Raw genomic sequence first — 144,179 nt, 5'->3', positions numbered from 1 at the left:
AGTTTCGGACTTTGCCACGCCCCCCAAGCACTGGATCACTGCCGTCACTGCCCCCTGTCTTTCATCCTATCCTGTTACAGCTGTGTTTTCCCTGTTGTCCTACTCCAGTCACTTTCGGATTATACTGTCTCGCATAGAGCCTTAAAAACACACTTCACGGGAGTCCGGCCCCTGTAACAAAAATCCAGAAATATTACCAGAGAACAGGACAGTTCCACATTGACTCTTTCCATTGTAATCTCTATTTGAGTCTTATCACATTTCAATCAATCATGAAACTTCAAACTCTCCTCATTTTACAATTTCACTCTTCCAAAGTATTGTAACAAAAGTGTCCTTTCAGGACACGATCCAGGATAGAGTGAGGAAAACACGGGGAAAAAGCATGCCGGAGTCAGGAATGAAGACAGGGGGCATGTCCACAGTGCGCTAGTGTTCAGGGGAGGTGTGGTTGAGGCAAACAATCCACAGCTGAGTCCAAAAGGGGAATCCAAGAAGGGGCAGAAGTCCAAAGCCAGGCGATCCATCCAAGACAGACGAGATTAAAACAAGAACTGGGTCGGGACCGGCAAGGGAACGGGAACAGGAACAGAAACTAAAACCTTGACGGGACCAGGGGCTTCCAGTTCCTGGACTCGCCTGGTACGGGAACCAGTGCAGAGCGCGGAAGAGAGTGAGCACCCGGCTTTTATAGGACAAGGGGCAGGAACCGGAGGCGGGTGCAAGGAATGAGTACTAATCAAAGAAGGTCTGGAGCGTTCTTAAGAGGAGGGGTTTACGATCGTGACAAGTATGCCTTAAGTCATAATTTGCTAAACTGCATTTAAAAATTCTGTTTGTATGCCAAGAGTTGATGGTAATAAATTAAATATTCCTCATTCTAGTGGAAATCCTGGGAGACAAAGTGCATTTGTATTTCAGTGCAGTGTTATCATTGTATGCTTTGTTTTCCATACAATTTCAGAAAAGCTGTAGGGCAGTTTTCTAAACCAGATTTCTTAACAATTGGCTCATTATGTAATAAATACCTGGAGTTATTTGTTCAATACTACACATTAAAGTGAATTGTAAGTAGTACTGTTATATAAATTTCTATTCACATTTACTTAAAAGTGGCATCAAAGGTGTTCATTTAATCAATAAATAATACTAAATATAACAGAGCCTATTTGGTAGAAAAAAAACACTTGTGATGGAATAATCATGCCTGCATACTAGTACAGAAACCATCTGTACTTTAAATTAGCTTGGATTTATACAAACCATGTACACAACCTTACCTTTTGGTGCTTTACTGTAAGCTATCCCTTAAAAACACCTAGTCACATTATTAAGCATGGTGTTTGCCATACGTATTTTGTTCAAGTTTTATAAAACAAAAGTTTTCGAAGCAGTTGTGGCTCTTTCAAGTAAATCTTTTTTATTTCACCTTCAAGCCAAACTTGAAATAATATTTTACTCTTGAACGACTTAAGGAGCTCTGTACTAAGCCTGACAAGATATACTGACATATGTGGTGTTTTCGCAGGCTGCTTTTCTTCGAGATTACTTGTCAATGATGATTAAATGTTCATGCCTGTCCATCTAGTAAAACATTGTTCCTTAATTCTAAAGTGTTTTCACTTGTAGAGTTCTTCAACTCAAGGATATTTTGAATAGCAGTCCTGCACTGTAGATTGGTTATACAGGTATGCCTATTTAACACAAGTCTATTGTGAAAACCTTTTGAAATATTTGAGGGTAGTTTAGAGACAACAATGCCACCTGTAACTAGATACCAGAGTTGTATACCACCAACTATACTGTATACCACCACAATACCTGTAACTCTACTTCTGTTAAACTTGGTTGACATTGTCACTTCAAGATATTTTTCCATGTTTTCACTGCATTCCAATTGCTCCTTTTTTATACAGATGTCTAAAATATGATCAATATTTGTGTGTTCTGAAGTTTGAAATTGGATTATCTTCTCAGAACTGCCTAATCTGTATGGTTTTCCATTCTGTTTTAGGGCCTGTAGTCTGTGCAGTCAATCTCTGCACAGTCTTCACCATGACGTCCAGACAAAAAGAACCCATTTTGTTTCGTTGTTTTATACTATATACAGTACATGCAAGTGACATGTTCTGTAGATTTCTGGACAATTTTGGGCTGTATTATGAGTCTATCACATGTTACCCATTAAACTCATAAAAACGAATGTGCCTCAGAGCTTTTTAATATTCTTTTTGATTACATTCTTGTCCTTAGGTCCTGGCCTTTGAACTACCTTTGCTCTCTAAGTTACCCCTCAAATGAATTTGCCCAATCAATCAAAATCCCTGGGCGTGGTGAGGTGCAATACTCAATTACACCTAACAATTCTATTCTTGCCACTCATTTGATGTGTTTGATTATTAGACACTCATCTGTAAATGTGACAACATATAGTACAGCATATTGTAACGGGGACTGAAATATACTTTAGTGCTATTTGTTTATTGCCTAATGGCTAAAACATGTTGTTTTTTAATTTCAGGCAAATTCTTAAAACCTTTTCTGAATGTTTTCTGTTGCTGTTTGCTTAGTAGATATTTCTTTAATTAAATTATCATTATTAATCTCTAATAATTATGCCAATTTTAGATTTCTAAGATTTTTATATAGTTAGGAGAACTCAATTATTTTCCATCACATATCAAATATTAAGCTAAACTACTGTATTTATATTCGTACTCATTTCTGCCACCATGCTGTCCGCAGTTGAAATTATTATTTTCAAATAAACACACAGCTGCCTCTATTTTTTCTTTCTCTTTCTCATTGATTGTTGTACATGTGCAACAGACCCAAGGCAGCCTGGAGCTTGAAAGAACTAGACAGTCAAAGCCACTTTCAGTATCAGGGCTGTGGAGACTGTATGAAATATATGGATAGATAGCTGACTAAAGGAAGTCAAAAGTTCTTGTCCCAGTTGCCATACAAAATATGAAACATTCTCCCTACCTCATATGAATTTTGTTAATAATTCAGTTGCTCCAAATAACATGTTTTTTCAACATTTACTGCTTTCTACTAACTTTTACTCTTAGTCTTTTTACATACTTTTCTTAGTGTGTTTTGTTTGAATACTCATAACCTTACATCAGGCAGGGAAATATCTATCTCTCTTGCCTGTCCTAAGAAAGTGGCTATGGACAAGAGGCCTTCCAATCAAAACCAGATTGCTGCTGCAAGGGGTAGTGACGGTGGTGGACCAGTTAGTGGCAATCTACCCTCTGGGGCAGAATTTCTGAACCAGTGCCAATGCCATGGTCCACAGGGACACTGTGTTGGAGTAGGTGTTGTCCTGCAGATAACATATTAATTAAGGACCTCAGTACTTGGTTATTAAATAGCCAAGTACAAGTTTTAACCCCGCCATCCTAACTAATTTCCACTCTGGTCTTCTACAGTCAGGCCTAACTAAAAATCTTCTTTAATTATTTCTGACTTGTCCACCTGGGCTGCAGTGTGGTGGGGCTGCTGAATAACTGTCGTGTAACATACAGTACTGTATATTGAATGGTGGATGGAGTGGTCCCATATTATTATTATTATTATTGCTGTTGTTGCTGTTGTTGATATGTCATTCAGTAAAATATATGTAATACTGTATATATATACTGTATATATATACAGTATACTGAGAAGGATTGGACCCAATGTGAACTTAACCTAATATCTGTGAAATTCATATGAAGCCTGTCTGCAAAAGCTTTTTTTTTTAAATAGGGGATTGAAACATTTCCATAAGGACAACCATTTATAGTTTGGAGTCTACACAACTCATTGCTTTTCTTCTAGCTTTAACAGATGCCTTTCAATAGTACTTTTTCAATAGCACAATAAAAGTTTTCATAACCAGTTAAAAACATTTTTATGGCATTCAAGTATATTAAATACTGCAAAGGTTTTAGTCCACTTGTGTGAGTATGCTATGATGTGGATGTCACTCAACAAACCCTCTGTTCCATGGAGAGATGGCTTTGTTGTGCTCAACATCTTTCTACAGGCATTAAATCTGCGATGTCAGGTTTCCTGAGAATATGAGCATCCTTGAATCAGAGATTACAAAGATCTCAAACTGGCTTTGCAAAGAAAGTGGCTTTCAGTGTGATATAGCAACTGAATCCAATATTGGGTAGATTAAGCTGTAGTGAAATAAATGACTGGAACGTATAAAGCATAAATGACCTTAAACAATGATCTTGCTAAAGCAATTTAACATTATGTACAACAACCATCTCCGTTATAAAATCAGTCATGCAGTGATTTTGTGAATATCTGGAAATCTTGGCTCAATACCTGGGCTATCTGTTATAAGGCCTTCAATTCTCCTTGATAAGAAAATAAGTCTACTTTTAAGATATTTCCTGTTAAATGTTCCTTTAAAGGCCACCCTGCTAATATTTAAATTATTCTCTTACTTACAGGGCCATCTTATCTACATGCTGAAGCATCAAAAATCTATAGCATACTAGTTTCCTTCATGCATGAAGACATTTTGAGTCTTGTGGGGGAATAATATTTACTAAATGTATTATTGTTTGTTATTTATACACCAATGTACTTGATTTTAAAGAGTGAAAATTTACCCTTCACAAAGTCATTCAGAGACAAATACTCCTCCAAATGTATTCATACACCTCCTAAAATTCATGCAACAAACATTAAATAACAAAAAAAACATTTGCATATTGGATAATGTTTCTTCTTTAAAAAGTCTAAAAATGTTATACAGCAATCTAGTACCACTCCTCAGAGCAAACTCATATTTGTCTTTGTGACAGGCAGTCGGCTTAAATCACTCAGAAGAAACAGATGTCAGCTATCCTGATGCCTGATAGCTTTGCTCCAAATAATGCTAGACACGTTGGAGTCGCCTTCTTTTGTGGTTCTCCCTCAAAAGAGGCCTTCATGCAGACAACTTTGAATGGTTCTATTTGGCATTTTGTGTGTTGAAGATGCCAGTATGTTTCGGAGATCTTCAGATGTTTCCTTTGGATTTATGGATATTAAGTGCATTGATATTATTGCATTCAGTAAAATGAAATCCATGACCTATTCAGAAACAAGCTTAGCTTCTACTTAGGCTCCCACAATAAGGTGTCCTCTGCCCAACTGAAAAATAAAAATTGAAATCCTCATTTGATTATTACTGAAATTGATTTATTAATAAAAAAAGTGTGTTCCATAGGTAGCCATAGGTATTCTACACACACCACAGCTCATTTTATATTCTAGATTAATTTCTATTTGATACTAATAGGGAAGGATGAATGGTATCCTTTAATCCAGCTGTTTTAAAGATGTGGTGTCCTGGGTTTGGTGCCAGGTTGATACACTTCCTTGGGTAGTTTGCATGTTTTCTTTCAGTTTGCATGCAGGCTACTTTAAATTGTCCATTCCATAAGGAATGAACTTGGATCATCCTCCATCATTAGTCCAGCCTGTCAGGTGTGACTCTGGTGACTCTATGTTCTACACTCTGATTCAAGTGTGGGTTTAAAGAAAAGGAAATAAAGTGATATTGGTTCAATTTGCATAATAACAAGAACACTTGTCCTTTGTCACATTTCCAGTATACAAACAACAATTAGTTTCTAATTCTTTGGAGAGGTGTAGATACCAAATAATTGGCCTTAGCACAGCCGGATGGGATTACATAATGTTTCTCTTCATACTTGAGTAAATATGTTCATGGAGAATATGAAGATAAAGACAGTCACACTTGAAATCCTACAGAGAGCATGTTAATGCTTGGAAAATTAATTTATTTCAAACTCATTTGCACTTCTCCAGTTTGCATTGGGCTTTTATATTTTTTTCATTATTTCAAGCATGTGTTGTGCAATTGCAAAACAACTCCACAAAGAAAGCATTTTGCAGTCAATCAGCAAAGAGTATATTACGCATATTTGCTTCATGGAGAGCATCAACAAAACTCTCTGTCTTTTTCATTGCATCTCAAAAGATGAGTGGTTTGCATTTGCGTTTCAACAGATTGTATGATTGAAGCATTGAATGATCAACGTTGAAACCATCAGTGACCCTCACAATTTTGATCAGATTTCTGTGCAGTTAATGAGCATTTCAGATCTTGACACAATGTAAAAAATAGACTTTCTGTGGACTTATTGCCATAACACATGTTGTTCTCCATGCAACCTGATGATTTACAGTAATGCAAAATGGGGTTTAAATAAAGTGTTTGATTGAGTGATCCATTTGTTGGTTTGTTGTTTGATTGATATGTAATCAATTCTAAAGCAAAATTATTACAATAAGTCATTGCTTTAAATTGTTTTGCTTCAGCAGAATACATTTTAGACAAAAGCTGAAAGCATCTAGCCAAGGTCTTTTTTTTGGGGGGGGGGGCGGCATAAAATACCCAACTCAACCCATAGTTTATCCTGATTCTACAGTATGTCATGTGAACTTGGATTATAGTATTCTGTTTTATATTTAAAGTTATTATGAGAAGGTATTCCACAATAGTGTATTCCAATTTCATTGAAGTGAACAAGATTGCATTTAACATCCCTGTCCTCGTCATTTGTGTACTGCTGTCTTCTATGTCTAAGTGTTTATAAATTTTCCATTACATCACAGGAGAAATGAAAACAAATCTCTGTCTTAAAACAAAGACTTTGCCATTCCTCTCTGCTGTGCTACACTCCTGGGTCCTGTGACATGACAGTGCATTTAAAGTGTGCATTGATTAACTCTGCCTGTTTCACATATTTCTCGCAATGTATACAAAAAAGTGAAATGAAAAAAACTCCCTGCGCCAGTTGTTCACACTTCTTGACATTAGATTTTGATATGATTGTATCAATACATACATTTTAATATTTCTATTTCAACATTTTTAGCTAATTTGGGTGCTAAAATAGATATCCTTCAGGGTGACTTAACAACAGCTTAGGCACTGATACAAGTTCATACAAAATGTGAGAAGCTCAGCATTAGGAGTGCTGGTTTGCTTTATTTGCAGAAGGCAGCACAGATCACAAGGATTGTTCAGTGGACATACAGTAATGAAAATTTGAAGAAAAGACAATGGATTTGAGTAGCTCAGGTATATGACGGGTAGGCTGTAAGTCATTAAGGTTTTAGAGCAATGGGTTTTGTATTGAAGCCACAAAATAGGAAGAAAGACTTTGAATGATTGAATTGCCCAGAGATTTGAGCGCTGAATGGCAATGTGGAAGATAGCAAGGTTATGCAGTGATACAAGAAGGTGCTAGGGAGCCTGGCTTTCAGATGCACTTTGTCATTCAGTTTTTTTTAGATCACATTTCTAATTTATGGGCTCTGTCTAATGTACACTTAGCACATCGTCGATTCCCAGTGGCGTCACAGTCAGTGTTTTCTCTGACAGCTTGTAAACATGTTTTTAGCAGGTAATTAAAAAAGAAAATGAAGAATTCCCCCAGGAAAACACTTTGATCCCAGGACAATTTCACACTGCCAAGCACCGCGAACAAATAATAAAGCATGTCTCTATAAAACACAAGGTTTAGTTTGAGTTGTCAGTTATCAACACTTTGTAGTCTGTTAATCACACTGAGCTGGACAGCACAGGCAGGAGGGGGCAAAGAGGACATTTCATTAGACTTCCCCAGACAATTTTAAAAAGGAAAATTGCACTTTGAGAGGAAGCAAGCTGGTTTCGTTTCGGTGATAGCAGACATGCCACCTTTCTCTATTTTTAGAAAGGTCTGGTATTTAGTTTACTAAAAGTATACTAAACAATCTATCAGAATATGAATATATTATGTAGATTACAGGCAGTTAGCTGCAGCATGGTTCATGGACTTTTATTGGTTTTACTTGTATTATGATTATCCATCCATGTTCAAACCACTTTATCCAGTACAGGGTTGCAGGGGAGCCAGAGCAAGCAACAGGAACAAGAAAGTATACACCCTGGATGGGACTCCAGTTCATCACAGTACAGTATTATGACAAATAAAATGTAAAACTGTACTGGAAAATGCAAAAAGATGAAGCACGAAGCTCTTTACATGCATTACTATGTGAAGATAGTGAGAAACTGGAGTATCCAGCAAAAAGCCACATAGAAATAGGGAGAGAACTTTTAAACTTTATTTAGAAGGTGACCTAGTCTAGAGCTAAAACTGAGGTAGCAAAGCTGACTACCAGACCACTGTGACACTGCCAGGAGTTTAATATATGAAAGAGGATAATCACAAACAAACAAAACATTTGAAAATGCATTATTAAGAGAGTGTTGTATAATATTTGTATTTATAGCTCTATATGGTTCTCAGAATTATCTCCCATTTTCCATTTTTTTCCCTTACATTCTCAAATGTGTACGTCCTATAGTCTCAACTGTCTGAAGGAGAAAAGTAACTAGAGGACGAGAAGAGGCTTCAACGTGGCAGCAATAATAGAAAGTAACAGACAAAAATCGATTGACAAAAATCAATCCTACCAAGATTTAAGATACTGGCATTCCGTCTCAGTAATCTATTCCAAGACCAGACTTTCTAACCACCTCCTAGTCCTTAACAGATGTCGTATTCATTTGCAGGTTTTGACTTCACACCACTTGAGTGCCCACTCTGTTTCTCTCCTGCTCCTGCCTCCTCTCCACTGCTGGCTTTTGTTCTCCCATGCTTTTATAGCTGCTGACTTTCCTCTCTTTCTCACACCCCAAGAAGGTTCCATAGCTGATACGTTGTGTTTCTTTCCTTCTATCTTAAATAGAACAAGTAAAGAATAAATCTTTACTTGTTCTATTTAAGATACCATGTCAAATTTCTCCAAATGGAACAACATTGTTGATGTTCTAAACTGATTAATTACCTACTGAAATATTACCCAAGCACCACAAACAACATTAACAAGCTTGAGCATCACAAAATATTTTCTATTGTATAACACAGTTGATTTCAAGGGCATTTTATTAATGACAACGTCCGAAACTAGTGTCTGAAACACAGTGGACTGCCCCTGTGTGTTGCCTGTTTTGTTTCATTTTCACTATAGTCAGGCGCTGCTTCACATATCCAGCAACTGTGTGAATCAACTTAATATTGATGTGATACTTTATGCAATGCCAAAAAAAAAGGCTTGGCAGCAATTCAGGATGTGTGTAAAAATGCATTAAAGAGGACTTAAACAAATTGTTCTCTGTCATTCCAGTTTGAAATGGGCATTTTCGCAAACAAACTGACAATGTCCATCCAAAGTAAATCTGATTTTACAAAAGAAAAGTTGGAAAATGGTTTTCTGTACATTCTAGTTATGTGGATTATCTTTATTATTGCTGCTTTGATAAACCCTTGGTCATGACTTGACTCTCTATGGTCATTAAAAATCCCAGGGCGTTTCTTGAAAAAAGAAGGGGTGTTACCCCGGCGTTCTGGCCAAATTTCCCAGCGGCTCTTACCACTCATGGCCTCCTAATAAACCCCATCTATGAATTGGCTTCATTACTCTGCTCTCCTCCCCACTGATAGCTGATGTGCGGTGAGCGTTCTGGTGCACTATGACTGCCGTCGCATCATCCAGGTGGATGCTGCACATTGGTGGTGGTGGTTTAGGGGGGTCCCCATTAGCTGTAAAGTGCTTTGAGTGGAGTGTCCAGAAAAGCGCTATACAGTATAAGTGTAAGCAATTATTATTATTATTATCTTTCAGACTCATCATAACAAATAAACAGTCTCTTTCTGAGACTCTTCATTATTTCACAAGATTTTCAGAACGCTCACAAGTTCCTCCAGTCTCTGGTCAGCACTTCTGTCCTCCAGACAACAGGAATCAGACACTCACTTACTGACTGATCCTGGAAACAGCCTCTTCCTGCTTTTTTAAAGTCACCTGATCAATTGGTTTCTTGCAACTAGTCAGGTAACTAAGCAACAGATCATTCTCCCAGAGGAATCTAGGGAATGTGATCCCTATCGTGGATCTTATACACCCCTCTCCTCATGAGGGCCAACCAAATCACAGTCGCTTCTCCCTGTATTTTGAAGCAAACAAGAGAGGGTATGCGGGACAAGTTTTATTCCTCCTGGATCATGCACCCATCAGAACTCCGGATCTTGTATCTGTAACAGCAACCACCATGTCTCAATCTTTAGCTCCTCTGGTGCTCCCCCCTTGAGGCACACTGGAGTCATCAGCAATTTCCCATATCCTCTTCCATTTCAAAAGGGGGTCCTTGAGGAAACCTCTTCCCATTTTCCATCACAGTCAATGCCCAAACAGGCAATATTTCTCCCTCTTTTTTTCCTAGGTATGTGGTTATCTAACAACTCTGTTTCTTTTACATTTTTCATTGTAGGGAGATCTGGCAGGTGCAACTTTTCTCCTTTATTTGGTAGCCTGTCCTTGTAGCAGCAGCCAGTCTTTATCATGGCTATCCTCAGGACCTCAGAACCCAGAGCCCAGAGCATCTCTAGCTACTTCTAGATGTACCAAGGTCTTTTCTCATCCATCCCTGGCTCTGGTGAGGAGAACAGCTCCTTCCTCATCTCTGGAAAATAGCTTCCCTTCACCAAAGGCTTGTCCTCAGATTTATTCATCCCTTGCAACTGTGCCTGCAGTGTCTTGACATTTTCCTTCTCCGGTACTAGTTGCTCTCAAGAAGCCTTCAAGTCTTCCATTTAATGGAGAATGAATGGATTACCTCACTGAGCAGGATCTCCATTATTCATTCCTGTTCTTTGATCAGTTGTTCTTTCACTAAAGCTAACTTCTCCCTCTGCTTTTCAGTTTCTAGTTTGGGCATTTCTAACTGGCACTCTTACCATCTTTGTGGTAATAGTGGTGAAGCCTGTTACACAGTTCTTCCTGTCATTGACCATTTCCACTCTATTATGCTTTTCCCCCAACTCTTCCATCAACTGAGAGATTTTGGCTTCCAGCCATTGCATCTCATCTGCCAGTGCTGATTTTCCCAAAATGTTGCTGGCCGGCTTGTTAGCATGTTTTTCCTTCTGAGGCTTGTCCTGCGTGTGCACTTGCTCTTCTTCCATCAGGTCCTACTGTAACTGCAAGAACTCACCCTCTAGACTCTTGACCTTCTCCCTGGTCTCCTTGGTTGTGGTCAACACCTCCTCCCCGGTAGTGCAAGCATCTCCCAGCTCTTTCTGGATGTCCTTTATCTGGGACTGGAGCTTATGCAACTGTGTAGTAGCAAAATTGGTTTCTCTACGTGGCACTTCAGTTCCTGGATGTCTCCCTCCAGATTCTTCTTTGCAGCAGTCACATTACCTCTCTGTTTCTAATTATCCTCTAGATTGTCTCCAGTTCATGCACCTGTTTGACCAGCCATCACTTTTTCTCTCCTACGTGCTTGTTAGATCCCTGTAGGCCTCTCTCAAAACTAGGCCTTTTTCACCTGGATGTAGACCTCCAGTTATAGTTTGGCATCTTTGGCAGCCCACAGCCCTTCTAGTTATATCTTCATATCTTCCAGCTGGGGCTCTAGATTTTCACCAGCTGTTCAGGCTGCAGGGCTTTGCTCTTCTTTGTTAGCTCATTAGTCCTTTTATTGCACACTTGCAGCAGTTTATTCCAGTTCCTATTTTTTTTGCTTACTATCACTATGTGTTGTGCTCCAATCAATGGCTGGGGACTTCTTTCCCTCACTTGAAGACATCAGTATTAGTTTTTTCACTTTTTCCTATGACTTCAGGCCTCATCGTACACACACTCTTGAATTGCCGTTTTCTGTCCTCCTTATCATAAGGCCAGGCTTGTGCTTTGTGGCAGGATGCACGTAATGGAGCTCCTTCAAGTGCAATGTCCTGGACCATATTGTCATGGACATTTAAGCTTTCATCAAAAGGTGTGTCTGACAAATTGGCTTCCTGTAACTGGTCAGTGGCAGACCAGCAGCTCATTCCCTCAGAGGAATTTCACACAGTTCTCATGCTACATACAGATACTGTACAACATTCCTGATTTCCCTGTTCATGAAGAGGTAGTTTATCTGCCTAGTTAATATCATAACAATTATTGTTATCTTTGTCTAATAAAGTAAATGTCAAGGAATATTGAGGGAGAGATGACAATAAAACTATTGGTATTTGCTTTTATATTTGAAATCTACTGCAAAGCATCTATGTAATGACTGAAAATGACTGATGGGCATGGGGGTGTAGCAGTACTGAGTGATGCATTGCTACTGAAGAAGAGTCTCCTCCGAGGAATCTTTTGATTCCAGATAAAATATTTAAACCAGCAAGAGGTAATACCTTTGTGCCCACAAGCATTTTTTTTCACAAAATCATTTCAATTTGGACAACCTAGAAATATCATATTAAACACAGATTTTCGTTTTTATTGCTGTATTTTCTTTTAATTAAAATTCTCTTTTGGCAGCTACAATTACCTTATAGTCAATATGCTGTAATTAATTTCTTAATGATGTTTTTAATGGAAAAATATTCTTACTCAGTTTTTAATCTCAGCATAACAATCCATGCCAAGTTAAATGAAGGTTATTGCAAAGCTGTAGTCAGCACAATAAAAACAATTACCCAGATTAATTGGAATATGACAATGTTTGAGTACAACTGTCTGGCTTAGATCATAGGAAAATAATGCCACTGAATCAAAGGTCACCTTTTGTTTCTTGAAACCAAAACCAATAACCTTATCTTTCATTAGATTTTAACACTGTACTCATTTGCCCATATAGTATAAACTTCAGACATATTACTATATTACAGTAAATCAGAGGCAGCAGGCTCCTGACAGCAATGCTACATTTTTGGCAGGTTTTGGACCCTGGGTTCAATTTTTGCATGGGGCATCTTTGTGTGGAATTTGCATGTTATCTGATGCCCACATCAATTTTCTTCCACAACCCAAAAATATTCTGTTCAGTGTTATAGGATAGGATATTTCCTCCTACTGTACAAACATGTCTGTGACTGTGATACACAGTCTATTCTATTCTGGATGCAGTACTGCCCTGTCCCCAGTTCCCAGCATTTAGAAAATGGATGGATGGATTATTGAATTGGTCCACCCACTTTAACCAATTTCCCAGATTTAAAGCACATACAATTAAAACTAGGCTTTTCCATTCATTCCTCATTAACTCATTGTCTGATGAGTAGTTTAAGTAACTCTTGAACTTGTGATAATAATGATTTATAATAATGAATTCTTTTTAGTCCTGGAACTGAGACAGTTTAATTTAAACTTGTAGAAATTTGTGAATAACCTGAGTACAGGAGCTCCATTTTAGGAGTAGCAAGGTGTAACCTCTCAAATTATAAGTTCAAGTAAGCAATCAAGAGACCATCTTAAATGAAAACCAGTTGACACCTGGGTCATGGAGATAAGGAATTGGAAGCACAGTTTTATAATATTACAATACCTGTCTGGCTCCATTCATTGAGGAACACAGCTCTAATAGGTTCCAGTTCTTGATCTCTTAACTACATAATTAACCTAATTATTGTCTTGACTGGACCAGTTGAGTGCTCTCTCCTGCTGTTCTCCAGTCTTTGGTGTTAGAGATATAAGGAGACTTACAACTTCTGCAGCATCCACTGGATCGTAAACTGACTCACCAAGAAAGAAAATACTGCTCACGTATGAGTAATCACTTTGTTATTAATTAAAGATTTCTAATAATCTTTGTGTGCCTTGATAAAGTATCCTGGTGCCTCTTCCTTAATGCAGAGTAATGTGGCTAAAGAGGCTCCTCTTATAAAAGACATTGGAAAATTCTATCATTGCTGTACATTTAATGATATGTAGAACAGATGGGTTCCAGCTAGTCTTCAGACTGGTTACTTCCCAAGAACTACAGGTCAAAGGTCACTATCCACCACCTAAAGGAAGATCCACCTATTGGGGAACTGTATAAACAAAATCTGATGGTATCTTAGTTAGTCACCAACTGGTAATGTTGCCCCATATAAACTGGAACACAAGTCCCTTTTCTCCAGTTAACTCACTTAGTTGAAAATTCCTCTAAACTGGCCAACTAACTGTTATGACCACGTGACTGCCAGGCTCAGTAAAGTGTAGAATTCTCTCCAAGATATTCTCTCTGAAACTGAAGACATCTTGTGTTTCCGAATACAGTGTTACAGTATATTTTCCTGATCAACAAAATTAGACAGTAGCACCCTCGCAGCACAAAGATGCTGCTACAGAAACCCATACAGCTTTTTATGAGCAAGAATTTTAAAGTCATCAAGAATCACATAATTTAGTTCACAATAGTAAATATATATTTACTTGTGTCTGAAAATGAATGTGATTTAGTTATATGATTGAACCCATGAACTGTACTGTAATATGTTGTAGTCAATGTGTATTTGACTCTGAAGTTATTAATTCTGTTCTTCGTAATTCCTGAGTGAATGATCAGACATTTGTGTTCACAGCAGATTGTCTCACAGATATACAGTTTATTTTACTACATTGATGTTTATGCATATTTTGGTTATATCAATAAATTGTATATTGTATATTTAGAATCCCTATATGAGACTATAACTTATTATGTTAGGTTGGTTCCTAAAAGTCGTCAAGTACTCTTGCAATTTACTGTTACAATTTCTGATTGTTACAGCAAATTAGAACTCCCCCAAACCTTCTACACCTAAAAATTATTTAGTATTTACTAGCAACCTAGTAAAAGAAAAGAAAAAACACTGGAAGGTTAGTTGTAAAAAAACATAAAGCAGCAGTAGCCAGTTCATGCCACAGCTCATGTAGCTCAGGCTGAGATGTGACAGGCAGGAAAGCAGATCTAAAGACAGAAGCAATCATGGCACTGACAGCACACACAGAGCAAGTCTATGTTCTGTCTGCTCATTTATTCCATAGTTTGGTTCCGACATTTTTTTGCAATTGCTTGCTTGGGGTTTGAAACTGAGAATAACAAGTAATGTTTTAGCATTAACATAATGTTTTCTCAGAGCTCCAGTTCTGCAGAATTACTATTAATTAGTGAAATGCCTTGTTCAAGCAAAAAATGGCAGTTTCTTACCTGGGATTAGTTCCACAAACTTCTAATTACAAGTCCAACTCTAACCTCTACTCCATGCTGCTATCAGTACCTAGATATACCCTGATAAAATTGCCATGAAGCACTATGAAGCACTGATACTGGATAATGTTTACTAATGATTTCTGTTCAGCTATAAATGAAAGTTCAAATGTTTATGCTTCACATAGTAAAATATTAAAATATCACTAATGTGCTACATGTAATAAAATTGCCATTATACAAAACATACAGCAGTGAATGCTATACCACAGATGTCAAAACTGTTGTTAGATTAGATATAAGTACTTCAAGAACCAGCTTAATTTACCTGAAATGGCCAGAAATCTCAAGAAACTTCATGATTGCATACAGTAAATCTAGCACATGCTTCATACTCATGGCACTGATAATCTAATTTTTGTGGTAATAATTGGACAGTCTTTTGTCTTAAAAGCAACTGTGGAACATACAGTACTTGAGCCCTAGGCATATCAATTCATTAAAGAAATGCCTATTAATTGAGAAATCTTTATCTTTCTACATATCAAAGGAAACAATTTAAGTGTGAATAATCTTTAGTAAAATGACATGCCTTGTTCAAAAAGCAGTTTAATAATTAACTTTAAAAGGCAGTTTAGTAATTAAGGACTACAAAGTGTTTTGGAAAAAAAACAATCTGTAGTTCAAATATAGTAACATAACACTGAATCATTAGTTTTGTTCTGTCATCCATTAAGATTTATCAAACCTAACTTGATATGATTTGCTATAGCCTTCGAATGAAGAATTCTATATATTCAAGATGGAGTTTAGTATTATTTTTTCAATCCTTTTTTATCAGTGAAACATCAGCAGCAGTATGAAGAAAATTATATTAGAAGCCACAAAATTATATAATAAAAGAGGAAGGTTTGGTTCTGTTACATGTTTTCAGCTTTAGTTCCAAGGAGTCTGAGACATATTCATACAGCACAAATATAATACTTCTTAAGTATGGATTAATACTTCTTAAGTATGGATTCTACAACAGGGCAGATTCATCCAACTAGCAAATATTAAATCCCATTATGATAGCTTACTATAAAAGTTAATGAAAGTACAGAGGTCTGCCCTCTCTTCTAAAGATACATTCCAAGTTGCTTTATGTAGAATCATACAAATCATAGGATTTAACCATAGAACAACATTGCAAGAAAGCATTTTATGATGGACACTTGGAATTACTGTCCATCTTCCTGCAAGACTTTTTAATTTCATTTGTTTGTCTGCAGGTCCCAGAACATTCACGAATGAGGGAAAAATAAAATGTGAATGCTTCTTGTTCTGGAATCTTGTGACCTGTCTGGTAAGGCTTTCATGGGTAAATGCTCAGACATATGGCCCAAGAATCAATCTCTTCTGAGTGTCTTTATAGGAAATTTTGTATGATTACAATAGATGTACAGTAAGTAAAATCAATCTGGTCTTCAGAAAATTGACATCATATCATTGATGAATCTTCACAGGTTTAAGTTTTGTATTGTACAATTATTGTAAAGAATACTTTCACACGTTATCTGTAATTTGTAAGTATGCACATTAGATGGTGTTCTACTTCATTCTGACAGGCAGATTGATAGAGAACTATAATATATTCAAAACAGCTTCATATGGGGATTTTGATGTCTGAAAGGAAAATTTTAAACTGTTGAATAAATATGAATATGTTTCATTTTTTCAGTGTTTTTAAGCACATCCTTTAAATTGGTGTATGCAGATTTTAGAAAAAAAAATGGTGCTTGCGATGTTGTAGAGTAAATGATTTTGTGAATTCCCAGTTTGGCTTAAACTTTTGATTCAGAATGTCAGTAAAATTGCTGTAAGAGCTTACTTCATATGGAAATCAGTAGAGTAATAAACACATTTCTTTGAAAAGTGCTTTTAACCTTACCTTGCTCTTATTCAAGGCAAAAACCACATTTTCTTTTCTATGTTCAAATAAGGAAGTTAAATGATTTTACAAATCAACAGTTCTTTGCATACTGTAATGTATCCATGCAGGACCATGTTTCTGTTGTTTAATGGTCTTTTGTACATGAGCTCATGTGTTCTGCTGAACTTGACTGGACTGATAGGCATGTTTTGTATTATTAGCTCTCATGCGGTGTTCTAGGAGGGAAAGGATGTATTGGAATAAAAAGTAATATCTTGAGAAAGAGGCTCTAGAAGACCATTAATTACGTGTTGCAACTGGTATACAATGACTGAGTATGCGGCTGTCTTCTCTATTTAGCTTCTCAATAATGCAGCCAAACTCTTTTAATGAGAATCGCAACCTTCTTTTCAGTGCCACATAAAAAAAGAGAACATCCAGACCTTAATTAACCATTACACAATCCTATTAATGAAACATTGAGTCCAAAAAAGCACACATATCAACAAGGAGAAAACGGAATTGTATAACGAAGGCTCCAGAAATAAATTTCTATAAAGATTCTATTTGAACACTCCATTACATTTTTTCGGTGTAGCTAGAGCATTGCGCTGACTAGGAGGTTCTAAAACCTGTAAACCAGAACTTGATCTGTATGTGAAGAAACAAAAGGGCAACCTTTCAAAGTGTTGCCAGTGTACCCTTTAAGCGACTCATGCAAATGTTAATCTAAAGTCAAGGCCTTCAGATCTCTTCCTGAGTGCAAATGTCCCATGGAGAAGGGCAGGGCACAGAACAGCTGTCACGGCAAGAACAATTGCTTAATTTTGTAGTGCTGCCACCATGACAGGGCATGCAATAATTGACAGTGATTTTAGTTGATGTATCAATTTAGACAATGTTCTGTTAATTAGAAATAATTAAATCAACCCTGTTTTATGACATCAAATAAACTCAAGGTATTTATAGCTGTTATCAGGTGCATATTTAAACATCTCTTTTAGTTATATACATGTGTACTTCTTTATATTTAAATAGTATGTACAGTATTCTAGCTATAGAAAGAAAAGCAAATGACATATATATTTTGTCTGGGAGAAAAACAAATTGAAAGATAGCCCGCATGCAACCTTCTGAAGCACGAATCAATTTGAAACTTTAAAGTTCTAAGAGTTAGATAAATTACAGTAAATGTAAGGAAAACAAATGAAATGTAAGGAAACTAGAGAAGTAGAACAGCATTTTACTAAATTTTAAAGACCAACACACAAATAGATTTTAGGACAGCATCTGTTCATCATGTCACATTGATGACTGAATGATTGTTATGCCAGACCCATGGGTGGAAAAGGGGCACAGCAATTTAATTATTTCCGGAGCCTGTTCAGCGGTGAAGACTAAGGAGTTTATTGGATAATAATAATGGGAGATAGAAGGAGGGATGGTGGACGGCTGAGATATGCAGATGAAGCAGGCATGAAAACGGCAGGCAGGAGAGATGCACAGGAAAGGCAGACGGGACGGGGATGAGGTCACGGAGGGTTGATAGGTGATTAGCGGTGGCAAGGTCTGGGAACTGGAGCTGGGAGACCAGAAACTGGGAAAAACTATTGTTACCTTCTGCAAACCTGAAATAGAGGGCAAACACACACTAGGGTTATTGACATAATGTCTGAGCCCAGAGGAATGATCCCTCAGGGCTTAAATAGTGTGTGAGGTTCCCTAAGAAGGCTGATAAGCCTGGCCTGATCTTGTTAAAGATGGTCCTAGCTCCTTCCACATGTGGAATGCGCCGTGGCATTGGTTAATTGCAGGAGCACTGGGGCATGTCAGGGCATCAGAATGATATTACAAAATATCCATATCTTACTGTACTTATTTCTTTGTGGTTTCCTATGATTAATGAGTTTAGTGAGTATGCAAAGCTAATCCACATAGTACAGTATATGTGCTTGGCCATATTCTCTGTACAAGAATTCAAATAATTGAAGCTGGAATTCAACTTCAATAGAATCTGACTGATGTCCTGTCTGCATTCCCAGACTTAGGGATTTACTACATGGGAAGTGTCTAACTGCAATGACATGTTATGAGTTTCATTTTCTCTAAGGAAACCACATACACAGTATAAAAGTGCATCATGCATACCCGTTCAAAATTGTCACATACACACTTTTGATATATAATGAACATAATTAACTTATAATTAATAAACTATGTTATTTTTTCTTGGAAAATTATATTCATGACACAGGAGGTAGACCTGCATGCTTCAATGAGATAAAATGTTGATGCTCTGTCTCCCTCGGCAAAATGGGATTACTGTCGTTTGCTTTTCCATGTTGCCATAAACCCTGGAAGCAACAGTTCCTGCTGTTGTGCTAGTCTACAGTTACCAGATCCTCCTATTGTGACTCTCTCTATTTAATTCCTTCTGGAATGACTGGAATACAATTTTGGAATATTAAATTGGAGAGACCCAGTGGAAACCTTTATAAGTGTTGAAGAAGATAATTGCAGAAAAAGAAAAAATGCAGTTCTAAACACATTACTATTTCTATGTAAAAGCACTGAGTCACCAACCTCCACCTGCATTATACAACACACATCTTGTCAGCTACCCTTAGTTTTGCATACAGTAGATACATATGCATACAATTTACAAGCTTTCATATTAAACTTTTTTGTGGCTTTTATTTTTTGTAAAATCTTTCAATAACATCTTAGACTCCTTGTCAAAGCATATTTCATGAAAAATCTTTACTATAGAAAGATGTATTCACAACTTGTTGTCTCTATGATGGATGTTTGCAGCCCTTCCCTCCCTACCCCCCTTAAAGCCTCGTCTTAGGTAATTCAGACTGATGAGGGTTTCCAGTGCCCTTTCCCTCATGGCCAAGCATTTGTTCTCTCAGCCAAACCAATGACAGACCTCTGACAAACTCAATCACTTGATACAAAAGTAGATAAAAGCTTTAAAAATCAGTGTATCCCATAGAAATCATTTCTGTTCAAGGGACTTAGAAGAGATGTAATTGTCAGACATAATTTTAATGGCAATATTTATAATTATTAATATAATATAAAATAATTTAAATATAAAATAATTTATTACTACTAATTAGCATGCATGATTCCACGTTTAAGTAATGATTTTGCATTCCTTTTATCTGTATTGTAACTGTCACAGAAATATTATTGATACAGTAGGATTTATGCAGTTTCATTAATGAGCAATAGATAAATCTATAAAGCGAATGGATTGAGGCAAGAAAATATATAACTTCTGTTGGCCTTTTAAGTATCTGATTACAGTGACAATCATAAATTAAAATGATATGCCACCATGTCAAACTACTTCTTTCTGTGACAAAGTTTAATCTAAAGAAAGATATACACTAAGGACAGTGTGAAATTCGTCAATGACAATTACAATCTTTGTCAATGACCTGTTTTTCATTTTAGTTTACAAAGACGAAAGGCTCATAAAAAATCCACAGTGACTGTAGTGTCACTTTTGAATTTGGAGAACACCACAAAATGGTTCATCCCAATTATATTGCTTGTTCAATTTATGTTTTATAAGTTTTTGAGGGCAGCACAGTGGTACAGTGATTAGTATTGCTGCCTCGCAGCAGTGGGGTCCTGGATTCAATTTCTGGGTGGATATCTGTGTGGAGTTTGCATTTTTCCCCATGTTCAGGTGGATTTCTTTTGGGGGCTCCAGTTTCCTCTCACTGTCCACAGACATACTGGTAAGCAAATTGGCTCCTAGGAAAAATGTTCCTGGTATGTGTGCATGTTAGTAACTGTCTGTGCCCTGCAATGGACTGGCGAACCATCCAGGGTGTATCTCACCCTGTATCCATTGCTTGCCCGATTAGACTCCAGCTCCCAAATGACCCTGTACTGCATAAAGCGGTTAGACCAAGGATGGATCGATGGATTCTACAATATTGGAATAATTTTCTCAAATAAATAAGACATTTGAACTTCTTATTATAAAGTTCTTGCTTTTCTGGTCCTCCCTGGATAAATAATTTTAAACTCCACAGAATCCAAATTGGGATCCAATTGATCTGGTGAAATAAGTAGCATTCGTGGGGCATTGTGGACCAAACTCTGTTGCACCCATATCTTTCTTGCAATTCATCCTGCATGTCAATCCAATCCAGAACAATTACAAATTTCATTATCGGCTGACATTTGGTTCAGTTCCCAATTATGCACTCCCATAACCACCGAGACTTTTTGTTTTTTCACGGTTTCTCAATGTCAAAGCCTTTGAAGTTCATTACTACTGCTCCGAGATCCATGGAAAAAATGTTCTGAAATGTGAAACTTAGGGATCAATCAGCTATTAGGAATCAAATAAATCAGATGGTCTAAATGCCGTCTTCTCAATTGCTACTTTTTTTTACATTCTTTTTAAGGGGCTTTACCATCTGTGGCAATGGAGATGATGCTAAATACTGTATATACAGTATTACTCTTCATACAACAATGTGTCAAATTGATTTAGTATCTTTCAGCATTAAGGAACCTTCTGAAAATCAACTCTTTTGAGATTTTTTTTTAAATTTATGTGCATTTCTGATTTTTGAAAGAACTACTATATGCAGATAGAATTGTTAATATGTTTTTTATCCTACTTAAAAGCATTGCCCCCCCGCATTCCATTTAACATGAACCATGACTGTAATGGTCTCAGCACCTCAGTCAGAGACAGCCTGGGCTTTATCCTGCATCTCATTGACATTTAGTAGTAGAGACTTACCATAAAAACAACATCCTGAATGAAATACATACACAGACTATAAATAATGACATTTTCTGTCATCTAAATTTTAGGATTTCAAATAAAGAAGAAAACATGTAAGTAATCTTAGTAAGGAATATGTATCTGATTGTATTGATGTTTGTTATACCAAGACTATGAAATATTGAAATATGAAATATTGTTAAATTTAGGAGTGTCATAATAAATTACTACCCTTAGAATATTATTGAATATTACTTTAATAAGTAATATGTGTATCAAGCCCATGCTATTAAAAAAACTCTATTATAAGAAATTAAGAATTTTCCAATATATTACAGTATATTGATGAAAAATAAATATGCTGTTACTGTTATTTTTTGTACAGTAGTTATGAGCTACATTTTTTTTAAATAACACAACAGTTTGATATTCATTTGGCTGACACTTTTAGTTACAACTAGTTAAATTTATTCTAGTTTACACAATTAGGCATTTTATATAATCAATATGAGTGAAGTATCTTGCTCAATGGTACAATAACAGTGCCCCATTTAAGATACGAACCCACAACATTTTAGTTACAAGTGCAGAGCCCTGCCCTTTTGTGTCTGCTGATTGGTCGGCTACACCTGGGCTATTCCCTTAGCCTTCACTATCATGATTCTTCACATAACCAAGTGACACCAGGGCTGGGAAATCATGAGATATTTAGATTTTTGTAGGCCTCATTGTCTAGTTCACCCCTTATAATCCTGGCTAAATGCTACTCTGGGTTTGTATAATCTGGTTGTTCTAAATTACCATACTAATTCATTTAGTGAAGCAACCTTTAGTATCTCTAACTGTGCTGCTAGTACAGTTGTTCTGCTGCTTTGTGTTATCTGGATGGGTACTTGTCGTGGTGGATGAAGTGTGCCCCTATCTAAATTTAAATTATTTTGAGAGCCTTTGGAATAGAAGCGCCATGAAAAAGCAAGGAATTATTAATTTATTAAGATGAGAATATGTGTCTGTGGGATATCTGTGATGCCTTCATTTGTCCTGGACTGTGTCTGGTGATCTTCATTAGTTAACAACACAAGATTCCAAACTGGTGAGCATAAAAATGCAAAACCATTTTACATGTTTACAACTCAAAATACTGATTTAATTCCACTGACTGTTGAAATGTTTTATGGACAAATCCTTGATAAAAGCCACATGAGCTGAAGCCATTATCACATAACATGGCTAGGATATGGAATCTTTTTTTATTACTGATAAAGAAATACATTGCTCCTGCTCATCCATCAAACAGAGTCGGTTATTTTCATTTCATGCACAGGTAAGTGCTTTTCATTATTAGTTTCCTGTATACAAGACAGATGGAACAAAGACTTAATATTTGCAATGGCTGTCAATCTTTATCAGATACCACATCTATGGTAATGGTTAGCTTTTATTTCTTTGATCTGTGTTTAATAGAGTGTTTTTGAAAAATTATAAATTCACACCATGGTACTATGGTGTAGGCTTTATTGTATAAGTGCACAAGCTTAAATATTGACCTTCCAGTACAAATGTTCAAAATACAGCAATATTCTTAAAAGTAAAGGAAATATATTCATTGCCCACATAAAAGATTTTCCTCGAATCTTTGCTTTCAGCATTATTATTTTTTAAATCTTGAACAAGCTGAAATTCTGACCCATTTTTCTTTGTGATTACATTCATTTAATACATATTAACATAGAAGTATCACCATTAATCAATAAATTTAGTGTTTGGTCTGATGTTCCTACACATGTATTTTTAGAATTGAAATCACTCATTTCCTGTCCTTTGAAAATGTTTATAAAGGATAATAAAAGGAATTACAAAGCAAATGAATGGTGAGGATATGACCTGTCTCTCAGTCCTGGGAGTTCGATACAAAATCTATGTTCTTATTTCTTTCAGCAGAAGAGGTCCTATTTACTTGAAAGACAAGGTCAAGTGAACAAGCAGGAGCAATTATCAGACACTCTGTATCCCTCTATACAAATTGATGATTTGATGTTTGCTCACACTGGGCACAGTGAAAAAAAGATTGTCCTAGTATTAAATAAGATGACCTTCTCTTTGCCCAAAGGAGAGGATTTTGAAGAAGTAAAGGGTAAAAGACTGTAAAGCAGACATCAAACAAATGTCATTATAAATATTAATATGATGTGAATTTGTGAGATCTACATATAAAACAATTAAAATAGTAAAGATTGTATTATACTGTCTGTTGTTGATGAAACAGCAATAAAAATATCCAAATGTATTAAATAAGAATTCCCTTTCTCCATAGAGCTTGATTTTTCTATGTTTCTGAGTTGTGCTGGAGCGATCTGACTGGATGTTATTGTACAGTAAAAAGTGGTAAACTTTTCTTTCTTACACATGTTAAAACTGTGCATCCTCTGAATGGTTGGAACTGAGGCTAAATGAAAAAGAACATGTTGGATAAAAAATGAGAATGATGAAACCATAAGGTACGACACATTTTGGAGGAAAGAAAACTCAGCAATATTAGAAGTGTTGGCCTTTTGACCTTCAATGCCAGTGATCCTTGTGCTAACACATTGCATCTGCCAGCCAGCTAGTGCTTCCTATTGCTTACTGCTGGTTCCTAGGAATTTGCTGTATTTCCTTCCAAGGTTCACCACAAAACTGGAATCTTTTCTTTTGGAAATCCACTGGATATCCCTGCCACCTCTCACTGCCATTGGTGAGCCAACCACCTCCTTCTCACTGTTGCCATTTGACTGCTCAGCCCTGTCTTTAAGCTGCTTGATATCCAATCTGCCATTAAAAAGAGTGTTGGATTTCTTTTGTGCCTCAGTATTCCTAAGCAAATACAGTACATCACAAACAGACTTGATAAGATTCAAACCCACTGCCCATTGTGGAGTGTGACCATTATAATAATTCTAAAATGTCTGTCTGAATTACTTCATTCACTTAGAATTCAAGGAACAGATGATAGTTTCTAAACTAGCAGGCTGTCTATAAATATTGTCATCTTGTCATAAATTATACAGTACAGTACATAGCCTAAAGTAGTTTCTTTTAATAAAAATCCTGGAAGTATAGTTGAGTATTAACAATTACTCATCCTTTTTTATTATGGTTTAATTGTTTGGATCATATTAGATCTGATCATTTGTATGATTCATAAGTAAGAAATGCAGGATTTCTGAAGAAAAATATACATTTACAGCCTGCCACAGTTCGGTAGAAATGCCTTAGCAGGAAGTCAGCAAGAACAATGTGAAAAACATCATTAAGAGACTACATTATATTACAAATTGAAAAGCATGAGTTCCAAAACAAAGTCATGATACGTTTTTGGATCCTAACTTGCCTTTTTTAATAAGAAGCAATAAAGAAGTACTTTCTGCATTCTTTCAGCAGCACCTTAATAATGAGCAATAAAACTATGCCCTGTGTAATCATAAAAGTTACCTTCCACCTTTTATCATTATTAAGTGCTACATTTTCATCAGCCTCAACACGCCCTTGCTTTTCATCAATGGTTTTTCAATCTGCCAGCCAGCGGCAAGGAAGATGAGACATCGCATTTACAGTTGAAGTAGAAAGCCCAGATTGCAAAGCTAGGGAGAGAAAGTGACTTGGGTGAAGAAGACATTCCACATTACTATTTTAATATGGCCACTGATTTACTGTTATCCATCATATGATCACTAAATTGCCACAACCAACATCCAACTGAAATACTCCCATAATTGAACACCACCTCCAACCTCATCCCTAATAATTGACAGACAGTGGCTGAGGATGAGTGTTGTCTTGGCAAGTCTGCCAATGAGGTAGGAATACCAAGAGGACTGGAGAAAAAGGATATAATACTAACAAATACTCTGATAGAGACAAAAAAATGGCTAACAAGAAAGAGAGATACAAGACTGGATTTGTGTTAAAAAATAGACTCTAGCACACTTCCTGTAAAGAAAAGGAAACAGCACTTTTTCTTTGTGCTTGTGGCTGGACACTTGGCTGGATTAGACACAAGTTAATAAAATAACCCAGAGGTTATCACAAGTTTATGGGATCTAGTATTGGAAATACAGTAGCCCTGTCAAGGATGTAGGGATTTATGAAAGAGAAAACAAAATGCTTAGGTATATAGTAAAACGTGCATATGAATAATAAAGATACGTATATGAAATTCAAAGGGGTATATACTGTATAAATAGGATTAGCCCAGGGGATTATTTCATTTTCAGTCATGAAACATGCACATAAGGTCATAACTGGAAACTAGTAGAGATTTGATTTACAAGGGACTAAAGGAGAGTCTTCTTAGTCAATAATTTGTAGATATCTGGAACATATTTATCAGCCAAGTATTTCAGGTCTGAAATGTGAGATTTTTCGAACAAATACAGTATTTGGATTAAATTTTAGATTCAGTCTGCTACTTGATGCCCAAATGAGCAAAATGAACTGACCTCTTGTTTGTGAATTTTCTTGTGTTGATACTAATTTTGAAACTTGGAAGCATGAGTGTTCCGGCTTCTGCATCACAGTTTTTTGGGTATTTGCTTTGTTTCTGGTTTGGATGTCTTTGGTGTGGAGTTTGCATGTTCTCACCATATTTGAGTGGCTTTTTTCCAGTTGCTCTAGTTTACGCCCTTCCAACAAAGACAGTGATCGACTAAATTGTTTGGACCATAAGAGTTTGGAATGGAGCCCCCTATTCATAAATAACCCCAGTCTGAAGTAGCTCTGTTACAATTAGGGATAGTTGGGATAAGGTATAGGTGAAGAAGAGGATGCAAATCTGTTTCACTGCATATCCATTTTCAATATGTTATTACCCACATTTGATACATTAAAGAACAGACACTTGATGAAAGGAATCAAAATAATAAAGGTAAAAGGAGGGTAGAAAACAAGATAGTCTGGGAAATAAGAATAAAACATAAAGTAACGGCTTTGTGCTCTTGTTGAATCGACTAAAGTTTTGCCACTTTTGCTAATAAAGATTGTTTTGGTATCTAAAACTTATTGTCCTCAAAATCCTTTCCAAAAAAAATCATGCCATGTATTGTAGTACAAGGAAGACTTTTCCCTCATAGGATTATTATTAATTTTAATGCTGTGTTTTACTCTACTGTCATGCAGATTTGTGACTGAGAGCATACTGTAGACTTCTGGTGACAGAAAGATGACTCTGATCCACTGTAGGTGAGAGCATTGATCACAACTTCAAACATTTTATCTGAAAAAAAGTATGAAGATGACTAATAGATTTTTTTACCTACTTTAATCCCTTTTTTTCCATTCTAAAAAGAATATTCTTTGGAGACGGATGCACTGCCATATGGTTTTAAGTTAAATGGAATCTTGTTTCTTGTTTCATTTTCATTCAGATTCTTGCTGGTATTTGTGGTTTGATGATTCAGAATTGCTACTGTGTTCCACCCCAGAGGTTCTTATTGGTCTTGGTAATTTGGCAGTTGCAATGACAGGGCGATGAGAGACACTATATTGTTGTATATTGTTTCCTAGTGCCCTTGCACATTGCACACAAGGACAGAGTCTTCCAGCAAGAAAATTAATTATGCTTTGAGTTAAATGGGTCCAGCAAGATATTTAATTATGGATTGAGTAACATGGTTCCCCATCAGTTGTTGTGTACTGTGTAAGAGAGACAAAATTCAAAGGCCTCCTAGCAAAGCAGGTACTAAAAACATTACTTGGAAAATGCTGTTTTCTGACCAAAACGTTGATCTGTCAAAATTATTCCCCTTGAAGCTTTACTAGTGCACCTTTAAAATATCAATGGTTCCTTTTCAGTCACTGTACTGTACATCTTAAGGGTTGGTGAACTTCTTTTCTGAAGCTGACTTCTATTATGTGTAAACTGGCCCAAGCATTCATTAGTGGTTTATATCCACCAGCTACCACAGTCTTCACAATTAATTGCAGTTATTCACATCGCCTTTCCATAAAATTCAGAAGAATGTTGTGGCAATTATTCTTAATAGGACAAAGCAGGTTTGCAAGGGTTTTTATTTAGTCTTCAGCAATACATTGAAAACAGACTGAGGACATTAAAATTGAATGAACATATGCTGCCAGCATCCACATTCATTTCAAGTCACTTGGCAACATTCCAAGCAAATCTTGCTGTGTTACACTTAATTTCTTAGCACTAATTTGCCAGGTGTCACAAACCAGTTAACATGGAAATAATAGCATCCTTAAGCTGTCACTCACTTGACTAAAATCAGACTCAATCTCAGTCTCTTGAGGTAATTGTTTGTTATTTATTCTAAGTTTAAATTCTAGGCAAACTACCCATTATAATATAATAACTACCCAATAAACCAGTTAAACAGATAACATGACTACTGAAGAAACAAATCTGTTATTTTCATACTCAAAAAGCATACAAACATGCTAGATATAAAGTGCCGTTGTCACGCCCCACACTCTACCTCGGAAACACCGTTCTGTCCCTGTCACATTCCACACTCTCCCTCGCAAACAACGTTACATTCCCGGAATCTCTGCTTCACAATCTCATCCCTGATTGAACCCATCACATTCTCACATGCATCAGATTCCTCAAATTCTCACTCCCTAACCAATCATCCAATCACACCCCTTTCTTTTCAGTATTTAAACCCCCCTCACACACCTTCCCACACTCACTATTGAGAAGCCTCTCCCATGTGTGTTTCCAAGCCTTTTGAGTGATCTCCTGTTACAAATCTCCTGCTTTTGCCTCTTAACATCACCTTCTGGATATCTCTTGTTACCAGACCCTCTATCTCCATTATCAACCCAGCCTTTGGATTTCGTCTTTCAGATCATCTCTTTGCTACTCTGCGTTCTGTGGGATTCCAGTCACGCATAAGGATCCTCCTATTCTACCTATAGGTTCCTTGACAGAATAGTGAGCCTTCTGTCAAGGAACCTATAGGTAGAATAGGAGGATCCTTATGCGTGACTGGAATCCCACAGAACGCAGAGTAGCAAAGGGACAATCCAAAAGATGAAATCCAAAGGCTGGGTTGATAAGGGAGGCTAAAGGTCCAGCAATGAGAGATATCCAGGAGGCAGAAGATTCATAATGGGAGATCAGTCAAAAGGCTTGGAAACACACACTAGCAAATACTACAAGAGGCTTCTCAATAGTGAGCATGGGAAGGTGTGTGAGGGGGGTTTAAATACTGAAAGGAAAGGGGTGTGATTGGATGATTGGTTAGGGAGTGAGAATTTGAGGAATCTGATGCATGTGAGAATGTGATGGGTTCAATCAGGGATGAGATTGTGAAGCAGAGGTTCCGGGAATGTAACATTGTTTGCGAGGTAGAGTGTGGAATGTGACACCTGTTATATTCATATTTATTCTGTAGTTCAGATAAACCCTGTTGAGGTGAGGTTTGAACTAATTTACTGATCATGAGGACAAGGTTGTCAGAAACTACCCCCATACAAACACTTTTATTGAAGGATTAGCCAGAAAGTTTCAGCAAGGATGAAGATGGGATGGAGGGATGGATGAGAAAACAAAATGCACAATAATTTAAGCAAAATGTGTTATAAGTATGTTGGCAAAAGTGGGTGAGATAAGGGTTTGACCTCTTCCTGAACTTTCATTTAAATCTCAGTTTTTGAGTTTAAGTGAAGCAGTCTCTTCAATATCAATCACAATCATTTATATAATTTATATAGCTATGTTACATTTGCAGTTTTAGTTTGCCTCACATTCCTCCAGTGTGAAATGTTCCTCCCTTTCATGTCAGCAGGGTCTAAAGGTCACTCTCTACTGTGTGACTGACACTTTTATTTTTTTTAACATATGTCAGCCTTTTTTGGGCAATGTCTGTAGTTAATAAGATATTAGTTTGAAATGTGAAAAAGCCATGAAAAAAAATTGAGTCATCCTTAATCTTTCATAGTGTGAAATTCATATACAGTACCATGTTGCCCTTCAAACTAGGAGTCTACAAAGCAGTTTTTAAGAGCATAACGTTTATAAGTGAGAGGAGACCAGTCATTCCATCTAGCTGATTGGGTTGTTAGTAGATTTCATTTGTATTCTCCAGACCATGGCTCATTGTTGAATATGAAGTAAATCTGGTTGACTTTGTCAGTGCTTTTTAGGATAATGTATACAGTACCTGAATCAGATTCTTCTCATAATGTTCTCTCTTCAAGTTTCTTTAGCCTGTCAGAGTAGAACTTGATTTGAGAGCTGTGGAATTTTTTTTACAATGTAGTGATTTAATTGTACATACTGTACAATTCTAAATGAGGTTTTATTACTTATATTAGTGGTCAGTGATACTGAACATTTTCAAACCACTTTATTGTGCGGGAGCTGGTGCATATCCCAGCAACAGATGCAAGGCGGGATACACCCTGGACAGGACACCAGTCCATCGCAAGGCACACACAGAAACAAACGTGCATCAAGGCCCATTTTTACAGAAGCCAATGATTTTTTTTCCTTCAGCTCATCGCCCAACTCAGAGCATGTCCCTGCATATTAGAATCTATTACCTTCATGCATTTTTGCTTATTATTATCAGCTTTGTTTGACATGAATTGCTGAAGCAGACCACATCTTGTTTTACATTATATACGACTGGGCCAACCTCTGGAGTATTTCATAAAGACGAATCAGCTACGTGATGTGCAACAAAATCATCTATTGGGGTTAATTAACTAATTATTTGGCAATTAATTGACATCATATAAGGGTTGCATATCATATCACATTCTAAATAGTTTTATTATTTCTGGAATTTTAATTAAGAAAAACTGTGCAGTCCTGGTCTTTCTGAGAACAAAGCAATACCAGACTGAGAGAGTGATCTTTTCTGTTGGCCTTCTTGTGACATAAGGGAAGTCTGCTCCATACCCCAGCAGATTTGTTACAGAAATCTAAATATGTGATCTGCTTAATAAAAGGGGAAATTTTCTCTTTCTGTTTCAGTGTTTTATAATGAAGCATAAGCCCTATTTAGAAAAACTGTATCTAAATGTAAATGTTTGTTGTGCAGAAGTCTGAAATTGTAACATCACTAAATACTTTTGATTAATTTTGCTATTTAAACTTTATATGTTTTTGTTTGCAAAAATACTATATAAAGTATATTTTGTGTACTGCATGACTTTACAATTAGCCTGTTTCCACAGGACAAAGCTTATACATTTACAGTGGGAGTTGAGGGTTAAAACCCTGCACCTTGATTTAATTCTATATCTAAAAACAGAAAAGACAAGCCTTTAAAAACCTTTCAGATTTTTAACTAAATAGACCAGGCCATTTTCTATTACTCAGCATATAAAGGCATCCTAATTCCACCATGCTTTTCCAGGGCAGGCTAATAACAATCTAACAGAATTTAGAATAAAGTGGTCTATAATTCAAAACCCCTGTATATCTGGCTGTACATTATTACCACGGGACTGTTTCACAAAGTGCGATTACTCAATTAACTGGATAAATTTAGTAAACATATTTGATAGAAGTCAGGATTTATGGTTTTAAGAAGCAGGGTTGAATTGTATCTAGTTAAGTAACTATAGCAACATATCCTCTATTCTTAACCTGCTCTGGGGCAGGATAAATCAAACAACCTGACTGTGTAGCTCAGAGCTCAACTCACAGATCAATCAATCCCCTGCAAAAAAAATGTCTTTTCTTCAGTGATCCAGTTGACACTAGAGCTTTCTGGGGATAATAAAAGTTTAGAGACCTCCAAAACACTTTACAGTTCACAGATTCATGTATTTGAAAGATACCATTTTAGCATACAGGGTATATTTTACACTTTTCACAATATCTTAAGCCCTTACATTGTTAATACTGTTGTTCACAGCTCAGTATTAAAAGAAACTCAAACAATGTTTATAGAACATTCTCTGTGAATGGTGCAGTTTTTTTTTTACTGTGTTGGTGACTCAGAGCACTTTAGTAAAGCAACAGTGTGTCCTATAGTTTTTGCGTGCATTCATAATATTTCCCAGCCATACATTAGAGAATACCATGAAACAGGGGTTTCATGAAATAGCTGGCAATATTCGATATATTGTATATAACATAAATATTAGTAATTTCTAATAGGTGCTCTGGCTTAAGACATTCTGCAGCTTGGGGGGGAGGGTTTATACAATACTACACTACTTGATTAAAAAAATGTTGGGAAAAAGGCAATATTCCAATAAAATAATATATTCTTTATCATGTTGATGATGATTTTGTCACGCCCCACACTCTCCCTCGCAAACACCCTTGCATTCCCACTGTTTCCCAATATCATTCCTAATTGAACCCATCACATTCCCACATGCACCAGATTCTTCAAATTCTCACTCCCAGACCAATTATCCAACCACATCCCTTTTTCCTTCAGTATTTAATGTTCCCTGACACACCAATTTATGCTCAGTATTGAGAAGCTACCTGTAGAATGTGCGTGTGCGTGTGCGTGTGCGTGTGCGTGTGCGTGTGCGTGTGCGTGTGCGTGTGCGTGTGCGTGTGCGTGTGCGTGTGCGTGTGCGTGTGCCCTTTAACCACGCCTTTTGGATTTTGGATTTCCCTGGTTACTGGACTCATTGCCTCCCTAACTGACCAAGCCCCTGGATTTCATCTTTTGAATTGTCTGTTCTTTTGTGCATTCTGCCAGATTCACGGTTCCACAAAAGGATCCTCCTATTCTACCAATTGGTTTCCTGACAGATTTCTTTTCTTCCAGTCTTATTCTCCTCACACTTCTTCTTGTTGGCTACACTTAGGGAACATTTTCAGTCAGAGGATTGCACTACACTGTATGATAGAGCTACTGTAAATGCATGAATTACTGCTTTATAAAACAATACTGTACAAATACACAATGGCTTAAGGAGGAGCTCTGCTTCAGAACCAAAATTATTTAAGTAATATGAATACATGCTTGCTCATGCAATTTATATAGTTTTGTCTTATCTTGAGATATTTAATTGAATTAAATAATTAACCTCCACATTCAATTTAGCGTCCGTTCTTTGCTACCTGTAGGTGTCATCTCTGGCTTTTGCAGTGGCCGCAGCGTAGCTCCTTACTATTACAACAGATTGTATCCTCATAGTTTTCCATGAAGAGCAGAAATTCATGGTCACTGGATGAAGATGCATGTTCTTTTGCTGTGGTTTTGCTGGCATGGATGAAGATCAGATGTGCAACTCTCCTTGGCTGTGAACTGTGGTGTGAATGCACAGTCAGACATTTTTAACTTGAATCACTTTAATTGGATACCTCAAACCAGAGTCTGCATTCGTGAAACCAGAGTAATCCTGAAGTCGATCATTGGGAGAAGTCAATCTGGATAATTTGAGAAAATCCTGTTAAACCTGCTTTGTGAAACAACCCCATTTTGGTCCTTGAAAAAGAAAACATTAGCACATAGAAGAGAGGGATTAGCATGATGACAGCCCACAATTATTTCAGATGCCTTGTGAGTGTAAGTACTGAAGTCAAACTTCAAAATACATCAATAGAAATCTAAGCTCTTTTTCCACATTTCACCATCAGCTATTTTCTGAGGTGACAAGACATAAATCCTAATTAGCTGGGGCATTTGATCATCCAGGCACTATGTGCAGAACATGCCTCCTGCAGATTAAACAAAGGACTGTATAGGGCTTAAGAAAATATCCCAAATGGTGAAAATGTGTGTTCTTGAATAAGAAGTATAACTTAAATGAAAAGGTTAATACATTGGGCAATTCCAGTGTTCAAGAGGCAGAGACCAAATAAAATTACAGATATTAATGATTGGAGTTGATCCTTGTGCTGCAGCTTTTAACAGCTCAGATTCTCTTTGACAGATCCAGGTAAAGTGGTGAACATAATGACCAGTTGTATTCCTGGATACAGCAATCCTTGTGTAGTTCCCAGTCCCAAACAAAGAGCCTTATTCATTGTGTCGGTGCACAAATATACTGTATGAAAGTCACTCTTCTGAAGGCCATGACATGCCCTAGGTTCCTATTTTTAAACTTCACAGACACACTGACACAACTCTTTTTTTAAGGACAGCAGGAATCCAGCCCTGCTTGCTTGGCAGAGGTATTCCTGCTGTGTTTCTACCCAGATACAGTTCAGAAATAGCCAAAATACCCCATCATGGACAGGAGATCACAGAGGCAGGGGGCCCAGTCTTTCCTTCTGTACCCACAGTGCTTGATGTAGACAGTAACTGGTCACCTCAGTGCAGAAGGCTAGATCATATGGAATAAACAAGAAAGCCTTCATTTTTTTCTCCTTCCTTTTCAAGAGGGTTGTGTTCAGAATAAAGTAGTTGTTGGTTGCTCTAGGTGGGGAAGTGTGTATGTCAGTTTGTAAATTCTTCTCAATTAATACAGAATAGCTATGACTACCTTCTAACTCTGTATTACTTGTCTTATTATTAGCATCAATGTTGCAACCCATATCTACAGAACATATACATTGATGTAAACTACAAAAACCATTCTGGTTTCTTGGTCCTACTCACACAAGTCACTAACTTCTCATTTTTCCCTGTGTTCATTAGTTACAAAGCACTTTACATGTCAGGGAGTACGTTTGACTCGACTCTTTCTCAGCTGAAGGGAGAAAGTGTGTGCTACCACTTTTCCAGGTTCTAACAGCTCCAGTCAGCTGGCCACCTGTTCAGAACATGTCCCCTAGTACAGCCATTTTCTCAAGCTTCTCTTGCTCCCTGGGTCCCACAGGTCTGTAAGCAAGCTCAAGCCATTACTGATGAGACTCCTTTCAGAAATCTCACTTTTCCTCATTCCAGGCTAGGGAATCCTTTTCTTCCAAGTTTTGGCTAATTCCCTCTATGTGCCAATTACTCATTTAGACCTACTGTGCCTCATTTTAAAGACTCTTCTAATTAACCAATGACTATCTTGATTGAAGGTCACACAACTGTTAATTGTCAAAACTGCAATCTGCTATTTGTAAACCCTTGAAGTCTGAACTGAAACATTAGACAGGTCAGCTGTTGCCTTCATGACACCAGAGCCACAATCTGTTATAAGCTCACTTATATCATGTTATCCCAAAGATATCCATTCAGCTGGACCTCAGACAAGTGCTTTTCATGTTTCTCTTAACAAAATATGTTGGTTCAGCAATGTAAGCAAAATGTAAAAGAAAAGGCCACCATATACTTATTTTCTATCATGTTTTGTATCTTTTGCATTATAAAAAGTTACATGCTTTTAAAAGCACAGGCTATGTTATCTACATGCCTTTGGGAAAACCACACTTGCTGGTTTTTGTTCTCATTCATATAATTTAACTCTTAATTGAACTAATGATGTGAATTGAATTTAAACTATTTAAATGTTTTCAGCTGTTGAAGTTGTCTTTAAAGTATTACAATTTATAAGCAACTCAAAATCACCAGCAGTTGAGTTGATGATGCCTTGAAAATGTAACGTCAGCTAATCGATTGTCAGCTCAGCTAAAAAGACAGTCCATCAGTGTGGGGGGTCTTCTGTGTGTAATTGGGAATCTCTGCTGTAAAAAACTGGCCAGATGGATTTAAGTCACCCAATTTGGTAACATCAGGCTAATAATGAATTGCTATATGTATATATCTTGCTCATGAACTGTTACCTAGAAACTATAATATCCAAAACATGTAACTGCTCTTTCTTAAGTCTGATTTCTGATGTGCATTAGATTTCCTTTTTTTACTTCAAATTCAGGTTCAGAGACATTCCAAATCAGAAAAAGGTCTGTACTGCATAAACACTGTATATCACTTTAGACTCAGAATAACTTGTATCATTGTTGGCTAAATTTAACATCAACATGACATTATTTGGAATGGCGCAGGTCATGAACTGGACCTAGTAAATGATTACACAGTTACAGAAGTATTGGCATAATACTCTTCCAACATTTTGTGGATTAATTGTGAGCATTATGTTCAAAACATGGTTTCTGAATACTGAGGTGTGTTAGATCACTATGGGAGATATTGCACTAGAACCTAACTTTGGTTCGAAAGTCCTTAGCAGGAACGCTCTACACACCTGCTTAAATATAATCTCATATCATATAGTGTTTATCTCTTTGAGGTAGGTGACGACAATCTAAGCAATTGAAAAAGAAGTGGGGTGTTGGCCAAGCCCTCACATAACCCTGATGTGTTCCTGGAAATGGGGCCCTAGGTGTTAGACTTAGCTTTCAGCCATTCATTCTTTTCATACCTAGTAATGTTCCTGAATTGAGGGAGAGTCTGAGGGATTGTATCTACTAAAAGAACATAATCTGTTTCACTGAGGGAGGAGTGTAATGTAATACTTTCAAGCAGCCAATTACACTGATGTTATAAAATGGATATGGAAGACTTTCCAGCACTCTTAGCAAGTAAAATATACCTTCAGTCACCAAAAAAAGTCTTAGAATTTCAAATTCTTAGAAATCTTAATGACAGACGCCTGGAGAAAGATCTGAAACAGAAACCTGTAGAGGACTAAAGACTGACATTTGCCTGTCAGATGAACTGAATATGTATACAGTATGTTATCTTTCCCTATGCTAGGCCAATACCACAGTTTTTACATTAGAATACAACTAGAAAAAAATATATTATAATAAGGCTTAATCTTGCATAAAAAATGATTACCTCAGTTTTCACACCATTTCAATTACCCAGATGATAGAAGACCCTTTAAATTCATGAGTCAACATGCAAGGCAACAATTTAACATAATATAAAATACAACATGTTTCATAAATAATCTCCTAATTCTACAACAAAATAATTAAACACCTGCATCAAATGTCAAAGCAGTGTGTTTGTGAGCCCTGCAGTCACGTGAAAGAGAAAACACTGCAGTCACTGAGTTGTGGTCACAGGAAATGAATTTGCTATTTCAAACTCCACTTTGGCTTTGCGTATTAGAGTACAGGCTTCTTTCCATGATTTTGCATAGCCATGTACTTCCAACGTGCGCAATCACAGAGGACAATCAGAACAAGCTCCTTAACGGCAAAGACTTCACCTTTTACACTCTTGCAGGAAAGAACACATAAGAGCACTCAAAGGTGTTCTGAAAACAACTTGAGTGAACGTCAGATTTGCTGGCTGATGCCAAATTACAACTTCCCTCTAATTGTGACATATCACATATGTGCAATTTCAAAATAAATTTCATTTAAGGTTTCCTAGGAGTATTTTGCATGCAGTTCAAAAGGTGAATGCATTTATGAGTAAGCACTTTATTTTAATTGGGACTGCACTTATTTAAAAAGTTCTAGAAGAAAGCAGTGCCAACAAGCAACTGTTCTCTAAAAAAAATATCAACAGCAAGATATACCAATTGATTTTATGTAAAGTCATTTTGCCTTCAACAGACATTCAGGACAACAAAGTTCCAGAGCAATTGTACGTGCTTTAAATAAATAATTCAATCATTCTTTAAAGTGTTGCTTTGTTCAGTGTTGTTTGTACTAAAAGGAGTAAAACATCAGAAAAAAAAACAGAAGTTGATGGGTAGTTGATGAATGATGGATAGGTATCCTGCTGTGTGTTTCCAGGTTGTGTGATGCGCAGATAAAAGAGCTTTGAACTTTTAGTAGAAGAAATATATATTCCCTCCGCCAGTCCAGCCCATGCATATTGTCTGTGGGGAATTCAGACTAGCACCATCTTACCTCACTCCCACAAAGAGAGGCTGCTCCTCTTTACTGTGATAGCCGTGCTGTCTCCACTTGTCCACAAAGCAGGGCACCAGGGAGCAAATGGCCTATGGCCAAAATAAAGTATCCCTTCAGCAAGTAAACTGCAGGTTTTTCCATTAAAGAATAATTAGAGTTTGATGCTCCTATTTCTGTTTCACGTTCCTATTCTTATCATAGGTAAAATAATACATCAAATTACTGGTTAATATATTCTATACCCTTACAACTGTTACCATTTTCTGAAAGCTAATAAAGAACTGCTCGCATATTTTTCTTCTTCAGAGTTTCATTTTCTTTATAAACATATTTCTTTATATACACATTGGTGATTTAGAATTACGAATTCAGAGCATGAAGGTGCATAACAACATACTACATACTGGGTACCAAAAAACAAAAACGAACCCTAAAATTCTAAAAACATCTGGACTCGGACAGAAATGATTCTGTAATATCTGAACATTGGGAGAAACAAAATCCTTTCTTTCTCCTTTTAAAAATTAGCCTGGACACAAAGTTCGAACACTATCTGCCAGGTACTTCAAGGTGTAAAATAAAATGTTAACAAGATCCTGGACTGTGAAATTATAAGGTGCCGTTTAGACCATTATTCAAACTTTCCCTCTCATACACACAAAATGCTTTCACACTCTCCATTTTACCTCTCACATTCATATAAAATCCTCTCACACTCTCCATTTTACCTCCCGCATACACAGAAAACGCTCTCACATTCACTAGTTTTACCTATCACATACACAGAAAACGCTCATTCACTAGTTTTACCTCACACATACACACAAAATGCTCTCACATTCACTAGTTTTACCTCACACATACACATAAAATGCTCTCACATTCACTAGTTTTACCTTGCACATATACATAAAACACTCCTTCACAATGTAAACTTGAGAGTCAAAACTAGTGAATGAGAGTGCATTTTATGTGTATGTGAGAGGTAAAACTAATGAATGCGAGAGCATTTTCTGTGTGTATGTGAGAGGTCAAATGGAGAGTGTGAGCATTTTACATGTGTGAGAGGTGAATTATGACCCAATGTAGGCGGTCTAATTGGCACAATGTGATTGGCCGAAAAAATTTCTACTGTTCTCCAAGATGCACGAAAGAAATCAATCTCAACAGCCAAAAGCACTAAACCAAGCTGTAGCTTTAATTAATAACATCTTAGCCACACCAGAAGCAATAGCTTCATTGTCATCAGCTATGACACCCGCGATGAATGTTCTTCCATCAACACAGCATGCAACCACCGAAGCCGAAATAAGTACTTTATTTTGACGTAATGGTGGTGTTGCCAACTAGTGAATGTGACAGTGTTTTCTGTGTATGTGAGAAGTAAAACCAGTGAATGTGAGAGCATTTTGTGTGTGTGTGTGAGAGCAATTTGTGTGTGCATGAGAGGTAAAGTTTGAATAATGGCCTAAACGGCACCTCATATGAAATAGTTATTCTGTAACATGAACTGTTTAATGCATTCCATTCCATTCAGCATATATCCTGCCTTGCACCCTCTGCTTGTCCCTATAGGCTCCAGCTCCCCTGTCTTCCAATAATGGATAAAATAGTTAAAAAAGAAATGGATGGATGGAACTATTTAAAATCTGCAGTACAAAATTCATATACTTGCATTTTATTCATTTTTAGTACTTATCACATTTTTTTCAGATTTATTAAATTTCTCATAAAAACTCAATAAAATTATAAAACCCTAATTTAATCAGCAACTTTCTGAAATTTCTGTATAACATGTTCATGGTCAGTTTAAACATTCTGTTTTAACAAAAGACATAGACTAGGTTATGATAACCTAAAAAATGTATACAGTACATTGGCATACAGTATGAAAAACTACAACTGTGACCTAAACTAATACTACTTTCATCTCATTAGAAAACATTTGGATCTTTTTTTCTCCAAAACAGAACATTTTTTACAACATATTAACTGGATATTATAACTCATATTAAAATTATCATCAGGATTAGCAGAAAAACAAAGGAAAGATTTATACAAAATGCAATTATTTATTTTGCTTATTCCTCTGACAACTCTGATCATAAAAATATACAAGATACAGTTTAACTTAACATAGCAAAAATACCCAGGTACCCAAGACTTTACTTGGTTTGATCTGTTCTTATACATTTCATGTATAATTAGTAATTTTTTTAATGCTAAAACGCATGCTTTTTTATTGTTATTACTTAACACACTACTGTAAATCCATTAAGAGTTCAGTGGAAGAACTGAATTACTCTTTCCTACTGTTTTCTGAAGTGTTTCTTAGTGAGTTTTTGTAATTTTCAAAATGTTTATATTTTGAGAAATCTGGGTTACAAGAAGAAGAAGAATCAGCCAGCTGGGAAAAGTTTGATGAGATGTGGCGCTGCAGTCACGAAGAAGTGAGCCAGTTGTCAGTTAAAGCCCTGATGAATTCTACGGTACTCACTTCTTCATTGGAGGGATAAAAATCATTCCCTCCAACCTGCCCACCTTTTCCAAAATCTCGTTCCTGCAGGCTTGCTGCAGTTCACACAGCTCTGCCTGAAAGTCAGCCTCCATTTCCTGCAGCGCCTTAATGGCTTGGGAGGCTGGGAGTTCTCCTGATTGCACTGCTTTTTCAGAGAAAGGCTGTTGAGGTTGGTGTTCTCTCAGAACAAGCCTGAAGGTGGTATCTTTAAAACATTTGTTCTGCACTCCATGTGTCCTCAGAGCACAAAGTTTCTGTCTGACTTTCTCTTGAAGATTTGCAAAAGTGTCTCCAAACTCCACAGAGGAGTTAAGTGCATCTGGACATTTCTTTTGCATCTGCTGCAAATAGGAAAAAAAAAGAAAGAAGACAATAAATAGCACTCATTTCTCACAAGGTTGAATCTTAATAAATTAATCTACTGTAAATTACGATAAAGCAGTGTTACTGGTTCAACATGAAACAGCAGAAATTCAAAAGCAAAAACATACCGGATTTATAAGCACTTAGAATTAATTTCTCTAGTTTTTCCTTCAAATAGGATAATGCAATACTACTACAACTAATAATAATAATAAAAAGCTTTAATAAATGTAAAGATTAAATTATTACATTGTTTTTAATGTACAGTAATCAAACTGAATTTTTTAAAAAGGGTTTTTGTCTGCTTTTCCTTTTGCCATTCAGATATACTTTCAGAATAAAAGGAACCTATCAGTTCAAAATAGAGACATTTGTGATCAAATTCTTACTGAAAAATGTTAATATACTGTTTAAGTATCAGAGTAACCAGACAATCTACATTAGTGTGTTGTGTGGAATGGACAGCCTAAAGCCTGCATTTAGGCACTGCTCACTGATGCCCACGCTTACAGAAATATTGCCCATCGCAGTTAAGAATGTGAAAAACCTGAAAAGCAGTTAATCAATTCACTTAGCATTAGTATAACAAAAACAGAGATGTGCTTATCTTGAAAAGTGTTAAACTGCAGTGATAGTGACCATGGATGATGGCTGTGGATGAGCATGAATACATTACTGCTGTGAAATGAGAAGGGGCTGAGGACTATGGAGAGTTTTGTCTACAGACAGCATTCACCCCAAGAGTAGAATGAGCAGATTTACGAACCGTGAAGGCTGGAGATCGTAACTTTAAGTGAAGGTACTAGTGACCATGGCTAGTCATTGACTTATTGTAGATTCTATAACAATTAATCACATATCTCTGCGATAGACATGACTGAGTCAGTGGTAGGATCTGAACATCACTTTACTTTATGTTGTAAGCAGCCTTAAAACCAGGGTGTGATATGCAGAATCATGGTGCTCATATTCCAACCTGGCCATTTTCAAAACAAAATATTTTCTTCCTACATTCTTACTGTATTATTTTTAGTAAAGCAGAAGACTAACATAAGATTAGACACTTGCACAATCCAGAAAAAAGACATTTTAACTCGAAATGATGCCGATATATTCAATAGGAAAATATATAATTTCAAAACAAGATTAGGCGACTAGTTATTTTTACAATCTCAAAGATAAAAGCACACATACAGGGAAGAGGACTGGAAGATTGCTGGTCTTTTATCTTTGGATCCCAGACTGCTCATTTTTTAGTTGCAATCAAAAAATGTCTGTGTGTTTCTTTAGCCAAAGCCTATTCAAAGCAAAGCAATATCCACAACACGCAATATCTCCCATGAGTCTAATATTAAGCATTAGTTATGCTGAGCTCTCTGTACCAGCGTCTCTAATCAGTTATGTTGTGAAAGGAAACAACTAGAATAAACATGCACATCCATTTGCTTCAGCTTAATTTGTATACAACAGTGGCTTGAGGAACTGCAGTGGTGTGCCTCCATGTTTCTGACTTTAGTCAAATAGGTACCACTATGACAATAATAAAATCAATAATTAAAATATTTAACATTTTAATTATTTTTAGTTAGTTTTATCTGCTTTTGTAAATACCTCATCTAAATAAAGGCTGTAATGGATTTATATGCCAGATGCATTCCTGAAAAACACTGTGTAAATTAAGAACGAATTTATCGCAAGAACACAAGAATGTAAGCAAATGGAGGAGGACTGTGTGCATTACAGGCCCAATCTCAACAAAGGCTTTAACTCCCAAATAAAAACAATTATGCCTATTTTTTAAGATGCTTACATACAATACAGTAATTGTACTAAAAGTTTGTTTCGAACAAACTAAATGTTTGTTAATGTTAATCAATTTCATATATAATATGAAGGGAAGATGTGTTCTCATGTGTTGTGGTGGATGGTGAATAGTGTTAAAAATTCATGAGTCATGTGCCCATAGGTGCATCGAGACTGAACAGCTATCTTTGGTCCTTTTGTTTTCTATGAGCCTTTTAAATACCCTTTATTTTAATGGGACGAATGCATGTGACAATGTGAGATGAACAGTGGCCGAAGGACCACTGAGCTAAACATCGCCCAGCTGCCTGTGCGTCACCCACACATTGATGTAAACACTCTACCAAATTCACTCTAACTGGCAGAGTCCAGCGCGTTAAAATGAGAACTTGTAGTCCAAAAATGAGAAGTGGTACATATTTTTTGAGGTGGACTGATCCAAAAACATACACATTCACAACTGACTATACTTTTGTTTATGTCCTCAAAGTTTTTCCAAATCAATATTCTGCACCTGAGAAAAAACATGAGAATATGATGCACATACAGTTTGTTACTTGACACAAATTTATATCTCCTATTTTTAGCATAAAACATGTATTTTATGTATGGCCTAGTCTTTAATTAAAAAAAAAGAAAAAAAACAGGGCTATACTGGCTTCTCTGATATGTTTAACATATTTTACTACACAGTATACTGTATATACAGTACACTGCAATAAATTATTTAAAATGTGAATACTAATTAGTTAAGCTTTTCGTAACTTAATTCAAAGATAGCAGCTACAGATAGCTATTTTGCTTCATCAGCGGGACAATCCCAAGTTTGACCAGAGAAGCAAGCATATACATGTATTTTACAAAGAACACCTTTTGGGGTTATGGTGTTTTTTTGGTTTAAAAAATAAACAGTGGCTATATATTGTGACAATATGAATATTAATTAATTCTGAATGTTTCATAACACTAAACACCAAAAACATCTAAACAGATATCTAATTCCAAAGTCAGTTTACAAATGTTAACTCCAAGTTAAAAATAATACATGAAAATAACTCATATAAGTTACAAGATGGGATTGTAATCAAATGTCAGTTTGTGTGTCGTTGCATTTGTACAGGTCTGCTGCTGTCAACTAAAACTGCAAGGCTTGTTGTTAGAATTCAGTAGCACAAAAATGTGACTGCTGCAGCTATTGATTTAAAATCGATAGATAATATTTGTATAGTATATTGTTTAGCAATTCTGTTACTGTTAACTATCTTAATACATTTTATTTAAAATTTGCATATGTACTGTTTATTCCAAACACTAGTTATAGTGAGATATGTACATACTTTTAACTATTAAATTAATAATTACTTATGACTTATTTCAATTCTGAGAAAATAACTGATCTAATTGCATTTAATTTATCTAAGTTAGAATGGTAAAAAGGCGCAGTGGCTAGCACTGCTGCAGAGCTAGGTCCCTGGGTTCAATTCCAGACCAGAGATATTATCTGTGGAGCAAAAGGAAGACAAAGAACTAATTAAATAAAAACTTTTCTGAAGAACACAGTTTTGAGTCTGAATTTGAAAGAGCTCAGGGAAGGTGACTCTCTGATATTACTGGGGATAGAATTCCAGAGCTCTGGGGCAGAACAGGAGAAGGCCCTGCCACCCATAGTATGTAGATGAGCTTTGAGGATTAACAGGAGACCGGAGTTAGACAAATGAAGGTTGTAAACTGAGGAGTAAAAAGATAGTAAATATAATTGGTGTGGAGGTGCTAAGCAATGAAGATCCTTATAGGTGAGGAAGGGGATTTTGAAGTTGATACAAAACCTGATAGGAAGTCAGTGCAAGGGTTCCAGCACAAGAGTAATGCGATCACTTACACATGAACAGTGTTGTTCAGTGTGGATTAAGATACCCCAGTGAGTAGGGTGTTGTAGTAATCAATTCTGGAAAGACAAATGTGTTGACAAGATTTTCAGTTACAGTCAGAGACAACACAGGACGTAGTCTGGCGATATATTTGAGATGGAAGGTCTTTGAACATGTGGGTCAAATGTGAAGCCTGGATCACATATCACTTCCAAGTTCTTCAATTTCGATTGAAATTCAAGTAGCATGCCATTCACAGACAGGGTACTGCATTGGCTTGACATATTTGATGCTAGGTGCCAAGAGCATGACTTTAGTCTTGTTCTCCTTATATCTGCATGGATTTCCTCCAGTTTTCAAAGTTCGAAAACTTACTGGTGGGTAAACTAGCTTCTATAAAAAATGGCACGAGGTGAGAGTGTGTGTTTGTCTGTGTGCCTGCCCTGTGATGGACTGGCTTCCCATCCAGAATGTAGCCTGCCCTGCGTCTGTTGCTTGCTGGGATAGGGTTTGTCTCCCTTGCAACCCAGAATTAGAAGAAGCAGCTAGAAAATGGTGATGATTTATTTTATTTAGGATCATTCTTAAAAGTAAGCTATATGAACATTTGCTTCTTAACCACCATATACTGTATACACATCACTTATAGATATACCATGCATATAATATGCAAATCAAATTTGTAAAACTGACTGAACACCTGGATAAAAACATTCACATAATTTTATAGTTTACCTTAAAGAACATGCATTCACTAATTAACCAGCCCTCCTCATAAAAATCCTCCCACTGACAATTTCTGCTAGTGAAAAAACAAAGTATTCCAAAACATTCAGAAATTAAAACAGCCACCCCCGCCATAACAGAAATATCCCTTTCTCTTCACATGCCTTTCCCACTCACTCTCATTAACCGTGACTGTATGGGTCTCCTGTAGAATGCAAAAAAGACGTGTCTGAATTTGAGTGTTTTGTGTCCCACTAAACTGAAGGATGCTACACGTGAATTAGTGTACCAAGGACAGTAAAACAAATGTGTAGACAGAAGAAAAATGAGCAGAAAGGCCATGATCTAAATGTACCGCAATGGTCTAATTTTGCTATGGGAATTATTCAGACATCTTCTTCACTCAGTCCCTGTTCAGGCAGAGTGGTGTCTGAGTTGCAGCATGACTAGATGGTAAAACTGAGTTTGAATATCAGGTGTTGAACACAACACATGTTGTGATATTCCAGGGTAGGATAAGAGTGGCGATATTTGTATTGCCTTTTTATGATAGGCAGTACCATAAACCATTCACATTCTAACAATACTGGTAACTATTATTGCCTAGCATAGCTGATGCTGATGCAGGTGTTTCCATTTTACATAACAAATACAGAAGAACAGAAATATAGCTCTGTATACCACTGCATCTGAATTACTATAAATCATGTTAATCTAACATCAAGATGAGAGCATTAGCAATTTTATATATTCTTAATATTGTCTTATTTTTCTTCATGACAAACGATACGTCATGAATTGCTTACTTGGCTGAGAAAGATGTATTTTTTATAAAACAAACTGAGAAAATGGATTTTCTATACAGAATATGGTATAATATCAGTTTCTGTTAAATTACAAGGAAAGACAAGGGTGTGTAAATTGAAGGCTGTCACAGTACTGCATGTCAAAGCCTTTAATCCACTGGGCTGACATGCATGGGAAAGCAAATTAGTTTCATTTTCTCAAAACATGAACAATAAAATGGAAAGATTGAGCTGGACTGCTTCACTTACATAAGTGGTGTGTGCTGTGTAATGCATAACATAAACTACAATGCATAGGGACTGCAAGATTAAACCTACACACACTATAGAGATGAGATTGTATGACAAATTGAAAAACAGCACTCACATTCGCTGAACTAAGGACAAGTACCTACATACTTTTTTCTAACTTCCATTAAAATCCTTCAGCCAATATAGATATATATATATAATAAGTCCCTCTATTATTTTGGTAGATATCAGAAAAATCTAAATTTCTAATATCTACCAAAAGATTCTGCTCTTCCTCTTCACTACCTGTGCTGTTATGCTCCTTCCTTCCTCTCTCAGTTTCTCGATTTAGCACTAATCCCCTGGTAGGTGGTCTCTTAGGATTTATTTACTTAGAATTCTATTTAGGAAACACTTTGGATTTCAGTCCTTCAATGTTTGTGCTCTTCTCCATGTAAACCATTTGTTCCCTCCTTCTATTATAGACCAGACATTCCTTCTTTGGAGCAATAGAGGTGTTAACATCTTGCAGACCTACAGTATTTATTGATGTTGTTTTGCCTTCTTTGAACAGCTATCCAGCAAATTTAAGTTACCCAGATCACACTTTTTTTTTGTTACCCTCAAATTCAACACTTTATCCGAAACCAAGTGCCAAATTTCCCTGCTCTCTCTCCAGACTCTATTGATGTTATGCTTAAATGAACTCCAAGTGTTGGAGGTGTCATTACCCAGATGTGTTCCACTATATTATCTCTGGATTGCACTACACTGGCTACTATGAAAGTCCTATGTGAACAGGATTTAGGATTTGAAGTGTCTGAAGAAATATAGCCTTGTTTGAACAGCTATCCAGCAAATTTGTTACTTAAATCAAACTTTTTTTTTGTCACCTTCAGATTCAACACTTTATCTGAAACCATGTACCAAATTTCTCTGGTCTCCCTCCAGACTCATCTATTGATTTGATTTTATGCTTAAATTAGCTCCAGGTGTTGGAGGTGTCATTTCCCAGATGTATTCCACTCTACTGTCTCTGGATTGCACTACACTGGCAACTATGAAATTCCTATGTGAACAGGATTTAGGATTTGAAACTTCTGAAGAAATATGGGAAACTACTCTGTCTCAAATATATTCCTCATCTTTATGTGCAAGGCTTGGTTTAATAAAATTCAAAATAGTTCACTGCCTCCATTTCTCTAAGGTTAAACTGGCTATAATTTTCCCAAACACCGACCCTCAGTGTGATAAATGCAAACAGGCCCCTGCCACTCTCTTCCACATGTATTGGTCCTGTTCAGCACTGGAATCATTTTTGATGTATAAATTCTAATCTCTTTCAACAATTTTAGATGTGCCCCTCAAGCCCTCTCCTCTTATAGGTATCTTTGGTGTCCCTCATAATTACGTTTTATCTAGTATTCAGTTAGGCACCCTGGCCTTCTCCACTTTACCAGAGAGACGTTTGATTTAGCTTTTTTGGAAACAACTGGTTGCACCCACCTTCACTCACTGGGCAAGGGATGTGATGTACTTTCTCCACTTTGAAAAATATAGGTTTTCCCTCTGTGGCTCAACTGCACAATTTTATTCTGCCTCGTAGCCCTTTTTAAACTGCTTTAAGAGTTTGCAGACATATAAATGTCCTTGAAGCCTGTGGCTTCCCTCTTCTGTCCTTTCACTATTTTTTTCTTTCTTTTGTTTCCTTCGTTTATCTTTTCCATATCTCTGGTTTCCTATTTACTACTCCTTTGTTCCTGTTTTTATATTATTGCTGGATTTATACAGTTTGTTTAGATAAAAAGACTTTAATGCCTTGATAATTGCTCACATTTGTTTATTATTGTATATGGTACCATGTAATATTCTTTCTTCTTCCTGAAAAACCAATAAACAAATTGATCATAAGATCCCATATGGCGGCCCATTACAATGCTTAGTTCTAGTGCCCATTAAATTTTAAAATCTGTTATTAAGGACAGGCTTACTTTTCTAAACCAAAAACAGATTTACTGTTGACCTGCAGTGGACCAGCATGGCCTTCAACGACTTCAGCGTGGAGTCCTACTATCTCAGAATAACAAAGGATAAAGAGAGAATAACTTTTATCCAATGAGGCTATTGGCTTTAGCATAAAAAAGACTTAATAATAATAACATCACTTTATTAACCCTTTACAATTTCTTGCATTAGGAATTATCTTTTTGCATACTCCAGCTTGCTCTCCATGAGACACACAGACACACAGATAGGGAGAGAGCCTGGGGTCAGAGCACAGGGTCAGCCATTGTACGGCGCCCCTGGAGCAGTTGGGGTTAAGGGCCTTGCTCAGGGGCCCAACGGAGTAGGATTTCTCTGTCGGCTGCGGGATTTGAACCAGCAAACTTCTAGCCATAGGCGCAGATCCTTAGCCACAGAGCCACCGCTCCGCCCTCCGCTTTAGCCTAAGAACATAAGAACGTTTATAGAGAGAAGGGATTTTGGCATATAGCTTGTTTAGGTATGAGCTATCAATAAGCTAACTAATGGATCCAAGGATGCTGTTTTTTAATATATAAGCCAGGGCACGACTTTCAACAATATAGCTACAGAAAGTATACAATCCTACATGTAATAAAAGACTTATTGGTCTATAATTGCTTGTTTGGATGAGTGGTACATTAGCAATCTTCCAGTCAAGTGGAGCCATCCCTGTCTTTAGTGACTATTAGACAACTGATAGCCTTTTAAACTGAGCCATTGTAGAGGGTAAAATTCTTCCTTTAATGCTTCCAACCATTAACCCAAACCCATGTCCCTTAAATGTATTTCTAACACAACACAATTCAGTGGTAACTGTAAAAAAACTACATAGGCTCAAAAGCAATAAAACAGAACATTTATTGGTAAGATTTTTAGAGGGACAAAGGCTTGGCTAATGGACAAGGATGAGTGGTTTACTGTCTGAATGAACTGAGGGATCCCCTCATGCACTAATACAGAATTCAAAATCCTAAGGATACAACACAGTTGAAGGTGTAGAAGGCTGAGGGCAGTGAACACTCAGAAGTATTAAAATAAAAGCTTGAGTGATGGGCATTGAATTTTTCCCTTTCCTTTTTGAATTTTCCTTTTAAACTTCAATTAATTAGGACAACGTATTCTGAACATATTCTACAGAGTTAGCACAGGTCCAAGAGCTCTGATTGTTCTAAATATTATCCTCCTGAATGATGGAAAAAGCAGACATTCACACAAGTCAAATAGTGGGGGGTGTCAAACTCCTGTCGATATTTGCACTTCAGATGTAGCTAGCATATAGTTCTTGAGTGGAACACAGAGATAGATCCAAAATTAAAAAGAAATATCACAAACCAAATACAAAATATAGAAATGTATCTGTCCAATATCAACTCTAGCTCTTCAGAGAGGACACTAGTGTGGTTCTTGCTGCATCTCCTCACAAAATTCAATTTTTTGTTCATTTATTTTAATGTAATTCTTTTAAGGTTGTTTTGGTCTTTACTGTTGTTGATTTAGCTATTTTATTCAGCATTTTAGGACTTATAAAAATATGTTTAGAAATTCAACTAGGACCTCTCACCTCAAGATTTCTAATATATTTGTAGAAGAAGACAGAGGTCAGGTATTAAACAGGCTGAGATACAAGAAAAATCAAAACCCCAAGGCAAGCAGGGTCCTGGATTCTGGTTGACTTGACACAGAATGACCCAAATATGTTGATTATTTAGTGGTATCTTATTAACTATGCAGCTACTTACTGTATATAATTCTTGTGGAAAAGTAACACATTTTGTATATTATGCTTTTGGGAAATAACAAATAATCTAATCTCTAATCACTGAAGTCCAAAGCAAAATCAAGCCTGTTGTAGGCTACTAATTTCAGGAGCCTGTACATGTTAAGAATTTAACATACAATACAACACATGCATCGCTTCCTAGTGCCTCTGCACAACAAAATAGCCCAAAACATCATCCACTCTATCTTCTCCAACCATTAAAACAGTTTGCATTCCCATGAAAAGAACACTACAAGACTCTGAAAAAGGCCACCTTTTCATGCTATTTAAAATACTGTAAACCATTTCTTTCTAGAAGAATTAATTTAATGTTATGTAATCAAAATACAAAAGCAACAAAAAACAACGTTAATTAAATCCATAGAAACAGCTGACTGGTTCCAGATGATTCATTTTGTCCCGATGCACAGCTGGAATTCCAACACAGGAGCCCCAACAAAATGCTGTTAATGAAATAAGGATTTAGAAAAGTATGATTTTTTATTTTGTTCCTTTATGTGTAGAAAATATTAAATCCATTAAATGTCTCACAGAAACACTGCTTATATAATGTTTATTGATTTTCAGCTCTCTTCAGCTTTTCTGTGTTCTTGCTGTGCTGGTATGGAGTAAATAGAGACAGAGAAAGCACAAACCAACTTACCAATAAGCACCAAGTGGCCCTTTTGGCAGACAGAGCCTCCTGTATCCCCACATTAAGCTCCATCAGCACCTTGCTGAGTTGGTTGATTTCTCTCATTTCCATGTTGCCTTGGCAACAATTCTTATTGATTTTCTTGACCTTCGGTGTCATAGCAACAACATCCTTGTGGAAAGCACCTTGTGATTTCAAGGGATCTGCAAGCTTGGCATCAATTACACTGTCCTGAAGAAGAGTTGACAGAAATAAATTATGAGTATTGCATTTGTGCATATGAGTATGTATACAAGTGGTAATGGTCTCTTGTCAAGATCAAATTGAGTGTCCTGCTTTGGTTTGATCACTAGTTTCTAAATGTGGGTACTGCATTCTGAAACATCTCATCACGTAGCATGCTCAGCAAAATTAGATAAACTTAGCATCAAGTTACTAGGACATCTCTAAATTCCTAATGAAAAGATAGAAATATTGACTTATCAAAAAGTTATTATCCATTTTAAATTGTGGATCTTTTAGCATTTTCAGGATTTAGGGCTGAAAAGTTTCAGAAACTGACAAAAGTTATGTAACGTACTTCCAGAGACTATCCATAAATTGCTCACTTCTTTGAAATCTGTAACTTCCATTAGTGAATAGTGAAGTTGTGGAACAGAATCTGACTAATTCTACAGGTAGATACAGTAAAAATATAGGGAACATCTGCAAAGGAACAATATATAATTCTTCAGCACTGTACAATAACCTCAGTAAGGCAATGTGTTGTGGGCAGTGTTTTTAAACTTGATATTGCCCCTGCTTGCTACTCAATCTCAAGCTATATCACTTGGATAAAAAAGAACAATCTGATCCAAACTGATCATCCCTGTCTGGTCTTCATCCCCTGAAAGCTGGATGTTCTAGGACATGATTAAAATGATATAGATTTAATGCAATTGTGATTGCAATCACAGGTGGACATTTTTTATTTAAAAAAATTACATGCCTAGCAAAAGATTGAGCATATTCTATCATACTGTAATGCATTTTGATAGAAGTAAATGGTTATTCCTTTTTGGACATTTCAGTTGAAAGTTGGAAAAACAATATTTTCATTTTTTTTCATTTAAATGAGCTACTACTAAGATATCTAAGGCTCCTTGCTGAAGGTAATTTCTGTTGATTTCAACCACATTTCCATCTGTAGAGAACCTTAGTGTTTCCAAACACCTCAAATCACCCATAGATGTCCAGATAGATTGAAGTCTTCAAAATTTAAGAGTTTTGAAGGCTAGCTGCTAAAGGGTTAGAGATTTTCTAGCAAGTGATCCATTTCTGTTATGTGATGTGTGTAAAATAGTCATGTTGGCACCTTAAGAATGTAGAATTACAATTTTACTTGCACTGTTGGACCCAAATTACAAAATTCTGACATCTGTCATTAGGGTGCAATGCTGTTTCAGACCCTAACTCAGCCTAACACAGTAACATATCTTTGTGAATTTGTGGCCACTGCAGGAGCTGCCCAGGTAAGTTGTCATATGAATACTTTCACCCTTAAGAGCCGGAGTATACTTTAAAATTGGCTTCTGCGTCTGGGCCAATGAGAGGACTTTTGATTTTCCTCTTTTACAACATTGAGTGCATGATACCAAAGTCAGAGAGTGTAAAGCACTTTAAAACAAACACAAAGTTGCTCATTTTTCTGAAAAGCCTGAAGAAACTTTCTTTTACAGAATCACTTCAAAAACATTTTAATTTTAGATAAAGCAGCTATTTGGACACTTATATTACTCCATATTCTTATCATATCTAAAAGGGCTCTCACAAAGGTAATAATTGTTGACACACTATTCTAAGCATTTCTTTATATTGGGCAAATATGGAAGTTTACTATTTAAGAATCAACTAATAAATGTGGGATACACAAATAAAGTTAGACTTTATCGGTAACAGTGTGTGGTCAAAGGGAAATGTTCACTCTTCAAAGATAAATCTTAAAAATCCAAAAAAAGGATGATAAAGAAACCTAACCACCATGCAGAAATGCATTGCTTTTTTGACCAGATAAATGTTTTCTTTCAAAAATAGTGATTGTTCAAAAAAACTAGAACTGCATGAAGCTTTCCTTTACAGGAGATAAAGCACCACATTGTTACTCTGTGAGAAGCCTTCATTCTATGCTATATGCTAAATTATGCAATGCATCAAGATTCTTTAAAGCAGTTTTTTTTTTGCTTATTTGAAGGGAACTCTCATTCTGCCTCTATGCTGTTAGGGTTATAAGGTCTTAATAAGCGTCAATTTGCAATGCTAAAAAGTTGAGTACTGTCTGCAACATCACATTAAAGCAAACTGGAGCTGAAGCTTCACCAGCTGAAAATCCTGTAATTTAAAGACACCTTTTCATGTATCCATCCTCTATTGTGAAGTCTGGAAATGGCTGCAACAACACAGAATAAAACAACAACCTAACCTTTTAACCTAACTGGTGGCAATGATCATTATGCCTGCTAGTCACAATTAACTGTTCTCTTTATAAATAGACATACACATGTACACTTTATTGTATACTGGTTGGATTCAAGGACATGTCTACTGATATCCTGGTGTTAGACAAGTCTCTGAATTGTTATCTGAGACTCCAGGCATTATTTTTTTCTTAAAATTCAAACCTACTGTATGTCTGAGGAAGTGGAACAGCAAACAGTCACTGCTCAGATAAGTTCAGATATTTCTGAATTACTTTCTTTTCAGATTGGTGAATAAGAAAATGCATAAGTTGGTGGATCTTAAGGTTGAGACAGAGTCACAACCATCTGGAACAAACAAGCCAGCCATGTTGTTGTGGGATCTGGGCTTGGGGAAATGTCTAATTCCACTACCAGTAACGTTTTCATATCCACTCCGGAATAAAGTATCCGCAACAAAGTATTTGGATAGATGTTTTTTTTAAGGAAAAATAAATCACAAATATACAATTTGCACAGTGAAAAAAGCCTAGAATTTACTGCTCTAATATGAAAAGTAACACATACAGATTCCCTGTTGTGGAAACTACTGAACATACAAAGAACTTCACAACTGGAATCAGAAATATGTCCATGCTGTTGAAATTTACCAATGAATCACAACAGCAAGACCTTCAATTATTTTATATTGGTTAAATAATGGTGGTTAAGCTATGTGGACAAAACACATGAGAGGAATTATCAAGTAATCAGCAGATCATACTAATTATAAAATGTTCTTTTGTTATTTTTGGGGGTCATTATTGCTATTCTACATCTAACACATTTATGTTTAAACATACTTGTAGTGTAAAATGAAAGAAAATGAAAAGACAAAATGAAAGACTGTAGTGTTGCAACCAGTTTTAAGTTAAAAGTAGTTTGAATTAGTGAATATTAGACCTCCAGTTTCCTATTAAAACATAATCAAGAGGCTACAAACATTTGGCTCTACCCTATTCTCTGTTCTCCATTGTTGCTCTTTTTGTGGGCCTACCAATATTGATTGGACTGTAAGACCTAAGTAAATTCCAGTAAGTTTAGCAGTAAACCAGCAGTATCTACATTTTAATGTCAGTGAACTGGAAAAGCATGCATCTCAAATTGGCTTGAGGTAGTTTCATGTCCTATAGACGGAAAAGGCAAAATCTGAAATAACAGTTTTCAAACAATTCTTCTATTGACTTTCTTATATCTGTTCCGTGATCAAGAAACAAAAGCCAATAATTCTTTAAATAGGTTTTAGAAAACGTAAGAATCTCAGACTCTATATGGATCACACTCCAAATATATAAATACAAAAATATGCAAATATTGTTATACACCACCAGCATTGTTATTAACATGGATCCCTTGACATTGTATAACATATAAATGTGTATATAGTGTATAACATTGATGTTATACACATATTGACAAATGGTGCTATACACAATTTAATAAAAAATATTAATGATAATTTAACACCATATCATTTGATTACAATTTTCTTTTTTAAATATTAAATCTGCAAAAGAAGAAGTGGTTACTATGGTAGACTTCAACTCTCTCCAAAGTGACAAGGAAAATGCCCACAAAAATGTCAGCAGCAGAAGCTGAAATGATTAATACCTTGCTTACTCGATTTGTTGGAGCACCAGGGAACACAAGGAGATGCCACATGGAAGTGCATCGTAAAAATGAGAACAGGTGGTACTTTCTCATTCAAATGGTCGTGGGAGTAGAGAACGTACTACCCAGCTATGTAGCTGAAACTGAAACCTCAACTTCTTTCAAACAATAGCTGAGTGATGTTGATAAAATTTTCTTTCTTCCCTCTGTGGGATGTTAATAATCATACGGCACTCAACTGTTGCAGCAACAAAGGTCTTTTATTTTACATGCATGGGAGTTACAGTTTGCTCCAAAAGAGTACACCCTGCAACTCAACTTTTTTCTCTAACTGGACTGCTTTTTTTCTCTCAAAGTGCTAGACTGTGGTGGGGGATACAGTCTTACTTTGTCTTCAATCAATCCAGTTTACCACTTCAAAACCAGTTTTGCGATGGCTAGCATCCTCCAAATAAGGAGTTGTTTTTCAGCTACTTATTTGGAGCTTATACTTCTTCTCTTGTCTTATGATCTTCCCTTGACCCTCATTCTGTCAACTATTCTTAATCTCATTATAATTTATTTTACATTTCTTTGCTTGTTTTATTCATTAAACAGTCAAAAATGTAACTGTAACAATATTCTTCACATATGCAGATTCATATACTGTATGTATGCATATTCGTACTTGTTAACATTTTGCTTTAAAAAAGATTCAATCTTCAAAAGACGAAGTGGTTATTATCGTAGACTTGCACTTGTTTGTAATCATTCAGTTTCATTCAATTTCTGAAATAGTAATAGCTGACTTCCTCTTACCTTGCTTGTGGTTGTTGGTTGCCATGGCGAGTGCTTCCTACCTAAGCTTGCTTGTACAAAATTGCTTTCTAAAACTTATGAGTACAAAGTCCGTGGCTCATAACAGATATGTACAGTACAAAAAAGTCTTCACAGATCAGTTAGATACAAAATACCAAATGGGTTATTTTGAATCTCTTGCATATCACATTTCTTATGTTCTCATGTTCAACTTCCATATCCTCTTCATAAGTTTTGTTCTCAAGATTAATCACCCATCTTACATTTATAATGCATGTTTGCTTCCTATATGTACTGTAATATTCAATAGTTGCCCATGTTAAATTTCATTTGTCAACCAGTTAGACCAGTCCTGGACAATAAACTGTAAGTTTTTTTGTATTGCCTTTGTTCTAGGTTTTTTGCTACTACAACTTTTGTGTTCTCTGAAAATTTGACAAGTTGCTAGCTACAGTAGAGCTAGATCATTTATGCAAATCTGAAAAAAACAGGGTTAGAACAGATCCCTGAGGTATTTCACTAATTACCTCATTCCAATTAGAGTTCTCTCCTGTAATTTTAACTCTGTTCTGCTCATTAACCAGTTCTCAATCCATTCACATACATTAAATTAGGTCAGAATGATCTCTTTGCATTTATTAACCACATCCAAGGCTTTCAGAAAATTATAAATAATGCAAATATACTTGTACTACCTGTATCCTTGGCTTTTTATGTATCTACTTAATGCGAAATGGAATTAACAACTATCAGAGGGCAGCACAGTGATGCCTTGCAATGCTGCTGCATTAATGTGTGCATGTTTGTGTACTGTATTTGAGTGCACAGCGATGGACTGGTGTCCTGTCCAGGGTGCATCCCGCCTTGTACCTGTTGCTTGGTGGATAAGGCTCTGAGCCCCTGTATTAAATAAAGAGGTTTAGAAAATGGATTAATAGATTAAGAGCTAAAAGGATGCTAAATATCTGGACAAGGTAACATTACAGAAATATGAATGTGTATCTTCTATAAAAGCTTGATCAAGTCTTTTAATGGTCTAATCTCTGCACAGATTTGTCTTTCTCATCATACGATCAATGTGTCACCACACAATGACACATGGAAGATGGCAGACCTATAATTTACAAAATGAGGAGCAGTTGCTTCGTTTAAAAGTAAATTGCAGAAACAAATGCAATTAAAAATAGATCAAACCTAGTGATAAGCATACAACTATGTTTTTTTTGTCACCTTCAATCAATATTTTGTGTAATAAATGCATTCATATTCAAATAATATCTTCATTGCTATTCATTCTGAATCTATCCACTTAGCTTAATGTTAGTACTCATTTAATTTTATTGGGGATTACACTTTGATATAACTGGATATTCTTTTTACTGCAGCTCTAACTGTGGTTTTCTGTTTTTCACACCAATGAATCAGAAAAACAACATGTAATCCTCAGTAGCATTTGATCTATACTGTAGATGTACTACATTAATTGCAGTAAAATTTTTACTGCGTTTTAATCCTCAGGTAGAAAAATAATGAAAACCTAAAGAACATGTTAAAAAAAGCTGGTTTTCCATTAATTACAGGATGGTAAGGATACAGGCCTATAGCATGATTGATGACTATTTCTACAATAACACAATTCTGTGCAAACTATGCACGTACAGTATGCAAATTGTGTGGAAAGACAGAAGCCATGAGAGTAACAATATGTATATAGTACTTAAAATAATGGTTCTTACTATCAGACATGCCTGGACAGCACTCATGGAAATCAGTTGTAATGAGCTGAATCTTTCCTATAAAAAGCTCTTTAGCAGGAGTGGTTTATCTAAACATACAGTAGATATCAATCATTTGCTCTCTCCTTCATTTAAAGACTTTCCTTCATGATGTTTGCTGCTCAGCCACCCCAACCAAGCACATCTTCCTGATCTTGATCAATTCACTATGGGGTGCAGATAGTGGAGGAGCAGGATTACCTTGTCAATAGGGCCAATTTACCTCCCTTCTATCCAAACAAGTTAAAACCACATTACACCCTAGCATTCATAATATGCAGGTCCAATGAGCTCATATACAGTATATCTCGAGAAAGACATTATTTTATCTAAACATTTCTTAGTTTATAATATTTTATATTCAACAAAAAAAAAACTTCTAAATGAAATTTCTCCTATAGCTCCACGCAAGTTCAAAAGCACTGCACATTCCACATAAGATGCCTTTCTTCAGGCGCACCTTCTGATAAGGCACATCTTTTTAATATAATTTGCATTTTTTAGTTTTAGTGTGTAATTTTACATTGTCCTTTGTAGATGCAGCCTCTATGAATTTAAACTTGTGATTGTTATTGCTCATGTCTAATTGCACTGAATTTGCAGGTGAATCTGTAGTCATTTCCGAAATCTTTGTGAATGAAGCTCATAATGTGCATTACAGCTGCTAAATATCAGCTGCCATTATCTTCATTGTTCTGTACATTCTACTCAACAGTAAGATGATTAACAAAAAATCTTTAAGAAATTCTGAATTATACAGTGATACGTTTATGTGTGAATAAGTACACCGTAAGAAAAAAACAACACTTTTAAATTGTTTTTTATGGTTTGTATATTTCTTTAACATCTGCTGCAGTCTTGAGAGCTTTCTGGCACTAAGATAATTAAGGAAAAATTTCATATCCACTGAGCTACTGGCAGCTTAAAGAACAGAAACAGATTAGAGTTTGAGTGGAACAAAGCAAAAGGAGAGAAAAATAAACTTCTGTTCTCTATCATGATGTTAAAAATGCCCTTTATAAAGTAACATGCTGCTTGGCAAGTTCAATTTTTTTTAAAAAATGTTTCAAGCCTGATGAAGGGGTTTGACTTCATCTTATGCAAATGTTAAGCACTTGGCTCTAATATTCCCTGTATTGTTGAGGTGTTGTGACATGTCTTATATGTCCTTTTGAATGCAACAACTGTACAGGCTACAAAGAAAGGCACAGGCACAAAGAATGAAACTGCGTCATCCACTAACTAACCAATGGAATTTTAAGGAAAGTGAATCACTATCCTGGCATGGTTTTTTAAAGAACCATCCTACGTTAATCATATATGGCATGAAGAAGTAAAAATGGTAATTAGTCTAAGTGTTTTCTCTATATTTATACAAACCCTGGGTAATTCTGCAATATCGATTATATTATTTATTTCAAGAAAATGTATTTTGATGGACAAAATATACAAAGTAATTTATATATGCAAAGTTCTGAAATCACAGCTCCAGCATTTAATTTACTGTCATTCAAAACTGGTAACATGGCACAATTAAATTTAATTTTCAGCTATAGGACTCACAACTATAACTTGCCTTACTCAATATTTTTAGGAATGCCATGTTGTGACTCTATATGGAAATAACTGTTTGTTATAGAACCTGAATTTCAAGTAAAAAAAAATTGAAAGGCAAAATACAGAAGAAACATGTAGAAATGCCTGAAAGGAAAGTTATTTTTTTATATTAATTAAAAGCAAATTATTAGAATTCTCATACTGTAGATGTATCAGAATTGTATTTTGGTACCCACACATAGCAAAACACATTATAGACAATTTTGATAACTGGTATCTAATAGAATGAAAATGACTCAAATATTCCCACATTTGTCACAGTGTTATGGCACTTAGTAACAGCACAAACAGGACTGTTTCACACAAAGCCCTACTTCTACAACATCGTCAAAAACACAAGGACCCTTACAAAACCATTTGGCAGTTAGCATCTAATTGAACCAAGGATCACATCCAGCTGTTTCTTTGAAGAAGTCAGGGTATCACCTGCACATGGCTAGTTAGATTATTTCATACTCCATACAACCCTTTGCATAAACAACTGCCCCCTGTTCTTAATTTTAAGCAAAATTCTAAAGTCCATTGAGATTTTGAATACTTGCATCAGGTCCACCTGTAATATTCTCTGTCCAATACTAGAGGTTCAGTTCCATTTGCCTGTCTGTGTAGGCCATTCCTTTGAGCCCAATAATTTATCACTTTGCTCTTCTCTGGCTGGATTCCAGAGTAGCGGTGTCTATTTTGTAACATATATGAATATAGAATATTCAAAATGAGGCCTTCCTAGTGTATTGTACAAACTTAACATCATTTGTTTTAAATTCTTCTCTTAAAACTAAAATCCTACTATCTTTTTTCTTTTACATATCTAGAAGATATAATTTAAGAGTCAACAGAAACCACTTCTGTCTTCTTCTAAAGTATCATCTTCAATCTTTGTATATTTATAATGCAGGCAATAACTGCTTGCATGAATTTTCATTTACCATATTCATTTTACAAGTCTTGAAATTTGTCTTCTTGAATTTTCTTTACATCTTCCACAATGTTTGCTAATCCTTTTCAAATTGAGGATTCCTGCAAGATTGATTCAATTACTATATATATACTAAAATCTTAATCATTTATGCAAATTTTGCTCTCCAAAGTTCCTAAAATATATCCTTGTGGTACTCCACAAATAATGTCAAATGAGTTTAAGCATTCTCCTGTTAAGTAATCTGTACTCTGTTTTTTATCCACTAAGTATCTCTCAATGGCAATAGAAACATTACCTTGAATGCCTATCACCCACTATCTGAAAATTAATCTTTTATGAGGAACCATTTTGATGTCACATTTTGTCTTACTCTAAAACCATTTTGTATTTATTTTATAGAAATCAGTATTTGTTTAAAAGTCTCCACTTCTCCTTCTAGAAGCATTTTATTAGCATGTAATTTGATGGGGAACAAATTCCTTTTAGTCAGACAGGAAGTTTAGTGCATTACCTGTGACAATTAAGCATTTTTTTTCATTAATTTGTTCCTTAACAACCCCATTAATGCAATTGTAAAGCATTTTCTGATTAATATTATAATAAAATTACACTGGACTATTACTTGCTCTGAAACTGTCATTACTATACCTCATGCTCAATGCACCATTTTTTTAAGTTATCAAATTGTCTGAAAATTTTCTTTAAATAAAAAAAGCAAGTGGATCATGTAGTATTAGTTTCTTATGTCCACAGCAGCAAAGGATCATCTGTCTCAACTTCAACTTCTTCTTTACCATGTATTACTTTCCTTTTTGACATTTAAATGTTATTACCTGCCAAAAAGCTAAGCATTTTCAACTGTGAAGATGGATACAATATGTCAAATTTGAGTTATTTGATTTTTTGCATCTGCAGAGAGCTGTGAATCAGGATGAATTTGTAATGCGTGTTAAATCAGACATCAGTTAAATTTAGAGTTTCTTGGTAAATTAAAAAAAAGATGATCTGTACTGTACAGTACATCTCTGTGCACTCTGTTCATACTAAGCATGATCTCTAAAAACTGCTGTGGTTGTCAATCAACATTTGAAATAGAATAGAATAGTTACCCTGACTTGAGAGCTACAAATTTAGAATGATTCTTCAACACCAGAACTATTTCTGCTCATCTGAAACAAAAAAATGGAAAGACAAGTACAGCATAATTTACAACTGAAGCCCTAAATCTTGTATCTTAAATTAGACATATGATTTTCTATTTCTATTATGCATTAACATCCTGCTCAATAACATAAATACAATATATACCATAGAATGGTATGTATTGTATTGTATTTAAAACCATAACATCTTAAGAAGTTGTACTTTCCATTTCACATGAGTGTATATGTAATTGTTTTTCTTCCCCAATAAAGAATGTAATACTGTACATGTAGCATAAATAACTTACTACTGTATAGTGTAGTATGAATAACAACTTAAGTATAGGTTGAATAATAACTTACTATAATAAGGATACAGCACAGTAATATTCTTACAGAGCAAGCTTTGATTTAGAATCATAAAGGCTTTTTAAATTTTATTTTTTATTACATCATTTTCCATACATTTCCAGCATTAAGTTACCAAATCAATCACTTTGAAATATGCAAATAGGTTTCATATTAGAATTTACTCGAAGCCTCCCCTGTTTTCTACTATTATTTGTATCATTTACCAATCTTTATTCAAATTGGCTGTCCTGACCTGATTTTTCAAGATTTTGAATAGTGTTCTCTCGACACGCTTTGCAAACGGGAGTGTCTCATGAGCTCAATTGCCAATCTGAGGGTTTGTTAAACGTATTAATAATAATTTATTTGACTTATATAGTGCTTTTCAGGGAACTCCATTAAAAGTGCTTTACAGGTAATGGGGACTTCCCTCCCCCACCACCAAGTATGTTTACCATACATGAGCTATATGTAGGGAGAACAGAGTAATGAAGCGAATTAATAAATGGGGATTATTAGGAGGCCGTGATTGATAAGGGCCAGGGGGAAATTTGGGGTTACAAATTGCAGTTACCCCTATGCTTTTTAAGAAACACCCTGGAATTTTCAATGACCACAGAGAGTCAGGACCACCTTTTTTATGTCTCATCTGAAGGACGGTGCCTTTTTTAGAGTATAGTGTCCCCATCACGATACTGGGACATTAGGACCTACACAGACCGTAGAGTGAGTGCTCCCTTTTGGTCCCACTCACACCTCTTCCAGCAGCAACCTTAGCTTTCCCAGGAGGTCTCCTACATTATCTAGATACTGGCCAGACTCACAAAAAAACCCACTTAGCTTTGGTGGGTAGCCATTTGAGAGTTACAGTGTGATATAGCTGCTGGTTATAGTTTTAAGCAGCAGCTATATCACCCTGTGCACACCCTTTTTGTGCCTGTCTGATCTCCCTTTGATTTATTACTCTTTCTCTAGTGGTGTGCCAGAAGATAAAGAACTCAGGTGCTTCAAAATTGTATAAACTGCTCAGATGTCTTTTTGGCATATCTTTATTTACTTCAATTATAGTTAGTTCCACCCTATATTTTCTATTTTTTGACACCCTATTGGTAACTATGACTTACATAATATAAAATAGTTATTATATACAGTATAATAAATACTTTACAGGAAAGTTTGATTCACTTGTTACCTACTTTTATTTAATGTGCAATGACAAAATACTTATTCTCACACATTATGAAATAAGACTAGATATTTAAATTCAATTAATACAGTAATGTTTTCTTAGACCCTATATTTATTCTGTAGTTTGCTTGTAGAAGAGTATATTACTTTGTAGCGTTTTACTATAGCAAAATTAAAAACTAAATGATCAAATAAAACAGCACAACCTAATACCTTATTCAGAGAAATAATTAATAAAATAATGCTTAATCATTTATGAAGCTACAAAACATTACTATAATTTAAAGTTGATAAAAAGTTGGTAGTTTTCCCTCTTCCACATGAAAAAATATGTAGTTTGAGAAAGAAGATTATATTTTTGGAAAGACCCTAGAGGAAATATTGGATATAGACAGTTAAGCTGATGAGAGCTTAGCTTGTTTGCTGCATACAGTAGTAAAGCAACAACATGACATAAAATTTAGATTTCTATTTAGAACACAAACATCTCACCAAATGTAAGGTCAAATAATTAATGAAGAACTAATAGAAAACAATAAAACTGTAACATAAATTTTACATTCTAATTTCTGCAGATGTCAGAGCAAATCAAGTTTATCAGCTAAACATTTAACAACTGAAGGATGACAAAAAACAAATAAAACAGGACGTGATGTTGTTATTTATCTCATTTAGGGCACATTTGTATTCACAGTTGAAGACAATACTGAAACTTAAAAACAGAAACGTGCTTTACTCTTTTAGAATATCCAGAATTTATTATTATTTTCTGATATAACTCAGGATTTTTTGGAAAGTTAAATCAATAGCTGTTTGAAATAACGAGCAAAATCCATTCTTCATGCACAGCCCTCAAAGGCTATATGAGGGCTATATATGTGTTTTTATGGGTCTGACACTTTATGATTGTTTAAATTTTACTGTATCACATTCAGCTTGAGTTTCCACATTCTCTCTTTTGTTCTCTAAGCTTCGGGATTGGAGTTGAACCATTTCTTGTGTTCATATAATAAGCTCAAATCCTGATTCTTCTCACAATGCCAAATGAATTTAGTGAATCAAATGAAGGAATCAGTCAGGGACTCTTGATTTTTTGGATTCACCGAAATGATGTGTTCAAAAATAATCAAAAATAGTTCGCAAAACAGAGGACTTCAAGGAAAACCAGTAGGAACATGAGGAGAATATAGAAACACCATGTAGATAGCACCTCAGGTCTGGAATTGAACCCAGGGCCAGCACTGCAAGGCAGCAGTGCTAACCACTGCACCACCCTGCCACTAGAGACCTGATCCAAATATTCAAAATCTTCAAAGGCACTGACAAAGTCAACCCAGTGAACTTCTTCAATATTAGCATTAAATCACTGACAAGAGGTCACAAGTAGGAGCAATGTGGAAGTGCATTAAAATCAGAGAACAGTAGGCTTCTTTCAATGTCTGGATTACATCCTCAAATCAATTATCTAAAATCTACCAAATGGACTAAATGTCCTGAATGACCTCATTTCATTTGTGGCTTTTTTATGCTATTACATTTCATGCTCTGGAAGTCTACAAATTTGCTTTGGCAAAATTGTACAAAGTTACAACTTTTGTTGGTTATTATAAAAGGTCTTTGGTTAGCAAGGTGATCTGTTCTTAATATTTTACTAAAATATTATTCTTTTTGTTAACATAGCAATACACCTAGTTGTGAGAACTGAAGGATATATTGACAGTTATCATTACTTAACTCACATATCAGAATGTGAACTCCCTGTGTTTAATGAAGCAGAAAAATGCAAAAAGAAGAAATATATTTTATATTTGTACACACCCCAAGCCATGTGTTGCATCCTACAAAAGGCAGCAGGACTACAAAACAAATTCAGATACATACAGTGGCTATCAAAAGGCAAAACACTATAATATCAAGGTGAAAACTAAATTTTACAGATCCTCATAAATTAAGTATAAATATAAAATATAAAATAGAACCAGAAACAACCCCAGTTTAGTCAGACTTGATTTAATTCACAAAAATATCAATCTAATTGCTTGAACAAACTTCATCCTTGAAAACCAGCTCCAGGCCAGTGTTGTTTTTTGTTTCCATTTCATGTTTCTCATGAAGGTTCCATTCATTTTTTTAATAAAACTGTAACAATAATTTGCCAAATTACATCATATACCATAAATATTGCAGCTGTGTTTTTAGTACACTTATGTGACATTAACAATGTTGAAATATTTTTGTTCTTACATCAGTCCAATTTGCACAAGGGCCTGCAGCTTTGAAAAACCTACAACGAATAAAGCCAGTCTGCAATGAGAATCTGATCTATTTTCCTGCATTGCACTGAAAAGGTAAGAGCAAAAGAAAAGAAAAAAAGTAGGATATTATGTACAATTCGTGTGCAACATTTAGTGAAACATACCATCCAACACCAGTATAGTGGCTCCAGGCGTTTCCATTCCAAGTAACTCTCCAGCAGAGCAATCTCAGACTGCAGCATCTTCAAGATCTACAACACAAGGGAGGTTATTGAAATACACATAGCACCATGCTGCTCAGCTCAGTAGGCATACAAGCAGACTCTGCAATGACAGAAGAACCATCCTGTATGTTCCACAGGCAAGAACTGTGAGGGATCTGGTTTAACTATGAATGTCACAGAACGACAAACACAACAAAGAATTAACGTCAGAGTACATTGTCTTTACTTACAGTAATTGCACTATGATGACATCATATATGTGTAGTATATGAAGAGCTCATAAATATAGGTAGCTTGTTCCAAAAGCATGATTGTTTTATAAACTAGAATGGTGCCATGTTATTAATGTCATGTTTTAAAATAACACGGTGAAGTATCCCAAACTGCAAAGAGAGAAAAATACCCCAAAACAAAGTATGTGATTTCCCACATCCTAAGAGCATTTTGATGCTAATTTTCTGAATCAGTAAAAAAAAAGTGTCTGAACAAACAGCCTCAAGGCAAAACCCAAAATAATACTAAATAAATAACAACATAACAAATTCTGTACTGTGTTTATTCAAAATTGTTCAAAGCAACAATAGACCCACTGGGAGCTCCCTGTTGCAAATATTTTCTGTAATGGAAATGCTTTCCATGCCTGGAGGTCCTCGCTCAGGCACAAAAAAGAGAAATATGTCTGCTGTTCCTTCCAAATGGATCTTGTTCTCTGCAAAATTCTTAATTCAGATCTTTCCCAAGTTGTTCAATGCCTCAATATCTCCAAAAAAACAAAAAAGTCAAAGGAGTTTATTCTAATGATCAGTACAAATGCAAACCTTCGTGATACATTGTGAACGTAATCACATTTTAATTAAATCAAACTTGCAGTTATCTGTGTTAGGGGACAGTCTGTGCTGAACTAAGAAAACACTAAACCGAGGCATTAAGAAGGTGCAGATAATGTTGCTTAATTCTGTTGTAAAGCAGAATATTTCACTGTTTATCACATGAAATGGTAGCTTGAAAAATTAAAAAATGAGTCACTAGGTGGATCAGCTAGTAAATGATTCTGCTCAGAGCTTAAGTTGGGTTCTCTGGATCACTGCTCAACTTATAAACATAAGACAGTTCCATAAAAAAGGGACTTTTCAGCTGATCTTGCTCGTTAGGTAGTGTGCTGCAGCAGAGGAACCTGGAGTGATGACAGAATCAACTCAGACTGCTAAAGCCAGTGGGCGATCACTCCAGACACAAAACAGAATGTTAGTATGCAGTCTGCAAGACACTGCAGTGAGCCGATTTATCTCACTATAAAAGAGAATGGGAACAAACAGAAAGCGTCTTACTCCCAGGGAGATAGAATGGTGAACGGTAAAGTCTCAGATGAGACAAAACAGCATCTATTATACCAATGGACAACTTCTTGGTTATATCAATTAGAGATGCACATTATAAATACAGCTGCAGTGTCCAACTTATTTAGCCCCAGCCTCAGGCAAAACTGAGTAAAAAGAAAACAACATCTACAAAGAATATAAAATTGACTTATCTAAAGAGACGGGTAAAGTTAGTGTTCAAGAATCTGAACAATAGAGGATAAGTCTAGATCTCAAACCTAAACCAAAAACCAAAATAGGGAGCATTAAGTGCAATAACATTGGGTTGGTTTGAGTACTGTTGTTTCCTGTTGTGGAGATACAGAATGTGTTCAGTGTGGAGGCAGAGCTCTCACCAGAAAATGACACATTGCCTCAGTAACCACATCTGAGAAAAGTTTAAGAGCTAATGAGCCTCAGCTGTGAGAACACTTTAAGTACTGTATAAGCTGAACACTTCCCAAAGAAGCCAACAGCCTAGTCTTGCACTAGCTGCAGGCGAGAGAGGAAGTGAGAGATCAGATTCTCTGTATGCAGAGGTTCGGCTGTGAGAGAGCCAAGCCGAAGCAAGACAGCAGTGGGTGTAATGTGCTGTTGGTGCAGGCAGTGTTAGGAGAGTGCGTCTGTCTTACAGTTGCCAGAGAGATGGCAGCCTATTGGCTGCAGCTAAACCCCAATTAAGGGACAGTGAACCACAGTTCTGGAAGAAACTGGGAAAAACTTTGGAGCCTTAAAACAGAAGGGACCAGGAAGAACTGTAGTCTTGAAGGGGACTGTGTGACTGTAGCCTTAAAAGACTGTTTAGTGTATGGAGCCTAGAGAGTTAAAGGAAAGGTAGCCTATTACAGTGTGGAAGAAAAGGGCTATCAAGGAGGTCAGTGTGTAGAGTGAGTTGAGTATAGGAGCTACTGTATTAGTGAGGGATGCAGTGATGGCGGGGCACAGGTGCGAGGTGCGCCAGCATCTCTACGTGTGACAAAGCAGTGAAGGCTAGAAAAGGAAAAGCTGCACCAGCAGCCACAAAGGCACAGCATGGGGCAGTGAGAGTTAGGTGCCAGAATTGTTCTGTGTCTATTTTAATTAGGGAGAGTGTGCCGAGTCTCGCTATGAGTGGATAAGTGCTATGAGAATGTATAGTGTGTAGTTACATTAAGAGTTATGGGTGCAAGAGTGAGGCGTGTCTGTCTCAGTGTGTGTGAGGCCCAGCCTGGTGACATTAGGAGCATTTCATCAGCTGGAAACAGACCTGGAAGTCTAAGGGCTAACTGGCTGTGACTGGACCAGTGGCTGTCTTGGGGAAGCAGGAAGCTCCATGAGACATCTAGGAGCCAGAGGTTCCATGTGAGCAAGAGAGTAGGAGGCTCCCTGAGCTTCTCAGGGTGACGGTTGGAAGTGAACCTCGTTTAGCCCAGGGAATTGTGAGCAAAAGACTCGGCAAGGGACCTTTATGTTCTCAGAGGAGATCATATAGTACAGTGGCATAAGTAAATTAAAGACTCTGAATCTCAGTCCATGAGCCAAGGGCCCCAAGGTCTCTGACTATGTGGCACTACGTGTTCCTGGTGTCCTGGTGAGGGGCCTGAGTCATCACCACTCTCAGATAAGGGTGCTTGCTTACGTGTGAAAATGGTCCGTAGGCTAAGAGGGACATATCTGTAGGAAGGAGTTCCCCAAGGTGGCAGCGACCACCCGTGTGCTGTCACACTGTATATTGTAAGGAAATACAGCAAATGTGTTATGTCTGATACTTAAAGTGGAATTAAGCAGCAGGTGTGAGTTGTAAGGTGAACCCACGTATAGGACAAAAGTAGAGAAGCTGCAGGCAGTGAGGTGTTGTAGCAGGCTAGTGACACAGGCACAATGGTGACCAGCATGCAGGTAATTGTGGTGTTGTCAAAGAGTCCAGATCTTTGGTCAAAAGCAAAGCGTGATTTAAATCTGGAGATGTGCAGAGGTGTAGCACAGTGAAGGCACAAAGACAATTCCACAATCATAGACATTATAAGCAGGAAATGTTTGTAGCACAAGAAATATAGAGTTTCAAGGCGCAAAGGGGCAAATACAGAAGAACGCTGAATGCTAACTTTATTGAACAGCATAGCTTCCAATGAAAAGCTAACTGAAAACCATGGAAACTACTTCCCCCCATAATTTTGCAACATAAACCCCCAACGTCCCCTGGAAAAGGGAAAGAACAACTATTGTTCAGTTCTACAATACACCACAGGGTAACATTTGATAGGTATTCCAGATGAGTTCAGCAAGATCTGTAGAGAATTTCCACATCAGTGCACCAAAGGTTATTAATCATGAAACACATTCCACCTCCTTTCTTTTTGCTGGTAGTATCAGCTGTCAATTCTGTATACCATGAATCCAGAAGGTTGTGCAGCAGTATCGGGAATGCTGGGTTTTAGTCAAGCTTCAGTGAAACAGGAGACGCAGCAGTCTCTCATGTTGTGCTGAGTGTTGATCTGACAGGGAATTTAGTCAATCTTACTGTCCAGTGACTGCATATTTGAAAGCAGGATACTGGGGAGTGAGGATGCTGCCGGAGTCAAACTAACATGCAATTTCTCCTATCTCACTTCCTCTTGTATTTGTGTCCCTGTTTGCCCTATGCTTGAGAAGCAAAGCCATGTACTTTCATTTCCACTGAAGTCAGATTCGAGGCTCCAAATCTCAGGTCCAAGAATCTTTGTAGACCTTTTGTAATGGCCACATGTATTTTTTACACAAAAAATGAGACATAACATGAAAATAATCAACATAAACTAGAGAGAAACGGCACCATCTCGGTAACTGAGCTGCCAATTGTGTGTGGAACAGTCCTCTGGTTTGAATCCACCTATACCCCTTAGGATTTTGTATACCTGGATCACTTCTCCTCTCAATCTGCTCTGTTTTAGATTGGAAAATAAATTAGCTATTTAAACTGTCTGCATATGACAGCCACCTCAGTACTGAATCATTCTTGTTGCTTTTCTTTGAATTCTTTCTTAACACTATATTATCCCTTTCAGTATGGTGACCAAAACTATATACAATATTCTGAATCAGGGCTTACGAGTGCATTTTAGACCTTAAGCACAAATTTCCTGCATTTAAATTCCACACTTTTTTACCATGTATCCAAGCATTCTGTTTGGTTTATTTATTGCTTCCCTGCATTATCTTGATGAGGACATAGAAGAATGTAAATGTAGTAGACAACAGAATGGAAGCAACAATATAAAGTCACTTACTAGGGCTTTGGGCCTAGAGTCTATCAGCGTCTGGAATTCCTTAGGAGGTATGTGGCTCCATTTGCAGCTCAAGTCTGGTTGATGTACGTGGAAAACACAGTCTCAGACGTCATTCCAGAATAATTCATAATCCTCGAATGGATTCAGATCTGGTGACTGTGAAGACCATGTCTTTCAGTCATGCTAACCATAATTATAGCTAAGGATGCCTGCCCATTGCTTAATTAACACATCTGTTCCACACCTGTACGGAAGCTCTTGATTTGAACATACTGTACTTTTTTGTCTCTCATGTACCCAGACATTTAAATTGTTTGTCCACTGCTGTACCTGTACACTCAGTACACTGTACCTGTACCTGTACACGCAATTCAGAAACACCCATGAAACCTTTCTTGTTTTTATTATTTACTGAATTACATTATTTGTCACCAGTAACTGGGATTTTGTGTTATCAGTGGGTGCTGCACCAATCCAATCAACTCTCCAGCCAATGATGATGTAAGAAAGAAGCAGGATGCCTGCACCTCTTCTGTATTGCACTCAGGGCTGCAGTGGTGAACCCATTTGAATAACAACTGGGGGTTCTAGAATGGTGAGGTATTAAAAAGAGACTGCAAATGCTGAGTTAGAAGCTAACTTACAAAAGTATTTCTTTGCATTTTCTGGTATTGTTTTACTTTTTATTTAATATTCATGTAAAATGAGTTCTTAGACTTTTCTAGCAATCTAAAATAAAAAAAGAAATCCTAGTGCTTCTTTAGCTCTGTACCTTGACGAGTTGCGCTCAATTAAAACACCATGTGGTGAACAGTACTCAACCATCTGTTTGCATGTGATGAATATGAATAACAGGAGTCTGAGTCACCCATTATGCATGTGTGAATAAATCATACAAATAAATTTAAAAGGGCATGCATGATATTTGCAACATCTTTTCTTTGGGTGGAGAATGCCACCTTGAGTGCTATGATACACCGAGTGAGGAGTAGTCGCTACCAGCTGAAGAAGTAATTTTGAAGACCTACAGTATGGAAATACATAACCTTAGCAACAATGGCCTGAGCATGCTGAACTCAAGACAAAAGCTCCTTGTAAAACAGTAATAAAGAGAGAACACACTGAAGCCTTCTTAAAGCCTTCCATTAAACAAAATAAAAGCCAAAGAATACAGAGGTGAATCTGTGTTAAAGTCGGTAACCAAGAATAGTGCAGCTTCAGAGATTTTAAGTTTCAGTTTTTTTAACAGATTCTGAATTCAGATACACTGGAGGATTTAAACATTAATTTGAAATTGTTTTCTGTCTATAAAAATACCATTACATGAGTAATTTCAAAACAGTGTGGTGATACCATTACACTGTCCCGTTATATGTTCTGGACAAATTACTTGCATTTTTTTTAAAACACAATAATTACTGGAATAAAAGTACTACTACCTTACATTTATAGTATATATAGCTTTTGATCCTACTATATAAATCAAGATCTTTACATGTACAGGTCCTTAAAAAAATTCTTAACCCACCTGCAGAGTTTTGTTGCTGTCTGAACTTGCAATCATGTCACTTTCAAACAGGACTATCTGGAATCTAAATCTACTCCACACTGATACATTTACAAAATGCCTTTATATGTTAATAAGTTAGATTTGCAATGAAAATAAGAATATTCTCAATTGCACAAGTATTCATCCCTCTGTTACAGCAACCCTAAATTAATTCAGGTACAAAAGAATTGCATGAAAGGTCACAAAATTAGTGTAATTATTTCAAAGTGCTTTAACTTGTCTTCAGAGTAAATGCATCTGTCACCGTGAATTCCCTCAGATAGGTATTGAATTTCAAGCAACTGCTCAAAGAGCAATAGACAAATCAACCATGAAGATCAAGGAGTTTTCTAAACACATTGGGAATAAAGTCATAGAGAGGCATAGATCTTGAGCAGGTTAATATAATCCTTTAAGTACAGGATGGTACGTCACTAAGAAGTGAAATATGGGCAGAGCGGTGGCATTGTGGCTAAGGATCTGCACCTGTGGCCGGGAGGCTGCTGGTTCAAATCCCGCGGCTGGCAGAGGAATCCTACTCTGTTGGGCCCCTGAGCAAGGCCCTTAACCCCAACTAACCATTGCGCTGTACAATGGCTGACCCTGCGCTCTGACCCCAAGCTTCTCTCCCTGTCTGTGTCTCATGGAGAGCAAGCTGGGGTATGTGAAAAAAGATTAATTCCTAATGCAAGAAATTGTATATGGCTAATAAAGTGATCTTATCTTATCTTAATATGCATCATACCACATATATACAGTACTACTAATTACATCTGGCTGCCCTTCCAAACTGAACAGCTGAGCAAGTAGTAAATTGTTACATTAACAGTGACAGAAAGATTTACAAAGTCTAAGATCTAAGATGGTAGTGACTGTGCTTATAGTACATTGACAATATCCCAGTTTCCACACAAATTTGTATTACTGTACTTAGATAAAGAAAAAAAAGCGTTCACTAAAACAGCATCATCTTACAAAGATGCATAGTAGCCATTATGTGCCAGCAACCCCCCTGCATATAAGATCAGGTAGAGAAGTGAATACTTGCTTCACCAGTTGACTTTAGGGAAACATTATGGAGGAACATAATTTGTTAACATTTCACAACAGAGATGTAGGTTAGAAATAGGAGAGTCAGGTTGCTTGTATTGAGATTACAACTCCTCATTAAAAAAATGTAAACCCCTTTATTTCTCTAGTGGGGACAAGAAAGGGAAAATACATTTAAGAAGTGTATGAAAATGGGAATGCCACATCTTTTAATTGCAAATTTTTATACTGAATGAAAAATGAAGCACACCTTCTTCCTAGGTTACGCAAGTCTGGACTTGCACAAATTCAACTTTTGTGGTCCCATAATAACATTTTCTAGGTAAGCAGAGTTTATGTTACATGCAGAAAGAGCAAGTAGTGAGGCAGGTTCCTTCCCACGATAAACAGCACAGAGTGAATGTAATGTTGTCTCCACTAGGGTTGTTTTACACTCCAGTCTTGTTTTGCTTTCCCCTACTTGTGCTAACCTCTGCGTATCATCTTACACTTTTTCACTGCAAAATGTGAATAAACAGCATTGCATATGTGAGGAGGCAAATGATTTTACTACTTACAGTATATTATCTACTGTGTTATCTATATTATCTATTACTGAGCAACACAATGTAGGGTAATGAAATGCATGGTTAAATCTGTTGAAAGCTCTGTAAATCTTAATTACTGTACTGTACGTTTTTTAAGCACATGCTACACGAGTTACAAATCTACGGTTGTGGATAAGCTTAATTCAATATTCACCCTCTCAAGAATAAAATTGCGATATTAACACATGTTAACATCAATTTAATTCATTTAAGTAGCAGTAGTTACTTATGAGTGCCTGAATGTTGAATATGTTAGTCAGACTGATTATGATGTTAGTATAATGGACGGTATACTAAACCTACAGTAGTATCCTTGTTTTAATGTACAGTATCTCTTCTGTGCACACCATATAAGCTTGATATCTTGAATGCTTTTATATATACATAATGTATCAATAAATGCATCCCACGTGTTATGAATTCTTGTGAAGACTCCTAGTTTTACTGCCAATTGATTCCTAACAGCCAAAGTCAACAATTTTCTGTTACAACTAACCATTGAGCCAGTACATTCACAAAACCCCTACCGTGTACACATATGACCAAAACAAAAGGCTTACAGTATCAAAGGAAAACCCTATTATTAACTAAGTAATGAAGTCTATATGTAAAGACCAAACACTCCCGGCTGCGAAAATACAGGAAGGTCAGGATTAAACCAAAGAGAAGCCGAACACAAAACAAAGATGACAAAATTAAATTTTAACTTTTCTGCAGAGCTAGGCCACTTGTAAAACATTCATGCTGCTGAATGAAGAAGTCAATGAGATTATTTTTCTTTCCATATGAATTCAGAAATTCCATCAGGCAGTTTATCCCTAAAATTTAAAGAGGGAGAAGGGAGAATTATAGAACTAAAGAAAATTCAAGGTGTCCTGATTTCTCACTATGACAAGTTAGCATAGAATGGTAACCTGTAGTCTGGACCTCACTAAAATCAGAATAAGAAAAGATATCTTGATATTTTCCTTTCTTTGTCTTTCTAGGATTAGGATGACAGTTCTGTCATCTCACAATCTCACAGGGCTGACTTGGCCTTTTGTCCTCAGCAAGAATATAATTAAAAAATGTGGCTGTTAATCCTTATTAAATAAAACAAAGGGATAGGACAAAAGGACTGGTACTGTCAGTAGCTCTTCTGCAATAGTGCAAGTTCACCCTCCATGCCTTGTCTATTCAACCCCTGCGGGAAACCAGTAGCACACTCTAAAGACACCACGCCTTGCTGCAGCTGCAGGTGACAAAAGCTCGTGGAATTAAATACCATTAAATAGCTAGCTGTGGCACACTATTCTCTAAATAAAAACACATCCTACATTTAAAAAAAAAGTTACCAGGTAAGATGACTACTTTCTTAGGGGATATAAAACTCAAAAGCCATTTTCATGAGCTTTGTGAGTTTCATTTCATCTTTAGTATAGCTATTTAGCTATTACTGGCAATATCATCACCAGTCACATGACAGAACAAAACATCTAAGAAACCAAATCTACATCAAGCCATTTTAAAATCAGAAGGAGTGTTTGAGAGTTTTAACCATAAAAATGTCACTAGAGGATTATGACCACTGCTAAGGTAGGGTTGCGAGTCTTCACCCTTAATGTCAGAAGAAGGACTCCTGGTACTTGGCAGGTACCAGCAGTGATGCTGGCATGAGACATGTTGCTCCTTTGATAAGTGCCAAGCACTCAAGCAGGAGCATGCCTGTGTCTTATTACTTCCGAGGTAGACAGCAGAGTCTTAAAAAGATTCTCAATTACTGGGTCTGTTTCTAGTAAAATACTAATTGTAGATAACCAACTAAGTGGGTAAGTAATAAAAAAGTGGCAAAAAATGTGAAATCAAAAGAAACATGAAAAAGACCAAAGGAGGTTATTTATAGTCCATTTGTTTGTTGTTAGCTTCTTGACCTTGGGGTGCATATCACCACAGACAGAAATTAAGGAGTCCTAAATGAACGTCTTAGTTTTTCACTTATATCCGAACGTCCTAGTTTCATTCTTGATCCTGAAGTACTTTACCAAGTTGACTCTGTCACTATCTTGGTGTCAAGTTCCCACTCTTAATACACACTGTTCAAGATTTAAGAGAGGCAATTGCTTATTCTACTTTGAACTCTCCAAGGCAACAATTTGTAGCATGATAAGAAAAAACATACAAATATTCTAAACAAAGTTTTACTAATGCATGGAATACTATGCATGAAATTAAGTTTTCTCTGTGTTTATTCATATTAGTTTATAGAAAAATACAGACTACAGATTTTGGATTTTGATTAATTATTCTTGGCATTATTTTGATCAATTGTCCATTAATGATTGAGGATTGCATAAGCACTAAATGAGCTCATTAGTGCGAGAGTTGATTGAACACAGATGATTAAGTGATTAAATCCTTTTGAAAGTCAAAGTCCTATAAAAACCAAAAAAATAAAAACACAGAAACCAATACAGTAGCTATCAAAAGTATAGGAGTATTAAGTAGGAGTGGCAAGTCACTACAAAACTCCACAAGCAGTGATTGATGGCAATTTGATTGCAACATCTCTACACTGAACAAAGTTTGGGACCTTCCATGTGACAATATTCCAGCGGGGCAAACACAATTTTCGTAACTGCAGCTTTCTTGCAAGATGAGAATGTGACAGTTATGCTGTGGATGTACGACACACCAGTCTTGAGCCTCATTGCTGGATGAGCTTGGATGACATCTGGCTTGTAGGGATCAGAAACCAGTGAAGATGCACCTGCCCCAGAGACAGCACTGCTTCCAACAGGCAAGTGTTTCTTGGCCTGTGTTTTTTGCAGAAACTCCTTGTTGATCAACCCTTCTGAGGAGAAACAATCAGCATAACGAATTTGCTTTTGTCATAATTCTTCATATAATTTCTCCTCACAAAGGATCCCAGAGCACTTTAGTTATAAGAGATAGGTGGCAGCACCGTTCAAGCAGGAGCATTATGCTTCTATGCAGTATTATGCAGCAGCACTGAGCATCAGATCAGGTGAGCAAGTAAGGAACTGTTTCACATTAAATTAAGGTAGCGCTTTTAAGAAGTCCAGAGTAGGATTTATTCAGAACACCAGGGTTAAACCCCCCACTCTTTCAGGAAGTGCCATCATATCTTAAAAGTCCGTGTGTTCAGTGTAATACCAGTGTGCAGACCTGCTGAGCAGTAGTCTTGAAACTGGGGGCTGAATCCAATTGGGATCTAAGCAGGCTGCAGCAAGCATGTGGAGCAAAGCAGATAATCCAAAGCAGCGAGATCCAGTAGTAGGAAAATGGAGCTGAGGGAAAACAATCAAACAAGTATGGAGCAAGGGAATGCTTCGACACCCTGAATGCTTGTGGCTCTGCTCGGGTCCTTTACTAGGACAACAGATGGTTCCAAAATCCCAAACCTACCCAACAAAGAAAGAAAGACTGAACTTCCCACAGCAAACAGATAAGCAAAATGAAAAGAAATACATTTAAAGTTTTGTGTAGATGTATATTCTGTTAGCTAAGGAGTTTAAATGGGTAGGGAGTGAATATATACTGGAATTTATGTAATATATACAGTACAGCGTGTAAAACAGATGAAAACCTACAGCTCATCTGCATGTGCACCCACAGTATGCCAGCTAATACAATTGGAGAAAAAATGGATAATTGTAGTGAAAGATGTGAGTTAGTGCTGCCTGAAACAAATATAACAAATATATCTGTACCAAATACAAAAAAAATAAAGACCAAAATAAACAGAACCACAGTTAAATAATAAATCTGTGGAAATAAATAATAAAACTAGAACATTATCACATGAACAGTCTTGAATTCTACAAAAATCACAGAAAAGGTCTGCACATTTGTTTGATCTTTCCCTACGTTTGGCATTTGGAAACCCTCCGGGCTCCCATGGTATACCAGTGGTACCCTTTCAGAAAAGCTTGTCTGCTGTTTTATTGTTCATCCTCTATTTTCACTCCAGTAGATGGCATTAAAAAAAGCTCCTACTTGCATCATCACAAAAGGTGTTTCTGAAGTCGGATTAGTATTGTAGGGACAAGACCTATCATTTCACTTAGAATTAAGTGATATTAAGGATTTCTAACAAGCTTTGTGTGCCTGAACCAACAGCCTGTTGTCTGTTACAGGGATGTAGCGAAAGAGGCCCCTCTCTGTTGTCTCACCCACAGGATGACCTTGTGGACTTGCTAATGTGAGCAAGTGAGGAAGACGAGCTTATCTTTAGGATAACAATCTTTCTCAGAACAGTCCAGATCCGGTTAAGACAGATGTCCACTGCTGGAGCCTGGCAGAGGGACATAGGCACATCTGAAAATAACCCTAAAAGTCACAGGCCACTGTCAATCATCCAACAAGATGACCAACTAATAAGGGACCTGAAGGGTATGGGTACCCACTCCACCTGGTAGCTTCTTGACCGATCACCAACCACATTTTCCCCGCTTAAAAAGCAGTGCATCACCTCTAACTTCACCTTCTTCTCTGCTCAACTAACTTGGCTGACTGACAAGTTGTCTGAACTTTGGGACATAAACGTTTTCCTGAAGCACAGAGTAAGAGGGTGAGTCTGTTCATACAGTAAAGACAGAATTCTGCCTGAGCTCTAGCCTGCAGCAGGACCTCATGGCCAGCTAGCTACCACTGTACGCCTGCTTGATCACCGGAGCAATACGGTTGGACTTTTTGTCAACCATCCTGTATAAAGCATTATTTAGCAGTAGCCACTACATCAGGAGCAAACCAAGTTTCTCCTCTTTTTGTGCGACTCACGCCGACTGAGTAGTCGCCACCCTGTGCACAGACTTTGACCCCAGTTCAGCTCAGAGCTGACCCGCAGAATCCATTTGAGGGAATCGACTGCCAGCGCGAGACTACAGCAGGATCCTTCTCCCTGATACCTCAAACTGCTTAAGGACTGGAGTGGCACAGAGCCAGCAAGATTAAATAGCACTGCAATGGATTCAGTCAGCTCTTCCCCCATCCTTCTGCGTGGGAGTTACAAATCCACAGATGTGGATGAGTATAATTCAATATTAGCCCTTTCAAAATTAAAATGTTATATTAACACATTATTATCAATATAATTAATGTAAGTAGCCGTAGTTAATTAAGAGTGCATGAATGTTGATTATTTTATGAGACTGATTAAGACGTTAGTATAACCAATGGCATACTAACCATAGTACCTTGTATCAGCTTGATATTTTGAATGTTTTATGTACACATTATTTTTATGTATCAATAAATGTATTCTGTGTGTTGTAAATCCTTGTAAAGATTCCTTGTTGTTCTGACGATTGATTCCTAATAGCCAAAGTAAACTCACACAATTTACTGTTACAACTAATTATTGTGCCAGTAAATTCACAAAACCCCTACAGTGGTAAAGAACAGATAGTGAGGATTTGATCTACTCATCTCACCAGAGAACAGGTAGTGAATTGTGCTTTTAACAGAGATCCATTAAAAGCAATTTTAAGCTGTTACCATTACTTAGAATCTATGGCTAACACAATTTTTTCACATCATTTCTACTGAAAACACCCAGCAGGGGGAATAGTGAGCACTAAAAGTCATTATTTCAAAACAATTACATTTACTTGTTTGTTTGCCAACTGACCTAATCTTCTTCCCAAGCCAGCTGAGTATATAAACCTTGGCTCAAACAAAATTCTTAGATCTGATTTGAGTTTCTTTATCCTTTCTATATTACACTTCTTCTTATTACATCTCAAGATGTTTTTTAAATCAATATTGTTTGCCAAGTATGGAAAACTATACACTAAATTCATGGAATATGTTCCTTTGAGACACACTGATTTTATTATATCATGAACAGAACTGAAAGAAGCTGAGGAAGGCAGAGGTGAAAAGAAGAAGCTTATTTTCTCAGTTCTCAGTTATTTTATTTTGTCAGTTATTTTCTCAGTTTTATGACTGTAATTCCCATAGATTTCTATTATAATATAACTATTATATAATAATAGTTTATATTATTTTCATACATCATGTAAGATATTATAAGCTTTGAAATAAAGTGACTATCAAATGCATTCAGTCCCCTTGGACTTTTTCACATTCTGTTATGGAACCATTAATCATTTGTTTTTTTTTCTTCTGCCATCGATTGACACAAAACACTCTATAATGTGAAAGTGAAAGCAAAATTCAACAGATCCTCCTAAAATAATTCTAAATATTAAACAGAAAAAACTGTTTGCATAAGTATGCACTTCATTTCAGTCATCATTTGGTAGGGGCACTTCTGGCAGAAGTTATACCCATGCGTCTGCTTCGATACTAGTTTTGTACATGAGAACACGGTTAATTTTTGTTTATTCTTCTTTGCAAAATCGCTCAAGCTCCCTTAAATTCAATGAGGACCATTGGTGAACAGTAATTTTCAACTACTGCCACAGATTCTTGATTGGATGGTGGTCCAAGGAGAGTGTATAAACAACAATAACAAGAAATAATTTCACAAGTGAAATATAAAAGACTGAGTTTAAACTCAATATATTCAGCCAAAAAAACATATTGTATTTTATTTAATATAACTGCAAGTCAGTGCCCTTACATTAAAAGTGGCCAAAGACGGTAAATTCAGACCACATCAGCACTGGTAAGTGGGTGCACAGAGCCCTTGTCACATTGCATGCTTTTATGATAAAAAATAAAACTCATTGATTGCAGGCTTGAATGCAGATCACTGCAACATACCATGAAAACAGTCAAGGCACTGTTATCAATAAAATCAATAATATAAATTAAATATTTTGCCCCCTGTTCAGCAGTGGGGGCAAATCACGATCTCAATACTAAATCAGTACATTAAATTAAATTAATAAGTATAAAAAATAAAATTGTACAATGTACTTTTAATAACTCATTTGGAATACTGTGTACAAATCAGTATAGCATATAAAAAGTGCAGAGATGAATGACCAGATACATTCTGCGCAAGAGGAATGGGCAAGAAATGCACCAAGACCATCTGCAAAGTTGGTAGTGACTTACCCAAAAAGATCTGTGACTTTAATTGCTGCCAGAGGTGCTACACCAAATAGTGAGCTCACTGATCTGAATAATTATATATTATATTAAGAATTATACAATCAACATTGTCAAATTTAGCTGATATTTACCATTACTTAGCTTAGGAACAAGTAATAGGTTTACTCCATGCTGAAAAAAAGAAGAAAGAAAACAACGTTTCAGCCGTAGAGCCTTCTTCAGGTGTGAGGTTTGCTCAAACCTGAAGAAGGCTCCACGGCCGAAACGTTGTGTTTTCTTTCTTCTTTTTTTCAGCATGGAGTAAACCTATTACTTGTTCCTTTGCAGCCTACGCATGCTGACGCAGGTACCCACCTGAATTAGTTAGCTTAGGCATATAAGTCTTCGGTTTTAGCATTAGGTTTTGAATAAAATACTAAGTTAAAAATATGCATATTATTTATCATTTTGTAAATGCACAAAATCGGAAGGACTCAATACTATCTAGAAAGTGTCAGGGCCAAAGCTTCATTAACTTTTTCAGTAGCTACCTACTGTATGCTACTGCTTTCAACATCTCCCCATGACTGACCTTCATCTCACAGATTCCAGGGCTTTAGGGTTTCACTGGGGAAAAACAACATTATTCATTGCACCACTAGAAAACAGAATCCAGTTACATATTCACATATTAGAACTCACATATTACATATATTCATATATTATATATTCACATATTAGAGACCACATCTCAAAATCCTACCCCAATCGAGCATGTCATCAGCTAGAACAAACAGTTATCTACTGTTTGAAATGCTGCTTTAAGGGTGTTTGAAATCAAATGTAAAACATTTCCTTCTCAAGTACATGATTATTTAGCAATGGACTCAGACAGAATCATCTACTTTAGGTTACCTCCTATGGAGGAGTATATCTAGTTGGCAAGTAACCATTCACACTTGATTGACACTTCAGGAGGAAAATAGTGTCCCTGAAAAACTCTTACAGATTCTTTTACAGATAGATAATCTGTTTTTAGAACTTCCCCTAATCCTCAGATGATACCCTACAGTTATACATATTACTGTTTGATGTATTGCAGGCCACACCTGAAATCCAGGTCTTCAAGATGCTGATGTAAGCAATCCACTTAAAATCTGCAGATAAGAAGAGTCTAGGAGCTGAATATTGCTCCAAAAGGCTGAAAAGGCTTCAGGCCCATCTCAAACACTTTGCATGTGTGTTTCATCTTCAAGTTCTTCGAAGCCAGGATTCCCACCTGTCATCCAGAGCCTCACAGCAAATGAGATTTCTGTCAGAGGCAGTCTTCTGCTGGATAAATATTTTTAAACAAAATAGATGCCTCTGCAATTTGAATTAATGGTACATTTGTGGATCTGCTCAGAGAAAAGTGAGATTAAGCACCTCTGTCATTACGGCACATAAGAATGTTGTTCTAGCTGTGAGGTAAGCTTCGCAATTCTAAGCACATGCAACGTTTACCAGCACACACAGATATAAACTGTGATAATTGTTAGAGAAACACTCACCCTGTTCTGCTCCATGGGGTCTTTGATGAAATTAGTTTCCACAGCAGAAAGATGGCTGACTGTAGGGATGATTTGACAGCCTTTAGTGTAGGAATGGATCTAAAACAGATTAAAGAGCCTCTTATTATATTATTACTTGTTATATCTGTATTATTATTTATAACTATACACTTTGTAAATAAACATGCCAGTATGTCTTTGAACTGTAGGATGAAACCGGATCACGCAGAAGAAACCCATGGGATGATAGGGAGAATATATAAACTGCACCCCAGGTCCGAAACTGAACCCATTGTGAGGCTGCAATGCTAACCACTATGCCACCATTCTGTTTTCAGTACTGTATATTTATTTATTATCAACACAGATACTTCATTGTCATATTATACAGAATCACTTATAATTACTTATAAAATCTGGGGACAGTTTATACTGTATGTCAACGTTTTAAGTTTTTTTTGTAAGTATTTTTACTATTTCTCTTCTCTGCTCCTTGGGTAACACAGCCACTAAACATTCTTAATCTCACAAATCTGATGTACCCACCACATTTTTCCAGTTATCTGTGTATGCAGTACCAAACTATCTCACTGGATCTCAGAAGCCTGAAGCGGACTGCTTTGTGGATGGCAGCGCTCAAAGGAAACTCCTGTTGCTGCTGGAAGTAGTGTCTAATTCCCGCTGGACTAAAATGTTCCACATATGGTACTAAGGGACACTGAGCATGGAAGACGTACTATATGATGAGACAGGTGTAAAACTAACGTCCCTCTCTAAACTGCAGACAAGCCTTTGCAGCATCTGACCTGATGCATTTTAAAGTCTTAAGTTAAGAATGGTTTGATATTTTCACAAAAAATTCAGACAAAAAAGGCAATTCAGAGTAAACCTTTTTTTCAAAACAACCCCCCCCCCAAAAAAAAACTAACTGCAAAAGGTTAAAAATCATAAGGCACGAAATGTGAAGGCAGAGGTCTTAACTGTAGTCACTGATAAGGTCAAATACATTATCAATACAGCATCCTTGTTAAAGAAACAAATATAATGCTGGACCATTCTTCTCATAGAAGACACATTACTTTATATAAGAAAAACTTACAAATCTCAGCATTTTACACTGCACTGTCAACCTCATATGAGCTAACAGTGGGCATTACTCCCAACTGAGCAAATTGCAGTGCTCCAGACATCTGTGGAGTAGGACAAATTAAACACTATTCTGGCACATCAACTTCAATCACATTTGATTATCACATATGCAGCCTTGTCCAAAACTATCAGGCACCCTCTTACAATATGAATGTCAAATTTGCCTGGGAATCAATGATAACATTATTTTGTATTTTGTCGTGCCTCTATCTGCTTGAGTGACTGCTAAGAGACCCAAGATGTGTGATGCCCAAGCAATGCTTGGTGGCACAAAACCTGATGTTACTCTATCACTCTACGGATTTTACTTTTACATGTGTGTTGTCTGGAATAATTTCCACTACGTGTGTTCACAGTGTTGCCCATTTAGTTGTGGTTGAAAAGCACTCTAGTGATATAAACAGCAAGTCAGCACAGGGACCAGAAACTAGTTAATAAACACAAAACAAGAAGTCATCTTAAGGGACAAACTTAACTAAATTGTCAATGATGCAAAAATAAGGGGAACGGCAAACACAGAAGAAAGAGCAAGGGACTTACTAAAAGACAAATTCAAGGACTGAGCAGACACTTGGCAAATGAAATTTAACACCAATAAGCACAAAGAGAGAAACATAAGAAGTAAGAAAATACAGTTGCAAGAAAAAGTTTGTGAACCCTTTGGAATTACCTGGATTTCTGCATTAACACACAAACAATTGCACTTCTTCTTGTCAGTACTGAACACATCCATATATCCACAAGTGATATTTCACCTGCCAAAATGTCTTAGTTCCATGATTCCATATTAATATTCCATATCAAGTGGTATTAAATCAGTACTACAACTTTTTTTACAACAATAACAACAGCAAGTACTGTATTTTTAATACCTGTTCTTAGAAACATTATAACTTTAAACATTAAAACATTATAGCTTTTTATGAAATATATAAAATATATATTATTATATACAATATAATAATTCCATACAATATTCATTATAAATGAACGTCAAAACTTTGAAGCATGATGGAGGTAGTGTCATGACCTTGGCATGCATGGCTGCCTCTGGAACTGGCTCTGTGGTCTTTATTGATGATGTAACTCATGTTGGCAGCGTGACGTGACATGACGTGACATGAGTTGACTTCTGTTCTGAAGTGAACAGAAACATCTCGTCTGTCCATGTCCAAAAAATGTCACCAAACTCACTGAACAACAATTTAACCTGCAGCAAGACAACGGTGCAAAATATACCTCACATTTTACAAAGGAGTTCCAAGTGGAAACTTTTGAATTACTTCTGCATGCACTTTACTTGTTTAAATGGAAATAAAGTCAGAAAACCCTACAAACATGCATCAACTGAAATTGGCTGTAGTTTTCAAAGGAACATACAGTTCAAGGGAACATACTGTATAGTATCAAGAGTCTGGGTCACGTATATGAAGCAGTCATGTACTGTATGTAAGAGGAAGGCAACCAAATACTACCTTTACCCTAGGTTGATTTACTTTAAATTAATTTGGCCCAGTACTCACCTGAAACAGGGGGATAGAACACAACAAATGATATTGCTCTAATGTCATATAATAATGTAATGGCTAAACAAAAGCTGAAATTCTGTACTTTTGCCTTATATTAATCTTTTCATCTGGAAAAGAGATTTCAACAGTACACAGAAAAATGACAAATGTCACTTCACTGTCTCAGTACAATGATTTTCACAGGCAACCCGTGATCCATTCTAGATCAAGGCAACATTTGATTATGTGCCATTTAGCCTTAAACCTTGCTATGGAAATCTGGACTGCATAGGTGTCTATTGTATTCAAGTATTTTTTAAGTAATAACCTTCAAGAAACTATGCGAGGAGAGTTTATGAGTTTATGAAACTATGAGACCCCGCATTTTAAAAAACGTCTGTTGAACTATTTTTAAATATATACTGTATGATAAGATCTCAGATCACCTAACTAACCGCAGGAATAACTGCAGAAAATTAAATGAGCTAGATGGCTCTAGAAGAAAAATAGCTTCCTTTCATTTCTAGCTTTTTTTATTTTCTTATAGGCAACATAACTAATAGAAAATAATAATAATTGCTAAAACTTATATAGCACTTTTCTGGACACTCCACTCAAAGCACTTTACATGGGGACTCCCCTCCACTCCCAATGTGCAGCATCCACCTGGATGATGCAATGGCAGCCATAGTGCAATGCTCACCACACATCAGCTATCAGTGGGGAGGAGAGCAGAGTAATAAAGCCAATTCATAGACGGGGATTATTAGGAGGCCATGATTGGTAAGGGCCAATGGGAAATTTGGCCAGGACTCCGGGGTTACACCCCTACTCTTTTCGAGAAACGCCCTGGGATTTTTAATGACCACAGAGAGTCAGGACCTCGGTATTACGTCTCATCCGAAGGACAGCGCCTGTTTACAGTATAGTTTCCCCCTCACTATACTGGGGCATTAGGAACCACATGGACCACAGGATGATCGCCCCCTGCTAGCCCCACTAACACCTCTTCCAGCAGCAACCTTAGTTTTTCCCAGGAGGTCTCCCATCCAGGTACTGACCAGGCTCACACCTGCTTAGCTTCAGTGGGTTGCCAGTTGTGAGTTGCAGAGTGATATGGCTGCTGGCAATAATGATAAATGATAACTATACTTCAATTACTAACACTGTTGTAAAACAGGAGAGACAGGATCATGTCTGACCATGTTCCAGGCATGTTAAGTCTTAAGTAATTAAAACATATAAAAGTCCTACTAAAATAAATCTTGTTTTTAATTTGGCTTTAAAATACTACTATTTGTATCCATTTTGATTTCCAACAGCTGTTATTACCTAGTTAATTATATTTTACCATGTCTAATAATACTGGAAGAAGGAAAATGCATAAATATTAAATGTACATTTAATTAAAATTTATTAAAAATTTAAATTTTTCAGCATCGTATTTAGAAATAGACACCACATTTCGTCTCCTTGTGTGTACTAGGTAACTAGGTCAGTCATAAACATGAACTCTGTGACCCAGCAGTGTGATGGTGTGATGGACAGACACGCTTTCAGGGGTTCTCAAGATCGCAGGTCTTAAATGAGTAAAGTCATGAGGCCTGCCAAAAAAAGACTGGTTGGATATATCACATCAGTACCTTTTAAGCTTACTGACAGCCTGACAACATATTTATTTTATGCAATTTCCTCTGAAGACGACGAGCCACAGGAGCCCTGTTGTCAACATGGATACAGGAGTTTAATGTTATTTCAAAGGTCAGCAATCAAGATGGACTGCCATGTGGCTGTTAAACCTCAGGGTTCCCCCACAGGTCATTCTGCCATGCACACTGTGTTAATGATAAAAGTGCACACAGAAAATGTAGGCATGAGTGTGATCTGAAAGTAAGGTCATTATCACGCAGACTATGAAAAAGCAGGGAGCAGTAAATGAAAGACAGACATCAGGGCTTCACCGATTTAAGACCACTCTCTACTGTATACTGACCTTTTGATTCTGTACTGATTCGGAAGAAAATCGATCATGAAAGTCCCAAGCTCTCTCCCCAGAAAGCTTAAATATGAACAGGAGCAACTGTGAGGCCCATGTGCAAGCATCCATTTAGCACTACATATAACTTTATTACAGGATTAATTGTGAGTGTATAATCTTTTTTTATTATTATTGGTAAATGTATCTTATCTCCGTCTGCAGAGAATTTAATTCTCTAATGGAGTAATGCATTTCAAAGACGATTATTGCATTAACCAGGGGACATGTCTTTATATAGACAAACACATTTTAATCAAGTGTGGCAGGACTTGCTGACCACAGTGTTAATCAAGTAGTAACTCAACCAAGCCACAAACGATCCAGAAAAAGCATACCCTGTAAGTTCCATCATCATCATTATTTACCCATTTAGTTGATTGTTGTTTTTTCATTCAGATTTAGAACCATCGCTTTCTTTGGTGTTCTGCCTTTCACCATTGACCCCTATATAAAATCCCTTTGGCACTCAGTCAATTTCAGGAATTTCCACTACCAGCCAAAGTTAGCAAGCAGCAAGCAGCAAAACTTGGACTTTATAAAGCCTGCAATATCCAGGCTAAAGTATTTATCTAGCACACCACCTAGTCTTTTTACTGGACAATTTCAGGTTGGAGTAATGTCTACCTGATCATCGCAAACCAAGCCAATTACATGGCCAATAAATTCATTTTCTTTGCTCCAGAAAAACGAGTTTAGTTACACTAAATTCTTATATTGACATATATCTTCATTTCAGTGATTTTTCTATTATGGCCAGTCAGTTCTGCTTTTACTGTTTTCACAGTGCAAATCGGAAATAAGGTATTTCATTTATTACTACAACTATTTTTTACAACACAAGTATGAAGGGGTTATAGTTCTGGTTGAGTATGTGGAATCCAGTTAGCAGGAAAAAACGGTTGCTTTCCCACAGTGGGGCAATAATGTAAAATTACATTTCCTAAATATTTATTCAGAATATTTAAAAACTTTAAAGGCTGTATAAAATGTAAAACTATCCTCAATTTCTCTGTGCCTACAACACCTCCTTCGCTACATTTAATACTGCATAGTGACAAAGTATACTGTGCATTTTTTCAGGGTTGAATTCAATTAACAAATGATAATATAACAAACAAAAACAAACTAAACCAGTTTTGATAAAATAACACAACAGCAATGTTCAAAATTATTTTAAAAAAATCAAGCAAAATGGTGTTTTCCAGACATCTTCCCACAAACCCTTAATTATAATTGAATCACTGGTTATTATAAGACAACCTTTCAATAATGCAAGGATCTTCAGGAATGCAACTATCGTGTTACAGCAGAACACACTCTACTGGCAAATTTCTAACCAGATGGGAAGCTCTGCCCATGGGCTGAGGTTGAAACATGCTCAAGGTTTGAAGAAAACTTTCCTGTGTATACTTGCCTTGTGCAGCAGTATGGCTCTCTCTTCTCGTGTAGCCTGGACAGTCTTCCAATGGAGCCTCAGTCTACCTTGCTGCCACTGCAGGTGCCTGACACTGCTCTCCAGCCCTTCGGCAACCTCCACAGACACAGGCAGGTCTCCATCGGCACACACAGACAGAGGGAGCTGAAACAGAGGTTAAATAAGGTATAAACAGGACATTGCAGAATTGGCAATCATTCTTCCATTTTTATAGCAATTCTTTTCAAACAGACAATTCAACCCACCCTCCTTACAATGTTTCCACCAACCTAGGAGAGATGAAAACATTGGATGTTATTCAAAATCTTTTTTATTGCTGTCCAGAGTGGCTTTCATATTAAGTGCAGGACTGAAACACACTTTGCTGATAACACTCAGATCTACAGACTACCAAACCAGAGAATGTAGTCGCTGATGTGTGATGTGTGTCACTCTGTTGTTAAACAAGGATTACAAATAAATAACTGTGACCTTCCCCTTTAAGCAAGAGTAACTTGTCTGACATGCATCTCAAAATCATTTCCTCCTTGGAGGAGTGAAATACCATTTGTTTTCTTATAATATGCAAGTATACTGAGAGGCATTAAAAAGCACAAATGCCATTGGATCCAGTACTCTTTCATCAATTTATCCCTTTGCCCCTCAGTATATCTATGTAATTTTCAAACTAAAAACTATAAAATACCAAAGTAATATATGTACTTACACTGAAAACTAGTTTACCAATAAGAAAGAACAAGGGGCATAAGGGACATAATCTCTAACGAGTCCAACATAACCTTGTGTATACTGCAAGGATCCATTTTAGACCCAAAGTTCTTTCTGATCTATATCCATGATTTAGAGTCCTTTATAGTTAGGAAACAAGTTGTAGAAAAGTAGTTATATCTGTGTATGATGTAACAAACCAATAGGGGCTGGTATAAAAAAAAACTTTACAGCTGTCAAATTCAATTAAACATTATCTTGTACAATGTGATCCTCACAAGGAACATATACATATCAAATGAGTTGCAGAAAGCGTGTTTCTACATATGGCACAATGTGGAAATGAAATCAAGGGAGATTACACTGAAGCTTTATATTTTAGATTGAGCAAGTTTCGAAAGTTTAAAATATTGTTTGGTTTTAAGTTTACCACAAAAAGAATTTCCTAGCTTTATAGTACATTGAGCTCACAGAAGAGCAAGACTAAAGATGAATATTAAATAACAATACATTCAGTCAGTAGCAAAAGTGATTCAAAGTAGATTTGACCAAAGAATAGAAAATCCTAAGGCTATGACCACCATTGCCTGAGCTGACCCTTCAGACTAAATATTTTAATACGTATGCAGGGTCACAAGGGTAAACTAAAATATTTATGACAAAGAGTATGAAACATGGGTGGCACGGTGAAGCTGTGGTTAACATTGCTGCCTCACAGCTCCAGGGCCCTGGGTTCCGTTTGGGACCTGAGGACCTGTGTGGAGTTTGTATGTTCTCCCCATGTTCACATGGGTTTCCTCCAGATGCTCCAGTTTCCTCCCACATTCCAAAGACATGCTGGAAGGTTAACTGGCTTCTGGGAAAATTTGCCCTACTGTACAGTAGGTGTGAGTGTATGCATGTTTGTGTCTGTTGTCTGTGCGGTGATGGAGTAGTGTCCCATTTAAGGTGCATCCTGCCTTCTGTCCATTGCTTGCAGGAATAGGCTTTGGCCCTCCCGTGACCCTAAATTGGACATAGTGCTTGGGAAATGGATGGACGGAACATAAAACACTTTTTTATGCATATCATTGGTCATCTGGAACAGGTGGTCCCAAACTCTGAACTCTTTGAAGTAGCTGCTGAATAGAACTGTACAGGTATATTCATTAAGCTACTAAAATAATAATCAAAATGGCCTGCTCATATTTTTGCCTTTCTTGTTATGTTTTTAACACTGTAGAAATGCATAATCCAGTCACTCTAATGTGCACAGTAGACCTAAAAGTTAAACAAAAATACATTTTTAACTCAGCAATATCTTAACTTGTTAAACTGTAGTAAAAACAGAACTTACTCAATATTATGTACTGCAACACAAAATATCTACAGTGAATTCACTAAACAATGATTACATTAGAAAATATTTTTTTCTGTACATTTTACAGACCTATTTTTTCTGCATATAGAAAAGGGTGGCAATTTCAGTAATGTATAAACCATCATAAATGTGGCCTAAGGTTCTTAATGTATTCCATTTTGAAAAAAATCAATACAATTTCACTTCATATTCATGCAGCGGTTCTTCAGTTGGATTAACTAAATTAAGAGTGTTTAACATACCTGTCAGAGCTCAATGGTGACATACGCACTCAATTAATTGACTTTGCTTCAATATATGAATTGATCACTTTTATAGTGATGAACAGTAACACTGACCAATACTTAAAAGGTACTTTTAGTATACAAATACTAAAAACCTTTGAAATTGGAAATGGCTTTTTATGTTCTTTTAATTGTACTGACTTAATCTTAATGCCTGACTTAATCTTAGGAGCAAGTAATAGGTTTATACCATGCTGAAAAGAAAAGAAAGAAAATACAACACTTCAGCTGTGGAGCCTTCTTCGGATGTAAGGGTACAGGCCTGTTCTTGATAAGACAGGTGCATCAGGATCTCTGGGCTCAAGATTGGAAATGACAGAAGGAAACAAGTCATCAACTCCTAAAGACCTTCAAAGTGTTCTGGTCCAAAAGTCCATGCAGAAGAGCCTGCAGAAGACTCCACTATCCAAAATGTGTAACACCCAACCATCAATATCACAGCAAGTGATTTCTAGGATGAAAAAGATAATCTGATAATGAATACCTTTAGGTCATACATTTTCTTAACCAGTTCTTAACCATTCATAAAAGTATAAAAACTCTAAGCTCCTCTTGCTGGTCTCACAAATAGCCATTCTGCACTCCATGTACAGTACATGTGAGGATAAAAACATGCAAGGAAAAAGTACAAGTGCATACAAAATTCAGGATTCTCAGACTGGCACAAAATAATGTAACCAATTTTATTAAGAACTGAAAGATGTTTTTATTAAAATACTGCAGAGATATTTTATTTAGACAGTACAGTAAATGCAGGTGAATTTATAAGCACATGTCTTCATAATTCTATTTTCTTTGACCTTGATATTAATACAGGACATCTTCTCGGATTCACAAATAATTTGCATGGGATGAAAAACACTATCTGTACTTATTTTTCTTTACAAAAATATGTGTTCAGTCTTTCCAAAGTAACATGCATCTTCACTGGCATTTTGCTGAAGATAAGTGAAAGTATTTCATTGCACTGTAAAAGCTGATAACGCTGTAACACCCTGATATTCAGGGCTGCATATTTCCTAGCATTTAATACACCTCAGTTTTAATCATGAATGACAACCGCTACATCAACAGTGGAGATTATTTACTTACATGTAGGGGAATATATGAATCGTGCTAAACAGCCAAAATAAAAGGAGCTGAATATATTAAGGTTTGGTTGTCAAAAATGTCAGAAAACTGTGCTGTTCAAATTCCTTTTCTATATTAACAGAAATCTAAGGCATACAGTACTTTTGTCGGAGGAATAAAAAATTGAAAATGTTCAATCACATTAAATTTAGGCTTACCACAGAGTACAGAAAGACAACTGTTTTTCCCTTTACCTACATGTTAGTGTGTTACTGTATGTAATGTCTACAGCAAGTCAAATAGATTACAATGTTAATTTTGCTATACTAAATTAAGGAACATGACTTAAGGAAGAGCTGGGTCTTTTTCACAGCTTAATAGACGAATCTGAATTTAAACATCAGTAGGAATGTGCACTTAATAAAATATAAGGACACATTTTTCTTTTTTGTCAATTATAGGAGCACATAACTATTCATAACTATTAGCATGTGCATGTGCATGTTCACACTTACTTAAACTGCACTTTGAAAGCCATGTTTGGTTAATAATGTAAAAATAATGCCCACCAATCTCAAAATGGTCAATCGCAATTCTTTTATTCACCGAGTCACTATTGTGGGACCTACAGTACATGAATATGAAATAATGGACCGAAATCCAACTGTCACAAAAAGGTAGCAGCACATTACACCTCTACCAGAGTGTTGTCTGACAATGAAGACAAAGCCTTTTACAAGACAAAAGGATCACCAGAAAGGATTTTCCTTACTCAAACATTACATTTCCTATAGTCCCAAAATAAAGAGGAGAATAAATAAGAGAATGTATGAGTCTACTTATCGCTAGGCATAAAGCAAATAATCATTAAGGCGGCTAACTCAAAGAAAGGTTTTTTCACATTTTTACCTCAAATTCATATTCAAATATTGGCTGCACATGCAATTAGCAAAATTAAGAACTACAGCCTCTAAGAAGACTTTTACTGCAGTCCATGTGGTACAGCTTCTTTCCAAGCAGTAATAATGATTTTAATTTAAGCATTTTTCTCAGGGAAGACAGGAGGCAGTGCAAGCTTTTCTCTATGTCAGTCAATTACAAGCCACGGGTATAACACACTTGCAAGGGGTGACTAATACACTTAAGATATGTACAGTATATTGGAGATGGCTACATGGTCAATCCAGGTTCTGCTTAGAGTGAAGGATAGCTCTTTCAGTTAAGAGGCTGTCTCTTTGAATCTGGGCTGGTTGTTAGCCAGGTACAATCAGACCAAGTGTCAGAACACACTGAATTGACATGAACACACTGAATCCCAGTGCGCTTCTGTGTTCATACTTAGCCAGGACATCCTGGGCTAGCCATGGACCAGTAATCTGAGTGGCTTGCTGTGTGCTCATGGGGCCTGAGTTGCACAATAAATCATGTGTGAGGCAAGCGTGAGTCACTTTCAACCCTCCTGTGTGAATTGCCTAACCAAACGGGGGGCTGTGAATTAAAAAAAAAAACCTTGTTTATGTATATGAATGTATTGATTGTAATGTATTATTACATTATAACATTCGCCTACATGTAAAAAAAGTTTATAAATATATTTAAACATTATCAAATTGTTCAGATGTCATAAAAAATTAAAAGCCTTTTGACCAATTTGCTTTATTATATCCAGTGTATTTCTAAAAGTAAACATAGGCTCAAAAATACAATTCCAGGAAGCTGGATGACTAGCTACAAGTCTTATCCTGTGAAGGTTTACAGCATAGCCACTAAAAATGCCTCAGCCCTCAACTGACTCAATCTCAGCACTGAGCAATCAGTGACAGTGACTGAGAGACAGAAGGTGGAATCTTGCAGCACAAGAAACACCACGATATAATTTATTAACTGAAGCTTTTCTCAACTAGGTCAGAGTTATGCTGACACCTACTGGTGTAAATATACAAACTACTTCTTACCATGTCTATTTTGTTTTTCTACTGTATGGCTTTCAATTATCTTCTTTCTGACCAAAAGATAACACAGGGCACTAAAACCTACAAATAATACCCCAGACCCATGGCGAGAGCAGTTCAACCTTGTATGAAAAAAAACTGAGTGAAAATGCAGACCAATCGGCACCAGACGTCTTTACTCTTTATACAATTGTTTGATTAAATAGCATAAGACCTGGGGGAATAGGGTTACATTAGCTCAATTTAAACTAAATTAGGCCAATTTCTCCCCACCCCTCCACAAGTGTGAAGCTGCTTTGGGGAGCTCTAAATGTTCATACCAGCTTGGCTTCTAGGGCATGTAAGTATATGAACATATCCCAATTGCTCAGGCTGACAGTCCTCTTATGTGTCATTCATTAAGCAGTTTTTATCTCTCTCAATAGAATTCTGTAGGTGTCTGAGGAGAAGATGTGAGAAGCCTTTGTGTCAAAAGATAAGAGTTCTGCTAGCACAAAATTAACATGCATGAATTGCACCAGCAGAAACAGACTTCAGGCTCCTGAGATCACAAATTCTGCTGTTTAGTCATTTGAGAATGACATATTAGTTTTACAGAAATCCAACCATCGTTATTGGCTAATGATGAACACTTGCACTATAAACACCAGGCTGTCCTTGTAATGTCACTTCTTAAAGCCTTCAGATTTTACCCTTAATGGTAAATACAACTGCATCACAAAGAGAATTCCTATACGCAAAACTCCTTAAATATTTCAGCGAATGATGTTTTAATCATTCATGCCTTGTGTACAACATTAAAGTTTAAAATTCTGTGAACTAACAAATGCCATTATTAAAGAATTTGCAACCCCATGATCAAAGGACTTTAGATTATGTCAAAATTTGTGCTCAATTTAAATAAGCAATTTACCTGAAAGCATACAAAAAGTAAAAAACAAACAGTTGAACACAACATTACTTGCTTTCGGTTGTCACAGAGTGACAGATTTGTTCAGGTTCATTGTTAACTGGAGAAAATGAAGTAAAGGAGAAGCGAAACATCTGCTCTAATAATTTCTTTTTCAGCAGTTGGAAAGCTGCGTAGCACAGAAGGAAGACAGATTAACACAGCTAAAATAATACTAAAAGACACTTTCAGCACAGGCAAGAGTGCAGACGATTCTTTAAAAAACAGATCAAAATGTCAGATTAACTAAATTCTATTTTAAAAGGGATTGAACATTGCACTCCAATTACTGTGACAATTTACATTATTAAAACTTAGTGTGATTAATACTAAATTCTAATAAAACACTTTTCATGTTACAATAATACTAATATAATAATATATGAAATGTAATATATAGTATCATAATAGCAATTAGTGTAATAGTATATTTATAGTACAGGCTTAGTACTTACCATAAATCTAATTTTCTCCTTAATAATTCTATTAAGGCATTCCTGTTATGGTTTGTATTTTTATGGATTTTATTTTTAGTTCATAAGAGGTAATGTTGTACTCGTGTTAGAATATTATTACACATGTTCGTTATTCATTCTTACTATATTGTCCATGAAAAATGCTAAATACACAATTTAAGTTAGGATTTGCCTGATGAACCAACTTAGGCTAGCTTGGATTTCCATACTGATTTGATCACAGTTAAAAAAAAACTTTAAGTGTCGATGAACACTTCTCTCCAAAAAAACTCAGAGAAGTTCTAATGCCAATACAGTTTAACAATCAAGATAACCAATTAAAACCATCTCTTATTTTTTAGCTACCACAATAAACTTCCAATAGAACTGTATTAAAATATTTTTAACACAGGCCTCATAACGCTAATTTCTTTGCAAAATAAAATATGAATAATTTAGGAATTATTGATTAACATATTTTTAACAGTGTCATACAGTGCCCGACCAATTTGTCCTGATGTTTCAGACAACCATTCAATTCAATGTTAAACTCATATGAAATGAGTGTCCACATGGAAAAGTAGGAAATTAAAGATATTCTTCTGTGGTGCGACAAACAGGATTGTGACATTTTGACAGGCTGTTAGCACCACAGCTATCTGGAGGGGCCACAGCTGTGGGTAATTAAAGGCCCTGGACCAGCCACAGCTGTGTCACGGCCTGTTTAAACAGTGTTTTATCTGCAGTAGGGTACTGAGGAGCAGGACTGCTGCCAGCATTCCAAGTAGGAGGGATTGCAAACCAAGCCAGAACTAGCAATAGATATCAAACTGAGCCAGGTTCTCTGTTCCTCTTCTTTTTTAATACTGGATACCAAAACATAACTCAGAAGTCCTTATTCGCTCAGCCTGTCACAAAGACATTCTGGATTTGAACACCAACAAGGGGAAAGGATAAAAATAAAGGACGACCCACACACTGCCTATTTACATGTAATTATCTGCATCTATGGTTTTCACCATTTTGTGGGAAGTGCTCATTAATTGCTTTAGCTGATGTGGTGATGATTTCACTATTGTTTGAATCAATGTACTGTGCCAACGCGATTATTTTAATTGTGAGTATTCATTATCTATACAAACATTCGGAAGCAGTGAAGCACATGAGCAGTTCAAACAGGTCCAGGAAGATTCTACTCAAATTTTCCAGGAGGAGTACATACTTCTGCATTCAAATAAGAGAAAAAGTTAAAAAACAAAGAATTCCAAAGCTACAATTCTAGAGGTTTTTTAATTGGAGCTATTTTTGTCTCTTTCTGGAACACAAAGAAATCACAGCAGATAATTTATATATAATGTATAACATGTATTATTAGAATGTTCATCAAGCTACCACCATTGGACTAGAAGGCAATGGAATGGGGTTCTAGGCATTTCACTATGAGCTGAATTTCCAGACAAGGGCACAACATCCAAAAGCAAGTCCATAAGGATTTCAGTTTGAGATTCACAATACTGCTGTTGACCTTTAAGCGCTTGAACATTTTGAACACCCTATACATGTTTTGTGCTCTGTGGACTCTGGTATTTTCTCAATTCCTAATATGAGGCTCCAAACACTGGGAAATCATACTTTCTGTTCTGTTGCTCCAAGACTGTGGATTGCTATCCCATATTACATCTTGTGAGTCACACCTGTCTCTTTCGTTACTTTTTGTTATTTTACGTACAGTACATTGAAAGGTGATGTAGAAAAAGATTATTAGATGTCTATTATTACTTGGATTACTGTGGTGATTGCTACTTGTGTAGGAAGTGCTACTGCACTAACAAACTGACGCAGAGTTTGGTGGAACATCCCATTATCACCAGTCAGTTTAAATTATTTATAACTGGAAAAGCCTGACTCATTGACATGTCTCACTTACAAGTGCAACTCCCACTGAACTTAAGCAGATGCAAGCCTGGCCATTACCTAGATGGGAGACCTCCTGGTCAAGCTAAAGTTGCTGCTGGAAGAGGTGTTAGTGGGACCAGCAGGGAATGCTCAACCTGCGGTCTGTGTGTGTCCTAATGCCCCAGTATACTGATGGGGACACTATACTCTAAAAAAGGTACCAGCCTATGACGCATAAAAAACCAAGGTCCTGACTCTCTGTGGTCATTAAAAACCAAGCTGTTTTTCAAAAAGAGTAGGGGTAACCCCAATTTGTAAACCCTAATTTCCCCCTGTTCTTTACCAATCATGACCTCCTAACAATCCACATCTATGACGATTCATCACTATTTTTCTCCCCACTAATAGCTATGTGTGGTGAGCATACTGGCATACTATGGCTGCCGTCGCATCATCCAGGTAGGTGCTACACACTGGGGGTGCTGGAGAGTAGTACCGTCCACTGTAAGTGTAAGGAATTAGTAGTAGTATTACATTTAATAGGATTGCACAACTGTTCTTCAGATATTAGCAGGTTATGCTCACACAATACAGCAACACACAAATATGTACAAACATCACCTGTGGACAGCTTTCCTGGCTAGCTTTAATTGAGCATCTTCAAGACAAACGGGATATAGACTTCTTTAGCTATAATTCTTCAGTCTTCATCTAGACACTCATTTTTAATAGGACAAGATATCTCATTAATTAATTCAATTGCTCATCCCATCAGTGTAGCAACACTGCATGGTCACCAATGGGTATAATGAATAAAACTGCCATTGCTGAGAAGGCTATCCATGTATGTTGGCTTCTCTGATGAAGTCATATGGATCTGACTGAAACAGCTTTACCACCATTACAATGTATGCTGCATTATTTAGGTTGAGTAATGTATTTCACCACCTGGTATTCAGTTTATTTTTAGTGAGCCAGTGTACTGTAAGATCCAAATACAGCTATGATGATGATGATGTTATCCGGTCAGTCGGATCTGACTCTCGGCGATTCTATAGGCCATCTCTCGCCACACTTTCCGGTCTTGGACTTTCCCTTTCAGCTGTTCTATGCCTAAGCCAGTGTCCATTTTGATGGCGTCGAGCCACCGCGTTCTTTGGCGGCCTCGTCTTCTTGTTCCACTGACCATTCCAAGCATCATTGCTTTCTCCAATGAATCTGATCGCATCATGTGACCAAAATAAGTGAGCCGGAGTCTGGTGATCTTTCCCTCAAGCGAAATTTCTGGCTTGATGCGCTCCAGAACCTCTTATTATTGTACAACAACACACACTCCATTTCCAGTGTGACGTACTGCTAGCACTCTTACCACAGAGGGGGGCGTAATGTCCTCCAGCCTGAGGCAGGACTTCTCCAGCAGGTGTTCCAACAGGCCAGCCCTGGACAGGAGCCAGGAAAATGCCAGCAGCAGTTCTCTGCTTCCCTGAGAGCCATCAGTGGGCAGCTGATAGAACTCCAGTGCACCGTAGCCACAGTGCCACAGTGCTGACTGCACAACACTGACCTGCCTCTCTGGAAAGAGAACACAAAATTAAAGTAAGTAAAGTGCCTTTCAAAACACGATAAAAACAAAAATAAAAAATAAAAACCTAGCACTGTCTGATAATGATTGATCGCTTTAATGCGTTGTTTGTGTAATTATTTTTAAAGGTAACCAACAGATTAAAAAATATAAGAAATGATTGACTTTTTGTGGTTTTATATATTAATAGAGTGTCTACAAATAACTAAAACTTAGGCTTAATGCAACTTTATCTAAAACTTTAAAATATTAATATTTTCATTCATTTTGGGGACTTTTAAAAGTGCAGTACATTTTATTTACTATGACTTTTTTTAGAGAGCCTGCTGAGGAGTTTATACTCTTCAGGAAAATTGAGATACAACAGATTTCCACGGTCCAAGAAACATATGAAAGGCTAGGATATATTGCAGCAGATCTCAGTACAGATGCAAGCTGTTTTTTGCTTATATGCATGTCCATCATCAACAGGCTGAAAGATATAAACTATTCATGCTTGGATAATTAGGTTGGTTTCTCTCAGCGTAATAACCTGTCTATACATAGCAAGAGCTGTTCATTAAGGTGACTGTTAAGCTGTCTGCAAGCTGTGCACTGGAACAGATTGGAAAGCCCAGCATTTGACTACCCCTGGCTTAGCCTGCTGGCAAAGACAGATTGGAAAATTTGTGTATAGTGTTTAAAGTTAAAACTTTAGCAAGAACTCCCACAACAATTTCAGTCAAGTTACCTAGATTTCTTATACTGTTCTACCCATTAAATATACACTGCCCTGTTGTACAGTTCACTCTACAGCGAAGAGCAATATTCTCTGCTCTTACCACCTTCCTAAGAGTTACACTTGCATGCAAAGGTTTGGGCATATCTGGTTAAATTGTGTTTTAACAGGTGACACAACTTCTTCATGCTACAAAGGTAAACCCACCCAACATCTTTCTGCAAATTCTAATGCAAAATTAGTCTTTACTTGCTGATTTTAATCGTGTTACGTCCCAGTGTGTGGTCTGTGTGTGTTTTTGTTATGTTCCACACTGCTGACTCTTGATTGCTCTCCCTCCCCCATTGGCCCACCATTACACCAATGTTCCGTATGACATCATGATCAATCAGCCTCTCAGACAATCAGAACACATCTTATTCAGCAAATAACATGGAGGTTTTCTGAAGGAAGAGGCCTTTCGTTTGACTTCGGTCCCGTTTGGTTTTGGTTATTGCTTCGGCTTCGTTGGTTTGTTTTACTTTGTGTGTGTGTATTGTGTGTGTGTGTTGGTTTTCAGTTAGTTTCTTTGTACTTTCGTTTGTGTGTTTATCCTTGTTTTGTCATTACCTTGCCCTAACATGTTATATGTTCAACTTTTGTGTTCTTTGTACCCTGTTCCTGTTGATTACTCTTGTTTTCCCTTATTTGTATTCCTAGTTCATTTGTGTTTTTGTGTGAACTTGTGTATAAGGTTAGTTTATGTTGTTGGGTACACTTTACACACTTAGTTGACTTTGTATTAGTAACACTAGTTTAGTACGGGTGAGTGCCGTTTGTCTTGTATGGTTTTGGGTAGTCAGTGCAGGTTAGCTAGGGTGTTGAAGACGCCGAAGACCGTGTGTTTCGGGTTTTCTTTTATAGTCAGGTTAGCTTTCCCTCACTTTCCTAGCCAGATCCATTTTGTTTGTTATTTTCTTTTCTTTGGCACCACTCTAGTTCCTAACCCTTGGTATCACGCTTCCTAGTCCCTCACCAAAACCCACCTGCTTCCAAAAGAATTATCCTAAATGTTACACCCCTTTACCCCTAGACACTTAGGGTCGTAACGAATCGACTTAAAAAATAAAAAAGTGAATGTGGCACATGTAAACATTTGGGAACCCTTCCAGTTGATTCATTACTACTTTTTTAATTAGTTTTTTTTTCAAGGCCCAAAACCTTGATTAACTCACTAAGCCTTAAATTAAGTGAGATGAAGACAATTCCAGGGTTGAACAATTACTCTGACTCTCCTAAACTCTCAGGTTGTGATAGTTGTTCTGCCTACTTTCAATAACCATGGGCTCTTGAGAGACTTGAAAACAAATATAATTCACTCCTACAAAGGAATATAGCATATAAACAGGTCTTTAAACACTTTACAAACAAATTACAAACTGGAAATATCAGAAACATCATTTATAAATTATTTAAAAAAAAGGAGTTAAAATTGTTGAAGTCAAGACAAGATCTGGAGACCCAGAAAAATCTCTCCTACGAATTCATCACAAAAGTCAACGTCTAAACTCTGCAAAACAAAGCCTTGATAAGCTGTAAACTTTTTGAAACAAAGTGCTGTGGACTGCTGAAAAGAAAATGTAACATTTAGGCAACAACCACAGAAGATATAGTTGGAAAAAAATGGGTGAAGCATTTGAAGGAAAGAGCACCCTGGCAACCGTTAAGCATGGGGGTGGATCTATTATGCTTTGGGCTTGTATGGCAGCCAGTGGCACAGGAAATATTGTGTGGGTGGAAGGAAGAATGGATTCAAACAAATATCAACAAATCCTAGAAGGTAATGTCCCAGAATCAGTGGAAAAAATTGAAACTGGAAAGAGGTTGAATATGTCACAAAGATCTGAAACATACCTCAAAATCAACCACAAAGTACTTACAGGAAAAATTAAGGTTTTGGAATGGCCTTCACAGTCCCAAAATCTGTGATTTCAAACATGCAGAGCATCCAAGACGTTTTAAATATATTTCTGAGCTCAAAGAGTTCTGCAAGGATGAGCTACAGATAACATTTGGTTGTTATCTAGAGGAAGTATTACTAGGTACTGACTAACAGGGTGCCCAAACTTTTGCATGTGCCATATTCAGTTTGGTTATTTTTATCTATAAAAATGTTAATAAATAGCATTCAAATTTGCATAAAGATGGCATGTTTAAGTTTGTACCATGCAGAGGTTCTGTCAACTTCTTTTCACTTAGAGATTTACAGATGCAGCCATTCAAAATGAGTGAGGTATTTCGCGGCATACCCCGGTGGGCGTGTCGCAGTATCACGCGGTATGACGCAGTTAACATGGTGTCACGTGGTTAACTATCCGGCGTCGCCTTGTAAAACCGCCAGGGGGAGCTTAACCTCTCATGTACAGCATTTGAGCCTTTAATTTTGAACTGTGTATTACAGCATGTTAATCATCAGTCATTAAAATGTTGGTATATTTTATGAAAGCAAGATTGCTCAGTTGGACAAAAGTACACAACCTACCTTTATCAGAAATATTTATGCATCAAAGCCTTTACTGAAGATATTACTAATAGTATTAATAATGGATGACTTTGGACAAGCTGTATACTCAAAGTATAATTTCTTTAGCACATTTGTACAAGCACTTGGAATCTGTCCAAGCCATACTTTGTCAGGCATTTTGTTTTACTTCAACGGGCATAAAAACTTCCTTGCTTTTAACAGGGCGTTTCATAATTTCTAACTACGAAAATGATTTAAAATGCGACACCTATCATTCAACTAGAGCTTAAAATATCACAAGGATCCTCAAGAGCACAGCAAAGAGTGTATTAAAAGACACTTGTATTTATCAACGCTTTCTTTTCCGTATACCAGATTTTATGGAACCACTTCAGAGGGGTGTCAGCCAGTCAGATTCCAGGAATCGGCACTTTAAAGGAAAAATACACACCAGTATTCCATTTCTCCCTAACGATTTTAAGCATCGAAGTATTTAACTAGCATGTGAAATAGCGTGTGAAAAAGTGGTAGTTTTAAGCTTTTCTGCTAATATAATATGGAATCGCGTATCTAAAGAATTTAATAACGGTATTCGTGTGCTGCGACAGGGCTGTGTAGGGCTGTTTCGCCTGCCTGTTCATGCGAGCTGTCTTGTAGCCGACTGGTCTAGGTGCGTGACTACCAGCTGGCAGGTTGTGTGTTCGAATCCAGCTGGTGCTAGACTTTTCTTTTAACAAACATTTCTTCGAAAAAATAGAATAGCGATATTATGGACAATCAATTGACTTTTATATTTCAAAATATCGCAACATGATCGATATTTGCGATATTTTGAACATATCTTCCCTTCTGACAGCGGTTCCTGCTTCTATTGTGTGTGTGTGCAACAGAGTAAATTTTTATAGAGAAATGGAGGCTGGACAGTATGCGTTACAATATAAACATTTATATTGATTTAAATCGTGTTCTGATTTAAATCGCAAACCCGTGTTTAATTATATGTGTTTTTTAATCATAATCAGGCTAATGCAACATAAATTGATACAGTATCTTTGTCTTCTAAGTATCTTAATAAACTTTCAGCATAGCTTTCTACCCGTCAAGATTTATATTTCTTGGGATTTTGGGATCAAATGTGGAAGGATTAGATTATAATCGTTTTTATTTGTCAAATACGTGATTGTATTTCTGAATGTTATGTGACACCTACAGTAGTTCACTGCTTTAAATACATCGAATTAAGAAAGTTATGTGTAGCACTTTAGAACTTTTTTCTGAACCAGGGAAAATCTGATCATGTTTCTCTATAACAATAATAAAAAACTTTATTTTACATATCGCCTTTAAAAGTGGCATCTCAAAGCAATACAGTAGATCGAAAAACAGTTAAAAGGGACCAAATTAAATACCAGACAATCGCAAACGCGTTTTCAATAAAATTATTTTATTCATTCAGCAGTTTGTGAGAGGGACATCCAGCAGGGAGAGACACACACACCGGTTTTCATTGACAAAATTGTTTTTTTTCAATTCCTCTTGTCTAACAGGAATGTTTTGTTTGTGGACAGACTGTTAGACAAGAGGAAAAGACCGCCTCCTCCTACGAAGCATTAATCGCGTATCTAAGGAAAATTGCAGTATACCTTTGTTCATGCACATCATTATACAGTACAGTATCTCAATTTGTATTTCTATAAAAAAAAATCGTTTGCCCAGCCACTACTGTTGTTATTGTTTTTATCCTGTAAAGCGTTTCCTTTTTCTGCGTTTTCCATTTCCTTTTTCTGATCACTCGCTTTCTGGATACACATCTCACCTGTCCTGTTCTTTGTTTTCCTGGTTTGCTGATTATGCCTGCTGCGGTCCACTCCTACCCTCACACCTAAAGAATACTATTTTAAATTTCTTGGCGCAGTTCATTAACCCTTGTATGTGCTGTCCGCGCCGAAAATGCAATTAAAAAAAAGTCAAAAAACGCGCTCAAAATACAATTTATAGCTTAATAAGATACACTCCACAGGCAAAATTAAAGACAAAATTAAAGACGATTAAAATCTGTAATCTTTCCACTTGTACTGTGAGTCATCGGACAGTTTCTGCTTTGTGTAAGGATGGTGAGAAAGCTGTGCTCAATGTATTTAAGGGACTTAAAAGTTAAAGGAGATGCTTCATATTGCTTGACTAATTTTAAAAACCAAGTTATAAATGCAGACGCTCCCTCGGTGCCGCGCCGGGTGTAAATATCAAAGTATACATTCCCAACAAGAATTGTACCCATCTGTCATGCAAATAAAACACCTTGAATTGAATTGAATTGAGGGAGAGAGGGGGGTAGTGGGACAGAGATACTGTAGACAGACTCAAGGCAAATAAAATACTTATGGGTACGCAGGCATTCACGACAGCAACATACGAAACGTTTGCACGTACTGTATAGTTAAGTTATTACTTGGTTTTCAAAATGCAACGAAATACAATATTGTTGTTGCTGCTGTTCTGGTTGTTTTTATCCCGTAAAGCGTTTTGAGAAGCCACCTTTAAAGGCGATATATACTGTAAAACCGCTGATTCTTATGGAATGTGTTCCGCAGGAGATTCAAATTTTTATTTATTTATTTTTTAATCGCGTATCTTAGGAAATCTCAGTATAACTTTAATCATGAACAGTGGCATGTTACATTATCATTCGTTTTTTAACAAGGCTCGCCAGCTAATGTGAATCGAAACCTGTCTTGCTAGCTTTTAAAGTCGTGCATGTGTAAACTGTACTAGAGGGCATGCAAGTTACTCTGCCCCTTTCAGCTGCAGGGAGTCCCTCTGCTGCAACACACAGCAGACAGAACGGGAGACTATTGCCTTTCATATCTGACACCAGTGAAGTAAAAGGGGTGTCTAAAGGGGTGATTTCAGACCACATTTTAGTTACTTTATTTTGTTTACTTTTAACATTTCTATAATTTACAGTAGATGTCACAATAGAAGCCCGAAGCCTATTATACTCAGTCTAGCCTTGGATCCTCTGAGTCGCATGACTCAGTCTTGTCTGCTTTCCTAGAATAAAACCAGTTAAGTCTTGTGTACTATGCAATTTATATTTTCCGATTCCATGCATTCCCTTAATGTTTAGAGTTTACTATATTCTCCAGACTCAAACACATAAGTACTAATAGCTCTGTCCCTTTAGGAGACTCTTTGCAGTACTGTGTCCCACTACCCCCATGAATTCTTTAGGTTGGGTCTAATATTTTCCAGTAATATACAGAATGGGATACAAAATGCTGTCAGGCAGGTAACAGAAAAGAGAAAAATATAAATATTTCCATTTTACAGACGTTCACACATTTATAACATTTTGGCTCAATAAAAAGCTAACCCAATAATTAAATGTGATAAAGTATAGTTTGGATGTTTATACATTCATGTTAATCGTATTCTTGATTTATTTCATGTTTCATTTGCTAACTTAGAGCATATTGTGCAATGAAGAATAAAATAGCTGCATGACAAGTGACTTCCTTCTCTCAGTGGAAATTAAAAGGTAGCCTGATAAATTATAATAAGACAGTAAGAAAGGTTCCAATCAGGAGGAGACAATTCTTTCCATTTTTTTGTTTGATTGCTGGTAGCAAACTGATCTGAGGATCTACTCCAGCTCTTTCTCTTTTTATCATACAGTAAATCTTATTTTCTTGCTTTCTGAAACACAATATAACAAAAAATAACCTCACAAACTCAAAGAAAAAATCCTTGCTCCCCCCCCTTCCCTTGGCAGTACTTCCTCCCATGCTTTTAACTAAGGGCATCTAAAATACTGTCAAACAGCTACAATGGTATCTCTGTACAAGGCTTTGACTGTGTCAATCACAGCACCTACCATTCCCTTACCAGCAACAACATGGATTCTAACACTCAGACATTAAAAAAAGTCAGGCCAAGAGAGAAAATACCGAGCTTTACAACATGCGGTACCAGTAACATTTTACCCACAGTAGACTCACCAACCAGATGTGTTTCAGTTTCTGTGATAAGCCTAGATTAATCATATCCTCTCCTCTAGTAGGAGCACCAAGTGTAAACATGTAACGCCCCTATTAAAAATAATGGCAAAACAGAAGTTCACTCTTTCTAGAACATACCTTCCTATGGACACTCCTAAAATGTATAAAATAGTGTCCACAGCATCTCATAATAGAGGCAAATGGGGAACTTCAAACTCATTTCATACAATGCCATCCATGAGGGGTTAAATACACCCTGAGAGAAATTAATTTCTGGATAATTCAACGGCTGTGATTTCTGGAATATGTATTATCCCAAATATTTTCAAAAGAAATTGAATCATTTCAATGAATCTGTGCCATTCAAGTACCTGCTCCAGACAGTAACCACTGCTAAGGGTTTATATGAAGCTTGCATTAAAAGACTTTAAAAAAATGTCATGTTCCCATAAAAAAGTCATGCCTTGGAGTATAGACCCCCAAAGGAATGCCATAGACTCAAACTGCAAAATAAACACATACAGAAAGAAAGTATTTGTATTGTGATTGCAAATCCTGGTATGAGTGATTGGTATGACTTTCCTCATTACAAATCTCTTATTAGAATTTAAATTTCTCTGTAACTCCAGGTCAGAACAGAGAAAATGTAACTGCCTTAAGGAGTTTACGATTATGAAAAATAGAAGGATAAGCATGATACGTATGTCTTCTGTCATTTACTGAGCACCAAATCTTATTGAGAATATGAATCCATTTAAGGTTTATACCATTAAAGTAAAGGTTTATTCCATGCTGAAAATGTTTGTACCAGACTTTTTTGAGCCCTGTTTAATTGTGTCTGAAGTCTGATGTTGTAAATTTTATTGTTAAAAAGATCCATGAAAATGTCACTACTAAAGTTAGCTGGTACTGTTGGTATTGTAAATGGCAAGTAGAGCTCATATTTTAGATTTTGTGTAGTTGCTAGCTTTGAACTGTGTGTTGGATGCACATGAATTGAAGGAATGGGCAAACATAGCTGAGGCGGATCCACAGAGCCAGCATATTAAGATGTTTATAATTAGAGGCAATTTGTTTAAATAACTAGGTATGGATACTGATGTGCAAGAGAGGTGGAAAGGCTGTTTCCTTAAGCCAGCCCTATAAAATGTTTTATTCTCAGTGAGATGCTGCCATTTCATAGTGGGTTTCTAACACTGTGTATAGTTCCATCCACACAGTGCCTTTACTTCCATCCATTTCTAATCTCTTTATCCAGTACAGAGGATTTGGAGCCTATCCCAGTAAGCGACGGACACAAGGCAGAATACACCCTGGACATAGCGCCAGTCCATCACAGGACAGACAGACACAAACACACACACACCAGGGCCAGTTTAAATCTAACCTCAGAACCTTTCTTTTCAGAAGACTTAGTGTCTGTATCTGCTTCATTTTCTAATTTTGGTAGCACCTCTAACTGCTTGTCTTTCTTATATGCATTTACTTTGTAATCTGTGGTCCTTTTATCTGTTTTTACATCTACTGTATTGCTTTGAGATGCCACCTTTAATGGTGATATATCAAATAAAGTTTTTTTATTATTGTTATAGGGAAACATGATCAGATTTAAAAAGATCTAAAGTATACTAGTTTGTCACTCTTCTCATTCCCTTTGCTAAATGACTTTTCATACTAATCTGATCAATCTAACTGCCAGTTTTCTGTGCTTTCTCTATCCTGCTAGATTTGCAATTATTCTGAAAATTTTCATCTTGAAATAACTCATTTCTAAATACCTTTTTCACTGTTAACATCTTGCAGCAACTCTGCGACAAAATATACACTCTGACAGTTCATCCTGCTACCAACATTAAATAAAACAAATCTTAAGATTTCTATATTTATGTCTTTATTTAGTGGTTTCATTAGTGACAAAGGCTAAACTTTCTTGGAAAAATGTCTTTTATGTGTTGCGGAAAAAACTGACCCGCCTTAACAAAATATGTTTACAAATCCTTTCACCTGGCATTTTCGTAGTTAGAAATTATGGAACGCTCTGTTAAAAGCAAGGGAGTTTTTATGTCCGTTGCAGTTCTTTTGCAACATGAATATAATTATATCGTTATTAATTTCTTGAGATACGCGATTCCATATTATATTCCCTTTTAATCAAATTCTAAAAGTATGCTTGTTGACTCCGGTATCGCGTTAGTTAAAGACTTCGATGCTTAAAATGTTTAGGGAGAAATGGAATACTGGTGTGTATGTTTTCTTTAAAGTACCGAGACCAGCCATATACTGTATGTTTAAGTTCCAAAATTAATATCGTTTATGGACTTCACACGCGTTGCAGTATGCTCCTATTCTTTTTATGCTCAGGCACTAAGATCTCCCTTCTGCTTTGTGTAAGGATGGTATCAAAAGCAATCTTAAGTGGTGAGAAAGCTGTGCTCAATGTATTTAAGGGACTTAAACGTACAAGGAGATGCTTCATATTGCTTGACTAATTTTAAAAACTAAGTTATAAATGCAGACGCTCACTCGGTGCGCTGCTCTGGTGCGCCGGCTCTTACACAGTGCCTGTCTGCCGTAAGCATTACAATATACATACCCAACACTGCTTGTACCCATCTGTCATGCAAATAAAACACCTTGAATTGAATTGAATTGAGGGGAGAGGGGGGGAATACTAAAGACAATACTGGCTCAATACCAATACAGGCTTTGACGTGCTAATGCGTTGGTTTAACAGTCCGGGTGTGGCAGGCATCCAATGTCAACTCGACTCGATTGGAAGACAATGAACGTATTTTAGCCCTAAATGAATTAATAGCAAACATGGTTTACATAAAATACATTTTTCCAAGAAAGTTTATAATAATACGATCTATAGTTGAAATCTGAGCCTACTTTAAAAATAAAGGAAAAGCATTTTCAGAGAGCAATCACGCTGTGTTTATGTAGAAAAAGCGATTAGGTTTATGAGCAATCTAATTACCTATTCGCTTAAAACGCTATATAAAATAAAGTTCATTTAGAGATGAATGATCAGTGTCGCAGTTTAAATAATGGGAGTCAGGAAACTAACACACAGCGCCACCGGATTAAATTTGCCTGTGGAGTGTATCTTATTAAGCTATAAATTGTATTTTGAGCGCGTTTTTTGACTTTTTTTTAATTGCATTTTCGGCGCGGACAGCACATACAAGGGTTAATGAACTGCGCCAAGAAATTTAAAATACTATTCTTTAGGTGTGAGGGTAGGAGTGGACCGCAGCAGGCATAATCAGCAAACCAGGAAAACAAAGAACAGGACAGGTGAGATGTGTATCCAGAAAGCGAGTGATCAGAAAAAGGAAATGGAAAACGCAGAAAAAGGAAACGCTTTACAGGATAAAAACAATAACAACAGTAGTGGCTGGGCAAACGATTTTTTTTTATAGAAATACAAATTGAGATACTGTACTGTATAATGATGTGCATGAACAAAGGTATACTGCAATTTTCCTTAGATACGCGATTAATGCTTCGTAGGAGGAGGCGGTCTTTTCCTCTTGTCTAACAGTCTGTCCACAAACAAAACATTCCTGTTAGACAAGAGGAATTGAAAAAAAACAATTTTGTCAATGAAAACCGGTGTGTGTGTCTCTCCCTGCTGGATGTCCCTCTCACAAACTGCTGAATGAATAAAATAATTTTATTGAAAACGCGTTTGCGATTGTCTGGTATTTAATTTGGTCCCTTTTAACTGTTTTTCGATCTACTGTATTGCTTTGAGATGCCACTTTTAAAGGCGATATGTAAAATAAAGTTTTTTATTATTGTTATAGAGAAACATGATCAGATTTTCCCTGGTTCAGAAAAAAGTTCTAAAGTGCTACACATAACTTTCTTAATTCGATGTATTTAAAGCAGTGAACTACTGTAGGTGTCACATAACATTCAGAAATACAATCACGTATTTGACAAATAAAAACGATTATAATCTAATCCTTCCACATTTGATCCCAAAATCCCAAGTAATATAAATCTTGACGGGTAGAAAGCTATGCTGAAAGTTTATTAAGATACTTAGAAGACAAAGATACTGTATCAATTTATGTTGCATTAGCCTGATTATGATTAAAAAACACATATAATTAAACACGCGTTTGCGATTTAAATCAGAACACGATTTAAATCAATATAAATGTTTATATTGTAACGCATACTGTCCAGCCTCCATTTCTCTATAAAAATTTACTCTGTTGCACACACACACACAATAGAAGCAGGAACCGCTGTCAGAAGGGAAGATATGTTCAAAATATCGCAAATATCGATCATGTTGCGATATTTTGAAATATAAAAGTCAATTGATTGTCCATAATATCGCTATTCTATTTTTTCGAAGAAATGTTTGTTAAAAGAAAAGTCTAGCACCAGCTGGATTCGAACACACAACCTGCCAGCTGGTAGTCACGCACCTAGACCAGTCGGCTACAAGACAGCTCGCGTGAACAGGCAGGCGAAACAGCCCTACACAGCCCTGTCGCAGCACACGAATACCGTTATTAAATTCTTTAGATACGCGATTCCATATTATATTAGCAGAAAAGCTTAAAACTACCACTTTTTCACACGCTATTTCACATGCTAGTTAAATACTTCGATGCTTAAAATCGTTAGGGAGAAATGGAATACTGGTGTGTATTTTTTTCTTTAAAGTACCAAGACCAGCTATATACTGTATGTTTATGTTCCAAAATTAATATCGTTTATGGCCTTCACACGCGTTACAGTATGCTCCTATTCTTTTTATGCTCAGCTACTAAGATTTCCCTTCAGTGGTAAAATTCAATATCTACAACGGGCACAGCAAAGACGTTTACTGTAAGTCTTTCTACGACAGACCAACGGACCACGAGTGCCCCTGTTGGTCAACCAATCACGTACTGCGGTGCCACGCGTCATCTTGCGTCACACTGAGCGACGCCACCTGCGGTACGTGTCTGTAACGCGCACTTTGAATGGCTGCATCTGTACTGCAAAGAACTGTACAATCTGACCAGGAATGCCTACAATTTTGCACACAACTGTACTGTTTTGCACAGAAATTACAACACAGAGTAGTGTGTATCCTTTCAGCACTCAAACAACCATTCACAATTTATCCTTCTCCTTTCCAGATTCTGTTTGGTAAGGAATTTTACTAATATTCCAGAGCCCACAGCTAAACGTTTTTAAAAAGCAATCTGTAACAGCATATAGGCCTATCTGTCTTCTCATGGCTAGAAACTTCAGCAGCTGCTTTATGGGAAATGCAGGAGGAAAAGAACTCTTTATTATTCACTGTTTCACCTCACTCCTGCGCCCATGCAAGTAAGGGTGAAGGTCAATCACTGTCCTGTGATCCCAATCTCTAATCTGTCTCCATCTAGCCAAATCCTCTTTGCACCCAAAGACTCTAATCAACAATCACCAGCTACTGAACCACAAAGGCTTAATGCCTTCTCAAACAGGGAGATTAGGGAAGCCATCTTTTTTTTGCCCTGTTTTGCATCTGCTTTTTTCCCCCGTCAGATTCAGAACTTACCTATATGAGATTCTTGCAAGGCAGCGCAATCACATCCCAAACTCACTTCTCTTTCCAACAAGCTGTGCAAAAACCTCCAAAACTCAACAGTCTGAAAGAGAACAAGAAAATTGATACAGTAAATATAATATAAATGAGATAGGAATTTTCGGCTAACAGAAAAGCTCCACATGTACCATCACACAACATTATTCAAGTTGTGAAGAAAATTGCAATTCTGTTGTTCTGTGTTCTAACCTGATTTACTTTACAAAGAGTTCTACTGTAATAAGTAAAACAAATTATTTGAGGGTAGAAACCGAGGGTAGTCAAACACTGGGCCTTCCAATCTATTGTAGTGCAAGGCTTTTAAAGGGTCAGTTGGACACTGAATCTGCCCTGGAATTGGTTAGGTGCATTCTCAGACTAAAGAGCTATAGTACCGTGGGTTTTAGTTCTATCCAAGATTTTAATAATTCAACTGACTCAGCTATTGGGCTTGGTTTGTCAATTCTACCAGACATGTCTTATTTAATGAGACTTATTAGACTTCCAGCAACATAAGAACACAAGAAAAGCTCAGAACAGGCTATCCAGGATAGACCATCATATAGTTTTCTCTAATACTTCCTGACTCTGTCAAATAGAAGTTACCACCCTGATGTAGAAAAAAGTACATGCTGAAGAGCAATACCAGCAATAAATTGAAGATTATGGCTTAATTAGGGTCATAAGAATGGTGAACAAGAGTTTTTCCTCCCTTTTAAGCAGGTTAAGTAAGGTCATTATAGAAGGATTATTAGCAGTACCTGCCTCTATCCTGTTTAAATATACTGTAGCAACACTACCCTTAACAGCCAATTAGTGAAATCAAATCACATAAAAGTTCTTATTAGAAATTATCAAACCTCAATAACCTGTTACAAGCTACATTAGTATTAACAAATTGCATCCTGTTATTGCCATACAGTATGTAGTTTAAAAACGTTTTTCTTGCAACAAACAAAAAACATGACTAAACTTTTGTCAAAAAGCTTTGCATTTTATAGTCAGCCCATAAATCAGCACGCCCTAGACAAAGTGTCACCCCCAATTTTAATTGTAAGATGTTTTTTATGGAACAATTTTCAATTAAAAAGTTTAGCTTCATTAGATCTGCAGTTTAGACTAAACAGACCACAAAAACCTGAGAAAATTTGCTGATTACCTTGACGGATGTAATTTTGTATGTGCTTATTTGCAATATCCACCCCATAGTGCTCATGTTTCTTCTAATAATTTGTTTCTATGACTGATGATTCTCATGTCTTTTGTACGAAATGAAATGTAACACCAGTTTAGAACAAAATCTTCAATGTACTTGAAGCTTCTGGGAAGGGTACAGCATTATAATTCACCACCGGCTTGATAAAAAGAAAATTCTTTATATTCTTTTTCTTTGGTTCAACAATTGTGTCCTATTTTTTCGGATTTCTTATGAGAAGTCAAGGTTAACTTCTAATGCTTTGAATATTTAACATACAGTAATGAGCTAAATAAAAACGAAATGCTAATCAAAATGACAGATACAGTATTTCGCAACCTGAAGGAAAAAGGTCTGGACTTGAACAGTGCACAGGCTGGGATTAGATAAAAAGGAAAAACTGCCTTTACACCCTGTGCTAGGATTTGATAATATAATATAGCTGCAGTGAAACTGTACAACACGGGTACGATCTCTCACCCCGTCCGCCTTGCCGAATTTAGCCCGTCTGAAGGCCTCCGGGCTGGGAACAGAGTCGACTCCCAGTCTGGACAGCAGGTTGCAAAGCGATCCTATCACCTCCTTCATATTCACGTTTCGTTCGCGTTGCATGTTCGTTTATTGCAACATCTACAAATAAATTTATCATCACCAAAACTTCTCAGTTGTTAAAAGAGAGTTTAATTTTCCCGGTAGCACAACGATCACGCACCGTTGTCATGGTACTGCTGTGTTAAACTTCCGTATAATGAAAGAAGCGAAAAGACAAGACAAAACAGAGCACTCAAGCTCGAACATAAAACGGTTGATTTCCCTAGCGCGCCCCCTGTCTTGGCTTTTCGTCTTCTGTTCTGTAATTGTACTGTTTTGTATTTGCAATTTGGTAACATTTTATCAACGTTCTTTTCTGTACACCGCAGGGTGGGGATTTGAGAAAGTCAATACCTTGCTCGGATCATGGTCCTGCTTTTTTAAATGTTGAATTCTAAAAATTCCCAAATTTACAATTTAAATGAAATACAGTACTTAACTCAAGGGTATAACAGGTGCTTAGATTTAGAACTTACGACCTTCCAAACACTAATTCTAACGGCTACACCACACACTGCTGTAAAATGTCAAACTTATCAGCCAGGGCCAAGCAATTAACCCTTATTATTGGTTTATCAGCATAAAATAATCAAATCACGTGAGGTCATTTGAAAATCATGTAATGCATATATTTTACAGACTGGTCATACTCTGCTCAGTTGTGCTGCCGAAGTACAAAACACGAGATAGCACCTGAAAGAGTTCAGAAAGCTGGAACCTACATAACCTACAGCTTTAAAGGCAAGACAAACACAGTGTGTTATAATAATAATCTCTTATAACAGAGATCAACAGATTACTAACAAACACATTGACAAGATAATCAAAATGTTTTATGTTCCTTTGTCTTAACACAAAAATATGCCCTGGCATTTTTCTGATAATGGTAGCAGATATGCCTTAATTTATTCCTATGTTGTAATCAAATTTCCATTGTCACTTCTTAATTTCATGTACTTTCAGTTTGTAAAATAGTTTATGTTTATCTACAGACTTTGTATTTCTTTAATACTCATTTATCTTCCTTTTTGTTCACTTTTAGAGTTCACTTTTAGTGTGTACCAGTGACTGGTATTCACACATGGGATGAGAACTCAGAATTGAAAAAGCTTAAATTATTTCCACACAGCTAAATCTGTTTGTTTTTCAAAGATGATAAAAGACAGTTGTAATAATAATGGGCATCAATTCTACACTGAGAAACTGGTTATTTCATCCTGAACTATTTGCATCCTGTCCCTAACTTCACTGAACAAAATAATGCATTTCTAGAGTTCTGCCTTGATAAAAACTGTGACATTTGGTCATTGCTACAGAAATCGACTCTTAAATGACACTGCTCTTTATAGTGATGCTTCCTTACATATATTTGTGCAAATTACTTCTGATTACTTCTAGTCCTGTGTCTTTTGCTCCTTGGACTCCTTTGATCCTTATCCTCTGCCATACTCCTGCCTTTCTGCAATTATGTCTTGTCTAATAAAAATGACAAATTGATCATTGATCTTAGAGAGTATCATCTGTTGTTAAACAAGCTACAGCTCCAAGTTCCACTGAAGGCACCTCATCTTGATCCTGGCATAAAAGCTAATTATAGGCCCATTTCAAGATCGCTATTTTTGGTAAGTCTAGCTTCTGTAGAGCTGAGTGATTACCTTGCCATTAAAGAGCTTTCTGAGTCATCACAATTAAACTTTCATTCTTGGCATAGCACAGAAAGAGCTCTTGTTTCAAAGTTTCAAAGTGACAAAGGGAAGTGACAGCACTGATGGATATATTAATGTGATCAGTTCTTATATGAGATTCAGTCAGAACACTTGTACTCCATCTAAATCTTTTTTGTCAGGTGCAATATTGATACGGTAAGTCATGGTTTACTAAAGTGCTAAGAAACCTGCACACAATAAAATAACAGGTTTATAGGAATGGAGACAGTGAGAACTACAGAAGAGCTATGTCAACTCAGCAAAGTAATTAAACATACAAAAGTCCAATATAGGAATAAATTAGAACAGCGGTTAGAAAATAACCCCACTGCTCTTTGGAGGAGCCTTCAGATCATCACAAATTATAAAAAGAAACCTCCCAATGTTATGGCTAACTAGTCTCTGCCAGATAGACTAAGTAGGTTTTACTGAGGTTTGGAAAAACAGAGGCTTTTTAACAATGATCATAGCCCCTGCATTCTGATTACCTCATCAGTTTCTACTACCTCATTGCCCTCATTTCTTCCCTCTTCCCTTCAGCCACGAGTAGCACACATTGAGTTCTCAAGCTGCCCCTCTCCTCTCCAGCCTCCTCTAATAATCAAAGAATGGGAAATTAAAAAGCTCTTTGCAAGACAGAACTGCAGGAAAGAAGTTGGACCTGGACTCTTCTGCTACATTGAGGCATTATGCAGACCTCAGAGGTGTTCACTGATATGTTTAGTCATTCATCACTGTAACATCCTGCCTGTTTTAAATCCTCCACTATTGTTACTGTACCAAAGAAGGACAAAATAGCTTGTCTTAATGACTATAGATCAATTGCTCTTACTGCTTCATAATGAAGACTTTCAAATTTATGATACTTTGTTATCTCAAAACTATTTCACAGCTCAATTTTCTACAGTGTGTATATAAGCACACATATAAGCAGGTCAGTGGATGATGCTGTTAACGTGGATCTTCATTACATTTTGCAACACTTAGAATTCACAGGTGTGTATGCAAAGATTGTAGCTCTGCATTTAATACTATCATTCCAGAATGCCTTTTTTTGTAATTAAATGTTCCATCTGCCAGTGGATTTTGATTCTTTCACAGATAGAAGTCACCGGGTGTGGCTAAGCACTTATTTGTCAGGCTGTTTGTAAATACTGGTGTACTTCAAGGATATGTGCTTTCCTTTTCCTCTTTTCCTTGTTCACCAACAACTGAACCTCTAGCGACTCTTCTGTCAAAATAGTTAAGTTTGTCTGTTACATCACCCTTGACGATGAGACCATGTACAAGATGAGTTGGTTGGTTTCATTGTGCGCTAAAAAACACTCAGAGTTTAATACCCTTAAAACAGTAGAAATGGTTGATTCCCCCAAACCACTCCCCCTGGTAAACAAAGATGTGGCTGTGAGTGTGGTAAAGTCCTTTTATGATTGCCATGAGTTTATGAGTTATGATTGCCAGTACCCTTAAATGGAACATGAATATCACCAGTATCACAAAGAAAGAACAACAGAGAATGTACTTTTTGCCCCAACTGAAAAACATTAGTGTCATTAAACCAATTCTAAAGCAGTTTTACAGAGATATTATTGAGTGCATTATAACTGCCTCTACTGTATAACTGTTTGGTTTTGTAAAGCATCTGTCAGCTCCAAGCTCCAAAGGCTAACTGCAGTGTGTTTCGTTCATTTTGTGAAGAGGGTCATTGCCTGTCATCTGCCCTCCATTTGAAATGTGTACAGTTCCAGAGCAAGTGGGAAGGAAAGATTGCTGATGACCTCTCCCACACAGGTTACAGTTTCTTTTCTAGATCTGTCTTTTTTGCTTAATCAGAATTCCCTGTCATACAATAAGTGCACTGTCTTAATGATGTCTGTTGTCTTGTTTGTGTATACGTTTTTGCAGCATCAAATACACCAGAGTAATTTCCTTGTACATGAAATGTACTTGGCAAATAAATGTGATTCTGAAAGTATCTGCTCTTTATATTACAATCCTTAAACAGTTAACTTTGTTGGTTTCTGCAAGCTCCAGTCCTGTAGGTCAATCTGACTGATAGAAAACACATTTTGAACTGACATTAATTCTCTGATTTCTTTTGTCTCCATTTTGAATGCTTGATAATTTAATGTTTAAGGTTGTCTGTGATGGCATTGTTTTGTAATGTCAAGCAATAGTTTGAAAATGAAATAGAATCAGTGGGCCAGCACAGTGGGAGCTGAAGCACAAGCAGTTTATTGTTCAGAGACTGCAGGCTCTCCACAGGCTCACCAGGAGTAAAAGTCAAAAATAGTGTCTTATCTAACAGACTGTGCTTAATTATGGCTATCACAGGAGAAGAACTTAATAATACCCAATTCTTTTTGAAATGGTAAATATCTCAAATAATTTACTGAGTACTGAGACATTAACCTGACATGGATCCTCATTTAGCATATGTGAGAAGGAAGGATCTAGTGGGGATAACCTTTCTTCTGGAGGTTAAATAAAAGCACAGGAAAGTAGAGCTCTGTTATAACTTAAGGCAAGAAAGAACATGTGTTCAACACTTAAAAAAAGGTAATTGGAATACAAATGATGAAGCAGTACTCAAGTTGTCTATGTCAGAGAATTTAAAAGACAAACATTATAAATTAGTAAACATTTAAACTAGGAAGAATTTGAGAAATTATACTCTGCATAAAAAAATGACATTTTACTCTCTTACAATTTTCTAAAAGTCATTATCACTACAATACAATCCAGCACCTAATAGCACCTCTATTTTAGAACAGTATGTCAATGACAGAATTTTCCCTTTGGCGTTACACATTATTATGAAGGTTGACACCAGGATTACATTTTAGGGGGATTACATTAATTGAAAAAAGATCTATCCATCCATTTTCTGACTGCCTTAAAATATATATACTGTATATAAAATATTCCAGCAAGCACAGAGTGCAAGGCAGGATACTCCAGCCCATTGTAGGGCACACACAGACAGACATACTCACACCCACTCAGACCAGGGCCATTTTTTTCCAGAAGCCAATTAACCTACCAGTATGTGAAAGGAAAATCACAAAAACATGGGGAGAACATAATAAACTCCCCAGGTATATCTGTTCTCCAGGTTAGTGTCTTATCCTTAAAGAAGGTGAGGCAGACAAAAGGGAAAAAGAGGGACTGCACCCTGGATGAGATGCCAGGCTGTTGCAGGACCACACATACATATGGAAGGTAATTAAGACACACTGATCAATCAGGGCGCCAAAATATTATTGAAAATGGGACTGTTTAAAGGGCTGTACAGTGGCACAGTGGTTGGATTGTCTGCCTCACAGTGCTGGGGCCCTTGGTTCAATTCCAAAACTGGTACAGTATGCTATCAGTGTTGAATTTGTATGTTCTGTCCTTGGTTGCTTAGGATTCCTTCAAGGTGCTCTGGTTTCTTCCCACAGTCTAAAGACATACTGGTGTCAAAGGCTGTGGTTCACCTGGTTAATTGGTTTCTGTGGAAAAAAAACTTGGTGTGAGTATTTGTGTCTACAGTATAAGTGGTCTGTGATGGACTGATGTCTTTTCCAGGGCTTATAATGCCTTGCCCCTGTTGCTTGCTGGGCCAGGATCTGACTCCCACACAACCCTGTATTGGATAAAACAGTTAGAAAATGGACAGATGGAAAAGTTTAAATACAAATTTAATTTAACATCATTACAAATATTTTAAATATTAAAACAAGAAAATATTGTTCTAATACAAAATCAATGTATCATGAAATGAGATTGAAAGAATCATCAAGTACTAAAAAAAGTTTTATGTTTTAACAAAATGAAAAGTCTTTATTAAAACTATGAACAGCATGTGAAATATCTTTAACATTGAATATTTAATAATATAGGGTAGTTATTGTAATTCTATGGATAGTATCATAGTTCTGAAGGTCAAAAAATGATTTCATGGGAAAGGTTCTCTTGTCTAGTGGCAGAACCTGATGGGTAGAACAATATAGTTTTAAGGGGGGTTACCCTTGGGAGTGATTCCCCTAGATGCAGATGATTATTATGGTTTGTTTATTCATAATAAGATGTTTTGCAGGAACGGAACAAAGAGAAATTTTACAACTTCAGCTAGAATTGTTCTGCAAAACGGCACAGCTGAGGCAGGGGAACAATGTGTAGATTTTTCTAAGAGTTATTACCCAGCTGTTGCAGATCTTGTAAAAAAAACCCTAAGAAAGATGCTGGGCTCCAGCCCACAGGGATTTACCTGTGCTGTAAGAACTAATGAATGAATAAGAAGACTGGATTCTGGTGAAAGACTTCAGGAAAAAGAGGTGGTGTTTGCTCAGGTGGAGGGGGCCGTGCCAGGTGCCCTGGATTCATGCTTCCCACTGTGGAGGGGTCGCGGACAGACTGGGCGGGGCGCAGGAGTGGTGTCTCCGCAGGGACGGATGGGGATCGCCTGCTTGGGACTGATGTGCACGGCCTTTTTCCTTTTTGTGTGGGGGCCTGTCACCGCCCAGGGGGAGGGGGAGTCTAGCGCGAAGTCTCTTTGTGTACAAACTGGCTGGGTGAAACTGATGATGAGGGGGATATGAGTAATTTGTGGTATAAATTTATAAATCATACTGTAAAGTTAAAGAAATTTAATGCATCTTGTTATGTATGTGCTTTAATGCCTCATTATACAGCCTCACCCATTTCTCTCCTGGTTAGAATCACTGTTTGGGCCAGGGGGAATGTTTTTCTTTAAGTTACTAACACCGATTATAGGGGCTGTGATACTTGTATTCCTGTTTTTATGTTGCTGTATGACATGTATTATTCCAATGCTTCGAAATATCGTAATTAATATGTTTACGCATCAGAATATTCTGATAAGAATGCAAGAATCCGAAGTATGGGTGCCTCCTGGGAATCCATATGAAGAATCTAACTTTTAACCATTTTCAAGAATAAAAAGGAGGGAATTGAAATGGAAATCTAATAAGTAAATTGATTCTTAAAATGTAGAGAGCTATGCAAAAAATATATTGGTGCTTTTAGAAAATATATTTCAAGGATGTAACTGCTGTGCTACAGTACGTGCAGATTTTTAGAAAACAGTGCATCAACAAAGTACACTGTTTAGGTTACTTTAGAAGACAATGTACCAAAACAATATATGCTGTCTAGGTCGTTAGTTTAGCTGAAAGTAACTGATAAGCTTTGAATAACGAATCTAGTGGTGCTCCTTCTTTCGTTTTATGATGTAATTTGTTTTGTCTTAGGGAAAGGGGAAGTTTTAGAAGGGACAAAGTGTTGAGCTTTCTCTTACAGCGCAACATCTTATAAAAACCCTGTGCTGCTTGTAACAAATTGAGTCTCTGATGCACTTTGTAAAGTGGCAGCAGGGCTCCCAATATTGCAATATTGAAATAAAGACCTTACTCAGGTGAGAACTCTCTCTTGTGGCTTCCTTGATAGTTATATTTCCATGACAATAGAATAAATCTAATATCAAAAGAAAAGGACTCCTGTTATACAGCTGTATGTACTACCTCTGTTTAATGAACTGCTGCTGTATGTAAGTCAAAACAAGGAAACATTTTAACAAAGGGTGGATTTTCATTCACAGACATACAAAAAAATGGTGTAGATTCTGTCAGCAATACATCCTATAGAATGCATCTTGTATAAGAGCCCAAGAGCCCAAAGTGTGATTATTTGGGGAAAGCAATTTAAATAAGAGCTATAACAAAAAGTAACTGTTTAAAATTACATAATGTTTTCATATTACCTGCAGCTATCAAACAAAGTTTGATACAAAATATATGAACAGCTGTACTTATACAGGCTAATATGGATACTGGATACACAGCAGTATTATATAATAATCCACAGACAAAAAGCATTTAAGACGTTTTCTTACATTCTTGCATTTTTTTCTTAACTAACTTAACTACTGTATTGTAGTGCCTATGGCTCAAACATAAACAGTTGGTATTTGACAATTATATTCTAAATTAAACACAAAGTATTTCAGATACACTTCTACCTTGGAGTCTTTTAATTCAGAATACAAAAAATCACTGGTTTACACAACACCTCCTATGGTAGTAATATTGTACTGATTTTCTACAGAAATAAAATTATGTTCAATTTATATGTCTGCCTCATATTCTTTAAAGCTTCAGTTTTCACTCTGAGCAAACCTTCAAATATTAAATACATGCATTGACACTTAACATTTCTAGCAATAGATATTGTACTTTAGCAAAAATAATACAGATGTTTTGGTTCAGTAGGGCTTTCAGATTTCAACACTTGCTTTTAAAGCCACTTAGTTAAAATCCTTAAAGACTTTATGGTAATTTAAGAGCATAAAGGTGTCTGCCACTGCAGGTGAAAAGACCTAAATTTATCACCTCTGAGGATTATTTTTCAGTAAACAGTATATGAAAAAAAAGTTTAAATAATGCTGCTTAATAATGATTTAAAGTTAAATCTATGTAGAAATGACATAACCTACTGCATTTCTTACAGAATGCGAGGAAAAAACAACACAGAACAATGTTAATTTAAAAACATTTAATGTAAACATAGAACATAGATCACTCTAGCAATCCAACCTGTTATTTACATAGCCATTCAACTTGTATATTTATTTATACAAATACTTTATCTAATAATTTATTACAAGCCAGTAAAAATCACTTTATAAATAATATGTTCTTCAATCTAACAAGTAAACAATTCTATAGATTTTTTTTCTTTCACAAAATAAACTTTTTTTTCTTGCTCTCAGACATTTGTTAATGCAGTGCACCAAAGTGAAACACCATTTAACTGACAGTAGGCAGGATAACAACCCAAGGTCTTCCTTAATAAGTTGTAATAAAAGGTGAAAAAGTAGGAATTAAAACTTATGTGAATTGAACAGTGTGTTTAGTATGTCATAAAAGTGTTGTACATTCCATCCCATTTAACAGACAACCATGCTTTGAACATGGGCTACATTTGTCATTCCTGACACATGTTCACATGCTGAAAGAAAGAAAAAGATGAGACTGCATTCACTGTGAAACTCCAAAGTGATTCACCTTTTTCATTCACTTTAGAGGTTCTTTCATCACTGTTGTACACATTAAGTCAATTTGTACATGCCAATGATGGACAGTGAGGTTGTCCTTTAACTAAGTTAAACCAGCACAAGCTTCAGGATAGAAGCATAATACAGTCAGCACATTGTAGCAATGTATTAAAATTTGACCCCTACTAGGCTCTGTGAAAGTCAGGTTTGCTGCAACATGGAGAAATTGATCCATGCCAACTGTCTTCATAAACATAAAAGGTAGTTTTGAGCAGCCTTTACTTTTATAGCCAATAATGGAAAAAATAGTCATGACCCAAACCACATTTTGCTTATGATATGCCTCTACTAAATCAAACTGGACATGTTAGGGTTTTGAAGTGTCACTGGAAACTCAATATTTTAATTTAAACACATTTATCAAAACTAACATATGGTAGATTACTGTGCATATCTCTTGTGCTGTAAAAGAGAATTTTGTTCAAGTAAGAGGCAATAATTTCTATAAATTCATTGATTACTGCATCCAGACATGTAAATCAAAAGTGATACTGAAACTGGTGTATCCAGTTTATGCTAAATGTGCTTATGTGACCAGAAAAAAACATTGCATTCTTTAAATTAATGCTTCCTGAACTAGCTGAGAGTTAACAGAACACCAAATAGTTAATATTTGCTTCTTCCTTGTCCTTGAATCAGGCCTCTAGTGCAGTTGGTTGATTCCATATACATATTTTATAAATAGCAAAAAGACCAATTGGTCATGGAGTGTCCAGTGAAAGTGTACTGGTGCTATAACAATTTAAAAAAAAACTGTAAAAATAATAAAAAAAAACTTTAAACATAACATAAAAAAAGATTTTAAGCCAGGGCTTTTAATTAGCTTTCTCCATCTCCTTCCTCTTCATCCTGTTTGATAACTGGGTTTCCTAAAGAGAATGAATATATTGGTTGAGGAATCATATTGGTGTTCAGATCAAGCTAATTTATTTAATGTAGCCTTTTCACTTCAGCAGTTTGCTCAACTCAACACATGCCACATGGTTATCCATCAATGTACTTGACTATAATACTGAACCATTTTTGGCCCCTTTCATTTTATCAATTTTTACATCATTGCTGAAAACAGACAACTTAATACTCCCAACATTGAAAACAACTCTTACATAGTTTTCTGTTTTCATCACTGATAAAAGTGAAAGCAGTCTGATATTTATTGGTCATGTTTTACTTGAATGTGGACATACAGGTTTAGCAAAAAACCTCAACAGAGGTTACATTTCACCCTATAATAACATTCAGAATTGTGTATGATTATGGCTTTTGTGGTATTTATTTTTCAAGTAGCACAATTATCTTTAAACCATAATTACCATTATTGATAAAATTGATCTAATTCTGGCTAAGAAAAGTACTTAACATTGCTTGTGTTTTAGATAACTTTAACATATATTGTATATTGTATACAAATGTTTGGATTGTCTATTTTATGGTTAAACAATATTGTCAGCAGTTCTTTGATACAGCATGTAGCAAAAATCAAAGAGCTAAACAAGGTTATCAGAAGAATGAAAAGTGAGTTAAATAAGTCATGATCATATCCTTGAGGTCAAACAAATTTGTCTGGTAAACCAATCAGCAGTTCAGTCAAAATGTCATGATACTGTACGTACATAAAATCAAATTCAAATAAAGTGCTACCCACTTAAAATAATCAAAAAATTCTGAAATACTTCTTACATGTCCAGAAATTAATTAGAAGTATTCTGGCATTGCTTTCAATACCATAATTTCAGTACACTGGTTGGATAACAGAGTCACAGAGTCTCAGAGATCTAACAAACAATACCACCACACACCAAAGCATATTATGTACACTATTAATTTGTTTAACTGAAATTAAAGACCCAGACATTAATTTGGTTTTAATCATCAAGTTAAGTACAAATAGAAGTGGACCTGGAAGGTGTTCATTTATGCTATACTGTACATTCTCTTTATGAAAAATATAATACTTAACTCAGACAAGGAGAAAAAGGGCCATCTTTGCTTGCTGTTTCACATTTTTATGTCTATATTTAATTTAAATGTATTTATTTATATTTAAATGTATTCAATGTATTCCAGAGAATCTGTAACATGCAGAGGTACCATTTGCATGGTACAGTGCTGTATATTGTGTTAGCAGCTGAATGTTTGGGATTTGCAATTTCCATGATTAAGTAGGACCCCAAAGATGACACTTGATCTGATATTCCCTGTGCCACTACTGCATCTTCAATCATTAAAAAAGGACTTCTTCAAATTTTAGTCACTTGTCTATGAAAAATGACTTAGATGTAAGTATCTGTAGAAATGAAACAGCACACATTCTAATCCATGTTCATTAGAGTCATGTTACTGGAGCATGCTTAAATTGGACCTGGCCACTGTTGACCACAGATCCTGTATTGTACTACTGCAATACTGAATGTGACCAGTAGCCCACACCAGGAAACACAGCATAAAATTACTAATTTTGTGGGATCAAGACAGAAGTGTAAGGCTCACACATGGGAACCAATGTGCTTGCCGTCAGGTGATGTTGCCTGGGGTAGTAGTACAATACTGCCAAAATATTGCTCTTTTACAGCAGCGCCAAATCAACATGCTCTTCTGACTAACTCTCTTTCTAATAATGTCCTCTATGGACAAATTATAGGAAGTGAAAAGGGCCAATTATCAAGAAGAATGGTGAAGAGCTATATATTTTATAGTGGTATTCTCTTAATCAAGAAATTGACTGGCATCATGTAGATTTTGTTAATGACTTTGTTAGTGCCCAGTGGATCATACACTTACAACAACCATCTCATTTGTAATGTTTTTGCTTCTGAGCATTTAAGAACAACTTTACTGACATAGTAAGATATAGTAAACTAGGGATAGAAAATCTCAATGCTTAAGGTATGAAGAAGCATTTGGTTTTCTTTCCACCTCTGATCTTTAATTACTTACCACAATTAATTGAGAAGATAAGTCAAATCTTATCTTGGCTGGAAATGTAATGGTGCATGTATACATAGCTGCTATGTGCTCTGAATGTGTCAAATTTCCACTCCAGTGTTTTCCACATATTAGTGATGTTTCCACAGTATTAGTGATGTTTGGTGATATTGATGATGTCACAACTTACATGTTGTGCCATTTTAGAATAATAGCATTTTTTGTGTTCAATCCCCCCATTTCAGATGAGAGTAAGTATTGGGACACTTAGCTGCCAGGTGTTCCTTATTGGTCAGGAATTTCCTGTTGTATTGATATGTACACATAAAAGATCAGTGAATGTGTAGTGTTGGATTGAACCTTTGCTCTACCCTTTGGAGTCTGCAGTGCAAAATCAACAATTTGGAATATACTGAAAAAGAAAGAAACCATTGGTATACTTGGCAATCGGCGATGACTAGGTCAGCTGAGGAAAACAGTTGATCATGGTAAAAGTATCAATGCTGTGAAGAAAAAGTCTAAAACAACTGTTGCTAAAATCACCAGCAACCCTCACAGTGAAGATATCACAATCTACTGTTTGCAGAAGACTGCAACAACAGAATTATGAAGACACAAACCTCCCATCAGGAGGTGTTTTTTTTACCAAAAATAAAATGGCCAGATTACAATTTGATAAGAAGTACAGTGACGAGCCACTAGAAGAGTTCTACATCAAAGTGTTAGAGAGAGCTCAGACAAAGATAAACCTCTCCCAAAGTGATGGTAAGGTGAAAGAAAGTGGAGAAAGGAACTGCAGATAATACAAAGCACACCACTTCATCTGTGAAACATGGGGAGGTAGTCAAGGCTTGGACACGCATGGATGCTTCTGGAACTGACTCATCTTTATTGATGATGTTACTAATGATTGTAGCAGCAGAATAACTTTAAAAGTGTACATATTGTAAACATCTTTTCTGCCTATGTACAAGAAAATGCCTGCAGACTCATTGGCTGGTGATTCATCATGTAGCAATACAATGACATATCAATGATGAAGGAGTTCATTGGGGGGAAAAAGTGGAAAGTCTTAGACTGGCCAAGTCAATCTCCTGAATTAAATCCAATCGGGCATGCATTTCACTTGCTAAGAAGGAAGTCAGAAACAATCCCAAGGCAAACAGCAACTGTAAATGGCTACAGCAAATACTTGGCAAAGCATCTCATAAGAACAAACCAAGAGTTTGGTGATGTCAGTGAACGCAGGCTTGATGCGGTTATTTTGTGCAGAAGATCTGCAACCAAATTTTTGGTAGAATAAATTTTATTCTACTTAAATTTACTTAATTGGTTACTTAATTTGTCCCAATATTTACTAAAATGGGGGGACGGAACACAAAACTTGGTATTATTCTAAAATGTTAAAGCATATATGCAGAGAAACACAGAAATAAAATGTGACATTCTGTAATTTTGCCTCCTATTTATCTTTTCATCTCAAATATAAACTGCTTGAGTATATACATGTAGCAAAAATAGCCATTTTGAAGACTTATGGAGGGCACTGAAGTTCACACTCCAACACATTGCAGTGCCACCAAAAACAGTTACACAGTTAGACAGTCAAGCTAAGCTTGAAACCAGTGACATTCTACATTATTTGACAGTTCTATAATTGACTGCTTATTTATTAAAATATCTATATACTATAACTAGGTTAATCAATTGTTCCATTCTTTGGAGACACTGGTGTTTAAATATGGATTTTGTTTTTAGTTAAAAATGTAACTACTTAAAACTTACCATCTAGTTTCTTTAGTTTAGGAAGTCGCTTGGTTGCCTCTTCTATCCAATTGCCTTCAGCAGAATATTTCTCTTCTAGGGGGTTTCCTACAAACACTAGATCCACCAGAGCAGGTAAATCTGCCAGCTTGATGAACTCCCCTGAAATAACATACAGTAAAGAATAATTTACAGATACAGGCAAGTGATTGGCAGGATATGATTGAAGTCTTGGTATAATGGGATTGGCTGAGAACAACATAGTTCTCAGCCAATCCCATTATACTGCAAAGTCACATTCCAATTAAGTTACAATTTTAATAGTAAAAGTTAACAACAGATTTGTAACTCTAAACTACCAATTTATGCTTCTATGGTAGCCATTTCACATTGAAAAAACGTGACATTTTGGACTTATCGCTCTTTTCTATTATTTCAGTATACTAAAGGAAAATGATTAATTGATTCCTTTTAGTTTATTGACTGCTTGTCTTTGCCTTGTTGATTAGTCTGGGTTCTCCCATCCCAGTTTCTTCTTCATACTACTTGTTCTCTCACTTGATAAACTTTACTGAGCTGTTTGAATTAATAATCTGACTTTTTAAATAGTTTTCTGGACCCAAAAATTTGGAGGCTTGAAGATCAACTATAAAATGTTACAGGGGTCACTTATAACTCGGCAAACTTGACCAGAAAAGTAATTTACTCCAAGAATAGGTTGAGCTCTATTGTTCAAATACCACTGCTGTGAGCAGGGACATAAAGAACTAACTGGAGATTTCAAATTCAGTGGGTGTAAAAATGAAAAATATAAAACATTTAAATCTAAACTTTTAAGTTGCAAATTAAAATCTAATCGAGCATGGAGACAACTATTTACTGGCCTACCCCATTCTTTCACAAGGTTATTGGACATGTACAGGACCCTCAACTTCTTCATCACATGAATGCCTTTCAGTTTCTCTATCAAATTGTAGGAAATCCAGAGTTCCTCCAGGGTATCACCTACTGCTTCCTGCAGGGAAAAACAGAAATGTGAAATAGAAGGATTAGTGACTGCTGAAAACAATGACTATCAAATTCCTTTGATATTCTGATACACGTATCAAGTATCAGGATGGGTTAACTCTGAAATTGTTCTCCTCCTGCTTACTTTCACTTTTGTTTCATAAGGATATATCTAATGCAGCTTCACACATTAATGTCTGGTTTATATTTTGTTTGATATTAAATGCATACAAAAAGAAAGAACATAATAAAACACCCAATTAAGTATCCAATACTGCATGACACAGAAAACATTATAAAAAGGATCAATGCACACAGTTTTTTTAATTATCTGCCCTTGCTTTTTCAATGTTAACTGTTAATTGATACAATCAAATCACCAGAAAAAAAATTACCAGTCCATTTAAATTCTTTATATTGTTCCGCCCCAATGATAATATTCGTAGATTTTCTAGGAGAGAAAAAAGTAAAGTGTAAGCAACCAGTAGTATGCATTAAATTATCTATATCCAATTCTACAAAATTAACTGCTTAAATACATTTATTTTAGGACATATCCAAGAAGTTACTTACTAAAGAATGCCCAAGCCTGTCATAGGTTATCTATGACAGAAACCTTATTTAAGTATCTAATCATCACATTCATTAAAAAAAAAGTTAAAACATTTGCTTTAAGAACAATGATTTTGGTCAAATAAAATACAGAATGTCCATTCAAAAGTCCAAAACATAATATTTACTACTACCCTCACTTGACCTGCTCAGTGAAGTAAACTAATAACAAAACAGATGTAGCATTACAGTTTGATATTTTTCAATTAACTGCTTAATTACTACCATTAGTGTTCTTTCAGAAGACAGCATCAGATAAAACCAGGAATCAATATAACATACTAATTTTCAAAAGCTACCCTGAAATAGGTTTTGAAATTTATATTCTCTATGACATGCTTATCACTGTATAACAGAAATAAAACAACATACAGTACTTATGTGTTTAAGTACACATACATTTTATGTGCTAAAAACTAATAATTATGTAAAAACAGTGGATGCTTCATGTACAACAGAGTTCATCAAAAGCAGAAAAGCTTTATAGTTCATTCAATGGTGGGAACTGGACGTTATGTTTTGGGCTAATGGCATGGGAGCTTCCCTTAGCAGAAACCACTGTATGTCATTAAATATGGGTTATTTTGATCTTAAGGAAGCAAAGATTTATTTCATTGCATAATCAGTGATGCTGAAAGGTATGGTAGATGGATATAACTTTTTGCACAGTTTATACTTACTAAGTCCATTGAGATTGGCTATTTTTTCAATGCAGTTTGTTGACAGTGATAATTTCCTGTATTAAGTGAAAATCAAATGAAAATATGAATGTTTTGACCTACGGTGACTTTTTTACATTTTTATATAAACGATCATATTTTTTCCTTGAAAGCATAATAAAACAGGACTTCTGTCAGAGAAATGTTAAAAGGTCACATTTGGCAAGGGAATAATATATAATACTGCTTATATATAATAAAATTATAATAATTCCGCACAGAAGTTTATGCGGAAATGTCATGGACAAATGTTCTATAAATTGTAACCGTCAACGTCTCTTACATTTTTTTAGCTATTTAAATACAAGAAAACCGTACCTAAACAGAACAAACAATTTTGTTACTTAAGTGTCATTTCAGGAGACAATTATGCTGCAATAACCTGACTGATACATGACCACAAATACTAATCACTTACCACTCTACCACTGTATGCTTTTAAGTATAAGGTAAAATAACATGCAATACCTTGAATGTGCACTGAAATGAAAAGTGATTGTAACTAACTTTGCCATTTCTTGATGAGGATTAGTAGAAAATAAGAGTTACAAAGAAAATAAAATTACGTGGTACTCATCATTATTCAATACCTCTATTTTGGTGGACTGAGAAAGCAATAAAGTGCATGCTTGTAGTTCTTTTACATAGCTCATTTTCAAGAGGCACAGCATGTTATAGACCATTCATGAAATAAAAGTGTAACAGCCACAAATCAAAGGTCAAACTAAATGGAGAATGCTTAATCAATTCAGGGCTTTACACAAATCTGTTTCATTACAATTCCCTCAAAATGATCTGAATACAAAGTATTCCATTTAGTCACTGCCTGCTCTGGATAGTCTAGCCTAGCTGACTGGCTGGACAGCAAATGACTAGTTGTGCCATAGTGATCAACAACTGAAACCCAGCTGCACACATAGTGCTTGAGCAATGTGAAACATTAGGCTAAGGCAACTAGTTCTGCTCTGAGAAACTGATCATACAGTATACTCACTCGCAGTTTACCAAAGTTGATAATGAGGCATCCATCTTTTCAATAGGAGGGATCTGTCCATACAGTTTCACTGCCTTTGCTTCTCCTACTTTCTCACCTGCTTTCTCCTCCTGTTTAAGAGAAAAGAAACTTACAGTTTGGCCACAAGTCCGGGATTTGTTCTTTAACAATTACAGAGCACTATATAAAAAAATGAAAATATGAATACAATCTGCATTTAATTAAACAGAATAATCCTTATTCGAAATTAATCATCTGTGCTTAATCTGTTTACTTATCAGGAATGCAATTTGCAATAATTAAAAAAAAATATGCGAGAAGTCTGGAGAAGGCACATTCAGCCCCACTTCGAGAACGAGTGATGTCACTCAGAACACTGCATGTGCAATACAAAGGAATGACCACTATGCTATAATTAAAGTCATAATTGAAACACCACTGTAAAGTATGCATGGAATTTAACCTTTTCATTTTGTGCTGGTAAACAAAGAAAATTCACTGGTCATCACTTAGTATTAGGATAGTGAATGAAGCCATTTGCATTTGGGCTTTTTCCTTAAAATTTCACAGGTTTAGCATCTGTTAATCTTAGGACTTGTGAGGAAATATAAACTTTAAAATATATACTGTAGCTCTTTTTACTCTAAAACAATAAATAAATGTTTAAAAAGTTTATTTTCTCTCTCCAGGGTGTATTTTTGGCATTATAAACAGTGAATCAGATTTTCTTGCTATTATCACTTCAGATTATTTCAAAACCATGCCTCAAAATCGAGCTGAAAAGCACCTTGAAGACAACACTCTCCAGCACTTACTCTTCTCAAACACCTTTTTTAACAAGCAGGAACAAGAAAAAAACAGAAAAAACAAAACAAAAAGGGACTACTTACAGGAAATCGGGACTTGCAGAATAAGACAGAATAAGAACAAAAGTACCTTATGGTTGGATTTTTTCTTTTTATTACATACCTTGTATAAGTGCAAATCACACAAGGCAAATGCATCTGTCACATTAAATGATATTGTTATTATACAGTGGTAGCAATAAATGAAAAATGTCTCTAATTGCAAATGCAGCTCAAAACATCCACTTTTCAGATGTGTTCTACTTTCCTGCCTTTCTATGTAGATTTTTGTATCATGTGGGGGGAAGTATTCTATATACTGTAGGAAATGGGAGGAATTTTCACGTGAGAGATGGGAGGCTAAGAAAAAATGGTGCAATGAGTGTTAATACTGAAAGTTCTACAATATAGTTTTCAGAAGAAATCTCCATGTGGTATACGGGAATCCTCATCTACATCCACAGATGTAGATTTTTGTATTTTGCAAATTCTTATTTATGTATAATAATTAATCACACAATGAAAATTAGCGAATCATCACCAGTTCCTCAGTTCAAATCTGTATTACATCTATCACCTGTTTATTAATACAACATACACTCTATTACAGTTAACAATAAAAAGAAAATACATAGTACAGTCCTTGATAAGGGATATGCTTCACCACTTCACTTACCCACTTAACGAGTGCTTCTTTTATTGTTGTTGCCTTGGCCTTAAAAAGAGAAAAAATGTCTGTTTGGTGAATAAGCACAAGAATAATCACTTTTTCATTGAGATGTTTCTAAGCTTCTGCTTCCAAAAATGTTGGTAATAAAGTTCAGTAAAAAACCTCAACTGTAGTGTGGAAATTAGAATTTACCCGTATGCATCATACATTACAGTATATTGTATATTGAAAAGCATGCCCTCAAATCAAAAGAAAACACTTTTTTTTTCTGGGGGCTATTCATAACACACTGCAATACTTACAATGTTTATAACAACAGGAACTCTTAGTAAAGCAGGCTGAATCCTCTGCAAACCATACATTACTACAGTAGGTCAGTCATGTGCCCTGTCATTAATGTGCTGTGGCCAGGAGTCCTCACATTACAATGGAAAACAATAGCTAGGCACTGCCAGAGTTGTGTAGGCTGCTGTCAGCTATGATATCAGTAAAAAAACTCAGACTTCATGAGCACTCATGAATCTGTAAGGTTGTCATTGGGAGAAGTACAGTAGGCTGTATCTCCCTTTCGGCGAATGGTACTTTTCCTGTCTGGCTTGCCACAAAGAAAAAAATAGCTGGTAAAGAGATTCACAACATTACAGACCACGGTGATTAATGAGGTTCAAAACAGAATATCATTAGAAATAACTGAAATCTTAAAATTAAAAAGTGAACAAATAAAGATTAAAACTAAAGATGGACGTCTACTGAAATTCACACAAATGAATAAGTGAAGCAAAATATTACACATTCGTAAGGACATGAGTCAACTTTCTGAGATTTCTCTAGATGGTGTCTCAAATTGTCTACCTAGTAAACAACATGTTGTTCTGGTTACTGAGAGACATCAGCAAGTGATTCAGTGCACCTAGTGGTGGACAAAGATGTCTTTCATTGTAAAGTGCTGTAATATCTGAGCATGTTCAATATCAAAAGTATGCTGGCATTTCATTTCCAGACAACACTAACAATTTGACAAGGAGTCCCACTTAAGAGACCACAATTGTTAGTCCTAGAGCAAGTTATGACATTCACTGCCACTTTACTAAGGTCAAAAGTCAAGGCTGCAACTAGAAAGACAAACTAAAAAAAATGTGCTTCTTTCATAGTAACTGTACTGTGTCTGTATGCAAAAGTTAAAATATATGCAATACGTTTTCAAGGAACTTATGTATCAACCCATTCTAAAATTGTGTAGTAAACAGAATCGTTCAGCCATACTAAATGTTTGTGGTCGCTAAGTGAACATTAATTGATCAACGAAAGCTAACTAAAAAATAAAGAGCAGTTAAACCTCAAAACTCCATAGATACCTGTAATGTTAACAGCCCAGTGACTGATGCTACATTTTTAAAGAAGGATATAAAACGTAGATGCCCCCCCACCACACACACACAAAAAAAACATAATTTCTTCATATGCAGCAATGCAGTAGTTTGAGAGAAACATACAGTATACGAAGGTATTTGAGAGCATCCAAAACTAAACGTCAGTACACGCTTAGCTTGACAACTGTTTTTACAAAGATACTACTGCAAGGTAATGACAAATATGCTGCTTCGTTCATTTCTATAACAGACCAAAGTAAATAAAAAGATTTTTTCGTGTATCCTCAGTAAATTCGGGTACAATCTGAGCATTAATGCCACACTTTTCCTAGCTAGGTCTTATGAGACGGGCAGGGTTATTCTAACACAGGTAACAGGCATTTATTTTATTTATCTACTTAATCCCAACATTACACTGAGTTATCATTGCAATTTAATTAATATATCATTATATTTAACATTTTCTACAAACAGCGATATGAGTGTCAATGTTTGTTGTGCTCGGAGCCCCTAACTGGTCTCACTCACCATGTTGTTCTCCCCGGTTGCTATGACACAACTAGGCTTCAGCGCATGCTCATTACTGTTAAACTTCAGCACGCACGCACATACGTATCCAGAGCGTATGTGTGCGCGGTATTCCTTGCCTACTGTGGTAGGAGAATGGAGTTACTATTATGGATGTAGTAAATACCCAACATTTTCTATAGTGATTTAGTTAAAAAAAACATTAAACATGTTATGCTGTATAGGTATATTTAATACTCGCTGGAACAATGTAGAGCAGGAGTTAGGAGTTTCTGAATTGGAAGATTATGTATTCAAATTCCAAAGGAGATAATGCTGTTTTACTTTTGGATAATGTACTTATTGCCTTTAGTAGAATGGCCAGCTGTTTACATTGGTACAATCATAAACTGCATTAGAAAAAAATGTAAAACAAATTAATTACTTTTATCAATCTTTCCATTCAGTTCCTATCCACTTCATCCAACTCAGGATCACAGGGATGCCAGAGCCTAACACAGCAAGAAACAGGTACAAGGCAGGATTCACTCTGGACAGGATGCCAGCCCATTGCAGGACAGACACACACACCAGGGTTAATTTTCCTAGAAGTCAATTAACCTACCAGTATGTTTTTGGAAACCAGAGCACCCAGAGAAAACCCACATAAACACATAAAGAAATTCCCCACAAATAGCACCACAGGTCCAGAATTGAACCATGAGTCACAGCACTGTAAGTAAGCAATATTTATCACAGTGCCACAATGCTACCCACAGTCAAATACAGGCTCCTTCATGTTATGTAATAGGGGTATGAAGGTGGGAGGTGTTGTCTTCACCTTTTGATTCAATGGTTTTTGTTCAGCAATGTATGACAAATTGATACAATTGCTGCACTGTTAATGTAACAGACATTTTTAAAGCTCGTATGTATTCACTGGGGCATGCCAATTATAGTACGCAGTTACCTAGCAGCATATAATAAATGCAGTACAGCATATTGTTCAGCCCTGCTTTCAGACCACAAAAGAGAACTGCAGTCTATTGTAATTTGTATTATACTGTTTGAATGGAGTGGTATAGCCTAGACCTAGCAAGAGAGACATATAGGTGTTTACTACACCCCAATTCAGACATTATAGAAATACTGTACACCGGAACTGGACTTCATTAAAAAAGATATTAACACATGTATTTTCTATACTGACCCATAAGGAAACAAGTTTTCTTTAATCCTTTTCTCAAGTCTGTAGAAGTTGGTAGGCTAAACAATAGCATTTATAAAAAGACAATCGGTTACCAGGTAAACTGTAAACTGTGTAGGAAAATCAATGGATCAGACCTGTCTTCTTAGTCTAAGCTGAGTCTTTTGATTCCATGGGAAACAGCAAAGAATTGTTGAGTTTGCTCCAAGATTTCAAAAGGGTTTATGCAATGGGACCACCTCACGTCTCCCATGTCCAAATGTTAAAGGTTTAAATGAATATTTTCCAAAAATAATATTTGTATCATTAATTTATTATTAAGAGAAAAGGTCTGTTTATGTTCTCTCTGTAGCTGTATATTGTTGTCTCTTATTTCTCAGTATAAAATTTTTACTTCTTCAGTTGTTGTCTTAGACTAATAACAGAAATTACAAATTTTATACATTGAAGTAGCTATAAATTAAAGAAGTTCAGGTGGGTAGCTGTGTCAGCATGCAGAGCCTGCAAAGGAACAAGTCATAGGTTTATTCCATGCTGAAAAGAGAAGTGTCACTAAACGTTCTTTCAGGACCCTATGCAGATAACACAATCCGGGGAAGAGTGAGGATAACATGGGGAAAAAAGCATGCAAAGGGACTGGAAGGAAAACAGAGGGCGTGTCCATGGTGCGCTGGTGTTCAGGGGAGGTGTGGCTGAGGCAAACAGTCCAAAGGAGTCCAAGGCAAATCCATGAGTGTAGCAGAAGTCCAAGACTGGGTAATCCATCCTGACAGACAAACAGAGTTAAAAACCCAGAGCTGGATCCGGCGGGAATAAAAGGGGGGTCACGGGACCAGACGCTCCCTAATCCCGGACTCAGAAAGTCAGGACGCCGTGATGAAGCCTGTGCCGTCGAGTCGCTCCTGGACTCGTAGATAGGTGGGCTTCTGGGCATCCATCTTCAAAAGCTGAGCCCAGATTGGCAGGAATGCCTGGCTTTTGTAGGGCGGGGGCAGGAACCGGAGGCAGGTGCAGGGAATCAAGAATAAAACTAGGAAGGGCTGGAGCGTCCTTAAGAAGAGGGGTTTAAGAGCATGACATGAAGAAAGAAAACACAACATTTCGGCCACGGAGCTTTCTTCAGGTGTGAGCATCGAAACGGCCGAAACGTTGTGTTTTCTTTCTTTTCTTTTCAGCATGGAATAAACATATTACTTGTTCCTATAAATTAAAGAATCTCACTAGTACTTTATTTGAAATAGAAAGCCATAGAATGGGGCTTTACCATTTTCATTTTTACTATTTTATTTTTATTTTTACACTTAAGATTTTGATGCTCAGTTTCTTTTCAGGCTGAACATATGAAATTGTTCTGCCTATGTCATTTGAATCATATTATCAGTGTTAACAGGCAAATCATCAATTAAGAATGAATGTAATGTAAGTGGTATGTTTGTAGATTTCTATTGTTTTACTCCAATTTTTTTGCTGTTTATTCTGAATCTCAGAAGCCTTCACTTCACTAGTCTATGAGTTAGGCATAGTGTGCTACATTAAACATGCTTTACAGCTATCATAGTTTCTGACAATATTTGTAGCACTGTAGTAAAGCACACTGAGTGAAATTATAGAAGTTAAGCAAGTATGACACACTTTCATACGGATGTGAATTTATTTATTGGTTTTAAGCAAGACAGTGTAGTCAGAGTGCAGAGCTTTCCCCAAACCAGCATGCGATATTTGCTGCATTTAATTCCCACTGTTTGTTGTGAAACACTGGTACAGTATTACTGCTCTAACAGACGTAGCTCATGGAAACTGGGCAGGGCATTCAGAGATACTGAAGTTATGCAGAGACATGTAATCACACTGATCCTTTCACTCCCTCTAGTGGTAGCTTTTTTTCCCAAAATGATAATAAGTGCTTAGCTTTATATAATGTTTTCATCTCAGAAGTCATAGTGCTTTACACATAGAAGGGGACCCAACTTCTCCACCTCTAATATGATCTGGCTGAAGCAAAGCAGCCACACTACACAACCGAGCAGGAGGGGCTGTGAGAAACTCCTTCGCCAGTTAAAGGGGAACTATGCAGGTTAGGTTGCTCAAGGCCAGAATGAAATCTAGCCAGCACAACAAGTTAACACCAACACTCTTTTGAAATTACCATGGGATTATTAATGGCCATCTAATCAGGACTTTGGTTTATTGTTACATTCAATGGATAGAAGTTCCTAAAGCAGAGTGTTAGCAGTCAAAGTACTAGAACTTGGGTCTAGAAATTCTGATCTGGGGGAAGAAAGACATCTACTGGCACGCAAACACCTCTGACAGAAAAAATCTCGATTCATTTTGAGGTCTCCCATCCCAGTATTGTCCAGGTCCAGAGGACCATTTCCTTAATGCTAGGTGTCACATTTACTAAGTTATATCTCTGCCTTATTTTTGAGTCAATATTTTATTAAAATAAACAGTATGAATATACAGTAAACATATACAGTACTTTTATAAGCATATTATTTATTTCACTTACTGGCAGCCTAAATGATTTCATAAATTGATGTAATCCTCAATCCCATTATAATGTAATTAAATCATATAAAGGGCTAACTTTTTTTTGCTATCAACCACAAAATAATCATACTATAAGTGTTTACCATTCTCTTAAGTGCATGATTACACTGCTGATTCCTCCAAGAGGTCTAATTTTGAGGGTCAGGGCTGATCTGACAAGCCAAGAGGTGGGTAATAAACACAGGCACTGATGTTGGTCCCATTAACAAGTTTCTTAATGAGGTTCATTGTGAAGTATCTAATATATACAGGTTGTGCAGCAGACATTTTACACCACAAACGTTCAAAGGGAGTTATCAAGTATATGGTATTTGTTGGCAAAACCATCTTAAAGTCAATATATTGAATTCAATTCAGTTGCACTAATTCAAATCAGCTGTTAGAAGACGACACAGGCTATGGCACAGCAAGTCCTTCAAAAATATACTTCCTGCTAGAATTTTTCTTTTAAGTGTGATTTACCATAAAATAACCACCAATGTAAATGATAAAGAGCCTTTTGAAAACTTGAAAATTAATATGAGTATATTTTAGTTGGTTGGCAAGTTTTTTTCCAATACTTGCACTAAGAGACATGCAGAAAAGATAAGAAACAACTTTTCAGCTGTGGAGACTTCTTTAGGTTTGGAGTGTAGAGCCTCTCTTCTTCACACGTGAAGAAGGTTCCACAGATGAAAAGATGTTTTTCTTTTCTTCTCTTTTCAGCATGGATTTTTTTTTTACTTTTACTTGTTCCTTTGCAGCTTGTGCATGCTGATGCAGCTACCTACATGAACTAAAAAACATCTCCTTGTATATGCCTCTCATTATATTAATATAGCAGCAAAATTATATACTGTTTTGACATTTATTAATTTTAAATTGTATATTTCAATATGTTAAATATTAAATTAATATTAAAAAAAGAAAGTAGGGCTGTTTTACAAAACAAAATTGTTCGTCCTAGAACCACACCATTGGCTTCCCAGCTAAAGCGCTCTCTTTCCATTTATAAAACCCTTGTAGAACTTTTCTAATTTTTTTTTTCTCTCAAGCCTTACAGTTCCCACTTTTCTAATCTTAGACGAGAAATCTAAGTGAGACCAGAGACCAGCACTGTTACAGACTACTGTACACATACTGCAAAGGAAAGACTCCTTACCATCTCACAATAAAAATGGAGATGGACCACCTTTAATCACACAATGTCCTGTAGAAAGTAACGTTTCTACTTCCAGTAACTGTTATGCTGTGGAGAGAATGCAGTTCTTTCAAACTACTAATATATGAAAGACTACTATCACTTAATAAAAAGGTCAATAGTACACATATTATTTAATATATTTATTTTAGTATAGGAATAAGAGTGTATTTATTATCCACAAGGAGCGAGAAGGTGAGAAGACACAATGTACAGCATTATACAGTGTTCATGTCGTATTTCTGTTATTATACAGTATTTTTATTTAATGTGATATATTATGGAAACAAACAATAGATGTTCCTCCCCTTCACAGGGGATGTGAGGTGGTTTATGGTTCCAAGGGAAATAGTTTTCAGTTAGCTAATTGTTGGAAGCTGTGTCATTCAATGAAGTTGGCATTCAGTATAATACTTGAGTGGCTCCATATTGCGGGTAGATATAATAATTAACATCGCACTCCCCAGTAAAGTTAAATTGTTTTATTGTTTTACAAACAAACGCATTCATTTTTCATTCAATTTACATCACGCAAATTACATTCCTGAATGTCCCCCATGTTCTACAATCTTCAGGAGAACATGAAAAATAATAAAATTATTATAATTATTATAACTTTGTTCGGTCATCTCCTCCTCCCAGAGCCTGTTAATTGATTATGATGAGTTCTTGTTTTATGCTCTGTCTTCCCATCTTCCAAATACAGTCTTTGAGGGAGTGCCAAACAATGAAGTAATGAAGATGAAGTCTTAAAACAGGCTTATTTATTATAAAACCACTAATGTCAACACAGCACATGCATTTTTTTTAATGTGAAAACGCAAAGTCTAAACCTGTAAGGAACAGTTTCCACCAAACCAATAACTCACATGTATGACACCCAATATTAGGAGATAAACAATAGAATCATCAAAAATATCAATATAGTATATGTATTAATTATATTTAATTATTAGGAATGATTTTATCTATTTAAGATTTTAATTATAAAAATATATTAGACATAGTGACCTTAAAACCTTCATATTTAATAGCCCAGATTAAAGCTAAACTTTCAAGTCATTTGAATGAATTTGTGGAGTTCTGTAACATTTGCCTTATGTTAAGCGGGACTAGTAACCAGGAGATGAAGATTGTGCCAAGAAGTCATCCTGTGGAGTTAAAGTTCCTAAACTAAAACTACATCAGTGACTATTGGGAATGTGTATTGAAGACGGAGAGTGATAATAAAAGCCCACACCCAGTTTCTCTCCCCCTTACTGTGAGGAGACAATGCACCACTAAGCACAATACATTCCCTTGAGTGCTACATCAGAAAAGTTAAGATGAAATGGGTGCTACACGCCACAAGTGCAACTTTGTTGTTCATGCATATTTTCAACAACTCTTTCAAACAATTGCGGTGAAGCCAAATAATTATAAAACTATCAATACAATGATATAATATATAACTGATATAATATAATTATAGTAGGTAACTGTGCCAGCATGCGAAGGCTGCAGAGGAACAAGTAATAGGTTTATTCCATGTTGAAAAGAGAAGAAAGCTGCTGTGGAGCCTTCTTCGGGTGTAAGCTTTCACACCTGAAGCCTCAGACCTGAAGAAGGATCCACGGCAGAAACATAGTGTTTTCTTTCTTCTCTTTTCAGCGTGGAATAAACCTATAATATAATTATATCAACCAGTAAAAAGAAAAGGGGCAGCAAAAAAAAACATTCTACCCCAATGTAAATAGCTGTTACTATACAATCCTGCTATTTTGTGCCTGTTCTAAGAGATCAGTCTTTGGCACATGCTTCCCTGATGCAACTATTTGCACCCTGACTTTGTTATCCCTACTGTGTCCATTCCTCTCTGCTACTCCTCCCATTTGACACCCTGACTGTGTTATCCAAACCTTGAAATGCAACTCTCCTTATAGATGGTTATACAACTATTAGAATTATCTTGAAGCCTGAAAGTAATAATAATAAAAAATAAACTTTATTTTATATAGCGCCTTTAAAGGTGGCTTCTCAAAGCACTTTACAGAATGTCAACAACAATAAATAAAAATAATACATAAGATAAAACAATTACAAATACAGAGGAGACTGAGAATGGTGGTACTAAGAAAAGCAGAGAAGTGAAGAATGGAACAGTTAAGTAAAGGCTTTTCTAAAGAAGAAGGTTTTGAGTCTGGATTTGAAGGAGTTTAGAGAAGGTGACTCTCTGACTGTAACCAAGACTCAGTAATTTGCATGCTAATCACTGAGTAGTTCCCTTTCCCCCGAGCAATTAAAGTCTGATTACTTACTAATCAATGTGTGCTGTATAATTACGAGTTCAACATTCAACACTCATAGAAGATTTCCAAACTTTTTGTGCTGTATGGTATAGTGACTAGCAGATGTGAGCATGTTTATCAGGAAAAAGAAATTTGTCAGTACATAAGAGCCAAGTGATTCATGAATGCATTCAGGCAGATTTACTTTATCTGCCAATTAACTGCATACAAAAGTTTCCTTTAATCATTTCACAGATCATACATATTGTCAACAACAAATGAATTTATACCAATACAAATGAAATCATGAAGGGGCAAAGAAGAAAACATTTTTGTATATTTTTGCAGTGTGAATGCTACCAAGAATCATAATTAACCCTGTCATCTCAAAAGTTAGAGATGCACCGAAAACAAAATTGCTCTTGTAAACATTCTCAAGCCTTATTTCAATATGAATGAAAATCCTAGAGGGCACAACATGCCAATTCATTCTGGCACCTAAAATGAAAGGAGGGGCACAAATAGCAAATCAGATTAAACTAACTTGTATATTTTATATACAAGACAGATATATAAGACAGATATTAACTGAATATGTTATATATAATATTTTTATTATATATAATATATTATAATATTTTTCTTATATATAATAATTTATAAGACAGATATTAACCGAATTAATTATTTTTATAGGTGACAATACTGCTGTTTGTATGTTAGCACTTGTCAAGCACAGGAAGATTGCAATACTGATGGAAGGGTTTCAAAATCCAAGTGCAAGTGAACCGTATCGAAACAGAATCGGAACAGGTAACGAGTTTATTCCATGCTGAAAAGAAAGGAAAAACAATGTTTCAGCCGTAGAGCAAATTCAGGTGTTTCCTTTCTTTTCTTTTCAGCATAGAATAATCCCGTTACCTGTTCCTTTGCAGCCTACGCATGCTGACGCAGCTACCTACTTGAACTACTTATACAGTATCTCCTACTACAAAGATGCTTTAAGAAGTGGTCACTCTTTTTCATGACACAGGTGTGACACATCTGACCAAATAAAACCCTCATTCTCATTGACAGTTAGCTTTTCAAAAGCTGATGACAGTAAAGTAGATAAGATTAGCCATATATAATTTCTTGCATTAGGAATTTGTCTTTTTGCTAACCCCAGCTTGCTGTCTATGGGACACACAAGCAGGGATAGAGAAGCTTGGGGGTGCTAGCATGCTGTCAGCTGTTTATACAGCTCTCCCAGAGCAGCTGGGGTTAAGGGCTTTGCTCAGGGGCCCATGGAGTAGAATTCCTCTGTCAGCCATAGGATTTGAACTGGCAACCTTCCACCCACAGGCACAGATCCTTACCCACAATGCCACTGCTCTGCCCTTGTAAGTCCCAGACAATATTCAAGTTATTCAAAACTATTGAGTTATTCAAAACTCAAAGTGAATGCAGCAAAGGCTTGGCAAAGCATCTCAAAGCAATGGTGAAAAGAATAAATTACATGACTTAGTATTATACATAAATGCATAGCTACAGTATATGCACTGCTTTTTATGTAACTGGTTTCAATTTGTGCTCCATCAGGAGTATCTACAGTAGATTGCAGTGATGCTGGTATATGCAGGAATCAAATAATTCACTCTGCTGTTCTTTAGAAGTCTGCAGTTATGAAAGCAGAAAGAAAATTCCTTTTACAAATCAGGCACAGGACACAAAGGGATGTTTTAATATTCTCTTCACAACCGGGTCACTCTCCTGCAACCTAAGGGACGCACTACAGACCAATGATATTTGATTAGAATTTCTGATGTCCAACTTGTAATGCACACACGTCCTGTTGGAATTTAAGACTTCAATGATCTTTTTAGTCACAGTGCTAAATTTTAATGAAGCAGGGCTGTGTATTATAACTTAAAGCATTAATTAAGAACAAATTCTTTTGAACACTGAAAACTTCGGTTTGAACACTGAAATATGGTATATTTTTTAGTTGAAGGTGGTAACATTGGTAAAACCACCTCTAACGTCCTCACAGATGGCTATGTTTTGTCTTAAATGTGAAATTTTGAGATCTAGAGTATAAAAGTAAAATGGCAGAATACAGTTAACTGTTAAATGGCAGAAACATTGGAGGAATTTCAAAAAGAATCTTCTATTCAATTCCAGTGGAAGAACTGACCCCTTCTTTTACCTTATGATAAATTTTGTGCATTTGTAACCTGAGTGGGAAAGAAAGGATACTTTTCTAAAGAGAAAAAGATAACAAGGCCAAAGTATTCTTTTTTACTACTAAGGCCTATTATACTGATATCTTTATCAAGATTTCCTGGTTTATTTGCTCTCTCACTGCTTTCTCAACTGTAATCGCCTGTAGTTTTTCCCCCGTTATTGAATATCTTGAACTGTTTGAAAAAGCAGGTTCTTGTTTTATGCCCTCTTTTTTCTAATGTAGTGACAGTGGTAGTAAAGCTTATTTTTTTGTCTACATTCTCCATTTGCTATTGTGCAATCACAGAGTCAACCAACACATCAACAATTATTTCAAACGATGATGTTTGTCTGTAATAACCCTTCTGGAAGAAGAGGGTAAAATATAGGACTGCAACCTAGACATAATGCTGGCCCATTGTAGGCAACATAAACAATTTAGAGACATCAATGAACTTGATGATGGAAGAATTGAAATAATAATGTGGACACAGAAGAGGATGCAAGCTTCACACAAATGCATCCCAGTCCAGTTTTAAGCTGACAATATTTTAGATATTATCCACATCTTATAAAGATGATTTTAAAAGTTAGTCAAATTTAATTCTAGAAACAAGATATTTTTATATCTGTATTTTGTATCTGAACTAGAAGGGTCACATGGTGCAGTGGATAGCATGGCTGCTTTGCAACACGGGGACCCTGGGTTCAATTTCTGGGGTGTTATCTGTGTGGAGTTTGAATGTTATCCCCAGTTTGGGGGGGTTTTCACCAGGTACTCTGATTCTCTCTCACAATCCAAAGACATAGGTACAGTAGGTTAAGGTTTTCCCTTCTGGGAAAATTGGACCTGGTGTGCTCTGTGATCAACTGGCATCTTGTCCAGGGTGTACCCTGCCTTGCACCTATTGCCCACTGTGGTATAGTCTCTGGTTCCTCCTGAATAAACCCCTGGATATAGTGGTTTATAAATGGATGGATCCAAAAATGTATTAGGAACATTTTATTTCTTACTGTTGAGTAATCATTCTGGTTTATTCTATGTGTTATTAATTTGCATGGTTACATGCAAATCTCAGTGACAAACTAGTTCTACTATCGCTAACACAAATGTTTATTGGCTAACTGTAAAGCATGCAAAATAATAATTACAATACGTAAAAGATTTTGCTGTGAAAAACTATTTGCCAGTTTCATTCCAAAATACAGATATGTAACAAACCTGTATTGAAAATCAATTTATTTGATAACAAATTGAAACGATAATAAATTCTCCTATTGAAAGAGATGTTGACAGGGAAAGCAACTAGGATTTTATTAATCTGGACATTTTATTATGAAGAAAGTCTGGATAGTGAGCAATAGATTACTTTCCTTACAGTGAATTGTGCAGGCTGTAGTCATATTCATATTCTCCATCACATGTAACTACACATGGGCACTTGACCAAAAACAGCACAGGTCAAAGAGTACATTGAACATTGAAAATATATACAGTAGGATGAACTTGATGAGACACAGAAAAACTTGCCAATTCGTATTATGTAACATGTTCGCATTATGTAACAAGAGAAAGGGGGTAAAAACATGGCAATATGTTTCATGATACAGTATATGCATCTGTGATTACATAAAGGTAAACAGTATTGTTTATGAGAAAAGCTTCTAGTGAAATTCTAAAGAAGCATTTTCTGACCCATTTTCTTTTGAGATACACATTCAGATTAATTTATTATTTATACTTCAGTAATATCACCAGATAATCTTGTAATTTTGACCTCAATTATATAAGACCCCTACACGAAACAGGGAAGTACACATACAGTAAGTGGCAAAATGTCATTAAGCAACTAAATTGTACACTTTATTAGTTTTAAATGACATTGCACACAAACTGAATAAGAGCTGAACATTTTTTAATCAATTTTATTAAACCGGAGCTTCTCACTGGGAGTTGACCACAAGCAGTTTCTGCATGTAAGAATTGAGCCACTTTTGTCGTTCCATAGCGGTTAATAATTTACTCTTTTCCCGAAATGCTGCATCATCTGCTACCACTATGTTCCTCTTCTCCTCATTGGCCATCTGCTGGGACCAAGCCAAAGGCCAGCTCTTGTTGAGATCCTCCTCCTGAGCAAGGGATTCCATCTCTGATTGGCCGAAAGGAAGCCAAACCCTTTCTGGTAGGCGCAGGGATTTAGGCTGGGGGTCAGAGATTCCTGGAGATGACATCAGCTGGACACTCCAATCACGGAGAGACACAGAAGGGTAGAGAACTTCCAACTGTGGACGGAATCTGGAAGAATCATCCTGACCAATTCGAGGAGGTGAAAGTCTGGTACTAAGAAAACATGTAAGGCTGATTACTTATTTGACCTATTACTGTGAATCACATGTCTCAGAGTGTAACACACATTACAGTAGGTCATTCTCTAAATGTTTAACTACAATTCTAAATACAATTTTTTAACACAAACTTAAATACAATTCCTTAAATTTATCCAGTACTTTTAATCCTAAAGAATCTCAAAGCATTTTTGCATACTGTATGGAAAGGAAGTTACTGCATTCACCAGAGCTGACAGATCAGCCCCATTACTTAGCGGATTGAGAAATGAGAAACTGCTTCACCAGTTGAATTACTACTACACCACTTGAAACCACTTAATACAGGAAGTCAGATTGTATAGCCTA

General features: G+C 36.3%; 3 protein-coding genes across 3 annotated transcripts in view; all 3 read right to left on the bottom strand.

Moving 5' to 3' along the window:
- Positions 1–39,810: 39,810 nt before the first annotated feature.
- tedc1 (tubulin epsilon and delta complex 1) lies at positions 39,811–111,946 on the bottom strand. Its single transcript, XM_088925094.1, has 8 exons — positions 111,726–111,946; positions 110,024–110,114; positions 97,035–97,237; positions 86,970–87,134; positions 80,861–80,959; positions 64,460–64,546; positions 50,157–50,378; positions 39,811–40,252 (listed from the first exon to the last, which is right to left on the bottom strand). The coding sequence occupies exons 1-8, from the start codon at positions 111,855–111,857 to the stop codon at positions 39,887–39,889; spliced, it is 1,365 nt and encodes a 454-aa protein (XP_088781220.1). The 5' UTR covers positions 111,858–111,946; the 3' UTR covers positions 39,811–39,886.
- An 8,136-nt stretch (positions 111,947–120,082) lies between these two features.
- dnal1 (dynein, axonemal, light chain 1) lies at positions 120,083–130,558 on the bottom strand. The gene is made up of 8 exons (XM_088926035.1): positions 130,499–130,558; positions 130,203–130,241; positions 128,682–128,791; positions 127,649–127,704; positions 126,752–126,807; positions 126,237–126,363; positions 125,370–125,510; positions 120,083–121,528 (listed from the first exon to the last, which is right to left on the bottom strand). The coding sequence occupies exons 1-8, from the start codon at positions 130,556–130,558 to the stop codon at positions 121,479–121,481; spliced, it is 639 nt and encodes a 212-aa protein (XP_088782161.1). The 3' UTR covers positions 120,083–121,478.
- Positions 130,559–142,806: 12,248 nt separating this feature from the next.
- The window catches only part of pth2 (parathyroid hormone 2), a 7,598-nt gene continuing 6,225 nt past the window's right edge, over positions 142,807–144,179 (bottom strand). Inside the window, exon 3 of the mRNA XM_088925959.1 lies at positions 142,807–143,826. Coding sequence (XP_088782085.1) covers positions 143,430–143,826 — 397 coding nt within the window. The 3' untranslated portion in view covers positions 142,807–143,429. The remainder of the gene's footprint in view (positions 143,827–144,179) is intronic.

Source organism: Atractosteus spatula, chromosome 9 (assembly GCF_055471065.1).
Source record: "Atractosteus spatula isolate fAtrSpa1 chromosome 9, fAtrSpa1.hap1, whole genome shotgun sequence".
Classification (NCBI taxonomy): Eukaryota; Metazoa; Chordata; class Actinopteri; order Semionotiformes; family Lepisosteidae; genus Atractosteus; species Atractosteus spatula.
Note: the sequence above shows the minus strand (reverse complement) of the source record. Positions and strands in the feature narration are given on the sequence as shown.

Excerpts from the sequence above, each read along its gene's own strand:
- tedc1 (XM_088925094.1), bottom strand. The coding sequence starts at position 111,857 with ATGCAACGCGAACGAAACGTGAATATGAAGGAGGTGATAGGATCGCTT. Across the intron at positions 97,238-110,023 it reads CTTGCAAGAATCTCATATAG|AGAGGCAGGTCAGTGTTGTG; the intron begins GTAAGTTCTGAA and ends TTCTCTTTCCAG. Across the intron at positions 40,253-50,156 it reads GGGCCACTTGGTGCTTATTG|CAGATGCAAAAGAAATGTCC; the intron begins GTAAGTTGGTTT and ends TCCTATTTGCAG.
- dnal1 (XM_088926035.1), bottom strand. The coding sequence starts at position 130,558 with ATGTATGGTTTGCAGAGGATTCAGCCTGCTTTACTAAGAGTTCCTGTT. Across the intron at positions 130,242-130,498 it reads TTCCTGTTGTTATAAACATT|GCCAAGGCAACAACAATAAA; the intron begins GTAAGTATTGCA and ends TCTCTTTTTAAG. Across the intron at positions 125,511-126,236 it reads TAACCTTGTGAAAGAATGGG|GGGAGTTCATCAAGCTGGCA; the intron begins GTAGGCCAGTAA and ends ATGTTATTTCAG.